This window comes from Sarcophilus harrisii, chromosome 6 (assembly GCF_902635505.1).
Source record: "Sarcophilus harrisii chromosome 6, mSarHar1.11, whole genome shotgun sequence".
In the NCBI taxonomy this organism is placed as follows: domain Eukaryota; kingdom Metazoa; phylum Chordata; class Mammalia; order Dasyuromorphia; family Dasyuridae; genus Sarcophilus; species Sarcophilus harrisii.
Genome location: NC_045431.1, coordinates 253,882,035 through 254,026,213, shown reverse-complemented (window position 1 = coordinate 254,026,213; position 144,179 = coordinate 253,882,035). Strand labels below are relative to the sequence as shown.

Here is a 144,179-nt window from a genome sequence, read left to right as displayed (position 1 = left end):
CAATTCTGATGTTAGTAAGATACACACTATGTTCATCCCCCTCCATTCTTTCTCTCAGATATAATAGGTTTCCTTTGCCTCTTTGTGAGATGTTTTACCCTTTTCCAGGTACAATTTCCTTTCCACCTCTAGTTTCTAGAACAAAGATATACAAGTAGTCTTTATAGCTGAAATATATTTCCCAAGATTTCTTTTTACCTTTTAGGTTTCTCTTGAGTTCTATATTTGTAGATGAATCTTTTTATTTAGTTCTGGTTTTTTCATCAAAAAATAGGTGAAATTTGCTTATTTCATTGAACGTCCATCTCCTTCCCTGGAAGAAGATGCTCATTGTGGTTGGGTACGTTATTTTTGTTTGCATACTGAGTTCCTTAGCCTTTTGTAATATCATATTCAGGCCATTCGATCTTTTAAAGTGGACGCTGCTAGATCCTGGGTGATAGTTGTGGCTCCTCTTTATTTGAAATGATTATTTTTAGCAGCTTGCAGTATTTTTACCTTCATCTGATAGTTCTGGACTTTGGCCATTATATTTCTTGGTATTTTGATTTTAGTGTCTCTTTCAGTAAGTGATTGATGAATTATTTCAATTTCTATTTTACCCTCAGTTTCTATAACTTCTGGGCAGTTCTCTTTGATAATTTCCTGGAAAATAGTATCCAGGCTCTTTTTTTCAATCATATTTTCAGAGAGTCCAATAATTCTCAGATTGTCTGATTGTCTCTCCTAAATCTATTTTCCAGGTCTGTTGTTTCCCTGAGGAAGGTTTTTGACATTTTTCTCCATTGTGTCTTTTTTTTTTTTTTTTTTTTTTTTGGTTTTGCTTGACTACTTCTTGGTGTCTCCTCAGGTCATTCAATTCCATTTGTTTGATTCTGATTTTCAATGAAGTATTTTCTTCAGTCACTTTTTCAATATCTTTTTCTAATAGTCTAATTAAGTTTTTAAGTGAGTTGTTTTTTCTATGGAATTTTTTCCATTTCACCCATTTTATTTTTTAGAGAGCTATTTTCTGTTTCCAACTCATTAATTCAGTTTTCAAGGTTTTTTTACTTTATCCACTCAGTCTTTAAATGAGTAGGATGACTTATCTAGACTCTCTTGACAAGCTTCCTTTCCTTTTCCCACTTTTCTTCTAGCTCTCTTGTGCAAGCCTTTTTAATTTCTTGTATGAGATTCATCTGTGTTGAGGACCAAATCATATCCTCCTTTGGAGATTCATCCGGAGACACTCTATTTTTAGTTTCCTCAGGATTTAAAGTCTGATCTCTTTCTATATAGAAGCTATCAATGGTTAGGATCCATTTAAACTTTTGCTCATTTTGTCAAAGAAGAGTTAAAGAAAACAGACTAACAAAAAAAACTAGTGGTCTGCTTTTGTGTGTGTGTGTGTGTGTGTGTGGGGGGGTTGGATGGTGTTACAGAAGCTTCCTCTACAGATTGCAGGGGGCAGTAGTGAGGCATTAGCAGAAAAACAATAGCTGTGTTGTGCCTGTGCTCTGATACTCTTGGTATGTGCTGAGACACTGTGGGTGGGTGTGTCCAGGTCTCTAGAGACTGTAGCTTTTCAGGGGTATAGACTTCACCCTCTCTGTTTTTAGCTTTTCTGCTTGTCTACTGTCAGGGTAAAGTATCCAATACTGTAGTAAAGCTCTCCCTGCAGAGATGGCTGAGATCACACCCCACCCACCTCTGGTGTGCTGGACTGTGAGCTGCCTCCCTTGCTCTCACTGATGCTGAGTGCCCTCAGCCTGTGTCTGATCTAAAACTGTCCTTGCCCTTGAGCAAAAACGTTTCTTGGTGAATTTCAAGGATATCTTCTCTTGGTAACTATTTATGGGATATTTTTTCAGTCAAGCATTAATTCAAAGGCTTGTCATGAAATGACTTCTGAGAGAAAAGCTGAGACTTACAGCTGTGTGCCTCCTCTCTGCCATCTTGGCTGGAAGTCCCTTCTTCAGACATTTTTAAAAAGGGAAATGAGAAATGGAGTTTGTAAGCACTCAAAGAGGAGAGAGACAGAGACACAGAGAAACAGAGAGGCAGAGAGGCAGACAGACACATAGAGAGAAAGAGTGAGACAGAGAGAGAGAGAGAGGAAGGAGATAGAGAGTAGAGGAGACAGAGACACAGAGAAACACAGAGAGACATAGACAGAAACTGACAGAGAGAAAGAAACAATACTTTGAAAAGTATTGACATTATAAGTGTGGCTGTTCATTTGTTGTCATAAAATGAGAATAGCTAATTTTGACTCTGAGATTCAAGGTCCAATTTCTGGTCACACTACCAAGATTTTGGTGTGTGTGTCTACTGAGCAAGCCCTTTATATTCTGGTTATTTTATTTTTCTCTGAAAAAATTATATATAGAATAGGACCAATCAAAATCTGATATTCCAGCCAAGTGTAAATATTTCTCTTTATACCCAATGTTTCTGATCTTGAAGGTAAGAACAGCTGTCCCAAATAGAGTTGTTTTCAGCCTCTGAAACATCCAGTCTTTCTAAGCATGTATAAGCCCTAACACTGCAACCATGAATGACTTTGGCTTTTGAGAGTGCCATTGAGATCTTCTATATATGACAAAGAGGTCATAGAATATATTGTTTAGGTATAAAATGCTTAATCAGGTTTGAGCAAGTTCAAGAATTTATTTGGCTTAATTTTACTTATTTATTGCAATAAACAGTACGGTAGCATAGAGGAAGGGTCCATGGAGAAAGGGAACAAACGTTGTTTGAAGGAGACATAAGATCAAAGGTATTGAATACTTTATTCCACAGGAATACTTTTGGTACAGGAACTCTGCCAGGTTCCTACTTGATCCCTCATTCCACAATCTGTAAAGAACATGAGGCTATCCAACTTCAAAGAACTATGTAAAATAAAAGTAAATGCCATAGCTGTGGAGAAAAATAGAAGGCAACAATTCAATTAACAGAGAAGAATCAATAATATTGAGAAAGAAATATTTGAAATAAAATTTTTAAGACAAATCAGAGCAGATATAACAATCAAAAAATCAGAAAAGGAAATTAGTAAAAAGTATAAAAGAACAAAAAGAATGAATTCATGCTAAAATTTGTGCCAGAAAAAGTAACACAATCACATTGAAAAAGGATTTTGATATTAACATGAAGTGATGCATAATTCCTAGAAAGTTACAGACAGTATAAATGAGAAACCTATCTTGTAAAAAGTAATGACTTTTTTCTTTGACTTCACAAACCAGCTTTCAAAGAAGTAATGACTGAGACTGAGGCAGATAAGAGTTGAGCACACAAGAATGGATTTTCAAAGAAATAAAGGATCACAGAAATGGAATGAAAAATTAAGCTTTCATAAAATGCAGAAGCAGAAGAATTTGCGTTGAATAATAAAATTTTAAAATTAAAAAGATGTCAGATCAAGATATAAGAGTAGACACAGCATTTGAGCGTCCTCTTCTCATCACTCCCTCAGAAATAACTTTAAAATAGTGCATCAAATTTTATTCTGGTGCCAAAAGTGCTTTAGTAGAGCCATTCTTTAGTAGAGCCTTTTCCAGCCAAAGATAACTTCTGTCAGAAGCAGAAATATTGTTATGTATTCTTTTGCCCAATGCCCAATTCTGAGTTCTAGGTTTTGGATGGAGAGAAACAATTAGAGTCACAAAGAGACAAGCGCTCTGGTTTAACTTTGGAGTAAAGAGGGAGAAGTGTTCCTACTTCCTGGTGAAGTTTCAGAGCAAGAGAGAAGCACAATTGCCTGTATTCCTTAGGAAGGACACAGTTTCTTCCAAAATAAGACTAGAGCTTACATAATGAGAACAGTGACCATGCCTTTCTCTACATCATACAATCTTAGAATCACAGAAAACTTACAAACTGCAAGAGCTAGTTATGTAAACCACAGGAAACCAAGAAATAATAATAATTTTCACAATAAAGCCTAAAACTTGAGACAGTGCTACCCCTCCACCACCTCTATCAAATGGTGAGGAAAGTCAAATTTAAGTGAAATTCAGTTATAAAACTAAGATAAATTAGCAAACCAATTTAATATAATCTCAACAAAAATCTGTCATAGTGACAAGGAAGCTCAACAAAAATCTCAGAAGAATTCAATAACTTGAAAATATTTGCAAGAAAAATGTCAATGAAAATTATAGAATTCAGATTAATGGAAGAAGCATTCCTAAACAACTTCAATGGAAAGTTAAACAAGAGCAAACTATTAATTCAGCCTTCATTATATCTAAATTCTAGATAAAGGCATTAAAATTCTTTTGTTAATCTTTCTCTCTCTACAGAATATAGAGATTTTTATAGCATGTAGTATAAGTATCATAAATAGCCTGTATCAATTTAATCCCCAACCGATCTTCATTCATTTATTCCATACTATTGGCATGTTTCTAAATTTAAAAACAACATAAAGAATAAAAAACATACATTCACAAAAACCTATAATATATGTATTGTTACTACTCACTAAATGTGTCATCCAGTTTTTTTAACCAAAAGCTTAAAAAATATTATGAGCATCATTTTTTATCGACAGAAAATCGAAGCTTTAATTTCAAAAGACTGCATCAGAAAATCACTATCTAGCTATTATTAACAACAGGTTAAGTGATATTTTTGGTTTTTTCTTTGAGAATGTTAACATGCATTTTTTAATATGTCCATCTTCCTTGATCATAACTCACATGTTATGTCAATTAAATCTAAGCTGCTCTAAGAGAGGTTAATATTAACTATTAAAGCTTATTACATGTGCCATAACAGAACCATGTGCCCGAATTTTGAACCTTAAGTGTTGGAATGTCTGTCATGTTTTATGGTCTTTGAATTACTGTTGGATAAGATAGCATAGACCACTGATTTCATTGTACACCTGTCCCTTACCTTTGTGACCAAGTTATAGTATCCTGGAGATAGAACCTTTTCCTACCACTGTTTCTGACATATCTTCCATATCTGAAGATGAGTGGAGTAAGTCTAATGATGATAGTATTTCCAATGAAACTGTCCATTTCAATGAAGCAGGACTTCCTCTGTTAATGCTAGACACTTTTTTTCCCATCCTACTGTCACCATGACCCATTGGGTATCATTCCTTCATGAGTCCTCTTGATCAGAATTGAAGTTAAACTTTATTTCAACTTTGTCTTATTAAATAAGCATTATCTTAAAGCCTCAAAGCTAGGAATTTTCTATAGGAGAAATGAATCCTGATAGAGTTTCACTGTCAATGCAGACTTTTGCATCAATTAAATCTTTTCAAAGCAAAGATAGGAGGAATTCATAAAAGAATTGGGAAAATTTTATTCAAACATCAGAAAACCAGGTGAGAGAAGAAATAAGGACTTTATTTAATTCAAGAAATCGGATTTGAAATAGAAAGTATTATTCATTTTATCCTCCAAATCCTGTATCATGTCATGCAAGCTCTTTCAGTCATGTTTTTCTAACTACAGTACTGGTAGACTAATAAAGAATGCAGGTTAGACAGATTAATTCTCCTAAATTTGTTTAACCTTTGATTTATGCCTATATTTCTATTAGAAACTCCTGTCTATAGTGTGGTGTTCTTCTTTTTTATAATATAAGATGGTTCTCTGTGAGAGCAGGTTTCTTGGGGAGGTTTTTCAGGAGGCAGCCTTAGTTTTGATTCAGAGTAATAATCACTTCAAATACAGTCAGCTGATAAAATCAAACGTTGATTTTCTCCTTTCTTGATTCCAAGAGCTCTTGCAGCTTGTCCTTGCTTCTGCCTCTGCCTTAACGCAGACATGTGGCTTTCAATCTTCTGAAGTGACTTCTGGCTCTAACTCAACTCCCACTTGTGGCTTCTTCTGAACTGACCCTGACTGGCTCACTGAAGCTCTTTTTATGCTCGTTGTAAAAGGTTGACTCCTCCTTGGACAGAGTGGGATTGTGGGTTTCTGACTTGTGAATCTCATACTGAATACTGACTTCTGAATCTCCCAAAGTGTGAACTCCAATGAGTACTTAAATACATCAGTGAACTAGAGAATTTGCTAAGTACCATGCTAAATTAGGTAACTGACTTGTCATTTTGTAAAGATTCTACCACTATAGTATGTTTCCTAATATTAAAAACTCAATAAGCTGAAAAAAAAAAACTCACAGAGTTATACAGCCAATTTAAATGCCTCTATTTTCTTCTCATTGTAACCTACATTTTTTTCTTTTAAGCAAACTCCTAAAGATACATAATTATCATATTCTATTACTAAATCATAGTAAAAGTAAATTGGTTGCTTTGACTATCAAAGATTTGTCTCTACAACAAAAGTGTTCAATTAATTAAAATTATTTTCAGAAAGACTAGAATTGATGAATTTTTTTGGTAGATCACTAGATTTCACAAAATTGTTCCCTGGCAGATCAATAGATAGAAACCACTCTCTGTATTACTTTCTTTCATATTATTAAGCTGAAAGAAAAGTTTCTCCCCGCAATGTAACCTGTTGGTTCTTCAGAGATTCTAATTAGTCACTTTTAATAACTGCTGGGGATTTTTACTTGAGATTAAGGGATGTCATGACGTGACAAATTCCTTCTGCCAACTTTTGCTTTTGAGGTGACAGTAATTGAGGTTCTTGGGGGAGATAAGCTCAGAAAGGCTGTGCTCATAACTCCAGGCCTGACAATCCCCACAGATCACACATGTGCACTTGCACAAGTGCACACACACCCTCAAACACACACAAACTCACACACACTCACACACACTCGCAACTGTACCCACTTCTTTGGCAGCACAGATCAGACTGGTGAGTAACTCTCCATCTTTGTTCCAGAGATCAGATTCCTAGAAATCTCATTTAGGGAAAAAGTTATATTTTTCAGTTCTTGGGATACAGAAGAGGCATTGCAGATGGAGCCAGAGTAGGGATTATTCCCTTTTTAGATTACAGCAGGGACATATTAGCTTTTCTTCAGAAATCTTCAGATATCTCTGTTTTTATCTTCCCCTTAAGTGGTTCTGATCAGGCTAAAGGAGTGGATGGAGATGTAGTGATCAGCTGGTTATGATTCAGATGCTGACAGATTCTGCACTGAAACCCTCCTGGGAGAAAATGACATCCTGATTGTTCCCTTTCTCATTTTATCAGGAAAGGAGTTAGAACTTTTGAGTCTAAGCTCAACCCAGGAGAAGTAGAAGCTCTGATCTCTGATTGAAGCTGAATGTGTGGGAAATGTCACTGTGACTGTGCAAGTTGAGAGCCCATTTGAAGGTGCTTTGGCAGAGCATTCTGGGCTTAGACCCCTGGCTGGTTCAGGCCTTTCCTGTGTGACCTCTATCCTTTCTTCCCCTCACATAGGCGGCAGGACTAGAAATAATGTGGTTTCCAGGCTGGAATATCCTGTGGGAATTGTTCAAGTAAAAGCTCCACAGTCAGATCCCTTTCTCTGTGCCGGAGCATTATAGAGTATAAAGGAAGTCAGAGAAGTTGACCAAAACACCCATTTTACAGGTGAGGTAACAGGTGAGGCCAAGGGAACTGTGTGATTTTTTCACAGGCAAACAAAGTTATTGGGGCTGAGTTTCAATAACTCTGGTCCCTGCCAGCTATTTAACTCCCTCTCTAACCTTCTTCTGCTCCCAACATAAGGTTGTCCTTTCTGCCTGTTTGATTTCAATGTAGCTTCCACTGATTGATTAACAGGAAGGTACTTCCATGTGTTTTTGCTCCTTTCTTTCATGACTTTCCTTTTCTTTATTCTTTTATTGGAATCTAACTTCTGACACTCTAATAATCATGGTTAATGTAGAATCAATGACTTCCTACATTTTATTTTGTGCTGAGGCCAGTGAAGTTAAATGACTTTGCCCAGGGTCACAAATCTAGTAACTATTAAATGAGGCTGGATTTGAACTTAGATCCTCCTGACTTCAGGGGCACTTCTCTCCACTGAGCCATCTAGCTCCCTAACTTAATACACTGTAAAATTTATTTTTACTAACTGGAAAAAGCAGTTAGTTCTCTGCCTAAATGCCTCAGCTACCCTGGATGCCCATGAATCATGGTCAAGTGGCAAGGACATTCAAATTAGATGAAATGGATTTCAGGGGCACATAAATTTATCTGAAAGAAACATGGAACGTATTCTGCAATGCAAAGAAGTCCAATATAATTTTACATTTTCTTCTTCACATTATGATGATAACAATTTTGAAATTAATCTTTTGGCCATGAGCTCATATTTAATTCCACCAATTTTTTAGGAAATATACATTTCTTCAATGATCATTAATTATTTGACATAATTTTATGATAATGCAAATATTAGTAAAAATTACTATAGCAATATCAACAATAATATAATTATTAACCTTTCTTCTGGCCAAGATTGATCTAGATATGTTTAATTTTTGGCCATGTGGCCTCTATGTAAGCAGTGTTTTCCTACCATCCATGTGCATCAGATTATCTCTTCATCTTTATTCTTCTGTCACAGCAACATTTCTGTTTTGCCTTTAGGAAAACCATGACTTCAGCTTATATGCAGATAAAAATTTTTTACAGTGAAAAGCAATAAATATTTAAAACTCTCTGAAGTTATAGTGCTATGATTGTCTGCATTATGGTGTTTCATTTTGTTTAATTGAGAAATGCATTTTACTGCATTTAAAGGGAGAAATAAAATGAAAAAGTACACAGCAGAAAACAAACCAAAAAACTACTATAGGGAAAGAAAAGACAGTTATTTCTGAACATGTGTCATACATATTATATAGGTTTTCTTGATAAGAAAATTTATTGCTTGATATTGTAAATGCTTTCTTATGTTCTGTTGTGTACATGGCAAGGTGTTCTCCTTTTCCTATTTTACTTTTTACTTTTAAATAATCAATATAAAGAAAAGTTTTTAGTAACGTTTGCTGTAAAAATGATCTGAATATATGAGTCTAGTTTTATGTGATCTATAAATATCAATGCCATTCTAAAAAAGGCAAATATATTTACATAAATATACAATCAAATAATTGCATAAACACATGAGACAGAAAATAGAATTGAAAATCCCCATTTAAAAAAAAAAATTACAACACTTCCAGATTAGAACACTTACACAAGAAAGTAAAAAGAAAAAAAAAAAAAGAAAACTAGTGGGAATAAAATATCTTCTAAAACTCTCTATTTCTATAATAACTAAGGAGTAATGGAGATCAACTCATTGGTAAGAAATGTGCAGAATCTGATTTTGAACTCCGGTTTTATAACAGAAAATTCTCTCTTCATTCCCAGGTCACTTTGGATCTGAATATCATTCTGTCCTCAGGAATAAAGAATGCAGTCTAAGGATGATATCCTCTGCATTTTACATATGCTTCGGATTATAATTGGAATCTTTGGGAATGGTTTACTCCTTTTCTTGTATAGCTTTAATTTAATCACTGGTCAAAGGATAAGACCAATACATACGATTTTTGTTAATTTGTTCCTTTCCATATTATAATGCTTCTTTTCAGGGGAGTTCCACAGTAACCCAGGTGTGTATCAGAAAATTTTCCTGAGTGACATTGAATGCAAAATCATTGTTTATCTGCAGAGAGTTTCTGAAGGACTTTCACTATGCAATACCTGCCTCCTGAGTGTCTTCCAGGCTATCCCAGTCAGTTCCAACAGCCCCAAATGGGCCACGCTCAAAAGCCAAAGCCCCAAAATACATTGTTCCATCGTGTGTCTTCATGTGGGTACTCAATTTGTTGGTAGCTGTAGTTGTGCCTCTATATGTGACTGGCCCTGGGAACAACAATTCAGTCACCTTAAGAAGAACCTTGGATACTGTTCAATAGACTGGCATGCTATAACAACATCCAATGTCGTTATCGGAAGACACTTTATGATGTGGTATTTCTGGGATTTATGGCCATTTCAGTGGCTACATGGTATCTGTTTTGTTCAGACACAAATGGCAAGTCCAATACCTTCATAACACTTGTGTCAACCCTATTGCCTCCCCAGAAACCAGAGCCACTAAAGTAATCTTGTTGCTCATGATTTCCTTTGATGCTTTAATTCATTTAGTACCATCTTTGTTATTGTAATGGAAAAATCTAAAGATACCAGCCAGTGGATTATACATATATCTGCAATTTTTAGTTCATTGTACCCAACAGTAAGTCCTTTTGTTTTAATCAGTAGTGATTCACAGATCCTCAGTTGTTGTAATATTTTCAAAAGAAAAAATTCACATCCTCATTCATTAAAATCTCAGAACAGAGACATTGAAACTATGAAATTTCAAAGAAGAAAATAAATTCTAAAATCTCAGTTCAAAACTTTAAAAAAATAATTATAACTTTTATTGAAAGAACCCATGCCTGGGTAATTTTTACAACATTATCCCTTGCACTCACTTCTGTTCCATCTTTCCCTTCCTCCCTCCACCTCCTCCCCCAGATGGCAAGCAGTTCTATACATGTTAAATATGTCACAGTATTTTCTAGATACAATATATGTATGCAGAACTGAACTGTTCTCTTGTTGTACAGGAAGAGTTGGATTCAGAAGGTAAAAACAAAACAAAACACGGAAGAGAAACAAAAATGCAAACCGTTTACGTTCATTTCCAGTGTTCTTTCTGCTAATAGTTTTCCTAATATTGAATCAGCCCTACATTCTTGGTATAAAATTTACTTGGTCATAGTGTATTATCCTGGTGATGATTTTCTCTAATCTTTTTGCTAATATTGTATTTATGATTTTAGAATCAATATTTATTAGGAAGATTGGTCTATAATTTTCTTTCTCTGTTTCACCCTACCTGGTTTAGGTATCATACCATGTCTGGGTCATGAAAGGAATTTGATAGGACTCCTTAAATCCCTATTTTTTAAAAATAGTTTATATAAGCACTGAGGTAATTCTTTAAATATTTGGTAGAATTCACTGCAACTCCATCTGGTTCTATGGATTTTTCTTAGAGAGTTGAGTAATAGCTTGTTCTGTTTCTTTTTCTAAAATGGTATTGTTTAACCATTTACCTCTTCCTCTGTTAATTTGGGTAAGCTATATTTTTGAAGATATTCTTCCATTTCATTTATCTGATTTATTTGCATAAAGCTGGACAAAGTAACTCCTAATTATTGCTCTAATTTTCTTTTTCATTAGTGGCGACCTCTCCTTTCTCATTTTTAAGACTAACAATTTAATTTTCCTCTTTCCTTTTAAATCACATTTACTGAAGGTATATATATATATATTTTGTTGTTGGTTTTCACAAAACCAACTTTTAAGTTTATTATTAATTCAATAGTTTTTTTTACTTTCAATTTTATTAATCTCTTCTTTTATTTTTAAAATTTCAAGTTAATGTTTGACTGGTGTTTTTTAATTTGTTCTTTTTATAGCTTTTAATCTGTAACCCTAATTCTTTGACTCTCTCTTTCTCTATTTTATACAAGTAGACCTCTAGAGATATAAAATTTCCCTTATTACTGCTTTTGCTAAATCCACACATTTTGGTATGATGTCTCATTATTGTCATTTTCTTGGGTGAAGTTATTAATTATGTCAACAATTTGCTGTTTCCCCACACATTCTTTAGTATGAATTATTTAGTTTCAATTATTTTTTGGTTTATTTTCCTGAGCTATTTATTGACTGTAATTTTCATTGCATCGTGGTCTGAAAAGGATGCATTTACTATTTCTGCATTACTGCATTTGAGTTTGAGGTTTTTATGTCCTAATATGGTCAATTTTGTATAGGTTCCATGAACTGCTAGAAGAACATGTACTCTGTCTGTCTCTATTTAGTTTTCTCCAAAGATGTATCCTATCTAACTTTTCTAGTATTCTATTTATCTCTTTGACTTCTTTCTTATTTATTTTGTAGTTTGATTTATCTAATGCTGAGGTGCAAGGTTGAGATCTCCCACTATTGTGGTTTGCAGTCTATATCTTCTTGCAGTTCTCTTAATTTCTTTTTAAAATTTCCCTTTCACACTTGGTGCATATATTTTTAATATTGATATTGTTGATTATCTATCTCCCTTTGAAGATATAGTGCCCTTCTATCTCTTTTAAATTAGATAATTTTGCTTTTTGTTGATCTGAGATGGATGTTCCCCTCTTTTTGACCACCTGAAGATGGTGATTCTTCAACCTTTTACCTTTACTGTGCATGTTCCCCTTCAGGTGTGTTTCCTTCAAAAATATTGTAGGGTTCGGCTTTTAATCCTTCTTTAACCATTTTTTGGGAAGTTTACCCCTTCAATTTAGTTAAAATTACCAGTTTCTTTTTAAACTTAACATTTTTTTTTTCTTTTTTTCCTCCTTATCCCTTCCCCGTAAAGTAACCATTATTCTTAAGGTCCTCCCTTTTTAGTTCCCTCCTCCCTACCTTGAGTTCCTCCCCTGTCTTATCCTTTTCCACAATTTCTGTGTTTCCTTCCCTTGCTATTCCTTCCCTTTTCACTTTTCCTTCCATTTTCAATGGGGTGGGGAAGTTTCTTAAAAGAATAGTCAAATTTTTCTTTAAACCAATTTGATGGCAGAAATACTTGTTTATCCTCCATTCTTTTTTAGATATAATAAGTTTCCTTTGCCTCTTTTGGGGATGTGTACCTCCATTTTACCCTTTTCAGGTAAATTTTTCCACCCTAGTTTCTAGAAAAGGTATCAAGTAGTCTTTATATGTTTTATAACGAAATATATTTAAATTTTTTTACCTTTTAGGCTTTCTTGGGCCCTATATTTTAGATCAAACTTTTTATTTAGTTCTATTTTTCATCAAAATAGGTGAAATTTGTTTATTTCATTGAAATATCTTCTTCCCTGGAAAAAGATGTATTCCCTGGGTAAAGTTATTTTGGTTGAATACCAGTTCTTTGCCTTTTTGAATATCATATTCCAGGCGTTCATCTTTTTAAAGTGGATGCTAGAACCTGGGTGATCGTTTTGTGGCTCCTCTATATTTGAATTGATTTTTTAACTTTAGTATTTCTACCTTCATCTGATAGTTCGGACTTTGGGCCTTATTTCTTGGTATTTTGATATTAGGGTTCTTTCAGTAAGTGATTGATGAATTATTTAATTTCTATTTTACCTCGTTTCTCTTCTGGGCGTTTTCTTTGATAATTTCCCGGTGTATCCCAGGCTTTTTTTTCATCATATTTTTCAGAGTCTAAAATTTCAGTTGTTCTCCTGGATCTATTTTCCAGGTCTTATTTTCCCCAAAAGGGGTTGTTTTTTTTCTTCATTGTTTCATTTTTTTTTTTTTTGTTTTGGATGATTCTTGGTGTCCCTCAAGTCATTCAATTCCATTTGCTCATTCTGATTTTCCATGAAGTATTTTCTTCCTCCCTTTTCAATATCTTTTTCTAATATTAATTAAGTTTTTAATGGTTGTTTTTTCCTTAGGTTTTTTTCCATTTCACCCATTTTATTTTATCCAACTTACTAAAGTTTTCAAGTTTTTTTTTTTTTTTTTTCTTTATCCACTTGTCTTTAAATGGTGGGATGCTTATCTAGATTCTCTTCCCAAGCTTCCCTTTCCTTTTTTCCACTTTTCTTTACTCTCTTGTGCCTTTCAATTTTCTTGTATAGATTCATCTGTTTGAGGTCAGATTTTCCTCTTTTGGAGATTCTTGGAGATACTAGTTTTTTAGTTTCCTTTGGATTTAAAGTTATCTTTTCTGTGTAGAATCTATAATGGTTAGGACCATTTAAACTTTTTGCTCTTTTGTCAAAGGTTAAAGAAAAACAAACTAACAAGAAAAACTATGGTCTCTTTTTGTGTGTGGATGTCTGTGTGTGTGAAGGGGGTGGGGGGGTGGGTGGATGGGTTATCAGTTCCTCTACAGTTGAGGAGGCAGTAGGGAGGCATTAACGAAAACAATGGCTGTCTGTGCCTGTGTGTGAATCTCAGTATGTTCAGGCTGTGGGTGGGTGTGTCAGGTCCTAGAGACCATACTTTCACATTTACACTTTGTGTTTTTTAGTTCTCTGCTTGTTCTGGCGCTGTCAGGGGTTAAGTATCCAAACTTAATAAAGCTCTCCCTGCGAGATGGTGAGATCACCCCCACCCCCTCGTGTGCTGGACTGGAGTTGCCTCCCTTGCTCACTGATGCTGCCTGCCTCAGCCGGCGATCTAAAACTGTCCCTGCCCTCAAGCAAAAACAGACCCCTTTTCAAATTTCAAGGATGTTTCCCTTGGAACTTTTGTTAGATATTTTTCAGTCACCTTTCAAACTTTAAAGAAATGAATTCTGGAGAAAACAAGGCTTAAGAGAGTGTCTCTCTCCCAATCTTGGCTGGAAGTCCCTTCCAGACATTTTAAAAAGGAAATGAGAAATGGGTTTTGGGCACTCAAAGAGGGGAGAAGAGACAAGAGAAACGACAGGCAGACAGACACACAGAGAGAAAGAGTGAGACACAGAGAAAAGACAGAGACAGAAGACACACACACACACACAAAAGAGAGAGAGAGAGAGGGGGGGCAGAGAAACACAGAGAACATAGACAGAGATTGAGAGAGAAAAGAAAAATCTAAAAGTATTGACATTACAATGTGACTGTTCATTTGCTGTCGTAAAATGAGAATGCTAATTTTGACTTGATTCAGGGTCAACTTCACACACCAAGATTTTGGTGTGTGTGCTACACAAGCCCTTTATATTCTGGTTATTTTTTTTTCTCTGAAAAATTATATGAAAAGCCAATCAAAATCTGAATTCCAGCCAATGTAAAAGTTCTCTTTTACTTACTTTTCGATCTTGAAGGAAAGAATAGCTGTTCAAATAAGTTGTTTTTCTAAAATCCAGTTTTTCTAAAAGTGTCTAAGTAAACCTGCAACCATGAATGACTTTGGCTTTTGATAATGCCATTGAGTTTCTATATATGACAAAGAGGTCATAGAATATTTTTAGGTATAAAATGCTTTTACTTTGAGCAAATTCAAAATTTTTTATTAATTTTACCTATTTTTGCAATAAACCCTCTGTAGCATAGAGGGAAGGTCCTTGGGAGAAAGGGAACAAATGTTATTTGAAGGAGATGGAAATCAAATTATTGACCCTTTAGTCCACAGGAATTTTTGTGGAACTCTGTCAGGTTCCTATTTTTTTTTTTTGTTTTGTTTTATTTAATAGCCTTTTTATTTCGGTTATATAATGGAAACTTTACAGGTTAACAATTGCCAAACCTCTTGTTCAATTTTTTCCTCTTCCCTCCCTCCCTAGATGGCAGGATGACAGTAGATGTTAAATACATTAAAATATAAATTAAATACACAATAATTTAATTAAAAACATTATTTTTGTATAAAAAGAATCACCCTTATTGTAAATTAAACTTGGAAGGAAATCAAAAATGCAATGGGGATAAATATAGGGTTAAATTCAATGTAATTGTTTTAGTTATCTCCCAAATTTCTTTTCTCTGGGCATAGCTGGTTAGTTCATTTGCCATTGGAAATTTGGTTGATCTGTTGTGGGATGGCCAGGTCCATAGAACTGGTCATCATATTTGGTTCCCTACTTGATCTCTTCCACAATCTGTAAAGAAAGATATCAACTTCAAAGAACTATTAAAATAAAAAGTAATCCATAGCTGTGGAAAAAATAGGAGGCACGATTAAAGTAACCAGAAAAAAAATAATATTGAAAAAAATATTTGAAATAAAATTTTAAGACAAATCAGAAAGATATAAGAATCAAAAAAAAAAAAAAAATTAAAAAAGTATAAAAGAACAAAAAAATAATTCTACTAAAATTTTTATAGAAAAATAAAGAAATCACAATGAAAAGGGATTTTTATATTTTATGAAGTGATGTAATTCCTAGAAAGTTACAAAAGTATAAATGGGAAACCTATCTTGTAAAAAAGACAGTATCAAAGGGACTTCAAACCAGCTTTCAAAGTAATGGGTGAGACAGTTAGTTGGCCCAAAAAATGGATTTTCAAAGAAATAAAGGATCAGAGAAATGGTAAAAATTAAGCATTCTAAAATTCAAACAGAAAAAATTGGGTTGAATAAAAAATTTTAAAATTAAAAAGATGGGTCCAAGATATCCAGGAAACTGTTTGACCTCTTTCTTTTCCCTCGAATAACTTTAAAATAATCATCAAATGTTATTCTGGTTCAAGTGCCTTAGAGGCCATTCTTTAAAAGAGCCATTGCCAAAAGATAATTCTGTCAGAAGCAAAATGTGCTACCATTCTTTTGAGTGCTCAAATCGGTTCTGGGTTTTGATGGGAGAAGCAATTAAGTCACAAAGAGACAAGGGCTCTTTTAACTTTGGAGTAAAGAGGAGAATGTTCCTAGTTCTGGTGATGTTTCAGAGAGAGAAGCACAATTGCCTGTATTCCTTAGGGGGAAGAGTCTTTTCCAAAATAAAAAGAAATTATATAAAGAAATAGTGACATACCTTTCTTTATTTATCAATCTTAGAATCACAGAAAAAAAACTGCAAGAGTAGTTATGAAAACCAAAAAAAAAAACAATAATTTTCAAGTAAAGACTAAAACTTTAGACAGTCCCTCCCTCCACCACCCCCAAAAGGCAGGAAATCAAATTTTAAGTGAAATTCAATTTAAAAAGTAAGAAAAAATTTAAACCAACCTAATATAATTAACAAAAAATGTGTTGTGTACAAGGAAAGCTCCAAAAAATCTCAGAAGAATTAAAACTTAAAATATTTAAGAAAATGTCAATAAAATTATAGAATTCAGATTAATGGAAGCATTCCTAAAAACTTCAATGGAAAGTTCAACAAGAGAAACTATTAATTCTGTCTTTATTTTCTCCAAATTCTAGATAAAGGCATTAAAATTTTTTGTTATTCTTTCTCTTTACAGAATATGGGTTTATATAGAGTGTGGATAAGTATCATAAAAGCCTATTTCAATTTAATCCCCACCTTATCTTCATTCATTTATTAATACTTTGGTATGTTTCTAAATTTAAAAAAATAAAAAAAAAAACCTATATTCAAAATACGTAATATATCTATTTTATTCGCCTACATGTTCATCAGTTTTTTTAACAAAAGCCTGAAAAATTTTGAACATCATTTTTATCTAAATCATAGGTTTAATTTAAAAACTAAATCACAAAAGTCACTATCTAGCTATTAAAAAAGATCAAGTATCTTTTGCTTTTTCTTTGTTTGAGAATGTTAATATTATTTTTTAATATTCCCCTTCTGATCATAACTCATATGTTGTCAATAAAACGAACTGCTGCAAGGGAGGTTAAGAAATCCAAAAATAATTAAGCATTAATAACAGAACTTTTCCAATTTTGAACCTTAGTGTTGGAACTCTTTCATGTGTTATGGTCTTTAATTACTTTGGACCAGATAGCATGGACCACCGATTTGACTGCACACTAAACCTTACCTTTGTGAAAGTTATAACTTTTTCCTACCACTATCAGACATATATTCTTCCAGTATCTGAAGATGAGGGACTAGTCTACTGATGCTAAATATTTCCAATGGTGCCATTTAACAACAGGACCTGCTCTGTTAACTAGACACTTTTTTCCCATCCTGCTGTCACCATGACCCATTCCTTCAGAGGCCTCTTGTTCTGAATTAAAGTTAAACTTTATTTCCTTTCTCTCATGAAATAAGATTATCATAGAGCCTGAAAGCTTAAGTTTTCTATAGGAAATGAATCCTGATAGGTTTCATTATCAAGTCAGTCTTCTGGATCAATCAAATCTAGGCAAACAAATAGGAGGAATTCACAAGAGAATTGGGAAAATTTTATTCAAAAATCAGACAAATGGGTTATAGAAGGAATAGAGGACTTTATTTAATTCAAGAAATTGGACTTGAAATAGAAAATATTTTTTCTTCCAAGTTCTGGATCATTCATGCAAGCTCTTTCAGTCATGTTTTTTCTATACAATAAGGTAGATAATAAAAAAAGTTAGATAGACTAATTCTCTAAATTAGTTTAACCTTTGATTTATGCTTATATTTCTACTATAAACTCATGTCTATAGCATGGTTTCCAATAATAAAAACTCAATAAACCAAAAAATACTCACAGGAATATGGCCAATTTAAATGACTTTACTTTTCTCGAATTGTAACCCTGATTTTTCTTTTAAGCAAATCTAAAGATATATCATCAATTGGAAGGCCATGTATTTTAAAATCAGTCCAGTCAGGAAACGGTTGGGAAAATCGTCAGTCTTTATTCTCAGTGAAGAAAGATGGAGTGGAAGGGTTTTATAGCAATTGTGTATAATCAAGATCAAGCTAGCAGACCAGCAGCCCAGGACCAGCAGGAGGATTGAACCTAGGCTAACTCCCCCCTCTTCCTTTTTCTTTTCTGCCTCCACCCACCAAAATCTCATTTCCTATACAAACATCAGGACTTGCCAAAGTGGCAGGGAATTCTTTTAATCTGTATTTTGGTATAGTCAATTACTATTTAGCCTCACGTGCTTGGGACCTCAGTGTCCCTCAAACTTCAGCCCAACATCCATCATATTCTATTAATAAATCAATAGAAATAAATTGGTTACTTTTCTTCAAAAGATTTGTCTTACAACAAAGTGTTCAATTAATTAAAATTATTTTCAGAAAGACTAGAATTGATGATTTTTTTAGGTCACTAATTTCGGAAATTGTTCCCTTAAGATCAAGATGGAAATCCCTCTGTATTTCTTCCTTTCATATTAAGTAGAAAAAAGTTTGTTCCCTGTAAAGTGTTCTTTTAAAGATTCTACTTAGTTACTTTTTTAATAACTGCTGGTTTTACTTGAATTAAGGGTGTCACGACATGACAGATTCCTTCTGCCAACTTTTTGCTTTTGAGGTGAAAATTGAGGTTCTTGGGGAGATGAGCTCAGAAAGGCTGTGCTTTAACTTCAGGCCTGACCATCCCCCAGATCCAAAATGCACCTTCCCACAAACCAAAACACACCCCCCCGCACTCAAACAGTCCCACTCCACACACACCCACCTGACCCATTTCTTTGCCTCAGACGGTAACCCTCATCTTTATAGAATGGGAATTCCTAGAAATGTCATTTAGGGAAAAGGTTATATTTTTCAGTTCTTGGATGCGAAAGAATTCAGATGCAACCACTGTAGGGATTATTCCTTTTTAGATCACAGGGACATATTCCTTTTCGCAGTCTTTGGGTACCTTGTTTTATCTCTAATGGTTCCAAACCCAAAGGGTGGATGGAATGCAGTGCTCAGCTGATTATCATTCAGGTGCTGGCAGATTCTGCACGAAACCCTCCTGGGAAAAGACATCCTGGTTGTTCCTTTCTCTTTATCAGGAAAGGAGTTAGAACTTTTGAGTCTGGCTCAAAGGGAAAAAATTTCTTGTTAGGCTAATTGGAAAGTCACTGAACTGTGCAAGTGCAGAGCCCATCTGAAGGTGCTTTGGCAGAGCATTCTGGGCTTAGACCCTCTGTAGGCTCTCCCCTGTGACCTCATCCTTTCTTTCCTACACAAGGGCAGGACAAAATAATGCAAATTCCAGACTTGATGTCCTGTGGGTTGTTCAATAAAGTCCACAGTCAGATCCTTTTTGTGCCAGAGCAAGAGCATAAAAATCAAGAAGGTGACCAAAAAGACCATTTTGGTGAAGTAACTGAGGCCAAAGGGAACTGATTTTTACAGTCAAAAATTTTTGATTGGGAAAATCAATTATTTCTTTTGTTCTCAAGTCTTTGAACCGTGAATCATAATAATGGGAGACCTTCATTTAGAAGATAGGATTTGGGGGGGCAAGATAATATTTCAGAATAAGATTTTATCCCGGAAGAGAAGTAGGAAGCATTTGATATTCTTATTCTAATTGAAATTAAAACATCTTTTAATTAAATGATAGGTTATAAGGTCAGGTTAAATAACCTTAAATTCTTATGAAAAATACATTTTAATACTTATTTATTATTTTATAATTTTATAATTTATTTATTATTAAAAAAAATATTAAAATAATTTAGAAATTTTTGTATAAGTTTTCCCTCAATTTTCTTTTCTCTTTCTGAGGTTTTTCTCCCCCCCCCAGTACTCATGAAGCAATAGATAGAATATAGTCTTGGTCAGGAAACATGAACATTATTAGTTTCAAACACCTAATAGTTGTGGTAGTGGTAGTAGTTCTCTCCCTTTTGTGTTTGTGAATTATATAACTTATATTATACATTGTTAATATGTAATTTATATTATTTTATTAATAAATTGATAATTGTATAATGTATAATATGTTATAATTATATAATTTTTATTAGAATAAAATTATAAATTCTTGGATTTTTGACGCTAATTGCCTCACACTTTGCTGTTCTTTTAAATGCCCTTCCAAAATTTCCTTCTTTTTCATTTAGTCTTTTGCCTTTTTTCTTAAATTTTTCTACTCTGCTATATCAGGATTTATTATATATTCAAATTATTTGCATCTAACCTAAATAGATCCTGTTTTTCTTTTGTTTCATTTGGCTTGATCAATTGGCTAAAGTTATTTGTTTTCCTTGTATTCTTATAAGTCATTAATTTATGTTGGAGGCACCAATGTCCCTGCCGAAGTGGTCCCTTCTTTTCAGATGTGTTCCTCTTTTTAAACCATCCTTAAAAAATTCCTTTTTCATAGTCCTCTGTTCTGACTGGGAAACAGGATGGGTTTGGTTTATATTCTATTTTGCTTGTGAATTTTTAAAATATTTTATATGTAATTATAACTAATTCAGACTCTTTTCATGTATATATTATGCCTTAAATTCACCAATTTTTGTTTCAATGGTAATTTTTGTTTGAGAAACCTCAAGTTCAATTCTTTCAGATTTTGCCCTGTTCTCTTTTTTAAATATTCAAATAAATTTATCCATATAGGTTATTTTTCCATAACTTTTCATTGGATTCAGATTTCTCTGAACCATTTCTCCTATCACTTATTATTTCTTGTACAAATATATTTGTAAATTTAACTTCATTGGCATATATTTAAATGAATTTTATTAAAAAGATCTTCCAAATTTTTTTGAATTTAAATAATTAAATGATATTTTCTTATTTCAACGAGAATTATTATTATTATTATTTTCAGTACTTGGGATTTATTTCCCAATTTTTCCAAATCAAATATTCAAACCCTTTAATTGTCTGGTCAAATGTTCTAATAAAATCAGTCAGTAGGGTTAAATCTTTGTGTCAAAATAAATCTTGCATCATGAACTAAAAATAATCCTACGCAGTAATTCACTCAAGCTTTTAAAAAAGTTTAACTATGGATCTGGGACTGATGTTCTTCAAGATCATCAATGTTAAAAAAAAATAAAGGAATTTTACTAAACTTATATTTCTTTATTCCTTTAACAATGAATTTCATATATAACAAATTTGGTTGTTTTATATTGTACATCAACTTCCCTTTTACATTCTTTTTTCTTGACTAGAATTTTAAAAAAGCAGATATCTCTATCATTTAATTTAATTATATCTTTAACTTAAATTTCTCCAGTAGTGAGATAGATGTATTAATAAATTTAATAATGCTAAAGTGACTAAAATCGAAGGTTGATTAATTAAGAATAGATAAAATCAATTCTTACATGGAAAAATATATTAAAATATACCTATGTATATAAGATGCAATATAAATGTATAATTATAAATATAAGTAATTTTTTGAATTTGAATTTAGAGAAAATATTTAATAAGATAAGAATAGAAAATCACCAAGAAATTTAACCATTTATATGTATTAATATTTTGGATATACTTTCTGTCTGGAGTTAGAAAGGATGATTTCAACCACTTCAGGTTTTTTATTCTAAGCATAATATCCTCAAGTTCTATCTGTTAGTTTTTCAAGTTTAAATATGAAAAAAAGCACTCTGGTGTTTTCAGGTTCAAAACTGGTTATGTATTTGTATAGTATTCCTTTCTGATAAAATAGTCTTTAAAAATTGATACATTGTTTCCTCAGTAAGGTTTTATGCAAAATTTATCAAATGTTTTTAATTTTTTTCAGCCCCAAATGCTGCTCTTTAATAATCAAAAAAATAAATTAATAATTCTTATTGAAATAAAACTTTAAACAAGGTCTTGTCAATGAAGAAGAAATTTCCTTTGGCAGGAATAACCATGACTTTAATGGGATGATAATTATGGATTTTTAGCAAAGCATTCTATAATTATTTACCCATTTCTTTCAATGCATTCTGGGCGTTTAATGACATCAAGATGATTTATTCATTATCATCTAAATTTATCTAAACCACCACAGTTTTTATTAGGTTTCCCTTTTCTCCAAACTGAATCTATTTCATCTTTGAAACCAAGTCATTTCTTTCAGCTCTGTCATGAGTTGATGCCCATTTCTATAGGTTTTTGTTTCTTGGATTAGAAATCTGTTTTTGTAAAAGTTCCCCTTTGACAAATAGTCAAATTTATTTGGTCAACAAAAAAGACAATTACTTTTGTGGGATCAAGACCCCTCAAAGTTTTGGTTATTTTATTAATTTTGTTGACTTTGAGTTTGGGTTTGTTTAATTTATCAAATCTTTGTGATCCATTTGGGAGTTTCCCAAAAATACTAGAATGGTTTCATTTCCATCCTGCTCAAATTAAAAAGGAGTAAAGCAAACAGGGTAAAATTCAGTGACAGAGATGGTAAACTGGGCTAGATTTGACCTCAAAACTTTGACTTAAGGCTAATACTTAATCTACTGAACCTAGCTAACTCACAGTTGAACTACTACTTGTTTACTGTCAAATGTTATCTATTGGTTTGAATGGGGACACACAGTTTTAAACATGTTAAGGATGGAGGTAGATTATTAATTTTGGCCATTGGACTAACTAAACAATATTTTTCTTAGGAGCCATCGAATTGAGATAAAGATTTCCAGGAATTAAAAAGATTTGATTTCCTTTAATTTTCAATCCATTCTCACAGCAAAAATTTCTCTTATGCCTTTGAGGAAAACCATTCTTTATCTTATTTTCAGACAAAAAGTTATACATTGAAAAGACCAATAAATATTTAAGTCTCTCAATTATAGGTAATTTTATTTCCTGATGTTACATTTTTTTAAATTTTGTTTTCGAAACTGAATGCCAATAAGAAACATTACAGGAAAGAGCATGGACTACATATTTAAGGAAAGAGTTGGTCCTTAAAATAATCATATTGGGCCATGTTGGAAGGAAAAATTTATAGAAATGACTCGTCTACGTCTTATATTTAGCATAAATTGGAAGGCAATATTAAAAAAGAACCCAGAAAGATTTTTTTTGGTAAAATGAGGGATAAATTCTAAACCACAGAAGTCCACAGGGCCATCTTAGATCCTATTAAAGCTAACAAGAACAACTTGATTATCAAGGACTATGGTCAGCAAGCTAGTGAAAGTAAAGTATTTGCTAATGTCAGAACGAAAGGGAATCACATTATAAAATGTCTAAATAAAATTTGTGAATGCATCTCAAAAAAAATCTGATTTTTTCATTTATTAATATTTTTTTATGATTCTGCATGAATCCCTATGGAAATAAATGAAAAAGTGGAAATACATAAATCCTTTTTTATATATGATATTATTTGATCCTTTTAGAAAAGTTATAAGCTAACTGTATGATGCTCATGTTACTGATAGATGTCTGAAAGATATAGCAATTAAGTGAAATGCTTTTCATCATGGCATTAGGGAGCAACAAAGAGAGTTGCACTCCATTTATCTCTTGTACCGCAGTCCAAAGCTCTATGCTCCACATCATACTGGCAAAAACTGTGCATGAAGCTCTGAAGAAACCAACATTTGTAAAGAGGTATTAGTCAATATCTTTCAAAAGTTATGTGCATATGAGCACAAGTCTGTGTGTGATCATATAAGAAAACATAACATTCTTTCTCAATTAATCTTATCCAAAGCTTATTTTATAATTGCTTCACTCTCCTACCAACACTAATTTTTTAAAGTATTTTTCCTATAACACTAAAATGATAGATCACCTGTTGGATTTTTCATGTTAATCAGAATATAGGCAATTGATTTACTGTCCAGAATATAGTCATAAGAATCATAGAATTATTCTATTGAAGCTATTTTGAGCTAACTTATAAAAGCAATTGTTGCCCGTATTGGATAATGTTTTCTTTCTGTAAGAATCTGATCCTATCAGTCTTCAGTATTTAGATAATCTATGAGGTATCAATGCCATTCTAAAAAATGAGGCATACAGATTTATGCAACCACACATTTGCATATACACACAAAAATACTATAAATATGAAATAGAATTTAAAAATTGCCACCTACAAATAAAACTATTTTACAATGCTCCAAAATGAGAATAATTGAGAAAGCAAAAAATGCTATCAGTACAAAATTTTCTAAAATTCTATATTTCTGAAATGACCAAGGAACACTAAAGCTCACCTCATTGGTAAGAGATCTGTAGAATCTAATTTGAATTCCTGATTTTATAACAAACTTTTCCCTTCCCTCCCAGATCACATGGGATTTGAATATCTTCTGTCCAAGAGAATAAAAATGTAATCTTATAACGATGTCCTGTACATTTTACATATGTTTATGATATTAATTGGAGTCAGTGAGAATGGTTTACTCCTTTATTTGTATGGCTTTAATTTAATCACTAGTGAAAGGATAAGACCTATTAATATGATTTTCATTAAATTGTTTCTTTCCCATATTCCAATGATTCTCTCAGGGGAGTTCCATTTGTAATCCTCTGTATGTATCCAGAAAAATTTTCCTGAATGACATTGAATGCAAAATCATTATTTATCTCCAAAGAGTGTCCTGAGACACTTTGCAATAGCTGCCACCTGATTGTCATCTGGGCCCTCACTATCAGTTCCAACAGCCCTAAATGGGTAGAATTCAACATCAAAGATGCAAGGTGCATTGTTCCATCCTTTATCTTCATATGGCTATTCAATTTGCTGATAGATGTGTTTGTGCCTCTATATGTGACTAGTCCCAGGAAAGATCCTTAGTCATCTTCAGAAGAAATTGGGATACTGTTCTATAGACTGGCATGCCATAAGATAAATTGTCTTCAAGTTCAAAACAGAGAAATGTCAACAACCAATGACAAAAGAGGTTAAGGATTTGTAAGCACACAAAGAGAAACAGACACAAAGAGGCAGACACACACACATAGAAAGAGAGAGAGAGAGAGAGAGAGAGAGAGAAAGAGAGAGAAAGAGAGAGAGAGAGAGAGAGAGAGAGAGAGAAGAGAGAGAGAGAGACAGAGAGAGACCGAGATACAGAGACAGAGACAGACAGACAAATTGACAGAGACCAACAGAGAGAAAGAAAGAATACTTTGAAAAGTATTGTCAATAGAAGTAGTGGGCTATTCATTTCTTTGGTAAAATGAGAATACTTAATTTTAACTCTGAGATTCAAGATCTAATTTCTGGTCACACTACCTAGATTTTGAGTGTGTGTGTCCACTGAGGAAGTCCTTTGGTTTTCTATTCATTTAAATTTTTCTATGTAAAAATTATATATACATAAGGTCTAATAAAAATCTGAGGTTCCAAGCCAAATTTAAATAATTCTCTTTATGCACCCAGTGTTTCCTATCTTAAAAAGCAAGAACAGCTGCCTCAGAGTTTTTTCACTTTTCAAAGGGCATATAAGCCTATAGTCCTGCCATCATGAATGTCATTGAGCTTTTGAGAATGCCATTGAGCTTTCCTATATGTGACAAAGATGTCATAGAATAAAAATATTGACTACATGTAAAATATATATATATATATATATATATTTATATATATATATATTCATACATTATATATATATATATATATATATATATATAGTACTTTCTTCAGGGATTGAAGGAAGAAAGGGAAGAAAAGGAGAGAAATAAAATAAAAAGTACACAGCAGAAAACAAAATAAACTACTATAGTTGAAGAAAGATGGTTATTTCAGAACATGTGTCATACATATTATATAGGTTTTCTTGAAAAAATTATTGCTTGATATTTTAAGTCCTTTCTTATATTCTGCTGTGTACATGGTAAGGTGTCCTAATTCTTTTCCTATTTTACATTTTACTTTTAAATAATAAATATAAAGATATGTTTTTATTAACTTTTGCTGTAAAAATGATCTGCACATGAGTCATATTTTATGTGATCTATGAAGTATCAATGCCATGCTAAACAAAAGTAAGTATATTTACATAAATAGAGAATAAAACAAATACATAAAAACATGAGACATAAAATAGAATTTAAAATCCCTATTTACAAAAAAAATTACAATAACACCAAATAAGAATAGTTGCATCAAGAAAGTAAAAAAAAAAAAAATAGAAAACTAGTATGAGTAAAATATTTTCTAAAACATAGCATTTCTGTAACAACTAAGGATTAATGAAGATCACCTCATTTGTAAAAAATGTGCAGAATCTGATTTTGAATTCCGGGTTTTATAACAGATACTTCTCTCTTCATTCCCAGGTCACTTTGGATCTGAATATCATTCTGTCCTAGAGAATAAGGAATGCAGCCTAACGATGATATCCTCTGCATGTTACATATGCTTCAGATTATACTTGGAGTCTTTGGGAATAGTTTACTCCTTTTCTTGTATGGCTTTAATTTTATCACTGGTAAAAGGATAAGACCAATAGGTACGATTTTTGTTAATTTGTTCCTTTCCCATATTCTAATGATTCTTTTCAGGGGAGTTCCCACAGCAATTCAAGTGTGTATCCAGAAAATTTTCCTGAGAGACATTGAATGCAAAATCATTGTTTATCTGCAGAGAGTAGCCCGAGGAGTTTCACTTTGCAATACCTGCCTTCTGAGTGTCTTCCAGGCCATCACCATCAGTTCCAAGAGCCCCAAATGGGCCAAGCTCAAAGCCAATGCCCCAGAATACATTGTTCCATCGTGTGTCTTCATGTGGGTACTCAATTTGTTGGTAGATGTAGTTGTGCCTCTCCATGTGACTGGCCCTGGGAACAACACATTCAGTCATGTTAACAACAACCTTGGATACTGTTCAATAGACTGGCATGCCATAACGACCTCCAATCTTGTTATGTGGAAGACACTTTATGATGCGGTATTTCTGGGATTCATGGCCATTTCCAGTGGCTACATGGTGCTTGTTTTGTTCAGACACAAAGGGCAAGTCCAACACCTTCATAACAATAACGTCAACATTTCCACCCCAGAAACCAGAGCCACTAAAGTAATCTTGTTGCTCATGATTTCCTTTGTATGCTTTTTATTCAGTTGGTTCCATCTTTGTTATTATAATGGAAAAATCTAAAGATAAAAGCCAGTGGACTATACATATGTCTGCATTTTTTACTTCATTTTACTCAACAGTAAGTCCTTTTGTTTTAATCAGTAGTGATTCACAGATCCTCAGTTGTTGTAATACTTTCAAAAGAATAAAAATTCTCATCCTCATTCATTAAAATCTCAGAACAAATACATTGAAACTATGAAATTTCAAAGAAGAAAATAAATTCTAAAATCTCACTTCAAAACGTTTATTTCTGATAGAGGACACTGGAGTAAAAGAGAAATTTCTCTTCATCAGAAAATGAGTATTTTGCTTTTTAGATGTCTGTTCTGTCCACCAAACCAATATTTTTTTTTTCCACAGCAAAAGAGTAATGATAAATGATCGTTGGTACAAATTCCAAGTTGTGTTCCTGTCCCTCTTGAAAGACACCATAATTGTCTCCAAGGTCAATAGACACAAATGTCAAGAACCAATGACAAAAGAGGTTAAGATTTTGCACAAGTTTAACCAGATATGTGATAAAAAATTAAATGCTATTTTTCATTACTAAAAATCACAGACCCAAGCACTGTATCTCTGTTCTTTACATTTAGCCAATCACTTTTCATTTTCCTAATCCTTTTTCTCTTACATTAATGAGATTTATAAGCTTTTCCTTCTTCCTCAAATATATCTCAATTTTTCAGACATTTTAAAAAAGGGGAATGTGAAATCGAGTTTATAAGCACACAGAGAGAGAGGGAAACAAAGACAGAGAGAGGCAGAGGTAGACTGATACATAGAGAGAAAGAGTGAGAGAGAGAGTTAGAGAGAGAGAGAGAGACAGAGGGAAAGAGAGACAGAGACAGAGAGAGAGAGAAAGAGATAGGGAGAGACAGAGAGACACAGAGAGAAACAGAGAAAGCAGAGAGATACAGAGAGACAGATATACAGAGACGGACAGAGAAAAAACCAGTACTTTGAAAAGTATTGACAGTAGAGGCTGTTCATTTACTTTCATAAAATGAGAATACTTAATTTGTACTCTGAGATTCAAGATCTAATTTCTGGTCACACTACCACAATTTTGGTGTGTGTATCAACTAAGCAAGCTCTTTATATTCTCTTTATTTCTATTTTTCTCTAAAAAATTATATACAGAATAGGACCAATTAAAATCGGAGATTCCAGCCAAGTCTCAATAGTTCTCTTTATGCACCTGATGTTCTGATCTTGAAGGTAACAACAGCTGTCTCAAATAGAGTTGTTTTCACCCTCTGAAATTTCCATTTTTCTATGGGTATATAACCCTAAGTCTGCAACCATGAGTGACTTTGGCTTTTGAGAATGCCATTGAGCTCTCCTATATATGACAAAGAGGTTATAGAGTAAATACATTGTTTGGGTATAAAATGCTTATTCAGGTTTGAGCTAAGTTCAATAATTTATTTGGCTTAATTTTACTTATTTATTGCAATAAAGCCTATTGTAACATAGAGGACAGTCCAGGGAGAAAGGGAATAAATTTTGTTTGATAAAATGTATTAAATCCTTTATTCCACAGGAATACTTTTGTACAGGAACTCTGCCAGGTTCCTACTTGATCCTCATGACACAATCTATAAAGTACATGAGGCTATCCAAGTTCAAAAACTATGTAAAATAAAAAGTCATCGCTATAGCAGTGGAGGAAAATAGGAGGCAGCACTTCAATTAACCAGAGAAGAAACAATAATATTGAAAAGAAATATTAATCAGATATGTGATCAAAAATTTTTAAATGTTATTTTACATTACTAAACAATCACAGACCTAAGCAAAGGGTCACTATTCTCCAGATATAGTCCATAGCTTTTCATTTTCCTAATCCTTTTGTTCTCTTACAATAATGAAGTTTTAATAAGCTTTTTCTTCTTCCTCAAAAATATCTCAATTCTTCAGACCTTTTAAAGAGGGAAATGAGAAATGGAGTTTGTAAGCACACACAGAGAGAGGGAGACAGAGTCACAGACAGACAGGCAGACAGCGAGAGAGAGAGAGAGAGAGAAAAGAGAGAGAGAGAGAGAGAGAGAGAGAGAGACAGAGAGAGAAAGAGAGACAGAGACAGAGACAGAAAGAAACAATATTTTTAAATGTATTGACAGTAGAAGCAGTGTTGCTGTTTTATTTGCTTTGATAAAATGAAAATAGATAATTTTGACTCTGACATTCAAGATCCCATTTTAGGTGATACTACCTAGATTTTGTGTGTGTGTCTACTGAGCAAGTCTTTTATATTCTGTTTATTTTTATTTTTTCTGAAAAAATTATACATAGAAGAGGACCAATTAAAATCTGAGGTTCATTTCTCATTTCATCCATACAATTTAAATGATGCTACTTTTCTCTCAATGTGTTACAAATTCCAAATTATGTTTCTATTCCTCATGGAAGACACTTTATAATGTAACCAAGGTCAATACACACAAATGTCAAGAACTAATGACAAGAGATTAAGGTTTTGCAGAGGTTCCACCAGATATGTGATAATAAAATTTTAAATGTTATTTTTCATTACTAGAAAATCACAGACCCAAGCACTGTGTCTCTGTTCTTTATATTAAGCCAATAACTTTTCATTTTCTTAATCCTTTTTTCCTTACAGTAATGAGATTTTTCATAAGTTTTTCCCTTTTCCTCAAATATATCTCAATTCTTCAGACATTTTAAAAAGGACAATGAGAAATGGAGTTTGCTTGCAAACACACACAGAGAGGGAGACAGAGACACAGGGAGGCAGACAGGCAGACAGACAGACACACACACACACACACACACACACACACACACACACAGACAGAGAGACAGAGAGACAGAGGGGCAGAGACCAAAAGAGAGACAGAGACAGAGAGAGAGAGAGAAAGACAGAGACTGACAGAGAAACAGACAGGAAGACAGGCAGACACACACACACACACACACACACACACACACACACAGAGAGAGACAGAGAGACAGAGAGGCAGAGACCAAAAGAGAGACAGAGACAGAGAGAGAGAGAGAAAGACAGAGACTGACAGAGAAACAGACAGGAAGACAGGCAATCAGGCAGACAGACACACACACACATACAGAGAAAGTGAGACAGAGGGAGAGGGGGGGGAGGGAGGGAGAGAGGAGAGAGAGACAGAGAGACAGAGAGAGAGAGAAAGGGAGAGAGAGACAGAGAGAGAGACAGAGAGAGAGAGAGACAGAGAGAGAGAGAGAGAGAGAGAAAGAGAGAGAGAGACAGAGAGAGAGAGAGAGGACAGAGAGACAGAGAGAGAAACAGAGACAGAGAGAGAGAGACAGAGACTGAGAAAGAGAGAGAGAGAGAGAGAGAGAGAGAGAGAGAGAGAGACAGAGAAAGAAAGAGAGACAGAGACAGAGACAGAGAGAGACAGACAGTACAGACTGACAGAGGGAAAGAAAACTACTTTGCAAAGTAGTGACAGTAGAAGCAGTGTGGCTGTTGATTTGCTTTTGTAAAATGAGAATAATTAATTTTGACTCTGAGATTCAAGATACAATTTCTGGTCACACTACCAAGATTTTGTGTGTGTGTCTACTGAGCAAGCTCTTTATATTCTGTTTATTTTTATTTTTTTCTCTGAAAAATTATAGATGGAATAGGACCAATCAAATTCCAGCCAAGTCTAAAAGATCTCTTTATGCACCCAGTGTTTCTGATCTTGAAGGTAAGAGCAGCTGTCTCAAATAGATTTGTTTTCACACTCTGAAACATCCATTTTTCTGAGGGTATATAAGTCCTAAGTCTGCAACTATGAGTGATTTTGGCTTTTGAAAATGCCATTGAGCTCTTCCTATATATGACAAAGAGGTCATAGAGTAAATATATTGTTTGGGTATAAAATACTTATTCAGCTTTGAGCAACTTCAAGAATTTATTAGGCTTAATTTTACTTATTTATTGCAATAAACCCTATGGTACCACAGAGGAAGGGTCCATGGAAGAAAGGGAACAAATCTCTTTTGAAGAACACTTAAGATAAAATGTGATTAAATCCTTTCTTCCACAGGAATACTTTTGTACAGGAACTCTGCCAGGTTTGCACTTGATCCTCACTACACATTCTATAAAGTACATGAGGCTATCCAACTTCAAAGAGTTATGTAAAATAAAAAAATCTTCACCATAGTAGTGAGGGGAAATAAGTGGCAGCAATTAAATTAATCTGAGAAGGAACAATAATATTAAAAAAAATACTTGAAATAAAATTTGTAAGACAAATCAGAACATATATAAGTATCATATAATCAGAAAAGGAAATTAGCAAAAAGTATAAAAGTAATGATTCCATACTAAAGTTTATAACAGAAAAGTAAAGCAATCACAATGAAAATGGATTTTTGATATTTCATGAAGTGATGCATAATTCCTAGAAAGTTACAGATAATATAAATGAGAAACCCATCTTGTAAAAGAAGACAGTATGAGAATGAGTTCTAAAACCAGCTTTCAAAGAAATAATGACTGAGGCAGATAAGAGTTGAGCACATAATAAAGGATTTCCAAAGAAATAAAGGATCAGAGAAATGGAATGAAAAATTAAGCATTCATAAAAGGCAGTAGCAGAAAAATTTAGTTGAACAAAATTTTTTTTAAATTAAAAAATTTCAGATCCAAGATATCAGAGTAGAAACTGCATTTGAGCTGACACTTCTCATCATTCCCTCAGAAATAATTTTAAAATAATGCATCAAATGTTATTCTGGTGCCAAGAAGTGCTTTAGTAGAGCCATTTTTCCAACCAAAGATAACTTCAGTCAGAAGCAGAAATATGTGCTACCCATTCTTTTGCCCAGTGCTCAAATCTGAGTTCTAGTTTTCGGGTGGAGAAACAAGGGCTCTGGTTTAAGTTTGAGTAAAGAGGAAGTAGCGTTGCTAGTTCCTGGTGAACAGTTTTAGAGCAAGAGAGAAGCACAATTGCTCGATTTTAGGGAAGATAGAGTATCTTCCAAAATAAGAAGTAGAATTCACAGGAAGAGAACAGTTACCATGCCTTTCTTAACTCACACAATCTTAGAATCCCAGAAAACTGACAAACTGCAAGAGCTACTTATGAAAACCACAGGAAAACAAAGAAATAACAAAAATTTTCACAATAAAGCTCTAAAACTTGAGACAGTGATACTCTCCACCACTTCTTCCAAAAGATGAAGAAAGTCAAATTTTAAATGAATTTCAGTGTTATATAAGTAAGAAAAATTAGCAAACTATCATAATGTAATCTCAACAAAAATGTGTTATGGTGACAAGGAAGCTCAAGACTTAAATTCAGATAAACTCAATAACTTCAAAATATTTGCAAAAATAACTTTCAATGAAAATTGCAGAATTCAAATTAATGCAAGAAGCATTCCTAAAAACCTCAATAAAAAGATAAATGAAAGCAAATTATTAATTCAGTCTTTATTATCTCTAAATTCTAGATAAAGGCATTAAAATCCTCTTGCTAACCTTTCTCACAGAATATAGAGAATTGTATAAAGTATAGGATAAGTATCGAACATAACCTATTTCAATTTAATTCACAACCTATCTTCATTCATTGCTATTCACATGCTATTGGAATGTTTCTAAATTTTAAAAACCAAATAAAAGAATAAAAACATAGATTCAGAAAACACATAATATATATATTCCTATTATTTCCTAAATGTTTCATCGAGTTTTTTTACCCAAAAGCTTGAAAAAAATTACGAACATCATTTTTTTAATCTACAGATAATAAAAGACTGCATCACAAAAGTCATTATCTAGCTATTATTAGCAATATATTAAGTGTTGTTTTGGGTTTTCTTGTTTGTGTTGGAATGTTAACATGCAATTTTAATATGTCCACCTTCCATGATCATAACTCACATCTTCAGTTAATGAAATCTAAGCTCCTCCAAGGAAGGTTAAGTTAATACTAATAAAGCTAATAAAGCATTCGTTGTAACAGAACCACGTACCCGAATTTTGAACCTTAGGGTTCGAATGTCTGTCATGTTTTATACTCTTTGTATTACTGTTGGACAAGATAGTATAGACCACCCTAATCCCTTATCTTTGTGGCAAGTTATAGTATCCTGAAACAGATCCTTTTCCTACCATATTTTTGACATATTCTTCCACATATGAAGATGAGTCAACTAGTGCTAGTGATGCTAGTATTTCCAATGAATGTGTCCATTTCAATCAAGCAGGACATGCTCTGTTAATGCTACACCCTTTTCTTTCCCATCCTGCTGTCACCATGACCCATTGGGTACCATTCCTTCATGAGCCCTCTTGCTCACAATTGAAGTTGAACTTTATTTCAATTTTGACTTTTGAATAAACATATCATAGAGATGGAAGCTTGAAGTTTTCTATAGGAGAAATAAATGCTGATAGAGTTTCATTAATAAGCCAGACTTTTCTACCAATCAAAGCTAGGCAAAGCAAAGATAGGAGGAATTCACTAGAGAATTGGGAAAATTTTATTCAATCATCAGACAACCAGGTGATAGAGGGAATAGCGGACTTTATTTAATTCAAGAAACCTGACTTCAAGTAGAAAGTATTATTCATTTTATCCTCTGATCCTGGATAATGTCATGTAAGTTCTTTCAGTCATGTTTTTCTTATTACAGTTCAGGTAGACTAATAAAGAGAACAGGTTATATAAAATAATTCTCCTAAAGTAGTTTAAACCTTGATTTATGCTTATATTTCTAAAACAAATTCATGTCTATAAGCATGTTTCCTAATATTAAAACCCAACAAAACAAAAAATACTCACACAGGAATACATCCACTTTCAATGATTCTACTTTGCTCTCAATGTGTTACCTACATTTTTTCTTTTAAACAAACTCCTAAAGATATATCACCATCATATAATATCAAAAAATCATAGTAGTACTATATTCACATGGTTACTTTGACTATCCAAAGATTTGTCTCTACAATAAAGTGTTCAATTAATTATAATTATTTTCAGAAAGAATAGAATTGATGAGTTGTTGTTGTTGTTCCTGGTAGATCTCCTAGATTTCAGGAAATTGTTCCCTGGTATACCAATACACTGAAATCACTCTCTGTATTTCTTCCTTTCATATTTTTAAGCAGAAAGAAAATTTCTCCCCACCAGGTAAAGTGTTGCTCCTTTAGAGATTCTAATTAGTCACTTTTAATAACTGCTGGGGATTTTTATTTAAGATGAAGGGATGTCATGACATGGCAGATTCCTTCTCCCAACTTTTACTTTTGAGGTGACAGTAATTGAGGTTCTTGGGGAGATGAGCTCAGAACAGGCTGTGCTTATAACTTCAGGCCTGACCATCCCCCAGAACACACACATGCACACTTACCCAAACACACACTCACACACACTAACAACTGTATCCACTTCTTTGGCAGCACAGATCAGACTGGTGAGTAACTCTCCATCTTTGTTCCAGAGATCAGATTCCTAGAAATCTCATCTAGGGGAAAAGTTGTTTTTCCAGTTCTTGGGAGGCAGAAGAGATGTTGCAGATGCAGCCTCAGTAGGGATTATTCCTTTTCAGATTGCAGCAGGGACATATTAGCTCTTCTTCAGCAGTCTTCGGTACCTCTGTTTTTATCTCCCCTTAAGTGGTTCCGACCAGGCTAAAGGGAGTGGATGGAGATGCAGTGCTCAGCTGGTTATGATTCAGATGCTGGCAGATTCTGCACTGAAACCCTCCTGGGAGGAAATGACATCCTGATTGTTCCTTTCTCATTTTATCAGGAAACTTTTGAGTCTGAGCTCAATCCAGGAGAAAGAGAAGCTCTGATCTCTGTTTCAGGCTGAATGTGTGAGAAAAGTCACTGTGACTGTGCAAGTTCAGAGCCCATCTGAAGGTGCTTTGGCAGAGCATTCTAGGCTTAGACCCCTGGCTGCTTCAGGCTCTCCCTGTGACCTCTATGCTTTCTTCCCTCACACAGACACTTGACTGGAAATTATATGGATTCCAGGCTGGAAGTTCTGTTGGGATTGTTCAAGCAAAAGTTCCAAAGTCACATCCCTTTCTTGTGTCAGAGCATTATAGAGCTTAAAGGAAGTCAGAGAAGTTGACCAAAAGCACCCATTTTACAGGTGAGGTAACTGAGACCAATGGAACTGAGGGATATTTTCACAGTCAAAGGAAGTTTTTGGGGCTGCATTTCAGTGCCTCGGCTCTCTGCCTGCTATTTAGCTCCTTCTCCTGCCCTCTTCTGTTCCCTAGTTGTCCTTTGTGCCTGTTTGATTTCAATGTAGCTTTCACTGATTGATTAACTGGAAGGTACTCTCAATGAAGTTTTTCCTCCTTTCCTTCAGACTTCCTTTGTCTTTATTCTTTTATAGGAACATAACTTCTGACACTCTAATAATCATGGTTAATTTAGAATCAATGACTTCCTACATTTTATTTTGTGCTGAGGCAAGGGGTTAAAGGACTTGCCTAGGTCACAAAATTAGTAACTATTAAATGTCTGAAGTTGGATTTGAACTCAGGTCCTCCTGACTTCAGGTCCACTTCTCTATCCAATAAGGCATGATTCATGGGCATCCAGGGTACCTGAGGCATTGAGGCAGAGAGCTAACTGCTTTTTCCAGTAAGTAAAAATAAATTTTAAAATATACGAAGTCAGGGTAGCTAAAAGGCTTATTGGATAGAGAAGTGCACTGCATGTCCATGAATCATGGTAAAGTGTCAAGGACATCCAACTTAGAAGCAATGGACTTTGGGGCACAGAATTTTATCTGACAGAAACAGGAATGTATCCTGCAATGCAAAGAAGTCCAATATAATTTTATATTTTCTTATTAATATTATGATGATAACAATTTTGAAAAATTTTTGGCCATGGACTCATATTTACTACCACCAATTTATTAGGAAATATACATTTCTTCAATGATTATTAATTATTTGACAATTTTATGATAATGCAAATCATAGCAAAATTACCATAGCAATATCAACAATAACATAATTATTATCCTTTCTTCTGGCCAAGGATTGATCTAGATATATTTAATTTTTGGTTATATAGCCTTGATGTAAGCAGTATTTTTCCTACAATCCATGTGCATCAGATTATCTCTTCATATTTCATTCTTTTGTTACAATAAAATTTCTGTTATGCCTTTAGGAAAACCATTGCTTCAGCTTATATTCAGATAAAAATTGTTACAGTGAAAAGCAATAAATATTTAAAAATCTCTGAATTTCCTATGCTATGATTGTCTGTGTTATGGTTACATTTTGTTTAATTAAGAAATGCATTGTATTGATATGAACATTTATCAGGCAAGAACCTGGTCTGTAAATATAAAGACAGAGAATGGGCCCTTAAATAATCATATTGTACAATGTTTGGCAAGGCAACAGTTTATGCCAGAGAATGTCTTCTACTATATTTGTATGGTCTAATTATCCATCTGTATGAAGCAGGTACTGAAGTAGGAAAAGAACTCAGAAAGATTTATTGGTTAAGATGAGGAGCCCATGAGACATGTAGACTAAACGATTAAAGCTCACTTGTCAGTATCAGAAATGTATTCAAGTCAAGAAGAAAGCCACTGTATGCTACCAAGGATTGTCGTCAGCAAGCCGTAGTCACAGAATAAATATTTGCTGAAAGTCAGGAAGAGTCAGAGAATCATCACTGCATTGTGTCTGAATAGAAGGTTGTGAATGCTCTCAAAAAATTACACAGCGTTTATTAATTTGGTATAACTTTTTTTTAGGATTCTGCATGTATCTCTACAGAAATAAATGAACATTTAGCATTAAACAAGGATTTTGAAGTCCTTTTCAAACATACTATATTATCCTTACAGATAACATATAAGCTAACTGTATGATGCTCATGTTATTGATGTAGGTTTGAAACATATAGAAATTAAGTGATAAGCTGGTCATCATGCTGTTGGGGGAGCAAACAGGGGTTCAATCCATTTATATTTTGTGTTCCAATCCAAAGCTCTCTGCTGCACATCTTTCTGGTACATAAATCATGTATGAAGCTTTAAAGAAATCAACATTTTTAAACAGATATTGATCAGTGTATTGTAAAAGTTATATGTGTATATGTCTCTTTGTGTGAATATAAAAGACAATATAAAAGTCCTTCCCAATTAGATTTCATCCAAAGCTTACTTTATATACTATATAATATTTATGTACTGGGAAGAATCTAAGTTTGCCATCAGTGACAGTTGCATTTGTGAATATTTCTTTGTGGTCATAGATGTGTCCATATTAAATGCAGCAGGATCATTGAAATGAAAGTATTTATGAGCTTTGTAATTACAGTAACCTACTGTTGAAAAGAGTTGTATTTTCTCTGTGATCTCAAGAGGCCCATAGGAGCGTCATAAATATTTCATTAATATCTAATGAAAACCAAAAACAGGATTGTTTTTCCATGATTTCTGACTAAAACAAGAGCAGGTACATCATCACCCCTGGCCACAATGGTGTTGATGTTGCCTGACAAATCCATCTTAGCTTCTTCCAAAATTACAAGTGTTGTCATAGAGAAGAGACTGTAGCAGTAAATAACGAATAGGTATATTTAGAAAACTATAGAACAACTTCAACTTATAAAGGAAGAGATATAGAGGTACACACAAGCATTGTATAGTCTTATACAGATGCATATACATATGTATGGATATGTAAGTAGGGTTATAGATATCTATGTATATGCATGAATGTATTTATATTTGTGTATAAGTTAATCTGTATATGTGTGTCTGCTTATATATATGTACTCACACAATGTCTTTATATATATATATATATTTAAATTTGACTTTTCTTCAGGGATTGAAGTAAGAAAAGGAAGAAAAGGGGAAAACAAAATTACAAAGTACACAACAGAAAAGGAATGAAAAACTACAAGAGTAAAGAAAAGATGTTCATCTCTGAATAATTGTCATACATATTATATAGGGTTTTTCATAAGAAAATGTATTGCTTTATATTATAAATCCTTTCTCATGTTCAATTGTGTACATGGCAAAGTGTTCTTCTTTTCCTATTTTTGGATTTTATTGTTAAATAATAAAGAAAAATGTATTTACTAACTTTATTCTATAAAAATTATCTGATCATATGAGTAAAGTTTTTATGTGATCTATAAAATATCAATGCTATTCTAAACAAAAGGCAAATATATTTACATACGTATATAATCAAATAAATACACAAACATATGAGACATAAAATAGAATTAAAAATCCCTATTTACAAAATAAAATTAAAATACACTCAAATAAGAATACTTGCAACAAGAGTGTAAAAAAATAGAAAACTAGTGGGAGTAAAATATTTTCTAAATCTTTGTATTTCTGTAACAACTAAGGATTAATGAAGATCACCTTATTGTTAGAAATATGCAGAATCTGCTTTTGAATTCCTGTTTTATAACAGAAACTTTTCTCTTCATTCCCAGGTCACTTTGGATCTGAATATCATTCTGACCAGAAAATAAGGAATGCAGTCTAGCAATGATATCCTCTGCATTTTACATATGTGTTTCAGATTATAATTGGAATCTTTGGGAATGGTTTACTCCTTTTCTTGTATGGCTTTAATTTTGTCACTGGTAAAAGGATAAGACTAATAGATACGATTTTTGTTAATTTGTTCCTTTCCCATATTGTAATGATTCTTTTCAGGGAATACTGATTGCAATTTTGTTTGTAACCAGGAAATTTTCCTGAGTGACACTGAATGCAAAATCATTGTTTATCTGCTGAGAGTGGCCTGAGGAGTTTCACTTTGCAATACTTGCCTCCTGAGTGTCTTCCAGGCCATCACCATCAGTTCTCTCAATCCAATTGGGCCAAGCTCAAAGCCAATGTTCCAAAATACATTGTTCCATCATGTGTCTTCATGTGGGTACTCAATTTGTTGGTAGATGTAGTTGTGCCTCTACATGTGATTGGGCCTGGGAACAACACATTCAGTCATCTTAAGAAGAACAAAGGATACTGTTTAAAAGACTGGCATGCTGTAATAACCTCTAACCTTGTTATGTGGAAGACACTTTATGATGTGGTATTTCTAGATTCATGGCCATTTCCAGTGGCTACATGGTGCTTGTTTTGTTCAGACACAAATGGCAAGTCCAACATCTTCATAGCACTAGTGTCAACCCTATTGCCACCCCAGAAACCAGAGCTACTAAAGTAATCCTGTTGCTCATGATTACATTTGTATACTTTAATTCAGTTAGTTCTATTTTTGTTATTGTAATGGAAAAATCTAAAGATACAAGCCAGTGGACTATACATATGTCTGCATTTTTACTTCATTTTACTCAACAGTAAGTCCTTTTGTTTTAATCAGTAGTGATTCACAGATCCTCAGCTATTGTAATACTTTCAAAAGAATAAAAATTCTCATCCTCATTCATTAAAACCTCAGAACAAATATATTTAAATTATGAAATTTGAAAGAAGAAAATAAATTCAAAAATCTCACTTTGAAAGCTTTATTTGTGAAAGAAAACACTGGAGTAAAAGAGAAATTTCTCTTCATCAGAACATGAGTATTTTGCTTTTTCAGATGTCTGGTTCTGTCCACCAAACCAATAATTTTTTTTCCAAAGCAAAAGAGTAATGATAAATGATGGTTGGTACAAATTCCAAATTGTGTTTCCATCCTTCATGGAAAACATCTTGTAATGTCACCAATTTCAATACACATAAATGTCAAGAACCAATGATAAAAGAGGTTAGGATCTGCACAGGTTTAACCAAATATGCGATAAAAATTTTTAAAAGTTATTTTTCATTACTAGAAAATCATAGGCCTTAGCACTGTGTCTCTGTTCTCTAGATTTAATCAATAAGTTTTCATTTTCCTAATCCTTTTTTTTCTTACAGTAATGAGATTTTTTTCTTATTTTATTTTTTGTTATAGCTTTTTATTTACAAGTTATATGCATGAGTAATTTTATAACATTGACAATTGTGAAACCTGTTGTTCCAATTTTTCCCTCCTTCCCCATCCCTCCCCAGATGGCAGGTTGATCAATACATGTTAAATATGTTAAAGTATAAATTAAATACAATATAAGTATACATGTTCAAACAGTTATTTTGGTGTTCAAAAAGAATCAGACTTTGAAAGAGTGTACAATTAGCCTGTGAAGGAAATCAAAAATGCAGGTGGACAAAAATAGAAGGATTGACAATTCTATGTAATGTTTCATAGTCATCTCCTAGAGTTCTTTTACTGGGTGTAGCTGGTTCAATTCAAGCAATGATATTTTAAATAAGTTTTTCCTTTTTCCTCAAATATATCTCAATTCTTCAGACATTTTTAGAGAGGGAAATGAGAAATGGAGTTTAAGCACACACACACACACACACACACACACACACACACACAGAAAGACAGAGAGGCAGAGAGAGAGAAAGAGAAAAGACAGAGAGACAGAGAGTCAGAGACAGAGATTGAGAGAGAGACAGAGAAAGAGAGAGAGACACAGAGAGAGACAGAGACAGACATAGAGACAGGGACAGAGAAAGAGATAGACAGATAGAAAGACACAGAGACAGAGAGTAGAGAGAGATAGAGACAGCCAGACAGACAGACAGACTTATAGATAGACAAAGACAGAGACAGAGAGAAAGAAAGAATACTTTGAAAAGTATTGATATTAGAAACAGTATGGCTGTTCATTTGCTTGGTAGAATGAGAATAATTAGTTTTGACTCTGAGATTCAAGATCCAATTTCTGGTCACACAACGTAGATTTTGGTATTTGTGTCTACTGTGAGTACTGAGTCTACAATAAGTCCTTTATATTCTGTTTATTTTAATTTTTTGAAAAATTATATAGAGAACAGGACCAATCAAAATCTGAGGTTCCAGCCAAATCTAAATAGTTCTTTTATGCACCCAATGTTAAGTTTTGAAGAAAGAGGGAGTAGCATTCTGTAGTTTCAGAGTGAGTGAACCACAATTGCCTTCATTCCTTAGGGAGGAGAGAGTCTCTTCCAAAATAAGAACTAGAACTGACAGAATGAGAACAGTGACCATGCCTTTCTCTACATCCTTCAATCCTAGAATCACAGAAAATTTACAAACTGAAAGAGCTACTTATGAAAACCACAGGGAAAGAAAGAAAAGCAATAACTTTTGAAAATAAAGTCTAAAACTTGAGGCAGTAATACCCCTTCATTACCTCTTCCAACAGGTGAAGAAAGTCAAATTTTGAATGAAATTCAAAGTTATATAAGTAAGAAAAGTGAGCAAACCATCATAATATAATCTTACCAAAAATGTGTTATGGTGACAAGAAAGCTCAAAACAAGTAAAGCAATCACAAAGAAAATGGATTTCTGATATTTCATGAAGTGATGCATAATTCCTAGAAAGTTAAAAGTAGTATAAATGAGAAATTCATCTTGTAAAAGAAAACAGTATGAGTATGATTTTAGAAACTGTTGGAATCTTTACAAAGTGTTAAGAAATTGGAGTTGATAGAGACAATAATTATCTAATTTGGCATGGTTCAATATGATTGATTTGATCTTAGAAAGAGATATTTTGGGCCAGAACTTGAAACAAGGTACTAAGTACAATTGATGGAAACAATGCTTGTGTTCATACCTTTAGAGAGCTCATAAGTATCTAAGTACTCAATGGAGTTCACACGTTTGGGAGAATTCAGGGTTTACAAAGAGATATCTGAATTCACACCTCCCTTAGGGCCAGAGAGCATGATGGGAGATATCCCACAATCCCACTCTCGGAGAAGTAGCATAAATACAGCTCCAATAAATTACTTGAGAGAGTTTACTTCAGAGTTTTCTTGGGAGCTCAAGGGAGTTTTCTTAGGAACATTGACTTGGGTCGGAGAGGACCACTCTGGGAGGAAGCCCACAAGCCCTATCTTTGAGGCAAAAGAGATTCATTGTATCTTCTACCTTGGTGCTGGCTAGAGTCAGAAGGACAAACCTTTGGAGACATTCAGGCAGAGCTCTTGGACCCAAGTGGAGAGATAGGCCTCTGGAGCTAACCAGGCTATATTGAAGGACACAATAAAAGATCTGAACTCTTTTATCACCTGGCTGTGTTTTGGAAAAAGAACATCACAAGAAACCAGCTTTTTTTAATTAATAGCTTTTTATTTACAAGTTATATGCATGAGTAATTTTACAGCATTGATAATTGCCAAACCTTTTGTTCCACCTATAACCAGTAGATGTTAAATATATTAAAGTATAAATTAAATACAAAATAAGTATACATGACAAACCATTATTTTGCTGTACAAAAAAATTGGGCTTTGAAATATTGTACAATTAGCCTGTGAAGGAAATCCAAAATGCAGGTGGGCAAAAATATAGGGATTGGAAATTCAATGTAATGGTTTTTAGTCATCTCCCAGAGTTCTTTCGCTGGGTGTAGCTAGTTCAGTTCATTACTGCTCCATTGGAACTTATTTGGTTCATCTCATTGCTGAAGATGGCTAGGTCCATCAGAATGGATCATCATATAATATTTTGTTGAAGCATATAATTATCTCCTGGCCCTGCTCGTTTCACTCAGCATCAGTTCTGCTGGTCATTTCTTACACAACAATAATATTCCATAATATTCATATACCACAATTTATTCAGCCCTTCTATAATTGATGGGCATCTACTCAGTTTCAGTTTCTAGCCACTACAAAGAGGTTGCCACAAACAGTCTTGTACATACAGGCCCCTTTCCCTTCTTTAAGATCTCTTTGGGATGTAAGCCCAGTAGTAACACTGCTGGATCAAAGGGTATGCACAGTTTGATAACATTTTGAGCATAGCTCCAAATTGCTCTCAGAATGGCTGGATGTATTCACAATTCCACCAAAATGTGTTAGTGTCTCTGTTTTCCCACATCCCCTCAACATTCTGCATTCTCTTTCCTTGTCATTCTAGCCAGTCTGACAGGTGTGTAATGACATCTTAGAGTTGTCTTAGTTTGCATTTCTCTGATTAATAATGCTTTGGAGCATCTTTTCATATGGCTAGAAATAGTTTCAATTTCTTCTTTTGAGAATTATCTGTTCATATGCTTTGACCATTCATCAACTGGAAAATGGCTTGATTTCTTATAAATTAGAGTCAATTCTCTATATATTTTGGAAATGAGGTCTTTATTATAACCTTTGACTGTAAAAATGTTTTCCCAGTTTATTGCTTCCCTTCTAATCTTGTCTGCATTAGTTTTGTTTGTACAAAAACTTTTCAATTTGATAAAATCAAAATTTTTGATTTTGTGATCAGGTCTTCTCTTTAGTTCTTTTTTGGTCATAAATTCCTTCGTCTTCCACAGGTCTGAGAGGTAAACTATCCTATGTTCCTCTAATTTATTTATAATCTCATTCTTTATGCCTAGGTCATGAACCCATTTGACGTTATTGTGGTGTATGGTGTTAATTGTCAGTCGATGACTTGTTTCTGCCATACTAGTTTCCAATTTTCCCAGCAATTTTTGTCAAACAGTAGGTTCTTATCCCCAAATTGGAGATGTCTGGGTTTGTCAAACACTAGATTGCTATAGTTATTGACTGTTTTGTCCTTTGAACCTAACCTATTCTATCGATCAACTAATCTATTCCTTAGCCAATACCAAATGATTTTGGTACCCGCTGCTTTATAATATAATTTTAGATCTGGTTCAGCTAGGCAACTTTCATTTGATTTTTTTAATTAATTCCCTTGAAATTATTGACCTTTTGTTTTCCATATGAACTTTGTTGTTATTTTTTTAGGTCATTAAAATAGTTTTTTAGAGTCTGATTGGTATAGCACTAAACAAATAGATTAGTTTAGGTAGTATTGCCATCTTTATTGTATTTGCTCGCCTATCCAGGCATTTAATATTTTCAATTGGTTAGATCAGACTTAATTTATGTGGAAAGTGCTTTGTAGTTTTGCCCATAAAGTTTCTGATTTTCCTTGCAGATAGATTCTAAGTATTTTATACTATCAGTAGTTACTTTAAAAGAATTTCTCTTGTAACTGACTGCTGGATTTTTTTAGTGATATTTAAGAATGCTGATGAGTTATGTAGGTTTATTTTGTATCCTCAATTTTGCTAAAGGTGTGGATTATTTCAAAATAACTTTTTAGTAGAATCTCTAGGGTTCTCCAAGTATACCATCATATCATCAGCAAAGGTATAATTTGATTTCCTCATTGCCTATTCTAATTCTTTATCTCTTTCTCAACTCTTATTGCCAAAGCTAGCATTTCTAAGACAATTTGAATAGTAATGGTGATAGGGGCAATCTTGTTTGATTCCTGATCTTACTAGGAATGCTTGCAAGTTTTCTCTATTATAAATGGTCTTACTGATGGTTTTAAATAGATGCTACTTATTATTTTAAGGAACAGTCCATTTATTCCTTTATTCTCAAGTGCTTTTAATAGGAATAGATGTTTGGATTTTATCAAATGCTTTTTTGCATCTATTGGGATATTCATATGGTTTTTATTAATTTGTGGTTGTTAATATGGTCAATTATACTGATACTGTTTCTAATATTGAAGCAGCCCTGCATTCCTGGTATAAATCCTACTTGATCATAGTGGATTATCCTGGGGATAATTTTCTGTAGTCTTTTTGCTAATATCTTATTTAAGATTTTAGCATCAACTAATATCTTATTTAAGATTTTAGCATCAATATTCATTAGGGAATTGGTCTATAATTTGCTTTCTCTGTTTTCAACCTACCTGCTTTAGGTATCAGTACCATGTCTGTGTCATAAAAGGAATTTGATAGAACTCCTTCATTCTCTATTTTATCGAATAATTTATATAGCATTGGGCAATTGTTCTTTAAATGTTTGGTAAATTCACATTAAATCTATCTGGTCTTAGGGATTTTTCTTAGGGAATTGATTAATACTTTGTTCTATTTTTTTTCTGAATGGGACTATTCAAACAATTTACTTCCTCCTCTATTAGTCTGGGAAGTCTATATTTTTGGAGGTAGTCATCCATTTCCTTAGGTTATCAAATTTATTGGCATAAAGTTAGCAAAATAACTCCTTATTATTTCTCTAATTTCCTCTTCATTGGTGGAAAGTTCTCCCTTTTCATTTTAAGACTACTAATTTCATTTTCCTCCCTCCTTTTCTAATCAGATTTACCAAAGACATCTATTTTATTGGTTTTTCTTACAACCAACTCTTACTTTTTTTATTAGTTCAATAGTTTTTTTTTACTTTCAATATTATTACTTTCTTCTTTTAATTTTAAATTTCAAATTTAATATTTGATTGGGGTTTTTAATTTGGTCTTTTCTAGCGTTTTTAGTTGCAAGCCTAATTCATTGATCTTCACTTTCTCTATTTTATTCAGTAAGCCTCTAAGGATATAAAATTTCCTCTTATTAGTGCTTTGGACATTCCACAAATTTTGGTATGGTGTCTCATCATTTGTCATTATCTTGGTAAATTATTAATTTTTCTATAATTTGCTGTTTCACCCATTCATTCTTTAAGATGAGATTATTTAGTTTGCAATTACTTTTGATCTATTTACCTCTAACTTTTGTTGAATGTAGTTTTCTATTGAATGGTGATCTGAAAGAAAGCATTTACTATTGCTGTCTTCCTGCATTTAATTTGGAAGTTTTTATGTCCTAATATATGGTCAATTTTGAATAGGTTCCATGAACTGCTAAAAATATATTCCTTTCTTTCTCCCTTCAGTTTTCTCCAGAGATCTATCATACCTAATTTTCTAATAGTCTATTTACCTCTTTGATTTCTTTCTTATTTGTTTTGTGGTTTGATTTGTCTAATTCTGAGTGCAATATTGAGATTCTCCCACTATTACAGTTTAGCTGTCTCTTCTTGCAACTCTTAACTTCTCCTTTAGGAAGTTAGATGTTATACCACTTGATGCATATATGTTTAGTATTGACATTACTTTGTTGTCTATGCTACCCTTTAGTAAGATAGAGTTTCTTACCTTATCTCTTTGATTAGGTCAATTTTGCTTTTGCTTGATATGAGATAAGGATGGCTACCCTGCTTTTTTTACTTCACCTGAAGGATATAGATTCTGCTCCAGCCTTTACCTTTACTCTGTATATATCTCCTTGCTTTAAATGTGTTGCCTGTAAACAACATATTGTAGAGTTCTGACTTTGGATCCAGTCTGCTATCTGCTTTATGCAGAGAGGGAGGACTATTGTGTGAATCTTACTCTCATCAGAGTTGGCTCAAAGAGAAAATAATTGACATACTTGTTTTACAGAAAATCTTCTCTCACCTCATTAAAAAGAGGGAGAGGAAAAGGGAAAAGGAAAAGAGTAATAAGGGAAGGGTACAAGAAAGGGGAAGAGATTCAAAGGGGACAGGAAAGGATTCTAAAGAGGGTGAGCATCATGATATAAGTGGGGCACATAAGTTTAAAACTGGAAAGACGGTTGGGGGCAAGTAAAAGAAAAGCATAATCTGGGGATAATAAGATGGCAGGAAATAAAGAATTAGTCATTTTAACCATAAATGTGAATGGGATGAACTCTCCCATAAAGTGTGGGAAAACAGGGACTTTAATACATTGTTGGTGGAATTGTGAATACATCCAACCATTCTGGAGAGCAATTTGGAACTATGCTCAAAAGTTATCAAACCGTGCATAGCCTTTGATCCAGCAGTGTTTCTACTAGGCTTATACCCCAAAGAGATACTAAAGAACGAAAAGGGACCTCTTTGTGCCAAAATGTTTGTGGCAGCCCTGTTTGTAGTGGCTAGAAGCTGGAAAATGAATGGATGCCCATCAATTGGAGAATGGTTGGGTAAATTGTGGTATATAAATGTTATGCAATATTATTTTTCTGTAAGAAATGACCAGTAGGATGAATACAGAGAGGCTTGGAGAGACTTACATGAAGTAATGCTACGTGAAATGAACAGAACCAGGAGATCATTATATACTTCAACAACGATACTATATGAGGATGTATTCTGATGGAAGTGGATTTCTTTGACAAAGGGATCTAACTCAGTTTCAATTGATCAATGATGTACAGAAGCATCTACACCCAAAGAAAGAACACTGGGAAATGAGTGTAAACTGTGTACATTTTGCTTTTCTTCTTGGGTTATTTTACCTTCTGAATCCAATTCTTTCTGTGCATCAAGAGAACTGTTCAGTTCTGCACACATCTATTGTATCTAGGATATACTGTGACATATTTAACATGTATAGGACTGCTTGCCATCTAGGGGAGGGGTGGAGGGAGGGAGGGAAAAGTTGGAATAGAAGTGAGTGCAAGGGATAATGTTGTAAAAATTGCCCAGGTATGGGTTCTGTCAATAAAATGTTATAATTTAAAAAAAGAGAGATGCAGAGGCACAAACAAGTATTGTAGTCTTATATCGATTCATCTATTTATCTATCTATCTATTGGTATATGATTAGAGATGTCTATATATATGCATGTATATGTATATTTATATTGATATATGTGTGTGTGTTTGCACATATATTCACATGCATGCATATGCATTTGACAAACAATATACATATATATTTTAAATTGTAGTTTTCTTTGGGGAAGAAGGAGGAAGGGAAGAAATGTGAAAAAAAAGTAAAACAGTACATAGTGGGAAAAAAACCTATGAGATGCAAAGAAAAGATGGTCAGCTCTGAACACAATGTGCAGTATATATTATAAAGGCTTTCAACATAAGGAAACTCATTGCTTTATGTTTTGAATCTTTTCTTATGTTTTTTGTGCACATGGCAAAGTTTGTTTTCTTTTTCTACTTTGCATTTAAATTGTAAATAATAAATATAAAGTGAAATGTATTTAACTTTTTTGTAAGAACAGATATGATCCTATCAGTCTTCAGTTTTTAGCTGCTATATATAATATCAATGCCATTCAAAATGAGGCTTATATATTTATGCAGGCAATCAAATATATAAACAAATAAACACATAAGATATAAAACAGAATTAAAATCCCTATTCACAAATAAAACCATTTATTTATTAATTTTTTTATTATAATAACTTTTTATTGACAAAACACATGCCAGGGTAATTTTTTATAACATTATCTCTTGCACTCACTTCTGTTCCGATTTTTCCCCTCTCTCCATTTACCCCCTCCCCTAGATGGCAAGCAGTCCTATATATGTTGAATATGTCATAGTATATCCTTGATACAATATATGTGTGCAGAACCAAACAGTTTTCTTGTTGCACAAGGAGAATTGGATTCAGAAGGTAAAAATAACCCGCGAAGAAAAACAAAAATGCAAACAGTTTACATTCTCTTCCCAGTGTTTTTTCTTTGGGTGTAGCTGCTTTTATAATGCTGTATTTCTGTAACAACTAAAAAATACTGAAACTTGTGTCATTGACAAGATATGTGCAGTTCGGTTTTTGAATTTCTGGTTTTATAACAAATACCTCTCTCTTCCTTCCCAGATAACTTTGGATCTAAATACAGATTGTGTCCAAGAGAATACGGAATGCAAAGTAACAATGATATCCTCTGCATTTTACATATATTTCAGATTATAATTGGAGTCTTTGAGAATGGTTTATTCCATTGCCTGTTTGGCTATAATTTCCTCACTGGTCACAGGATAAAACCCATTGATACGTTTTTTGTTAATTTGTTCCTTTCTCATCTTGAAATGATTCTTTTTGAGGCGTTCCAATTGCAATCCAAGTTTGTATCCAGAAAATTTTCCTGAGCGACACTGAATGCAAAATCATTATTTCTCTTCAAAGAGTGTCCTAAGTACTTTTACTTTGCAATACCTGCCTCCTGAGTGTCTTTTAGGCCATCACCATTAGTTCCAATAGCCCCAAAAGGGAATTGCTGAAAGCCAAAGCACCACAGTACCATGTTCCATCCTGTGTCTTCATGTGGTTATTCAATTTGTTGGTAGATGTGTTTGTGCTTCTGCATGTGACTGGTCTTAGGAATGACACAGTCAATAACCTTAAGAACAACCTAGGATATTTTTCTATAGACTGTTTCTATTTCAAAAGCACTTATCTGGAAGATACTTTATGATGTGGTACTTTGGGGATTCATGGCCATTGCCAGTGGCTACATAGTGTTTGTTTGGTCCAGACACCACTGGCAGGTGTAACACCTTCATAGCACTTACCTCAACACTATTGCCACTGCAGAAACCAGAGTTACTAAAGTCATCCTTTTCCTCATGGTTATCTTTGTATGCTTTTATTCATTTAGTTCTATCTTCCTAATTCTAATGGAAAATTTTAAAGATACAAGTCAGTGGGTTATACATATCCCTATATTTTTGACTTCATTTTACTCTACAATCAGTCCTTTTGTTTTAATCAATAGTCATTCACAATTCCTCAACTGCTGTAATATTTTCAAAAGGATAAAACCTTATCTTCACACATTACAAACTCATAACAAACCCATTTGAACTATGAATTTTCAAAGCAAAAGATAAACAAATTTTTATCCAGAAAAATGATTTTAATATGTATGTATATATTCTATAGGATACTGTAATACTATGTGATATACAATTATGTATAATATAAATTATCACCAGTTACAATAATATCTAATATCTGGCATCTTTATCGCACTTAAAGGTTCTCAAAATGTTCTACACATATTATTTTCTTAGAGCTTTTTGGAACAATAACTTTTTTTATTTTTAAAATTCATGAAAAGGTAGTTTTGAACATTTATAGTTTTAAAATCTTGTGTTCCAAACCTTCTTTTAGAAGAGAAGTAATCCAATTTATGTGAAACATATGCAATTCTTCTATGCACATATACAAAATTATCTAGCTGCACAAAAATCAGATCAAAAAGGAAAAAAAAATGAGAAAGAAAACAAAATGCCAGCAAAAACCACAAAAAGTAAAAATACTATGTGATGATCCACACCCAGTCCCCACAGGACTGTTTCTGGATTCCGATGACTCATCACAAGACAATTGGAAGAGACTTGAATCACCTTGTAGCTGGAAAAAGCCACATCTATTAGAATTGAAATAATCTTTGCTGTATATACAATGTTTTCTTGGTTTTACTCACTTCAATTAGCACCAGTTCAGGTAAGTGTTTCCAGGTTTCTCAGAAATCATCCTTCTGATAGTTTCTCAGAGAATAATAATATTCCATAACATTCGTGTGTCATAACTTATTCATCCATTTCCCAATAGATCAACATCTACTCAGTTTCCAGTTCCATTAACACCATTAACAAAAAGAGTACTCTCACACCAGAACAGGTGCTTTATGTCAAAGGAAATCCAGAAACTTGAAAAAGAGCAAAACAATCTCTGCTGGAGCAGACATAAAAATTCAAATATAATCTTTTATAAAAATACTCACCAGCTTATCTGGTGGATAATGGAGAGAAGACTTGTTCTCTTCCTCAATCATAAGGTAAGAGAACAAAGGTAAAGAAAAATTGAGCTCAGTAGAGACTTCATGAAATAATGGCAAGAGCTTGTGGCAATAAAGTTTGCAAACTAGTGGTTGCCTTCCATCTCCTTGTTGCTCAGAGCCAATATCTTCTTCATTCCATGTTCTACCATATTTGAAGATCAATAGCTAGTGCTAGTGACTCCAGGATTTCCAATGAAATGATCCATTTTAATCAAGCAGGTCTTTCTCTACTAATGCTAGATATTTTTTGATCATTGTGCTGACAAAATGATCCATTGGGAACAATTCCTTCATGAAACCTATTACTTCTAATTTAATTCACATCATACTTCAACATTTCCTCTTTGAATGGAATAAGCGATTTTATAGATGGTTTTATTCAGGGAGCAGTATGATGGAGGCTTTTATATATGGAGCTTTATACATCATGGATATGAAATTCTGGTAGAGTTGCATTATCCATCTAAGTCTGGTTTAACTAAAACCAGCTAAAGTAAAGACAGAGGTATTTCAGGGAGTAATATAAAACTCTCTGTAACCCAGGGATGCAACAAACAGCCAGGTGATATGGAGATGGAAAACTTTTGTAAGTTAAGAAATCTGAGTTCATACATTAATATCATTTTTTCCAAACCCTGGATTGTTGAGCCCTTTCAATTATCTTTTTCTAACTATGATATTGACAGACTTGAACAGAGCACAAGATAAATTGTCTAATTCTTCTAACTCTACCTGGCCTTTGGCTTATCATTATTTACCTACTCTACACAGTTGCCTAGTATTATGTTTCCACATCTTAAAAACAAACTAAACAAAGACAACTTATACACACAGAAATATACACAATTTAACTGATCCCATGGATGTGAATTGATGATGTTCCCTTGTGAAGAAAAAAGCCAACCTAGCTATATGAATTACAACCAATTCCAATACTAGTATCTGGTTGGATAAAGTGATTGTGACGAGGAACTCTTTTATCTATCAGTCAAAGCTCTGTGCATGTTTTTGAGATACTCTTTAGCATATTTTTGGACAGCCTAAGGCTGTAATTCCTTTGTAAAAGTTCTGGTTATTATAAAGACCTTTGCTAAATTCTTTCCTTGACTATGGTCTCCTCTCCCTCATAGTGCTTTCCCTCTAATGGTATCTTTCTCCTTACTCTGGCTAACTCTGGTTAATCTAACTATATAGTCTTCCAACTCTTGTCTATTTCATATTTGCCATCCTAAGTGCCTATTTGCCACTTATTTTGGTCTGTAAACCCTTCTTCTAAATAAAATTTCGTTTTGGAGAGAGAATGGCCATTCTGAATTTGCCCCATATTTATTTCTAACGTGGTATTGCTATCTTAACCCTATTACTACAATTCCCTTAATGCATCATGTAGTTTGTTAAAAACAAACTTGTAAAAATTAGAACATTATTTTCTATTTACAGTTAATAAAAATGCTAATTTCATATGATGTGATGAGTATCACAAGATATGTTGCTACAATGGGCTACCATAATTAATTATAATTCCTTTTTAAAAACAGGAATCAATTAGAATTCGCTGCAGAAAAAAATCACAAATATCTCTAGATTTTAGGCACTGCGGCCCTCACATCCTGGTGCTCAGAGAGCACTATATTTATTGCCTCCCTTCATAATATAAGGCAGAGGGGAATAAGTTCTCTCACAATTGGAAGGAGCTGTTCCTTTAGAGATTATAATTACTCACTTTTAATCGCTGCTGGGGATTTTTAGCTGAGATAAAGGGATGTTTCTTTTTCAGACACATGACAAATTCCTTCTGCAAATTGGTGTTTTTCAGGTGACAAGGTAATTAGGGCTCTTGGGGGAGATGAGCTGAGCAAAGACTGTGTGAATAAGTCTGACCATCTCCACAGAACACATATATACACACTTACACAAGCACACATTCTCTCACATATACACAAGTGCACCCAACTCTACCCACTGCTTTGACAGCACAGATCAGACTGGTGAGGAACTTTACACCTTTGTCACAGAGACCAGATTCCCAGAAATCTCATCAAGGAGAAAGGTTTTATTTCTCTCAGTGTTTGGGATGCAGAAGAGACCTTGCAGATGAAGCATCAATAGGGGTTAGTCGTTTTTAGATTACACCAGGGACGTATTAGCTTTTCTTTGGCACTTTTTGGTACCTCTGTTTTTGTCCCCTCCCTCATATGGTCCCACCCAGGCTAAGGGCACCATTCAGTGGTTATGATTCAGAGGCTTAGAGATTCTGCAGTGAGACATTTGGGGAGAAAATTACATCCTGATTATTCTCTTTCTCTTTTAATCAGGAAAGGCACTATAACTTTTGGGTCTCAGTTCTGATATGCGCTTTAGACTGAATACCCACCTCACTCTGCAAGCTCAAACTGATTAAGCACTCTTGGTCTTAGGGGCCTGGCTGCTCTCAGGGGTTTCAGGCCCTTTATCTTTCGTCTGTTCAAGTGGATGCTTCACAGCCTGATCTCTCTCTCACTCCCTCCTCTTCTCCTTCTCTTTCTCTCTCTCCTTTTCCTCCTCCTCCTCTTCTTCCTCTTCCTCCTCCTTTTCCTCCTCCTCCTCCTCCTCCTCCTCCTCCTCCTCCTCCTCCTCCTCCTCCTCCTCCTCCTCCCTCTTCCTCCTCCTCCTCCTCCTCCTCCTTCTTCTTCTTCTTCTTCTTCTTCTTCTTCTTCTTCTTCTTCTTCTTCTTCTTCTTCTTCTTCTTCTTCTTCTTCTTCTTCTTCTTCTTCTTCTTCTTCTTCTTCTTCTTCTTCTTCTTCTTCTTCTTCTTCTTCTCCTCCTCTCTCTCTCTCTCTCTCTCTCTCTCTCTCTCTCTCTCTCTTTCTCTCTCTCTGTCTCTCTCTCTCTACCAGAATCTCAGACTCAGCGATTAGGAGCAGAAAATATTTCAGAGAAATTGATCTAAAGCCCCCATTTTATAGGTGTGGGAACTGAGATCCAAAGACACTTTGGGAATTTTTCAAAGTTAAAACAACTTATGTTTTACTGAGGCTGTATTTCAATGCACTTGTTCTCTGACTGTTAGGTAGTTCCTTCTACTGTGCTTTTCTGTTCCCTGGATGGCTTTTGTAGCTGTTTAATTTCAATGCACTTTTTCCTGATCAACTGAAAGATGTTTTCAGTGCAGTCTTCCACCCATCAAAGTTGTTTTCTGGCTTTTTCTTCATGGAATCTAACTTCAGCCACTGTAATACTGATGGTTAATCTAAAGTTTAGTGTCTTCCAGCATTTTAAAATTTACTTTTTACTAACTGGGAAAACCCAGTTATCTCTCTGTCTTAGTGCCTCAAGTGTCTTCTGCAGCCTTGAATCATAATAGAGTGGGAAGGTCTCTCATATTAAAAACATAGGATTTGGGGGGCACAGATAATTTTCTGACAGAAATAAGGACTGCATCCTGCATGAAAGAGAAGTGGGATCGCATTTGATATTGCTTATTCTAATTGTAATTATTCTTTCTAATTAATTGATTCCCTATAAACTGAGGTTAAATAACTTTAAATTCTTATGAAAAGTAAATTTCTATGATAATTATTTATTATTTTACATAATTTCATAATTGTACTATTATTAATAAAATGCCAATAATATTAACAATAATTTGGAAACTGTATATGTGCCTCTTATAAATTTTTCCTCAATTTTCTTTTCACTTCTCTGCCAGGCTCTTTTTCTTCCCCTCCCCCAGTGCACTAAATGAAGCAATCGATAGAATACTTGATCTGTAAGTCAGGAAACTTGAACACTGATTCAGTTTCAAACACCTGATAGTTGTGTTATGCTGCCCTAGTCATTGATTCTCATCTTCCTTGTGTGTAATTGTATAATCGTATAATTGTATAGTATACATTGTATAATGTATAATTGTATATTATATGCATGTAATAGGAATTGAATAATTGTATAATGTATATGTGCATATATTATACATAATTGTATATTAGGAATAGCAATGCATACAATTCTTAGGATTTTGTGACTTAGCTAATTGCCTCACACATTGCTGGTGCTTGCTAAATGCTTCCTTCACTTTGAATTTCCTTCTTTCCTTCATTTAGTCTTTACTGCCTTCTTTTCTTCCAAGCTTTTCTCACTCTGTTATATCTGGAATTATTATATATTCAATTATATTTGTATGCTACACATAAATAGATGCCTAAGGTTATTTCTTGTCATTTCTATGTGGGCTGCTGATTAATGTGTCTAAAGTTAATTGTTTTGCTATGTATTCTTATAGACTCGTTAATTTATGTTGGAGGCACCAATGCTCCTGCCTGAAGTGGTCCCTTCTTTTTCAGACTGTGTTCCTCTTTACATTGTCTGCTATCCTTAAGAAATTCCTTTTCATAGTCCTCTGTTCTGACTGGGAAACAGGATGGGTTTCAGACTTTATAAACTGCTATTTTAGTTTGTCGTGAATGTTTTAAAATATTTTATATGTATTTCATTACTAGATTCAGAGTATTTTCATGTATATTATGGCTAGGCCTATACTTTCATGCAATTATTCTGTTTCACATGGTAATTGCTTTGCTTGAGAAACCTCAAGTTCAATTCTATGTTATCATTTTTGCCAAACTCAGTCCTCTTATTTAAATACTTTAAATAAATTGATCAAGCATACAGGTTATTATTTCTCCATAACTTTTCATTGGATCTCAGATTTCTCTGAACCATTTCTCCTATCTACTTTGAGTATTTCTCCTATCGAATATATTCGATAGATTTAACTTCATGTAGCATATATTTACAATGTATTTTTATTAAAAGATCTTCACAATTTACCTAAATGTTGAAATAATTGAAAGATATTTGCTGTGATTTCAACAAAGAAGAGGTTATTATTATTATTTTCAGTAATTCAGGGTTTATTTGCCAATTTGTACAAGTCTGACAGTTGTCTGTAGTCAAATATTCTAATAAAATGCAGTCTTCGTGCTCAAACATAATCTTGCTTCATGAACTAATAACATAATCCTACTGACAATAATTCCACTCAAGCTTTTAAAGAAGTTTAACTATGGATCTGTGACTGATGTTTTTCAAGATGCATCAATGTTAAAAAAAAAAATTAACAGAGAGGAATTTTACTAAACTTCCTATCTTTCTTTATTCATATAACTAACGAATTTCATATATAACAAATTTGGAGATTGTTTTATATTGTGCACATCAACTTCCTCCTTTTAGCATTCTTTTTGTACTATGGATAGACTTTTAAAACAGCAAGTATCTGTCCGATTTCAATTCAGTGTATATACTTTCAACTTCCAATTTCTACAGTGGTGAGCATAAATGTATTAATAATGTTCATAATGCTAAAGTAACTAAAATCTAGAAGGTGGAATAATTATGAATAGATATAATCTATACACATGCACAAATATATATTAAATATTTAGCTTCTACACGTAAATAAATATTTATGTAAATAATCAATACCTATATATAAAATACATGCAAAATAAATGTATATTATAATATAAAAATAAGTATTTTAATTGGAAATTGAATTATAGAATGAAAATATTTAACAAGATAAGAATACTAGAAAAATAATCAACAGAATTTAACCATTTATATGTAGATAATATTTTGGATAGTACTTTCTGTCTGGAGCTAGAAAGGCATGATTTCAAATTTTACTTCAAAGATTTATTATCTACATAACCATTCTCAATACCATCCAGTTCTGTCTGTCTTAGATTTCTCAAATGTTAAATATAGATAATAAAAGCACTCCCTGATGTTTTTCGTGTTCAAAACTTGTTATGTATTTGTATAGTGATTACCATATTGCTGATATAAAATAGTCTTTAAAAACATTTGATTCATTGTGTTCCTCAGTAAGGATTTCTTATGCAAAATTTATCTAAATGAGTTAATTTCTTTGAGCCCAAAAATGCTGCAAATCTTTAATGATCAACAAAAATAATGGTTGATAAATCATAGATATTGAAATAAATATGAAAAACTAAGTATTTTGTCAATGAGAAGACAGTAATATTTCCTTTGAGGAGGAATAACTCATAGACTTTAATGGGAGTGATAATTATGGATTTCTTAGCAAAGCATTCTATAATTATTTCTTTCAATCTCTTCCCAATGGGCTGATAAGGTTAATGACTATGCAAGATAGTTTATTCTATTTATACATCTAAATGTTTACTCTAAAACCCACCATAATGGTTTTTATAAGGTTTCTCAGTTTCTCTCCAAAATTAAATTTATTTCATCTTTGAAATCAAGTCATTTATTTTAGCTGTCAGGGATTGCATGTGCATTTCTTTTTTTAAAATTTTTTTTTATTTAATAGCCTTTTATTTATAGGATATATGCATGGGTAACTTTACAGCATTAACAATTGCCAAACCTCTTGTTCCAATTTTTCACCTCTTACCCCCCCCACCCCCTCCCTAGATGGCAGGATGACCAGTAGATGTTAAATATGTTAAAATATAAATTAGATACACAATAAGTATACATGACCAAAACGTTATTTTGCTGTACAAAAAGAATCAGACTCTGAAATATTGTACAATTAGCTTGTGAAGGAAATCAAAAATGCATGTGTGCATAAATATAGGGATTGGGAAATCAATGTAATGGTTTTTAGTCATCTCCCAGAGTTCTTTTTCTGGGCATAGCTGGTTCAGTTCATTACTGCTTCATTGGAAATGACTTGGTTGATCTCGTTGCTGAGGATGGCCTGGTCCATCAGAACTGGTCATCATATAGTATTGTTGTTGAAGTATATAATGATCTCCTGGTCCTGCTCATTTCACTCAGCATCAGTTCGTGTAAGTCTCTCCAGGCCTTTCTGAAATCATCCTGTTGGTCATTTCTTACAGAACAGTAATATTCCATAATATTCATATACCACAATTTATTCAGCCATTCTCCAACTGATGGACATCCATTCAGTTTCCAGTTTTTAGCCACTACAAAAAGGGCTGCCACAAACATTCGTGCACATACAGGTCCCTTTCCTTCTTTATAATCTCTTTGGGATACAATCCCAGTAGTAACACTGCTGAATCAAAGGGTATGCACAGTTTGATAACTTTTTGAGCATAGTTCCAAACTACTCTCCAAAATGGTTGGATTCGTTCACAACTCCGCATGTGCATTTCTATAAGAGCTTGTTCTTAGTTTCTTAGTCAGAAAGCTGTGTCCTTAGTAAATATTAAAAATTCCCACCTTTGACAATATAGTCATGGAGATTTATTTGGCCAATACATTTTATAAGTCAGAACAATTCCTTTTGTGGAGATTATTAACATGCCCTGAAAAGGTTCTGAGTTATTTTATTAAGTTTTGCTCGACTTTGAGTTGTGGATGTGTTTCAGCTATATGAAAATCTTTGTGATGCCATTTGGGGGTTTCTTGGCAAAAATAGTAGAGTGTTTTGCTATTTCCATCTGTAGCTCAAAATGAGGAATTAAGGCAAACAGAGTTAAAATTCCTGGTGACACAGAGGTAGTAAAATTAAGGCTAGTTGAACTCAGAAACTTTGACTGCAAGGCTAATATTTAATCTACTGAACTACTAGCTAACACACTCATTGAACTACTTCTTAGTTTACAGTCAAATGTATGTCTATGGGTTGTGAGTGGGGACACACAGTCATTAAACATAGTTGAAGCTAGATATATTTAATTTTTGGCCATATGGACTAATTGGAAGCAATATTTTTCCTAGGAGCCATCTGAAACAAAGCAAAGGTTTCCATAGATAAATGAAAGATTCTGTATTTCTTTAATTTTCATTCCATTCTCACAGCAAAATTTATCTAATGCCTTTGAGGAAAACCATTGCTTTATCTTATTTCCAGACAAAATGATTGATACATTGAAAGACCAATAAACATTTAAGAATCTCTGAAGTTATTATGGCATGATTTTGTTCACCTTGATACATGCTGTTTACATGTTGTTTACATGTACATCATGTTACATGTTGTTTAAATATTTTATTTTCAGAAATTGAATGTACCAATAAAAACATCTATCATGAAAGAGCTTGGACTACATATTTAAGGAGAGAGAAGTGGTCCTTAAAATAATCATATTGGGCCATGTTTGGCAAGAAAAGAATTTATGACAAGAAATGACTCATACTATAGTATCATAGTCTAATTATCAATTTGGATGAGGCAGATACTGAAATAGGAAAAGAACTCAGAAAGATGTATTGGTTAAAATGAGGAGCCCATAAAAATTAATCCACCGAAGTCCACAGGGCCACCTTAGACATCTATTAAAGCCAAAAAGAGAACAACTGTGATTTATCAATAACTATATTCAGCAAGGAATAGTGAAAGTACAAGTATTTGTTGAGTTTCAGAAAGAACCAGAGAATCAGCATTATATAGTGTTTAAATAGAAATTTGTGAATGCTGATCTCAAAAAAATTTCTGAGTTTTCATTTATTCATCATGTTTTTTTTATGATTCTGCATGTAGCCCTACAGAAATAAATGAAAAGTGGGAAGTACATCAAATCCATTTTATATATGATATCATTTGATCCTTTTAGAAAAGGTATACCCTAACTGTATGTTGCTCTTTTACTGATAGAGGTCTGAAACATATAGAAATTAAGTGAAATGTTTTCATCATGGCGTTAGGGAGCAGCACAGAGAGTTGCAATCCATTTATCACTTGTACCCCAAATCCAAAGCTCTATGTTCCACATTTTACTGGCAAAAACTGTGGATGAAGCTTTGAAGAAACCAACATTTGAAAAGAGGTATTTGTCAATATATCTTTTGAAAGTTATGTGCATATGAATGCATGTCTCTGTGTGCGAACACATAAGAAAACATAAAATTTTTTCCCAATTATTCTTATCCAAAGCTTATTTTATAATCGCTTCACTTTCCTGCCAACACTAATTTAAAAACAACAACAACCACAAGAAAAGCCTTTTTTCTTGTAACACTAAAATGTTAGATCACCTGTTTGACTTTCTCATGATAATCAGAATATAGGCAATTGATTTACTGTCCAGAATATAGTCATAAGAATCATAGAATTAACAAGGTAACAGGATTTCTCCTGCATTGAACCTATTTTGAGCTAACTTATAAAAGCAATTGTTGATTGTATTGTATAATGTTTTCTTTCTGTAAGAATCTGATCATATCAGTCTTCAGTATTTAGATAATCTATGGCGTATCAAAGACATTCTAAAAAATGAGGCATACAGATTTATGAAAACACACAATTGAATAAACAAATACACAAAGACTAAAAATATGATATAGAATTAAAAAATTCCCATGTACAGATAAAATCATTTTACAATGCACCAAAATGAGAAAACTTGAGAAAGTAAAAAAATGCTGTGAGTAAAATGTTTTCTAAAATTCTATATTTTGGGCATACTTAAAGGCCTTACTGCATTTAAGGTTGTCGTTTTTATGTCCTAATATGAGGTCAATTTTTGTATAAGTTCCATGAGCTGCTGCGAAGAAAGTGTACTCCTTTCTGTCTCCATTTCGTTTTTTCCAAAGATCTATCATATATAAATTTCTAGTATTCTATTTATTCTTTCTTATTTATTTTATGGTTTGATTTATCTAATTCTCAGGGTGCAAGTTTGAGATCTCCCACTATTATAGTTTTGCTGACTATTTCTTCTCGCAGCTCTCTTAATTTCTCTTTTAAGAATTTAAATGCTACACTACTTGGTGCATATATGTTTAACATTGATATTGCTATGCTACCCTTTAGCAAGATATAGTGCCCTTCCTTATCTCTTTTAAATAGATCAATTTTTGCTTTTGCTTGATCTGAGATCAGGATGGCTGTCTCTGCTTTTTTGAATTCACCTGGAGCATGGTAGATTCAGCTACAATCTTTTACCTTTATTCTGTGTGTATCACTTTGCTTCAGATGTGTTTCCTGTAAACAACATATTGTAGGATTTTGGCTTTAATTCCATTCTCTAACCACTTTGTCTATATGGGAGAGTTTACCCCATTCACATTTATGGTTAAAATTACCAGTTCGCTATTACTTGCCATCTTGGTAACCCCTGTTTATACTTTTCTCCCTTCTTTCCTCCTTATCCCCTTCCCCAATATTAAACTTGTGAGCATCACTTGCTTCTCCCAGCCCTCCCTTTTTAGTATCCCTCCCCCCCCAGCTTAGAGTTCCTCCCCCTATCTTACTCAGTTTCCTCACTATTTTTGTGTTCCCTTCTGCTTAGCTTATTCCTTCCCTTTTCACTTTTCCTGTCCCACTTTTCAATGAAGTGGGAGAAGTTTCACCATAAATAGAATATGTCTAAAATTTTTCACTTTAAGCCAATTCTAATTGCAGTGATACACACTATGTTCATCCCCCTCCATTCTTTCTCTCAGATATAATAGGTTTGCTTTGCCTCTTTGTGAGATGTGGTACCTCCATTTTACTCTTTTCCAGGTACAATTTCCTTTCTACCTCTAGTTTCTAGAATAAAGTATACATATATTCTTTATCTGTCTTTATAGCAGAAATATAGTCCCTAAGATTTCTTTTTACCTTTTTAGGTTTTTCTTGAGTTCTATATTTGTAGATCAAGGTTTTTGTTTAGTTCTGGTTTTTTCATCAAAAATAGGTGAAATTTGCTTATTTCATTGAACATCTATCTTCTTCCCTGGAAAAAGATGCTCATTTTGGCTCAGTAAGTTATTTTTGGTTGCATACCAAATTCCTTAGCCTTTCAGAATACCATATTCCAGGCCCTTTGATCTTTTAATGTGGATGCTGCTAGATCCTGGGTGATCCTTGTTGTGGCTCTTCTATAATTGAATTGATATTTTCTAGCAACTTGCAGTCTTTTTTTCTTCATCTGATAGTTCTGGATATTGGCCATTATATTTCTTGCTGTTTTGATTTGAAGGTCCCTTTCAGTAGGTGAATGATGAATTCTTTCAATTTTTATTTTACCCTCTGTTTCTATAACTTCTACTCAGTCCTCTTTGATAATTTCCTGGAAAAGAGTGTTCAGGCTCTTTTTTTCATCATATTTTTCAGGGAGTCCAATAATTTTCAGATTGTCTCTCCTAGACCTATTTTCCAGGTCTGTTGTTTTCCCAAGAAGGTATTTGATATTTTTCTCCATTGTTTCATTTTTTGGTTTTGCTTGACTGATTCTTGGTGTATCCTTGAGTTATTCCATTCTTTTAGTTTTATTCTGATTTTAATGATATATTTTCTTCACTCACTTTTTTAATATCTTTTTCTCAGTGTCCATTAAGTTTTTAAGTGAGTTATTTTGTTCTATGGAATTTGTTTCCATTTCTCCAATTTTATTTTTTAGAGAGCTATTCTCTGTTTCCAACTCACTAAGTCTATTTTTCAAGGATTTTTTTTTGCTTTATCCACTCTGTCTTTAAATGAGTGGGATGACTTATCCAGACTCTTGCCAAGCTTCCCTTTCCTTTTCCCACTTTTCTTCTAGCTCTTTTGTGCGAGCCTTTTAAATTTCTTGTATGAGATTCATCTGTGTTGAGGACCAGATCATATCCTCCTTTGGAGATTCATCCGGAGACAGTCTGTTTTTATTGTCCTCAGGGTTTTAAGTCTGATCTCTATCCATATAGAAGCTATCAATGGTTAGGGTCCATTTAAATTTTTTGCTCATTTTGTCAAGGAAGAGTTAAAGAAAACAAACTAACAATAAAAACAAATGGTCTGCTTTGTGTATGTGTGTGTGTGTGTGGGGCTGGATGGTGTTACCGAGCTTCCTCTACAGACCATGGTGGGCAGCAGCGAGGCATTAGCAGGACAACAATGGCTGTGCTTTGCCTGTGCTCTGAGATTCTGAGTGCTGAGACACTGTGGATGGGTGTAGCTAGGTCCTGAGAAACTGTATCTTTTCAGGGTTATAGTCTTCACCCTCTGTGTTTTTAGCTTTCCTGCTTGTCTACTGGCTTGCTATCAGGGCAAAGTATCCAATACTGTAGTAAAGCTCTCACCACAGAGATGGCTGAGGTCACACCCCATCCCCCTGTGGTCTGCTCAGTTGTGAGCTGCCTGCTGAGCTGTAGCCTGCCCTCAGCTGGTGCCCCATATAAAACTACCCTCTCCCTCAAGCAAAAACAGTCCTTTTCTGGCAAATTTCAAGGATGTCTTCTTTTGGCAAATATTTGTGGGTTTTGTTCAGTCAAGCACTTATTTCAAGACTTGTCATGAAATAAATTCTGAGAAAAAACAGAGCTTAAGTAGATGAATGTGTCCTCTCAACCATCTTGACCAGAAGTCCTCAGTTCAAAACTTTTATTTGTGAAAGAGGACAGCTGGAGTAAAAGTGAAATTTGTTTTCATCAGAAAATGAGTATTTTGCTTTTTCAGTTATATGGTTCTGTCCACCAAACCAATATATTTTTTCCAAAGCAAAAAGAGTAATGATAAATGACGGTTGGTGTAAATTCCAAATTGTGTTTCCATCCCTCATAGAAGACACCTTAATTGTCAGCAAGTTCAATAGACACGAATGTCAAGAACCAATGACAAGGGAGATTAAGGTTTTGCATAGATTTAACTAGATACATGAGAAAAATAATTAAATGTTATTTTTCATAATTAGAAAATCACAGACCCAAGCACTGTGTCTCTATTCTTTACATATAGCCAATAACTTTTCATTTTCCTAATCCTTTTTTTCTCTTATATTAGTGAGATTTTTAATAAGCTTTTCCTTCTTCCTAAGATATATCTCAATTCTTCAGACATTTTAAAAAGGGAAATGAGAAATGGAGTTTGTAAGCACACAAAGAGAGAGGGAGACAGAGGCACAGAGAGGCAGACAGAAAGACAGAAACTCACACACAAAGACAGAAACAGAGAGACAGAAAGACAGACAGAGAGAGACAGAGAAAGAGACTAAGAGAGAGACAGAGACAGACAGACACACACACACACATACAGAGAGAGAGATAGGGAGAGACAGAGAGACAGCTAGACAGACTGACAGAGAGAAAGAAACAATACTTTGAAAAGTATTGACATTAAAATTGTGTCTGTTCATTTGCTGTCGTAAAATGAGAGTAGCTAATTTTGACTTTGAGATTCAAGGTCCAATTTCTGGTCCCACTAAAATGATTTTGGCGTGTGTGTCTACTGAGCAAGCTTTTTATATTCTGTTTATTTTTTTTCTCTGAAAAAATTATATATGGAATAGGACCAATCAAAATCTGAGATTCCAGCACAGTCTAAATAGTTCTCTTTAGGCTTCCAATGTTTTGATCTTGAAGGTAAGGATAGTTGTTTGAAATAGAGTTGTTTTCAACCTCTGAAATATCCATTTTTCTGAGCATGTATAAGTCCTAACTTTACAAGTATGAGTGATTTTGGTTTTCGAGAATGCCTTTGAGCTTTCCTATATGTGACGAAGAGTTTATAGAATAAATATATTGTTTAGGTATAAAATACTTGTTCAGGTTTGAGCAAGTTCAAGAATTTATTTGGCTTAATTTTACTTATTTATTGCAATAAAGCCTATTGTAAAATTGAGGAGGGTACATGCCTAATTTCTGCCTTAGTAATTTCCAGCTATCCCAGCAGTTTTTGTCAAATAATGAATTCTTATCACAAAAGTTAGGATCTTTGGTTTTGTTGAACACTAGATTGCTATAGTTGACTATTCTGTCTTGTGAACTTAACCTGTTCCACTTATCAACTAATCTATTTCTTAGTCAATACCAAATGATTTTGGTGACTGCTGCTTTATAATATAGTTTTAGCTTTCCAAGCCCACCTTCATTTGATTTTTTTTCATTAATTCCCTTGAGATTCTCGACCTTTTTATTATTCCATATGAATTTTGCTGTTATTTTTCTAGATCATTAAAATATTTTCTTGGAAGTCTGATTGGTATAGCACTAAATAAATAGATTAGTTTAGGGAGTATTGTCATCTTCATTATATTCGCTCGGCCTATCCAAGAGCACTTAATATTTTTCGAATTATTTAAGTCTGACCTTATTTATGTGGAAAGTTTTTTGTAATTTTGCTCATATAATTCCTGACTTTCCTTTGATAGATGATTCCCAATTTTTATTTGTCACAGTTATTTTTGAATGGAATTTCTTTGTATCTCTTGCTGTTGGGTTTTTTGGTTGATAAAAATGCTGAGGATTTATGGAGATTTATTTTAATCCCAACTTTTAAAGTTAGAATTATTTTAATAGCTTTGTATGGGTCTGGGGTTCTCAATACCATCTATCTTCTGCAAAGGGATAGTTTGGTTTCCTCATTGCCTACGCTAATTCCTTTTAATCTTTTCTCGACTTTTTCCAAGTTAGCATTTTAATACAATATTGAATAATAATTATGGGCAACCTTGTTCCTCGACATATTACAGGGAAAGGTTCCAGTTTTTCCCCATTTTATATAATGCTTTGCATTTTAAATATATTCTGACTCTTTTTAAAAAAGTCCATTTATTCCTATTTAAGTGTTTTTATTAGGAATGGATTTGGATTTTAAAATGCTTTTTCTGCATCTATTGAGATGATCATGGGTTTTTTAGTTTGGTTTTGATATTGTCTTTTTTTTAATGCCTTTTTTTCAGGATATATGCATGGGTAACTTTAAATTAACAACTGCCAAACCTCTGTTAATTTTTCACCTCTTACCCCCCTACCCTCCCCTAGATGGCAGGATGACCACGACGTTAAATATTTAAAATTAAAATTAATAAAATAAGTATACATAAAAACGTTATTTTTACGAATCAATCTGAAATTTTACAATTACTTGGAAGGAAATCAAAAATGCATGTGGCATAAAAAGGATTGGGAAATCAATGTAAGGACATTCCAGGTTTTTTCTGGAACTGGTTCAGTTCATTACTCCATTGGAAAGACTTGGTTGATCTCGTTTGGGATGGCCTGGTCCATCAGAACGTCATCATATAGTATTGTTGTTGAATAATGATTCCTGTTCTGCTCATTTCCTCAATCGTTCGTGGTTCGTGTAAGTCTCGGCCTTTCTGAAATCATCCTGTTGGTCATTTCTTGCCAGAATATTCATAATTTCAATACCCAATTTATTCACCTTCTCCAATGATGGACATCTATTCAGTTTCCAGTTTTTAACTACAAAAAGGGCCACAAACATTCGTGCACAACAGGTCCTTTCCTTCTTTATAATATCTTTTTGGGATATTAAAGTAGTAACATGCTGGATCAAAGGGTAGGTTTGATAACTTTTGAGCATGTTCAAACTACCTTAAAATGGGGATTCGTTCAAACTCCACCAACAATATCTTTCCCCAGTTTTCCCCATCCCCTAATTATTTTTTTCCTGTCATCTTAGAATCGGCGGGTGTTTGGGTATCTTAGGTTGTCTTAATTTGCATTTCTCTGATTAATAATGACGGGCATCTTTTCATATGATGAAATAGTTTCAATTTCTTCATCTGAAATTGTCGTTCATTCCCTTTACCATTTTCAATTGGAGAATAGATTTTTTATAAATTAGGTTAATTCTCTATATTTTGGAAATGGGGCCTTTATGGAACCTTTTGACTGTAAAAATTTTCCCAGTTTTTGCTTCCCTTCTAATCTTTCTGCATTGGTTTGTTTGTACAAAAACTTTTCGTTTTTATAATCGAATTTTTTTTTGTGATCAGTAATATCTCTGTTCTTCTTTGGTCAAAAGACCTTCCCCTTCCACAGCTCTGAGAGGACTATCCTGTGTTCCTCTAATTTATTAATAATTTCATTCTTTTGGGTCAGAACCCATTTTGACCTTATCTTGGTGTACAGTGTTGTATGGATCTTGTTTTATTTGTTTCCAATTTTTCCAAATTTTTATCAAACAGTAAGTTCTTATCCCAAAAAGTGGGGTCTTTGGGTTTGGAAATAAGGTTTATTTTGTTGACGTTTCATCCCTTGCCTAATCATTACTGATCAATTCATTCTTTTTGCCAATAAAATAATTTTGGTAATTGTTCTATAATATAATTTAGTCTGGTACAGCTAACCACCTTCATTTGATTTTTTTCATTAATTCCCTTGAAATTTTGATTTGTTTTCCCAATGAATTTTGTTGTTACTTTTCTATCACTAAAATGTTTTGGTCTGATTGGATGACTAAAAAATGGTTGTTTGGTAATATTTCATCTTTATTATATTTTCGCCCTATCCAAGGCATTTTTTTTTCAATTGGTTAGATCAGACTTAATTTGTGGAAAATGGTCAATTTTGCCAAAAGTTTCTGATTTTCCTTCGATAGTTCAAATATTTTATTATCAGTTACTTTAAAATGGAATTTCTCTTTGTAACCTGACTGTTGGATTTTTTATAATATAAAGAATTTTGATGAATGGGTTTTTTAAAGCAACTTAAGTTGTGGATTATTTCTAATAACTTTTAAGAATCTCGGGTTCTCTAAAATCCATCATGTTGTCGGAAAGGTATTTAGTTTCCTCATTGCCTATTCTTTTCCTTTAATCTCTTTCTAATCTTACCAAAGCTACTTTCTAATTTTAAATTTAAACGGTGATGGGGGAAGTTTCCCGCTTAGGGAAGGTTTGGTTTTCCCATTACATATGATGTATGTGGTTTTAAATGATGTGATTGTTTTGGAAAATCATTTATTCCCATGGTTCAAGTGTTTTAATGGACTGGATGTTGGATTTTGTCAAATGTTTTCTGCATCTTTGAAATGATCATGGTTTTTAATTTGGTTTTAATAAGGAATTATATTGGTTTTCCTAATTGAATCATCTTCAAATAAATCCCCTTGATCTTAGTGTTTATCCTGGGATGATTTTCGTGTCTTTTTTGCTAATATCTTATTTAAGTTTTAATCAATTTCATTGGGTTGGTCTAAATTTTTCTTTTCTCTGTTTTCAGTACCTGGTTTAGGATTGTCTGTGTCAGAAGGATTTGGAGGGACTCCTTTCTTCCTATTTTAAAAATTTATATGATTGGTTTTTTTTAAATTTTGGAAAATTCACATAACCATCTGGTCCTGGGTTTTCTAGGGGTTGTTTTTGTTTCTTTTTTTTCTGGAAATGGGACTTTCAAAAATTTCTTCCTCCCTTTTAGTCTGGGAAGTCTATTTTTTGGGTGATCCTTTCATGGGTTATCAAATTTATTGGCTAAAGTTGAGTAACCCTTATTTTTCTCACTCTTCGGTGGTTCTCCCTTTTCTTTTTAAATACTAATTTCTTTTCCCTCCCCTTTTTTCTAATCAATTTAAAAGGTTATTTTTTATTGGTTTTTATGAACCAACTTGGTTTATTAATTATTCAATGGTTTTACTTTCAATATTTTATTTGTCCTTTTAATTTTAAATTTCAATTTAATTTGATTGGTTTTTAATTTGGTTTTTTGTTTTTATTAATCCCAACATTTTTTTCTTTCTCTGTTTTTTTAATAAGTCGGGATTAAATTCTTATTCCGCTGTGGGATCCCATAAATTTTTGGTACGTCTATTTGTTTATCTTGGGTTGAAGTTAATTGTCTGAATTTTGTGGTTTTTGTTTAATTACTTTTTGATTTTTTAACCGTTTTTTTGTTGGTGGTTTTTTACTCGTCTGACAGAAAGATTTATATTTCCTTTTTGTTTAATTTTGAGTTTTATTTAATAATGGTCAATTTTTAAAGGTTCATGTTGTGGGGGTTTTTTTCTTTCCTTCTTTTTCGACAAATAAATTTTTCTATTTTTCTTTTTAAATTTTTTCTTATTTGTTTTTGGTTTGGTTTTTTGGGGGTTGGATTCCCACTTTGCGTTTTTTGTCTTTTCTTCAAACTTCTTAATTTCCTTTAGGGTTGGATGAACTTGGGCTATATGTTTAAATTTGATTTGTTGTTGTTTTGTGTTGGGTTTTCTTCCTTATCTTTTAATTGATCAATTTTTTTTGCGATCTGGAAAGGATGGACTTTTTTTGAATGGTTTTTGTTTTTTTTAATAGTTTTCAAATGGCTTGAAATTTTTGTAGGTTCGCTTTGAAAGGGTTTCCCTTTTTGGAGTTCTCCTTCCTTTTTTGTTACTAAATCTGTATTTCCTGATCCTATGATTTGTTTTCTTTTTTGTCCCCAATCTTTTCCCTTTTAAATTATTTTTCGTTAGTGATCCTCTTTAAATCCCTCCCCCCCTTTGAATCTTTTCCCCTTCCTTCCCTTTCCTTTTTTTCCTTTCCTCTCCCCTTTTTAATGAGGCAAGAAAATTTTCTTAAAACAAATGTAATTATTTTTTTTTGACAACTTGTGAGGTAAGATTCCCTTTCCTCCTCTAAATTCCTCAGATAATAAGTTTTTTGCCTCTTTGGATTGGCCCTTTTCCCTCCTTTTATTTTTGCCACATCACTTTCCTATCCTTCCCCTTTTTATTTAACAGTAAAATCAATTTAATGTATTCTTTTTTATATCCCAAAGAAAACAATTTCAAAAGATTTTTACTTGGTAATTTTTGGGCAAAGGACGTTTTCCGAAACAAAGGAACTTTGTTTCTTTGCTTCTTCCCGGAAGAAAATGCCCTTAGAGGTTTATTTCCCGCCAAGTTCTTTTTTGGATTCCAGGTCCCTGATCCTTTAGTGGGCACCAGATCGGGTGATTTTTTAGATTTTTAAATTTTTTTTTTTTATGAAAACCAATCTGGCTTTTCAATTTCCTTGGGTTTTATTTTGGGTTTTTTCAGAAGGTGTTCTGTTCTTTCGCTTTTTTTCTGTTCTATTTTTCAGCAGTTCCCTTTGTTTCGTTAGTATCTAGGCTCTTTTTTCTTGTTTTCAAAGTCAATAATCCCAGTTATTCCCTAATTTTTTCCAATCTTATTTTGGAATAATTAGGTCTTTTATTTGCTTTTTGTTTTTACGTTTTGGTTCAATTCAATTTCAATTTTTTAAAAATTTTTTTTATTATTTTTCTTTTTTTTAATTCAAATTAATTTTAAATATTGTTTTGGAAATTTTTCCATTTACTAATTTTTTTAATTCTTTCTTTTTCTAATTCCAATTCCCTTTCGGGGTTCTTTGTTTTCAATTAAAATCCTCTTTTGAGTTCTTTGTCTTTTCAACCCAAATTCTCTTTCAGTTTTTTTTTTCAATTCTCCTTTTTTTTGTTTTTTTTTTTTTTTGTTTTCAGGGGGGCCCTTTGTGGTTTTTCTTTAACCTCTCTTTTGAGGCTTTCATAAGAAGGAAAGGCAGGTATTTTGCTTTAGTTCTTCAGGTTTGCTGACCTGCCTTTCTGCATAAACTGTGATTTCCATCTTTTTTCTTCATGTTTTAAAGCCTTTAGGTATGTCTCCTAGGCAGGGGTTACCATCTTCCTCGGACAGGGGGAGTAAACCATTTCCACTCTGTGGTTTGGGAGTGCTCTGGTGAATTTTCCTTCCCCAACAGGAGGTGGATTCGCACCGCTGAGCTAAAATGCCAGTTGGGCTATGTGGGGAATTTCCCTAGGCAAGACTAAAGGGGAAAGTGTCCTGCCCCAGGAGAGCCTCTTGTGGGACTGTGAGCATTGCAGTTGACCAAACTGCTGATTCTGGAACTGGCAGTTCTGCCCCCCGTCTCTGCCCGACACTGGCCCTGGGAAAGCTTTTGGCCCGCCAGGCCCCCCCCTGCACAAGATTGGAGGCTAACCTGGCCCCTCCGCCGTGCAGGATCAACTCCCCAAGGAAAAGTTTCTGCAGGTTGGGGCTGACTTGTGGACAACTGAGCTTTCACTTTCGTTTGGCCTCCTCGGGCCTAATTTCTCTCCCAGTCTGCTCGTCTCCCCGGCCCCGGAACCAACCTTTTTGGTGGACTGCGGATTTTTTTCGGCTGGTGGGTGTTCCCTTTATCTTTACCAATTGGCAGTCAAGACTATTTTTGAGGCTTGATAATTTATAAAGAGGGTAAGAGAAGAGCTTAGAAAGTCGCTTGTGCCTTCTCCGCCATTTTGGCTCGGCCCCGGAAGGGAACTCTCAATGCCGTTTTTCTTTCTTCCTGTCTTTCCTTTTTCTTTATTCTTTTATAAGGATATAACTTCTGTCACTCTAGTAATCGTGGTTAATTTAGAATCAATGACTTCCTACATTTTATTTTGTGCTGAGGCAAGTGGAATTAAATGACTTGCCCAGGGTCACAAAATTAGTACCTATTAAATGTCTGAGGCTGAATTTAAACTCAGGTCCTCCTGACTTCAGGGTAACTTCTCTAGCCACTTAGCCATCTAGCTGCCCTAACTTCCTACATTTTTACAATGTATTTTTTACTAACTGGAAAAAGCCGTAAGTTCTCTGGCTAAATGCCTCAGGTACCCTGGATGCCCTTGAATCATGGTAAAGTGGCAAGGACATTTTATGTGACCTTTAAATATCAAGGCCATTCTAAATAAAAAGCAATATATTTATAAAAGTATATGATCAAATAAATATATAAACATATGAGACATAAAATATAATTAAAAACTCTATTTACAAAGAAAATTAAAACACTCCCAAATAAGAATACTTGCAACAAGAAAGTAAAACAACAAAACAAAACAAAAAAAAAACCTAGAAAACTAGTGAGAGTCAAATATTGTGTATATTGAAATTGGTGACAATTAAGATGTCTTCCAAGAGGAATGGAAACACAATTTGGAATTTATACCAAACGTCATTTATCATTACTTTGTATTTCTGAAACAACAAGAAATAATGAAGGTCATCCCACTGGTAAGTAATATGCAGAATCTGATTTTGAACTCCCAGTTTTATGACGGAAACTTTCCTCTTCATTCCCAGGTCACTTTGGATCCGGATATCATTCTGTCCTAGAGAATAAGGAATGCAGTTTAACAATAATATCTTCTGCATTTTACATATGCTTCAGATTATAACTGGAGTCTTTGGGAATGGTTTACTCCTTTTCTTGTATGGCTTTAATTTAGTCACTGGACAAAGGATAAGACCAATGGATACAATTTTTGTTAATTTGTTCCTTTCCCATATTATAATGATTCTTTTCAGGGGAGTTCCCACAGCAATCCAAGTTTGTATCCAGAAAATTTTCCTGAATGACACTGAATGCAAAATCATGGCTTATCTGCAGAGAGTAGCCCGAGGACTTTCACTTTGCAATACCTGCCTCCTGAGTGTCTTCCAAGCCATCACCATCAGTTCCAACAGCCCCAAATGGGCCAAGCTCAAAGCCAAAGCCCCAAAATACATTGTTCCGTCATGTGTCTTCATGTGGGTACTCAATTTGTTGGTAGATATAGTTGTGCCTCTACATGTGACTGGCCTTGAGAACAACACGTTCAATCACCTTAACAAGAACGAAGGATACTGTTCAATAGACTGGCATGCCATAACGACCTCCAATCTTGTTATGTGGAAGACACTTTATGATGCGGTATTTCTGGGATTCATGGCCATTTCCAGTGGCTACATGGTGCTTGTTTTGTTCAGACACAAAGAGCAAGTCCAATACCTTCATAGCACTAGCGTCTACCCTATTGCCACCCCAGAAACCAGAGCCACTAAAATAATCTTGTTGCTCATGATTTCCTTTGTATGCTTTTATTTAGTTAGTTCCATCTTTGTTATTGTAATGGAAAAATCTAAAGATACAAGCCAGTGGGCTATACATATGTCTGCATTTTTTACTTTATTTTACTCAACAGTAAATCTTTTTGTTTTCATCAGTAGTGATTCACAGATCCTCAGTTCTAGTAACATTTTCAAAAGAATAAAAATTCTCATCCTCATTCCTTAAAATCTCAGAACAAATGCATTTAAACTATGAAATTTCAAGGAAGAAAATAAATTCTAAAATCTCAGTTCAAAACTTATATTTGTGAAAGAAAACACTGGAGAAGAAGTGAAATTTCTCTTCATCAGAAAATGAGTATTTTGCTTTTTCAAATGTATGGTTCTGTCCACCAAACCAATAATTTTTTTCCAAAGCAAAAAAAGTAATGATAAATGATGATTGGTACAAATTCCAAATTGTGTTTCCATTCCTCATGGAAGACACCTTAATTGTCACCAAGTTCAATAGACACAAATATCAACAACCAATGACAAAAGGGATTAAGGTTTTGCACAGGTTTAACCAGATATGTGTTAAAAAATTATAAATATTATTTTTTCATTACTAGAAAATCACAGAACCAAGCAGTGTCTCTCTTCTTTACATTTAGCCAATCACTTTTCATTTCCTAATCCTTTTTTCTCTTACAATAGTGAGATTTTTAATAAGCTTTTCTTTCATCCTCAAATATATCTCAATTCTTCAGACCTTTTTAAAAAGGGAAATGAGAAATGGAGTTTTTAAGTACACACAAAGAGATGAAGACAGAGACACAGAGAGGCAGACAGGCAGACAGACACACAGAAAGAGTGAGACAGAGAGACAGAGACAAAGAAAGTCAGAAAACAAGAGAGAGACAAAGAGAGAGACAGAGAGAGAGAGAGGGAGAGAGGGGGGGCCGCAGAGAGACACAGAGAAACACACACAGAGAGACAGAGACTGACAGAGAGAAAGAAACATTACTTTGAAAAGTATTGACAGTAGAAGCAGTGTGGCTGTTCATTTGCTTTCATAAAATGAGAATAGTTAATTTTGACTGTGAAATTCAAGATCCAATTTCTGGTCAGCCTATCAAGATGTTGGTGTGTGTGTCTACTGAGCAAGCCTTTTATATTTTGTTTATTTTTATTTTTTCTCTGGAAAACTTATATATGGAATAGGACCAATCAAAATCTGAGAATCCATCCAAGTTTAAATAGATCTTTTCATGCACCCAATGTTCTGATCTTGAAGGTAAGGACAGCTGTCTAAAATAGAGTTGTTTTCAGTCTCTGAAACATCCATTTTTCTGAGGGTGTATAAGTCCTAACTCTGCAACTTTGAGTGATTTTGGCTTTTGAGAATGCCATTGAGCTCTCTTATATAAGACAAAGAGGTCATAGAATAAATATATTATTTAGGTATAAAATACTTATTCAAGTTTGAGCAAGGTCAAGAATTTATTTGGCTTAATTTTACTTATTTATTGCAATTAAGCCTATTGTAACATAGAGGAAGGGTCCATGGGAGAAAGGGAACAAATCTTGTTTGAAGGAGAAGTAAGATAAAATGTATTAAATCCTTTATTCCACAGGAATACTTTTGTACAGGAACTCTGCCAGGTTCCTATTTGATCCTCATTCCACAATCTATAAAGAACATGAGGCTATCCAACTTCAAAGAACTATGTAAAATAAAAAGTCTTCGCCATAGCAGTGGAGGAAAATAGGAGGTAGCAGCAATTAAATTAACCAGAGAAGAAACAATAATATTGAAAAAGAAATATTTAAAATAAAATTTGTAAGACAAATCAGAGCAGATATAAAAATCAAAAAATCAGAAAAGGAAATTAGTAAAGAAAAAAAGTATAAAAGAATAAAAAGGAATGAATTCATACTAAAATTTTTTATAGAAAAAGTAAAGCAATCACAATGATAATGGATTTTTGATTCATGAAACAATGCATAATTCCTAGAAATTTACATATTATAAATGGCAAATCCATCTTGTAAAAGAAGACAGTATGAGAATGATTTCACAAACCAGCTTTCAAAGAAATAATTACTAAGGCAGCTAAGAGCTGAACACAAAATAATGGATCAGAAGATATAAAGGATCAGAGAAATGAAATGAAAAATTAAGCATTCATAAAATGCAGAAGCAGAAAAATTTGGGTTGTACAATAAATTTTTAAAATTCAAAAGGATGGCAGATCCAAAATATAAGAGTAGAAACTTCATTTGAGTGCCCACTTCTCATCACTCCCTCAGAAGTAATTTTAAAATAATGCATCAAATGTTATTCTAGTGCCAACAAGTGCTTTAGTAGAGCCATTCTTTAGTAGAGCCATTTTCTAGCCAAAGATAACTTCAGTCACAAGCAGAAATATGTGGTACCTATACTTTTGCCAATGCCCAATTCTGAGTTCTAAGTTTTTGGATGGAGAGAAGGCATTAGAGTCATAAAGAAACAAGGGCTCTGGTTTAACTTCAGAGTAAACAGGGAGTAGCATTGCTAGTTCCTGGTGAATGGTTTCAGAGCAAGAGAGACGCACACTTGCCTGTATTCCTTAGGTAGGACAGAGTTTCTTCCAAAAGAAGAACTAGAACCCATATAAAGAGAACAGTGACCATGACTTTCTCTACATCATACAATCTTAGAATCACAGAAAACTTACAAACTGCAAGAACTAGTTATGAAAACCACAGGGAAACAAAGAAATAACAACAATTTTCACAATAAAACCTAAAACTTGAGAAAGTGATACCCCTCCACCACTTCTACCAAAGGTGATGAAAGTCAAATTTTAAGCGAAATTCAGAGTTATATAAGTAAGAAAAATTAGCAAACCCTCATAATATAATCTCGATAAAAATATGTTTTGGTGACAGGGAAGCTCAACACAAATCTCAGAAGAATTCAATAACTTGAAAATATTTGCAAGAATAACATCAATGAAGATTATAGAATTCAGATTAATGGAAGAAGCATTCCTAAACAACCTCAATGGAAAGATAAACAAGAGCAAACTATTAATTCTGTTTTTTATTTTCTCTAAATTCTAGATAAAGGCCTTAAAATTCCTTTGTTAATCTTTCTCTCTACAGAATATAGAGATTTTTATAGAGTGTAGGATAAGTATCATAAATAGCCTATTTCAATTTAATCCCCAACCTATCATCATACATTTATTACATACTATTGGCATGTTTCTAAATTTAAAAAAACATAAAGAATAAAAAACTATACTTTCAGAAATAAACGTAATATATCTATTCCTATTACGCACTCCATGTGTAATCCAGTTTTTTTAACCAAAAGCTTGAAAAATATTATGAGCATCATTTTTTATCGACAGAAAATAGAAGCTTTAATTTCAAAAGATTGAATCACAAAATCACTATCTAGCTATTATTAACAACAGATTGAGTGCTCTTTTTGCTTTTTTTTTTCCTTTGAGAATGTTAACATGTATTTTTTAATATGTCCCCCTTCCTTGATCATAACTCAAATGTCATGTCAATGAAATGTAAGCTGCTCCAAGGGAGGTTAAGTTAATACCAGTAAAGCTAATTAAGCATATGCCATAACAGAACCATGTGTCTGAATTTTGAACCTTAGTGTTGGAATGTCTGTCATGTTTTATTGTCTTCGAATTAGTATTGGACCAGAAAGCATAGACCACCGATTTGATTGCACACCTATCCCTTACCTTTGTGGCCAAATTATATTATCCTGGAGACAGAACCTTTTCCTACCACTATTTCTGACATATATTCTTCCATATCTGAAGATGAGTGGACTAGTCTAGTGATGCTAGTATTTCCAATGAAAGTGTCCATTTCAATCAGGATCTCTTTTCTAGACACTTTTTTTCCCCTCCTCTGTCACCATGACCGTTGGTTTGTTCCTTCTTGGGCCTCTTTCAGTTTAAAGTTAAACTTTATTTCAACTTTCTCTCATTAAATAAGCATTGTCATAGAGCCTATAAGCTGGAAGTTTTTTATAGGAGAAATGAATCCTGATAGAGTTTCATTATCAAGCCAGATTTTTGGATCAGTTCAATCCAGACAAAGCAAAGATAGGAGGAATTCACAAGAGAATTGGGAAAATTTTATTCAATCATCAGACAACCGGGTTATAGAAGGAATAAAGGACTTTATTTAATTCAAGAAATTGGACTTGAAATAGAAAGTATTATTCATTTTATCCTCCAAGTCCTGGATCATGTCATGTAAGCTCTTTCAGTCATGTTTTTCTAAGTACAGTACAGGTAGACTAACAAAGAGTCCAAGTTAGACAGAATAATTCTCCTAAATTAGTTTATTTGATTTATGCTTATATTTCTACTATAAACTCATGTCTATAGCATGTTTCCCAATACTAAAAACTCATTAAACCAAAAAATACTCACACAGGAATACATAAAATTTAAATGACTCTACTTTTCTCTCAATGTGTAACTTAGATGTTTTCTTTTAAGCAAATTCCTAAAGATATATCGTTGATGTAATGGACTGAAGCTCGAGTTGAAGCACTGAGGTCCCAAGCACGTGCAGCTAAATAGCAATTGAACCATACTCTATTAATATAGGCTTGGAGAAAGAGTGGCCCCCACCCACTCTTTGTGCAAGTTCTGATGTCTCCTCAAGCTTCAGCCCATTACATCCATCATAGTCTATTAATAAATCATAGTAGACATAAATTGGTTACTTTTCCTATCAAAAGATTTGTCTCTAAAACAAAGTGTTCAATTAATTAAAATTATTTTCAGAAAAACTAGAATTGATGATTTTTTTAGTAGATCACTAGCTTTCAGGGAATTGTTCCCTGGCATATCAATGCACAGAAATCACACTCTGTATTTCTTCCTTTCATATTATTAAGTAGAAAGAAAAGTTTGTCCTCAAAATGTAAAGTGTTTTTCCTTTAGAGATTCTAATTAGTTACTTTTAATAACTGCTGGGGATTTTTACTTCAGATTAAGGGATGTCATGACATGGTTCTTCTTCAACTTTTTTTTGAGGTGACAGTAATTGAGGTTCTTGGGGAGATGAGTCGAAGGCTGTGCTTATAACTCGGTGACCATCCCCACAGTCCTGCACCCTTCCACAAGCACACAAACACACACTCACACACTCAAAACCCAAACAACACCAACAACTGTATCCACTTTTTGGCACAAGTCAGATGGGGGTAACTCTCCATCTTTGTTCCAGAGATCAGATTCCTAGAAATCTCATTTAGGGGAAAAGAATTATATTTTTCAGTTCTTGGGATGCAGAAGAGACCTTGCAGATGATTTTCCTTTTTTAGCCACTGTAGGGATTATTCCCTTTTTAGATTACAGCAGGGACATATTAGCTTTTCTTGAAATCTTTGATTCTGTTTTATCTTCCTTAAGTGGTTCTGACGGCGGGGTGGATGGAGATTGATGATCAGCTGTTATATTCAGATGCTGACAGATTCTGCACTGAAACCCTCCTGGGAGAAAATGACATCCTGATTGTTCCCTTTCTCATTTTATCAGGAAAGGAGTTAGAACTTTTGAGTCTAAGCTCAACCCAGGAGAAGTAGAAGCTCTGATCTCTGATTGAAGCTGAATGTGTGGGAAATGTCACTGTGACTGTGCAAGTTGAGAGCCCATTTGAAGGTGCTTTGGCAGAGCATTCTGGGCTTAGACCCCTGGCTGCTTCAGGCCTCTGTGACCTCTATCCCTTCTTTCCTCACACAAGCGGCAGGACTGAAAACAATGCAGATTCCAGGCTGGTATGTCCTGTGGGGATTGTTCAAATGAAAGCTCCACAGTCAGATCCCGTTCTCTGACCCAGAGCATTATAGAGCATAAAGGAAGCCAGAGAAGTTGACCAAAAGCATCCATTTTATAGGTGAAGTAACTGAGGAAAGGGAATATGTTTTTTCCAATCAAAGGAAGTTAAGCATTTCAATGTTTAAAGGAAAATCAAATCCAGTTATCTCTTCTTGGTCCTCGGTCTTTGCCCGTGAATCATAATAATTGGGAAGGCCCCATATTAGAAACATAGGATTTTGTACGATAATTTTCTGACAGAAATAAAATGATCCCCAAAGACAGAAAGGGGATAGCATTTGGTTGCTTATTCTAATTGAAATTAAACATCTTTTTTAATTAAATGATAGGTTATAAGGTCAGGTTTAAATAACTTTAAATTCTTAAAAAATACATTTCAAGATTTTTATTATTTTAGATAATTTTATAATTTACTATTATTAATAATATTAAAAACAACAATAATTTAGTAACTTTTATAAGTTTTCCCTATTTTCTTTTCCTTCTCTTAGGCTCTTTTTCTCCCCCTCCCCCAGTTTACTACATGAAGCAATAGATAGAATTCTAGATCTGTGAGTCAGGAAACATGAACACTTATTCAGTTTCAAACACCTGATTGTTGTGTTACCCTCCCCTAGTCATTAATTCTCATCTCCTTTTGGTGTAATTGTATAATCATATAATTTATTTTTTATATAATTATAATTTTATATTATATTTATTAAATAAATTATAATTTATAATTATATTATATATTTATATAATTTTTATTAGGAATAAAATGCATGCAATTTGTTTTGTGACTTAGCTAATTCCCACACATTTGGTGCTTTTAAACCCCTTCAATTTCGTTCTTCTTCATTTAGTCTTTACTGCCTTTTTTTTAAATTTTCTCACTCTGCTATATCAGGATTTATTATATATTCAAATATATTTCATCACCCTAAATAGGTTTAAATTTCTTTCGTTTTATTTGGCTGTGATCAAGTAGTAAAAGTTTATTTTTTTCCTATTATTCTTATAGACCGTTAATTTATTTGGGCACAATGTCCTGCCTGAATTTTTCCCTTTTTTCAGACTGTGTTCCCTCTTTACATTATCTGTTATCCTTAAAGAAATTCCTTTTCATAGTCCTCTGTTCTGACAGGGAAACAGGATGGGTTTCAGGATTTATAAATTGCTATTTTAGTTTCTCGTGAATGTTTTAAAAATATTTAAATGTAATTGATAACTGATTAGATCTTTTTCATGTATTTGACTAGGCCTATACATTCACAATTATTTTTTCAGGGTAATTCTTTTTTGAAAACCTCAAATTCAATTTTGTTATATTTTAAAATTCTTTTTTAAATACTTTTAAATCAATTCATCAACATACGGTTATTATTTCTCCTCTTTTCATTGGATCTCAGATTTTGCTTTAAATTTTTATCAACTTTGAATTTTCCTTTATCAAATATATTTGATAAATTTAACTTCATGTAGCATATATTTAATGAATTTTTTAAAAAATCTTCACTTTACCTTGATTTGAAAAATTAAATGATATTTCTTGATTTAAACAGAATTATTAAATTATTTGCAGTACTTCAGGATTTATTTCCCAATTTGTTCAAATCGCAATATTCTTTTTACACAAGTTGTCTGTAGTCAAATGTTCAACAAAATGCAGTCAGTGGGTCTAAATTTTGGTAAAGATAATCTTGCATCATAACAATAACAAATCCTAGTAAATAATTCCACTCCAGCTTTTAAAGCGTTTAATATGGATCTGGGACTGATTTCTTCAAGATGCGTCAATGTTAAAAAAAATAACATCAAGGAATTGTACTAAACTTCTTATCTTTCTTTATTCGATAACTAATGAATTTCATACATAACAAATTTGGAGATTATTTTATATTTGCACACCAACTTCCAACTTTTAGCATTCTTTTTATACTATGGATAGACTTTTTGAAAAGCAGCATCTTATCGATTTCAATTCATTGTTATACTTTCAACTTCCACTCCAGAGTGGTAAAATTTAAAATTTCAAATCAAGGTACAAAACTGAAGGTTGAATAATTATGAAGAGATATAATCAATATCTATACACATGTAGAAATATATATTGAATATTTACCTTTATGAATTAAATATTCATAAATATATATAATCAATACCTATGTATATAAGACATGCAATATAAATGTATATTATAATATAAATATAAGTATTTTTAATTGGAAATTGAATTATAGAGAGAAAATATTTAATGAGATAAGAATAGTAGAAAAATCACCAAGAGAATTTAAGCATTTATATGTAGGTAATATTTTGGAGAGTACTTTGTGTCTGGAGTTAGAAAGGCATGATTTCAAACTTTACTTCAGAGATTTATTATCTACATAAACATGCTCAATAACCTCAAGTTCTGTCTGTCAGTTTTCTCAAGTGTTAAATATAGATAATAAAAGCACTCCCTGGTGTTTTTCATAGTTCAAAACTTGTTATGTATTTGTATAGTGATTACTATATTGTTGACATAAAATAGTCTTAAAAACCACTTGATACAATATACTTCAGTAAGGATTTCTCATGCAAAATTTATCTAAATGATTTGTCAATTTCTTTGAGCCCAAAAGTGCTGCAAATCTTTAATAATCAACAAAAATAATAGTTAATAATTAATAGATATTGAAATAAATACATAAAACTAAGTGTCTTGTCAATGAGAAGACAGTAATATTTCCTTTGAGGAGGAATAACTCCTAGACTTTAATGGGAGTGATATTATGAATTTCTTAGCAAAGCATTCTATAATTATTTCTTTCATTCTCCTCCCAATGCATGCATGGGCTGATAAGGTTAATGACTATCCAAGATGATTTATTCTATCTATACATCTAAATGTTTATCTAAAACCCACCACAGTGGTTTTTATTAGGTTTCTCCTTTTCTCTCCCAAACTGAATCTATTTCATCTTTGTAACCAAGTCATTCCTTTCAGCTCTGTCATGAGTTGCATGCCCATTTCTATAAGAGCTTGTTCTCAGTTTCTTGAGTTAGAAAACTGTTTCCTTAGTAAAAGTTCCCACCTGACAACATAGTCAAGCAGATTTATTTGGCCAACATGTTTTATAAACCAGAGCAATTCCTTTGGAGAGATTAAGACCCCCTGGAAAGTTTCTGAGTTATTTTATTAATTTTTGCTTGACTTTGAGTTGTGGGTTTTTTAATATCAAATCTTTGTGATCCATTTGGGGTTTCTTGGCTACTAGAATGATTTGCTTTTCCATCCTACTCAAATTAAAATGAGGTAATAAAGCAAACAGGGTAAAAATTCCCAGTGACACAGAGGTAGTAAAACTAGGGCTAGATTTGACCTCAGAAACTTTGACTGCAAGGCTAATACTTAATCTACTACTACTAGCTAACTCACTCGTTGAACTACTTCTTAGTTTACTATCAAATGTATATCTATTCGTTGTGAATGGGGACACACAGTCTTTAAACATGGTTAAGGATGGAGGTAGATGTATTTCCTTTTTGGACATGTGTACTAACTGCAAGCAATATTTTTCTTAGGAGCCATCTGAATCGAGGCAAAGGTTTCCAGAGATGAATGAAAGATTCTGTATTTCCTTTAATTTTCAATCCATTCTAACAGCAAAATTTCTCTTATGCCTTTGAGGAAAACCATTGCTTTATCTTATTTTCAGACAAAAAGATTGATGCATTGAAAGACCAATAAATATTTAAGAATTTCTCAAGTTACTATGGTATAATTTTATTCACCTTGATGTCACATTTTGTTTAAATGTTGTGTTTTCAGAAATTGAATGTACCAATAAGAAGGACTATATATTTAAGAAGAGAGAATTGGTCCTTAAAATAATCATATTGGGCCATTTGAAGAAACAATTTATAAGAAAGACCATCTACGTCTTATAGCAAACATCAATTTGGATAAGGCAGATATTAAAAAAAGAACCCAGAAAGATTTATTGGTAAAACGAGGAGCCCATAAAAGTCTAAACCACAGAAGTCCACAGGTCTATCTTAGATATCTATTAAAACCAAAAAGAGAGTAACTGTGAGTTACCGGACATGGTTGAAGCAAAGTGAAATACAAGTATTTCTGAATTCCAGAACGAAGTGAATCAACATTATAAAATGTCAAATAAAATTTGTCTCAAAAAAATGTGAGTTTTCATTTATTCAAATTTTTAATTCCACATGTATCCTTAGGGAAATAAATAAAAGGGGGAAGTACATCAAATCCTTTTTATATATGATATATTTGATCTTTTAGTTATATTAACTGTTGTGCTCCATGTTGTGATAGAGGTCTGAAACTAAAAATTAATAAATGCTTTTCTTGAGGGGGAGCAAAGACAGAAATAGTCTTATTTCACCCCAATCCAAAGCTCTTATCCCATCTTACGGCAAAACTGAATGAAGCTTTGCAAAGACCCTTTGAAAGGGTATTACTCAAAATCTTTCAAAAGTTATGCATAGAACACAAGCTTGTGTGTGGATCACATAAGAAAAAAAAATTCTTTTTCTCAATTAATCTTATCTAAAAGTTATTTTATAATTGTTTCACTCTCCTACAACACTAATTTTTTTAATCTTTTTCCTATAACACTAAAATGATAGATCACCTGTTGGACTTTCTCAGATAATCAGAATAAAAAATTATTATACTGTCCACAAAAGCCATAAGAATCTAAATTAACGGGTAACAGGATCTCTCCTGTATTGAATCTATTTTGTGCTAACTTATAAAAGCAATTGTTGCCCGTATTGGGTAATGTTTTCTTTCTGAAGGATTATCCTTTCAGTCTTATATTTGATAATTATGAGTTATCAATCCATTCTAAAAGGAGGCATACAGATTTATCAACCACACATTTGATATACACAAAAAAGACATTTTGAAATAAATTTTAAATTCCACCTATATATAAAACCATTTTACAATGCTAAAATAGAATAATTGAGAAAGTAAAAATTTATTAGTACAATATTTTCAAAATTTATATTTAAAATGACCAAGAAAACAAAAGCCCACCTCATTGGTAAAGAGTTGTAGAATCAAAATTCCTGATTTTTAAACAGAAACTTTTTTCCCTGGTCAAAAAATTTCTGTAAAAAAAAACAATTTATTATTCCTGTCCAAAATGTTGATTTTGGCTTTGGGAATGGTTTCCCCTTTTTGTTCTTTAAATTTCACTAGTAAAATAAAGACCAAGGAAAATTAAAGTTTTTCCCAATTCCAATGTTCATCTATTTCATTTTGTAATCCAAGTTGTATAGAAAATTTTGGTCTTAATGAAACTTTTTCTGGAAGAACCCTTTTATTTGATATCCCAGTTGGGTCTTCAGGCCCTCCCATCATAAAACAATAAATGGGTAAAAATCAAAACCAAGGGATTGTTCCACACCAATGGACCGGGTTAAGTTTTGGCTTTAAAAGGAAAACCCAGGACCAAAAAGGGGGAAACCCAAACACACAAACAAAAGAAAAAAAGAAAGAAAAAAGACAAAAGGGAAAGGGGGAAAAGAGAAACAGACAAAAGAGGAGACCAACAAAAAAAAGAAAGAAAGAGACAAAAAAAAACAAAATTTTTGGAAAAAAGGAAAGAAAAAAAACTTTAAAAGATTACAAAGATTTTTATTTTTTTGGGGTTTTTTCAAACCTAACCTAGATTTTGGTGTGTGTGTCCACTGATCACATCCTTTAGTTTTCTATTCATTTAAAAATTTTCTCTGTAAAAATTATATATACAATAGGGCTAATAAAAATCTGAGGTTTCAGCTAAGTTTAAATAGTTCTCTTTCTGCACCCAATGTTTCCTATCTTAAAAGCAAGAACAGCTGTATCAAACAGAGTTTTTTTCACCCTCTAAAACATCCACTTTTCAAAGGGCACATAAGCCATAGCCCTGCCTCCACGAGTATCTGGCTTTTGAGAATGCCATTGAGCTGTCCTATACATGACAAAGACATCATAGAATAAAAATATTGACTACATGTAAAATATTTATATATATTATATATTTTCTTAAATATGTCTTTATATATATATATATATATATATATATATATATATATATATATAACAAAATTTATTGCTTGATATTTTAAGTCCTTTCTTATATTCCTGTACATGGTAAGGTGTCCTAATTCTTTTCCTATTTTACATTTTACTTTTAAATAAAAAAAGATATGTTTTATAACTTTTTAAAAATCTAACTGAGTCATATTTTATGTGATCTATGAAGTATCAATGCCATGCTAAACAAAAAGCAAATATGTTTACATAAATATAGAATAAAACAAATACATAAACACATGAGACATAAAATAGAATTAAAAATCCCTATTTACAAAAAAAAATTACAATAACACCAAATAAGAATAGTTGCATCAAGAAAGTAAAAAAATAATAGAAAACTAGCATGAGTAAAATATTTTCTAAAACATAGCATTTCTTTAACAACTAAGGATTAATGAAGATCACCTCATTTGTAAAAAATGTGCAGAATCTGATTTTGAATTCCTGGTTTTATAACAGATACTTCTCTCTTCATTCCCAGGTCACTTTGGATCTGAATATCATTCTGTCCTAGAGAATAAGGAATGCAGCCTAACGATGATATCCTCTGTATGTTACATATGCTTCAGATTATACTTGGAGTCTTTGGGAATAGTTTACTTCTTTTCTTGTATGGCTTTAATTTTATCACTGGTAAAAGGATAAGACCAATAGATACGATTTTTGTTAATTTGTTCCTTTCCCATATTATAATGATTCTTTTCAGGGGAGTTCCCACAGCAATTCAAGTGTGTATCCAGAAAATTTTCCTGAGAGACTTTGAATGCAAAATCATTGTTTATCTGCAGAGAGTAGCCCGAGGAGTTTCACTTTGCAATACCTGCCTCCTGAGTGTCTTCCAGGCCATCACCATCAGTTCTACCAATAACAAATGGGCCAAGCTCAAAGCCAAAGCCCCAGAATACATTGTTCCATCGTGTGTCTTCATATGGGTACTCAATTTGTTGGTAGATGTAGTTGTGCCTCTACATGTGACTGGCCCTGGGAACAACACGTTCAGTGACCTTAACAAGAACCTTGGATACTGTTCAATAGACTGGCATGCCATAACGACCTCCAATCTTGTTATGTGGAAGACACTTTATGATGCGATATTTCTGGGCTTCATGGCCATTTCCAGTGGCTACATGGTGCTTGTTTTGTTCAGACACAAATGGCAAGTCCAATACCTTCATAACACTAGCATTAACCCTATTGCCTCCTTAGAAACCAGAGCCACTAAAGTAATCTTGTTGCTCATGATTACCTTTGTATACTTTTATTCAGTTAGTTCAATCTTTGTTATTGTAATGGAAAAATCTAAAGACATAAGCCAGTGGATTATACATATGTCTGCATTTTTTACTTCATTTTACTCAACATTAAGTCCTTTTGTTTTAATCAGTAGTGATTCACAGATCCTCAGTTGTTGTAATATTTTCAAAAGAAAAAAAAATTCTCATCCTCATTCATTAAATTCTCAGAACAAAGACATTTAAACTATGAAATTTCAAAGAAGAAAATAAATTCTATATTCTCAGTTCAAAACTTTAAAAAAATAATTATAACTTTTTATTGAAAGAATCTATGCCTGGATAATTTTTTAACCACATTATCCCTTGCACTCATTTCTCTTCCAACTTGTCACCTTCCTCCCTCCACCCCCCCTCCCCCAGTTGGCAAGGAGTTCTATACATGTTAAATATGTCACAGTATTTTCTAGATACAATATATGTGTGCAGAACTGAACAGTTTTCTTGTTGTATAGGAAGAGTTGGATTCAGAAGGTAAAAAAAACCCAGGAAGAGAAACAAAAATGCACACAGTTTACATTCATTTCCCAGTGTTCTTTCTGCTAAAAGTTTTCGTAATATTGAATCAGCGCTGCATTCTTGGTATAAAGCTTACTTGGTCATAGTGTATTATCCTGGGGATGATTTTCTGTAATCTTTTTGCTAATATTTTATTTAAGATTTTAGCATTGATATTCATTAGGGAGAATGGTCTATAATTTTCTTTCTCTGTTTTCAACCTACTTGGTTTAGGAATCAGTACCATGTCTGTGTCATAATAGGAATTTGTTAGGAATCCTTCATTCCCTATTTTTTCAAATAGTTTATATAGCATAGGAGTTAATTGCTCTTGAATGTTTGGTAGAATTCACATGTAAATCCCATCTGGACTTGGGGATTTTTTCTTAGGAAGTTGGTTAATAGTCTGTTCTATTTATTTTTCTAATATGGAACTGTTTAGGATATTTACTTCTTCTCTTAATATGGGCAATCTATATTTTTGAAGGTATTCTTCCATTTCATTTAACTTGTCGAATTTATTGGCATAAAGTTGGGCAAAGTAATTCTTAATTATTGCCCTAATTTCCTCTTCATTAGTGGCGAGTTCTCCCTTTTCATTTTTAAGACTAACAATTTGATTTTCCTCTTTCCTTTTTAAAATCAGATTTACTAAGGGTTTGTCTATTTTGTTGGTTTTTTCATAGAACCAACTCTTAGTTTTATTAATTCAATAGTTTTTTTACTTTCAATTTTATTGATCTCTCATTTTATTTTTAGAATTTCAAGTTTAGTGTTTGATTGGGGATTTTTAATTTGTTCCTTTTCTAGCATTTTTAGTTGCAAGCCCAATTCATTGACCTTTTCTTTCTCTATTTTATGCAAGTAGGCCTTTAGAGATATGAAATTTCCCTTTATTACTGCTTTGCCTGCATCCCACACATTTTGGTATGACGTTTCATTATTGTTGTTTTCTTGGGTGAGGTTATTAATCATGTCTATGATTTGCTGTTTTACCTTTATTCTTTAGTATGAGATCATTTAGTTTCCAATTATTTTTTGGTCTACTTTCCCCCGGCTTTTTGTTGAATGTAATTTTTATTGGGTCGTGGTCTGAAAAGGATGCATTTATTATTTCTGCCTTACTGCATTTGAGTTTGAGGTTTTAATGTCCTAATATATGGTCTATTTTTGTATAGGTTCCATGAACTGCTGAAAAGAAAGTGTAATCCTTTCTGTCTCCATTTAGTTATCTCCAGAGATCTATCAGATCTAACTTTTCTAGTATTCTATTTACATCTTTGACTTCTTTCTTATTTATTTTGTGGTTTGATTTATCTAATTCTGAGAGTCCAAGGTTGAGATCTCCCACTATTATAATTTTGCTGTCTATTTCTTCTTGCAGCTCTCTTAATTTCTCTTTTAAGAATTTAGATGCTACAACACTTGGTGCATATGTGTTTAATATTGATATTGCTTCATAATCTATGTTACCGTTTAGCAAGATATAGTGCCTCTTTTAATTAGATCGATTTTTGCTTTTGCTTGATCTAAGATTAGGATGGCTATCACTGCTTTTTTGACTTCACCTGAAGATTTTGCTCCAACCTTTTACCTTTACTCTGAATGTATCTCCCTGCTTCAGGTATGTTTCCTGTAAACAACATATTGTATGATTCTGCATTTTAATCCATTTTGCTAACCGCTTCCTCTTTATGGGGGAGTTTGCCTCATTCATATTTATGGTTAAAATTACCAATTTTGTATTACTTCCCATCTTGTTAACCGCTGTTTATGGTTTTCTCCCCTTTTCTCCCCTTCCCCCCCTTCCCAGTATTAAACTTGCGAGCACCAATTGCTTCTCACAGTCCTCCCTTTTTAGTATCCCTCCCCCCCTCTTAGTTTCTGTATTCCCTTCAGCTTAGCTTATTCCTTCCCTTTTCACTTTTCCCTTCTCACTTTTCAATGAGGTGGGAGAAGTTTCACCATAAATTGAATATGTCTAAAATTTTTCTCTTAAAGCCAATTCTGATGGCAGTAAGATACCCACTATATTCATCCCCCTCCATTCTTTCTCTCAGATATAATAGGTTTCCTTTGCCTCTTCGTGAGATGCAGTATCCCCACTTTACCCTTTTTCTGGTACAATGTCCTTTCCACCTCTAGTTTCTAGAACAAGGTTTACATGTATTCTTTATACATCTTTATATCAGAAATACAGTTCCCAAGATTTCTTTTTACCTTTTTAGGTTTCTCTTGAGCTCTATATTTATAGATCAAACTTTTTGTTAAGTTCTGTTTTTTTCATCAGAAATAGACGAAATTCACTTATTTCGTTGAATGTCCATCTTCTTCCCTGGAAAAACATGCTCATTCTGGATGGGTAAGTTATTTTTGGTTGCACACCGAGTTGTTTAGCCTTTCAGAATATCATATCCCAGGCTCTTCAATCCTTTAATGTGGATGCTGCTAGATCCTGGGTGATCCTTATTGTGGCTTCTCTATATTTAAATTGGGTTTTTTTAGCCACTTGAAATATTTTTCCTTTGTCTGAGGGTTCTGGCATTTGGCCACTATATTTCTTGGTGTTTTGATTTTAGGATCCCTTTCAGTAGGTGATCAATGAATTCTTTCAATGTCTATTTTACCCTCTGTTTCTATAACTTCTGGGCAGTTCTCTTTGATAATTTCCTGGAAAATAGTGTCCAGGCTCTTTTTTTAATCATATTTTTGTGAGAGTTCAATAATTCTCAAATTGTCTCTCCCTGACCTATTTTCCAGGTCTGTTTTTTTCCCAAGAAAGTATTTCACATTTTTTTTTCCATTGTTTTAATTTTTTGGTTTTGCCTGACTGATTCTTGTTGTCTCCTCAAGTCATTCAATTCCATTTGTTCTATTCTGATTTTCAATGAAGTATTTTCTTCACTCACTTTTTTATATCTTTTTTTAATTATAGAATTGAGTTGTTTTGTTTTTTGGAATTTTTTTCCATTTCACCAATTTTACTTTTTAGAGAGCTATTTTCTGTTTCCAGTTCACTAATCCTATTTTTCAAGGATTTAATTTCTTTATCCACTCTGTGTTTAAATGTGTGGGATGACTTCTCCAGACTCTCTTCACAATGCAAGTTCCTTTTCCCATTTTTTCTTCTAGCTCTCTTGTGAGAGCCTTTTAATTTCTTCTATGAATTCATCTGTGCTGAGGAACAGATGATTTCCTCCTTTGGGGAGTCAGCTGGAGACAGTCTATTTTTAGTCTCCTTGGAGATTATTGTCTGCTCTCTATCTGTATAGAAGCTGTTGATGGTTAAAGTCCTTTTCAATTTTTTGCTCATTTTGTCAGAGAAGAATCAGAGACAAACTAACATAGAAAAAAAGAAAAAGCCCCCAAATGGAATCTGCATTTTTGGGGGGAGTGGCTCGATGGTGTTATTGAGCTTCTTCTACAGGCTTTGGGGGAAGCAGCAAGGCACTGTGCCTGGGCTCTGAGACTTCGAGAGAGCTGAGACACTGTGTGGGAGGGGTGGCCAGGTCCCAAGAGACTGCAGTTGTTTGGGGATGTATTCTTCACCCTTGGTGTTTTTAGCTTCTCTGCTGGGCTACTGACTTGCTGCCAGGGCAAAGTATCCAATCCTGTAGCAAAGCTCTTCCCACAGAGATGGCTGAGATCATACTCCACCCCACTCTAGTCTGCTCAGCTGTGAGTTGCCTGAGGACCTCTTGCTGTCTCTGCGTTCAGCCTGTGCCCCTTCTAAAACCGAACCCACCCTGGAGCAAAAACAGACTTTTCCTGGCGAATCTCAAGGATGTCTTCTCTTGGTAATTATTTGTGGGTTTTTTTTTTACTCAAGCATTAATTCAGAGGCTTGTCATGAGATGAATTCTGAGAGAAAACATGGAGCTTACACAGCTGTGTGCCTCCTCTCCACCATCTTGGCCAGAAGTCCTTGCCTGCATCTCTTAGGGAGAAGAGAGTCTCTTCCAAAATAAGAAGTAGAACTTACATAAAGAGAACAATGACCATACCTTTCTCTACATCACACAATCTTAGAATCAAAGAAAACCTACAAACTGCAAGAGCTAGTTATGAAAACCACAGAGAAACAAAGAAATAGCAATAATTTTCACAATAAATCCTAAAACTTGAGACAGTGATACCCCTTCACCATCTCTACCAATAGGTGATGAAAGTCAAATTTTAAGTGAAATTCAGCTATATAAGAAAAATGAGAAACCCTCATATTATAATCTCTTTTGTTGTATTGGTACATGTTTTAATTTATGAGCAAGGTTCCACAAATAGAGGTGCAGATGGTATTGTAATGTTTGGGCTAGTTTTCTGCAGCATCTCAGGACCAGCCCGAGTCCTTGGTCTTACTGGAGGAGGCAGGAGAGTCACCAAGATGGTCAAAAATAGAATGTCTCATTTCCAGTCCTTTTTAGCCCTTATATACCTTATGGTAATTACATCATTACAGCATACTGTTCATGTGTGAACTAGAGAGCCATTACATCATCATGCTAAGTACTAAGTATATGTATGTATGTAAGTATATATAAGTATAATATATATATATATATATAGATATAGATATAGATATAGATATATTAAAAAAAAACCCTCATCTCATCAATTCCAATGAGTTAACACCTTGTTGTAAGTATCCTTGTTTCAAGTATACTTCTCCAGAGTTCTGGCCCTCTACATAGTATGATGGAGAACCTAAGAGTAGAAATGATGGATGAGGAGCTACTGAGAACCTTTCTGGCATTTATTTTTCTAGTGATGAAATCGTGGAAACCAACTGTGATGTTTTCTTCAGTAGTAATTCTCTTTTAGCAAACCCTCACAATATAATCTCAATAAAAATGTGTCATGGTAACAAGGAAGCTCAACACAAAACTGAGAAGAATTCAATAACTTGAAAATATTTGCAAGAATAATGTCAGTGAAAATTACAGAATTCAGATTAATTCCTTAATTCTCATAAGCATTCCTAAACCACCCCAATGGAAAGATAAACAAGAGCAAACTGTTAATTCAGTCTTTTATTATCATCTCTAAATTCTAAATAAAGGCATTAAATTTCTTTTGGTAATCTTTCTCTCTCTACAGAATATAGAGATTTGTATAAAATGTAGGAAAAGTATCATAAATAGCCTTTATTAATTAAATCCCCAACCTATCATTTATTACATACTATTCACATGTTTCTAAATTTTAAAAACAAATTGAAGAATAAAAAACATACATTCAGAAAAACATGTAAGATATGTATGCCTACTACTTGCTAAATGTGTCATCCAGGTTTTTTAACCAAAAACTTGAAAAATATTATGAGCATCATTTTTTTATCTATAGATAAAAGAAGCATTAATTTCAAAAGACTGCATCACAGAAGTCACTATCTAGCTATTATTAACAACAGATTAAGTGTTGATTTTGTTTTTTGTGTTTCTTTTAGAATGTTACCATGCATTTTTTAAGATGCCCACCTTTTGGGATCATAACTCAGATATTATGCTAATGAAATCTAAGCTGCTTCAAGGGAGGTTAAGTTAATACTAATAAGGCTAATTAAGCGTGTGCCATAACAGAATCATGTGCTTGAATTTTGAACCTTAGTGTTGGAATGTCTGTCATGTTTTACAGTCTTTCAATTACTGTTGGATAAGTATAAACTACTGATTTGACTGCACACCTATCCCTTATATTTGTGGCCAAGGTATAATATCCTAGAGACAGAACCTTTTCCTACCACTATTTCTGACATATATTCTTCCATATCTGAAGATGAGTGGAGTAGTGCTAATGATGTTAGTATTTCCAATGATAGAGTCCATTTCAATGAAGCAGGACCTGCTCTGTTAATTCTAGACACTTTTTTCCCCATTCTTTTGTCACCATGACCCATTGCATATAATTCCTTCATGAGTCCTCTTGTTCAGAATTGAAGTTAAACTTTATTTCAACTTTATCTTATTAAATAAGCATTATCATAGAGCCTAGAAGCTGGGAATTTTCTATAGGAGAAATATCCTGATAGAGTTTCATTTTCAAGCCAGACTTGGATCAATTAAATCCAGGCAAAGTAATGATGGGAGTAATGCAATCATCAGATAACCAGGTGATAGAGGGAATAGAGGATTTTATTTTATTTAAGAAACCTGACTTGAAATAGAAAGTATTATTCATTTTATCCTCCAAATCCTGCATCATGTCCTGCAAGCTCTTTCAGTCATGTTTTTCTAACTACAATACAGTTAGACTAATAAAGATTACAGGTTACATATTGACTAATTCTCCTAAATTAGTTTAACTTTTGATTTATCCTTATATTTCTAATACAAACTCATGTCGATAAGCATGTTTCACAATATTAAAAACTCAATAAAACTAAAAATACTCACACAGGAATAAGTACAACTTAAATAACTCTACTTTTCTCTCAATTTGTAACCTAGATTTTTTCTTTTAAGCAACCTCCTAAAAATATATCATCATCATATTGTATCAATAAATCATAGTAGAAGTAAATTGATTATTTTGAGTATCAAAAGATTTGTCTCTACAATAAAGTGTTCAATTCATTATAATTTTCAGAAAGAATAGAATTGATCATTTTGTTTTGCTAGATCACTAGATTTCAGGAAATTGTGCCCTGGCATATCAATGCACAGAAATCACTCTCTGTATTTCTTTCTTTCATATTATTAAGCAGAGAGAAAAGTTTCCTCCACAATTTGAAGTGTTGCTTCTTCAGAGATTCTAATTAGTCACTTTTAATAACTGCTGGGCTTTTTTACTTGAGATAAAAGGATGTCATAACATGGCAAATTACTTCTGCCAACTTTTGCTTTTGAGGTGACAGTAATTGTGGCTCTGGAAATGAGTGCAGAACAGGTTGTGCTTTTAACTCTAGGCCTGACTGTCTGCACAGCACATATACATGCACACTTACAAAAGGACACACACACACACACACACACACAGTCACAACTGTAGCCACTTCTTTGGCACCACAGATCAAATTGGTGAGTAACTTTCCATCTTTGTCACACAGATCAGATTCCTAGAAATCTCATTTAGGTGAAAAGAGTTATATTTTTCAGTTCTTGGGATGCAGAAGAGATGTTGCAAATGCAGCCACTGTAGGGATTATTCCCTTTTTAGATCACAGCAGGGACATATTAGCTTTTCTTCAGCACTCTTCGGGTACCTCTGTTTTTATCTCCCCCTTAAGTGGTTTTGACCAGACTAAAGGGCATGGAGGAGATGCAGTTATGTTATGCAGCATAACATAATCAGCTGGTTATGATTCAGGTGCTGGAAGATTCTGCACTGAAACTCTCTGGGAGAAAATGACATCCTGATTGTTCCCTTTCTCATTTTAACAGGAAAGGGGTTAGAACTGTTGAGTCTGAGTTCAAACTACAAGAAGTAGAAGGTTCTGATCTCTGATTCAGGCTGAATGTGTGGGAAATGTCACTGGGACTGTGCAAGTTCAGAGCCCATCTGAAGGTGCTTTGGCAGAGCAGAGCATTCTGGGCTTAGACCCCTGGCTGCTGCACATAATGGCTTTAGGCCCTTTCCCTGTGCCCTCTATCATTTCTTCCCTCACACAGGCAGCTGGACTGGAAATAATGTGGATTCCAGGCTTCGATGTCCTGTGGGGATTGTTCAAGCAAAAGCTCCATAGTCACATTCCTTTTTTTGTGCCAGAGCATTATAGAGCATAAAGGAAGTCAGAGAAGTTGACCAAAAGCATCTATTTTATAGGTGAGGTAACTGAGGACAAGGGAACTGAGTGATTTTTTCACAGTGAAAGGAAGTTATTGGGGCTGCATTTCAGTGCCTTGGCTCTCTGCCTGCTATTTAGCTCCTTCTCCTGCCCTCTTCTTGTAAAGGGCTGAAACTCTTGAATTAATATACTTAAGGTGGACAACTGAGCGCTTAAGGCTAATTACTGATTGGACAATACTCTATAGGCATATCCTTGGAAAATGGTCCTTCCCACTATTCTGTGCTGGCTTGATAACTGGTGTATACAACGAACTGTAGGAGGGACTAGGGGTGCATTAAGGCTGGCCAGACTCACTTCTGGGCAGAGATGAAGAGGAGAGGTCTTGAAGATCTTGTGTCCATCCGTCCATCCAATTCATTACTGCTCCTAAAGACCAAGGAATTTTGCTTATCCTGACTCAGGCTGATTCTAAGGTATCCAGGGGGCTAACTTGGTCTTCACATCTTCTGCTCCCAACATAAGGTTGTCCTTTGTGCCTGTTTGATTTCAATGTAGCTTTCACTGATTGATTAACTGGAAGGGACTCTCAATGCCGTTTTTCTTTCTTCCTGTCTTTCCTTTTTCTTTATTCTTTTATAAGAATATAACTTCTGTTGCTCTAGTAATCGTGGTTAATTTAGAATCAATGACTTCCTACATTTAATTTTGTGCTGAGGCAAGTGGAATTAAATGACTTGCCCAGGGTCACAAAACTAGTACCTATTAAATGTCTGAGGCTGCATTTAAACTCAGGTCCTCCTGACTTAAGGGTCAGTTCTCTATCCACTGAGCCATCTAGCTGCCCTAACTTCCTATATTTTACAATGTATTTTTTACTAGCTGGAAAAAGCAGTTAGTTCTCTGCCTAAATGCCTCAGGTATCCTGGATGCCCATGAATCACGGTAAAGTGGCAAGGACATTCAGATTAGAAGCCATGGACTTTGGGAACACAGAAATTTATCTGACAGAAAAAGGGAACATATCCTGCAATGCAAAGAAGTCCAATATAGTTTTACATTTTCTTCTTCACATTATGATGATAACAATTTTGAAATTAATTTTTTGGTCATGAGCTCATTTTTACTACCATGATTTTATTAGGAAATATACATTTCTTCGAAGATTATTAATTATTTGACATAATTTTATGATAATGCAAATATTAGTAAGATTACAATAGCAATATCAATAATAACTTATAAGCTGTACTAACCTTTGTTCTGGCCAAGATTGATCTAGATAGGTTTAATTTTTGGTCATGTGGCCTAGATGCAAGCAGTGTTTTTTCTATTTTCCATGTGCATCAGATTATCTCTTTATCTTTCATTCTTCTGTTACAGCAACATTTCTGTTATGCCTTTAGGAAGCCATGGCTTTATCTTATATTCAGACAAAAAAATTGTTACATTGAAAAGCAATAAATATTTAAAAATCTCTGCTATGATTTTCTGCTTTATGGTGTTGTATTCTGTTTAATTCAGAAATTCACTGTACTAATATAAACATTTATCAGGCAAGAAACTGATCTGTACATACAAGGAGAGAGAATGAGCCCTTCAAATAATCATATTAGGAAATGTTTGGCAAGACAACAATTGATGTCAGAAATTGTCTTCTGCTATATTAGTATAGTCAAATTATCCATCTGGATGAGGCAGGTATTGAAGTAGGAAAAGAACTCAGAAAGACTTATTGGTTAAGATGAGGAGCCCATGAGAGATATAGACTAAACTGTAGAAGCTCACTTGTCAATTACAGAATTGTATTAAAGTCAAGAAGAAAACCACTGTATGCTATTAAGGATTGTTGTCAGCAAGCTATAGTCAAAGTATAAATATTTGCTGAAATTCAGGAAGAGCCAGAGTATCATCACTGTATTGTGTCTGAATAGAAAGTTGTGAATGATCTCAAAAATATTACTGAACTTTTATTCTTTTGTTATAATTTCCTTTTAGGATTCTGTAGGGAACCCTACAGAAATGAATGAAAATTTGACAGTAAAACAAGGATTTTGAAGTTCTTTTCAAACATATCATATTATTTTTACAGAAAATGTATAAGCTAACTATATCATGTTCATGTTACTGATATAGGATTGAAACACATAGAAATTAAGTGATATGCTGGTCTTCATGCTGTTAGGGGAGAGGAAAGTGGGGTTCAATCCATTTATCTGTTGTGTTCCAATCCAAAACTCTCTTCTTCACATCTTACTGGCACATAAATTACGTATGAAGCTTTAAAGAAATAAACATTTTTAAACAGATATAAATCAGTGTATTTTAAAAAGTTATGTCTGTGTATCTATTTCTATGTGAATATAAAAGACAACATAAAAGTCCTTCTCAATTAGATTTTGTCCAAAGCTCACTTTATAATTGTTCACTCTCCTATTAACACTGATTTTCAAAAGAGCCATGTTTTCTGTAACATTAAGTTCATAAATAATTGTATATGAATTTCTCACCATCAGAAAGAAGGCAATTGATTTACTGTCCGTTATGTATTCATAAGAACCATAGAATGGAGGTGGTATCAATATTCCTCCCTCTTTGAAACTGTTTTTAGCTAACTTATAAAAGCAATTGTTGCCCAGGGTTATTTTCTGCATTGGCTCAAAGCTGCCTTTGTTGTCAATAAAAAATATATATATATATATATATATATATATATATATATATATATATATATATATATGAAGAGTCTATGAGATGGATAATATTGTCCTTCAGAAAACTGTTTCCTTAACACTTTCCTTTTGGTGAATGATGATATTCCCCTGATTTGGAAATCTCTTCACTTCTTAGTCTTCCTTAAGAACTGTATGCCTTTTGCCATACTCAGAGGAAGTACAAGAAGATTCTAAATTGCCATTCAGTGACAGTTACATTTGTGAATATTTCTTCGTGGTCATAGATGTGCCCGTATTAAAGGCAGCAGGATCATTGAAATGAAAGAATTTATGAGCTTTGCAATTACAGTAACCTACTGCTGAAAAGATTTGTATTTTCTCTGTGATCACAAGAGGCCCTAAGAGCATCACAAATATTTCATTAGTAACTAATGAAAAATCAAAAACAGGACTGTTCTTACATGATCTCTGACTAAAACCCCTGGCCACAATGGTGTTGATGTTGCCTGACAAATCCATCCAAAATTCCAAGTGTTGTCATAGAGAAGTGACTATAGCAGTAAATGATGAATAGGTGGATTTAGAAAACTATAGAACAACTTCAACTTGTAAAGGAAGAGATATAGAGGTACACACAAGCATTGTAGTCTTGCATAGATGCATATATATGTATGTATATGTAAGTGTGGTTATAGATATCTATGTATATGATTGAATACAATTATATTTGTGTATAAGTTCATTTGTATATGTGTGTCTGTTTCTATATATATAAATATATATATACTCACACAATATGTCTTTAATAATATATAATTTTAAAATTGTACTTTTCTTCAGGAAGAAAAGGAGAAAAATAAAATTCAAAAGTACACATTGGAAAACAAAAGAAAAATTACAAGAGGTAAAGAAAAGATGGTCTTCTCTGAACATGTTTCATACATATTATTTAGCATTTCTTGATAAGAAAATTTATTGTTTTATGCTATGAATCCTTTCCTATGCTCTGTTGTGTACATGGCAAGGTATTTTCTTCCTATTTTGCATTTTATGCTTAAATAATAAGAAAAACATGGATTTACTAATTTTTTCAGTAAAAAATGATCTGATCTTATGAGTCCAATTTTTATGTGATCTTTGAATATCAATGCCATTCTAAACAAAAAGCAAATTATGTATATTTATATATATAGTATGCTTATACAATCAACTAAACACATAAACATATGAGACATAAAATATAATTAAAAACCCTATTTACAAAGAAAATTAAACTACCCCCAAATAAGAATACTTGCATCAAGAAAGTAAAAAAAAAAAATAGAAAACTAGTGGGAGTCAGATGTTTTCTAAAACTTTGTATTTCTGTAACAACTAAGGAGTAATGAAGGTCATTTCACTGGAAAGAAATGTGCAGAATCTGATTTTGAATTCCCAATTTTATAATGGAAACTTTTCTCTTCATTCCCAGGTCACTTTGGATCCGAATATCATTCTGTCCTAGGGAATAAGGAATGCAGTCTAACAATAATATCTTCTGCATTTTACATATGCTTCAGATTATAACTGGAGTCTTTGGGAATGGTTTACTCCTTTTCTTGTATGGCTTTAATTTATTCACTGGACAAAGGATAAGACCAATAGATCCGCTTTTTGTTAATTTGTTCCTTTCCCATATTATAATGATTCTTTTCAGGGGAGTTCCCACAGCAATCCAAGTGTGTATCCAGAAAATTGTCCTGAGTGATATTGAATGCAAAATCATTGCTTATCTGCACAGAGTAGCCCGAGGACTTTCACTTTGCAATACCTGCCTCCTGAGTGTCTTCCAGGCAATCACCATCAGTTCCAACAGCCCCAAATGGGCCAAGCTCAAAGCCAAAGCCCCAAAATACATTGTTCCATCGTGTGTCTTCATGTGGGTACTCAATTTGTTGGTAGATATAGTTGTTCCTCTACATGTAACTGGCCTTGAGAACAACACGTTCAATCACCTTAACAAGAACGAAGGATACTGTTCAATAGACTGGCATGCCATAACGACCTCCAGTCTTGTTATGTGGAAGACACTTTATGATGCGGTATTTCTGGGATTCATGGCCATTTCCAGTGGCTATATGGTGTTTGTTTTGTTCAGACACAAAGAGCAAGTCCAATACCTTCATAGCACTAGCGTCTACCCTATTGCCACCCCAGAAACCAGAGCCACTAAAATAATCTTGTTGCTCATGATTTCCTTTGTATACTTTTATTTAGTTAGTTCCTTCTTTGTTATTGTAATGGAAAAATCTAAAGATACAAGCCAGTGGGCTATACATATGTCTGCATTTTTTATTTTATTTTACTCAACAGTAAGTCCTTTTGTTTTCATCAGTAGTGATTCACAGATTCTCAGTTCTAGTAACATTTTCAAAAGAATAAAAATTCTCATCCTCATTCCTTAAAATCTCAGAACAAATGCATTTAAACTATGAAATTTCAAGGAAGAAAATAAATTCTAAAATCTCAGTTCAAAACTTATATTTGTGAAAGAAAACACTGGAGAAGAAGTGAAATTTCTCTTCATCAGTAAATGAGTATTTTGCTTTTTCAAATGTATGGTTCTGTCCACCAAACCAATAATTTTTTTCCAAAGCAAAAAAAGTAATGATAAATGATGATTGGTACAAATTCCAAATTGTGTTACCATTTCACTTTATTTGTATTGCTTTAATTTAATCACTAATAAAAGGATAAGACATATTAATGTGATTTTCATTAAATTGTTTCTTTCCCATATTTCAATGATTCTCTTCAGGGGAGTTCCATTTGTAATCCTAATATGTATCCAGAAAATTTTTCCTGAATGACATTGAATGCAAAATCATTTTTTATCTGCAAAGAGTTTTCTGAGAACTTTCACTTTGCAATAGCTGCCACCTGAATGTCATCCAGGCCCTCACCATCAGTTCCAACAGCCCTAAATGGGTAGAATTCAAAATCAAAGATGCAAGGTGCATTGTTCCATCCTTTATCTTCATATGGTTACTCAATTTGCTGATAGATGTGTGTGTGCCTCTATATGTGACTGGTCCCAGGAAAGATCCTTAGTCATCTTAAGAAGAAATTGGGAAACTCTTCTATAGACTAGCATGCCATAACATAAATTCAAGTTCAGTACACAAAAATGTCAACAACCAATGACAAAAGAGGTTAAGGATTTGTAAGCACACACAGAGAAACAGAGAGGCAGACAGAGAGAGAAAGAGAGAGACAAAGAGAGACCAATAGAGAGAAAGAAAGAATACTTTGAAAAGTATTGACAGTGTGGCTGTTCATTTGGTTTGGTAAAATGAGAATAGTTCATTTTAACTTTGAAATTCAAGATCTAATTTCTGGTCACACTACCTAGATTTTGGTGTGTGTGTCTACTGAGCAAGTCCTTTAATTTTCTGTTCATTTTAAATTTTTCTCTGTAAAAAAAAAAAATATATATATATATATATATATATATATATATATATATAATAGGGCGAATCAAAATCTGAGGTTCCAGCCAAGTTTAAATAGTTCTCTTTATGCACCCAATGTTTCTTATCTTAAAGGTAAGAACAGCTGTCTCGAAGACAGTTTTTTTTCACCCTCTGAAACACCCATTTTTCAAAGGGCATATAAACCATAACCTTAACACCATGAGTGTCTTTGGCTTTCAAGAATGTCATTGAGCTGTCCTATATATGACAAAGAGGTCATAGAATAAAAATACTGACTATGTATAAAATACACACACACACACACACACACACACACACATATATATATATATATATATATATATATATATATATATTTAAATTGTACTTTTCTTCAGGGATTGAAGGAAGAAAGGAAAGAAGAGGAGTAAATCTAAAGAGTACACAGCAGAAAACAAACCAAAAATTACAATAGGTAAAGAAAAGATAGTTATCTCTGAACTTGTGCCATTCATTTTATATGGGTTTTCTTGATAAGAAAATTTATTGCTCGAGATTATAAATCCTTACTTATGTTCTATTGTGTTCATGGCAAGGTGTTTTTTTTTTTCTATTTTACTTTTAAATAATAAATATAAAGAAAGATTTTTTACTAACTTTTGCTATAAAATGATCTGAACATATGAGTCTAGTTTTATGTCATCTCTGAAATATCAATGCCATTCTAAAAAAATGGCAAATATATTTACCTAAATATACAATCAAATAAATACATAAACACATAAGACATCAAATATAATTAAAATTGCTATTTACAAAAAAATTACAATACTCCAATACTCCAAATAAGAATACTTGCACCAAGAAAGTAAATATATATATATATATATATATATATATATATATATATATATATATATATATATAAAACTAGTGGGAGTCAAATATTTTCTAAATCTTTGTTTTTCTGTAACAACTAAGGATTAATGAAGATCACCTCATTGGTAAGAAATGTGTAGAATCTGATTTTGAACTTCTGGTTTTATAGCAGAAAATTATCTCTTCCTTCCTAGATAACTTTGGATCTGAATATCATTCTGTCCCAGAGAATAAGGAATGCAGCCTAACTATGATATCAACTGCATTTTACTTATGCTTTGGATTATAATTGGAGTCTTTGGGAATGGTTTACTCCTTTTCTTTTATGGCTTTAATTTAGTCACTGGTCAAAGGATAAGACCAATAGATATAATTTTTGTTAATTTGTTCCTTTCCCATATTATAATGATTCTTTTCAGGGGAGTTCTCACAGCAATCCAAGTGTGTTTCCAGAAAATTATCCTGAGTGACACTGAATGCAAAATCATTTTTTATCTGCAGAGAGTGGCCCGAGGACTTTCACTTTGCAATACCTGCCTCCTGAGTGTCTTCCAGGCCATCATCATCAGTTCCAACAACCCAAAATGGGCCAAGCTCAAAGCCAAAGCCCCAAAATACATTGTTCCATTGTGTGTCTTAATGTGGGTACTCAATTTGTTGGTAGATGTAATTGTGCCTCTACATGTGACTGGCCCTGGGAACAACACATTCAGTGATCTTAAGAAGAACCTAGGATACTGTTCAATAGACTGGCATGCCGTAACAGCCTCCAATCTTGTTATGTGGAAGACACTTTATGATGTGGTATTTCTGGGATTTATGGTCATTTCCTGTGGCTATATAATACTTGTTTTGTTCAGACACAAATGGCAAGTCCAACACCTTCATAATACTAACGTCAACCCCATTCCCACCACAGAAACCAGAGCCACTAAAGTAATCTTGTTGCTCATGATTACCTTTGTATGCTCTTATTCAGGTAGTTCAATCTTTGTTATTATAATGGAAAAATCTAAAGATACAAGCCAGTGGATTATGTATATGTCTGCATTTTTAAATTCTTTTTACTCAACAATAAGTCCTTTTCTTTTAATCAGTAGTGATTCACAGATCCTCAGTTGTTGTAATATTTTCAAAAGAATAAAAAATTCTCATCCTCATTCATTAAAATCTCAGAACACATTTAAACTATGAAATTTCAAAGAAGAAAATAAATTCTATAATCTCAGTTCAAAACTTTTATTTGTGATAGAGGACACTGGAGTAAAAGTGAAATTTCTCTTCATCAGAAAATGAGTATTTTGCTTTTTCATATGTCTGGTTCTGTCCACCAAACCAATAACTTTTTTTTCCAAAGCAAAAAGAGTAATGCTAAATGATGATTGGTACAAATTCCAAATTGTGTTTCCATCCCTCATGAAAGACACTGTAATTATAACCAAGTTCAATAGACACAAATATCAAGAACCAATGACAAAAGAGGTTAAGATTTTGCACAAGTTTAACCAGATATGTGATAAAAAAAATTAAATGTTATTTTTCATTACTAGAAAATCACAGACCCAAGCAATGTGTCACTGTACTTTATATATAGCCAATAACTTTTCCTAATCCTTTTTTTCTCTTACATTAATGAGATTTATAATAAGCTTTTCCTTCTTCCTCAAATATATCTTAGTTCTTCAGACATTTTGAAAAAGGGAAATGAGAAATGTTTTTTTAAGCACACAGAGAGAGAGGGAGACAAAGACACAGAGAGGCAGAGAGGCAGACCCTACACACACAGAGAAAGAGTGAGACAGAGAGAGAGAGAGAGAGAGAGAGAGAGAGACAGACAGACAGACAAATAGACAGAGACGGACAGAGATAAAGAAACATACTTTGAAAAGTATTGACAGTAAAAGCAGTGTGGCTTTTCATTTGATTTCGTAAAATGAGAATAGTAAATTTTGACTCTGATTATCAAGATCCAATTTCTGGTCACACTACCAAGATTTTGGTGTGTGTGTCCACTGAGCAAGCCTTTTATATTCTGTTTATTTTTATTTGATCTCTGAAAAAATTATATATAGAATAGGACCAATCAAAATCTGAGATTCTAGCCAAGTCTAAATAGTTTTCATTATGCACCCAATGTTCCCGATCTTGAAGGTAAGAACAGCTGTCTCTAAAAGAGTTGTTTTCCCCCTCTGAAACATCCATTTTTCTTAGGGTGTATAATCCCTAATTCTGCAAAAAGTTGTGATTTTGGCTTTTGAGAATGCCATTGAGCTTTTCTATATGTGACAAAGAGGTCATAGAATAAATATATTGTTTAGGTATAAAATACTTACTTAGGTTTGAGCAAGTTCAAGAATTTATTTTGTTTAATTTTACTTATTTATTGCTATTATGAGCCAGACCTTGAAACAAGGCAATAACTCAAGGGAGATGTTAGAATCCTAGTGTTAACTCAATGGAATTGATACAATGCTTATTGGTTCATACCTTAGAGTGAATCCTTACAAAGTGATAAGTCAGTTGCCTAATTTACATGGTACTTAGCAAATTCTCTAGCTCGCTAATATATTTAAGTACTCATTGGAGTTCACACTTTTGGGAGATTCACAAGTCAGTATTCAGTATGAGATTCACAAGTCTGAAACCCATAATTCTCTAACTCACTAATGTATTTAAGTACTCATTGGAGTTCACAAATATGGGAGATTCACAAAGTTAACTTTATAACTTTGTGAATTCACACCTCCCTTAATCACTCCCTCAGAGGAGGAGTCAACCTCTGGGAGATCATATATAAAGAAGCTCTTAGAGCTTCAGGTTAGTTAGTTCAGTTGAAAAGATTAATAGGGGAGTGTCATGTCAGTCAGTTCAGAAGAAGCCCACTCTCGGAGGTGGAACAAGATTCATTCACTTCATTTCACACCACCACGGTGGCTGGCCTCCCGCACTTCGCCCACTGAGACCAAGGCTGCTCTGAAAGGCCCTCCAGAAAGCTGCCCAATCCCAGACAAGGAGACAAGACTAGGAAAGAGATAAGAAATAAATGTTTAGATTTTATCACCTGGCTGTATTTGAAGTGATTATCATTCTGAACTGAAACTAAGGCTGCCACCAGAAAACCTCCCCAAGAAACATCCTCCTGGAGAAACCTTATATTATACAAAAGAAGACAACACCACATATTACAATAAAGCCTACTGTAGCATAGAGGAAGGGTCCATGGGAGAAAGGGAACAAATCTTATTTGAAGGAGACTTAAGATAAAATGTATTGAATCCTTTATTCCACAGGAATACTTTTGTATAGGAACTCTGCCAGGTTCCTACTTGATCCTCATGACACAATCTATAAAGAACATGAGACTATCCAACTTCAAAGAACTGTGCAAAATAAAAAGTCATCACCATAGCAGTGGAGGAAAATAGGAAGCAGCAATTAAATTAACCATAAAAGGAACAATAATATTGAAAAAGAAATATTTGAAATAAAATTTGTAAGACAGAGCAGATATAAGAATCATATAATCAGAAAAGGAAATTAGCAATAAAGTATAAAAGAACAAAAAGGAATGAATTCATACTAAAATTTGTGAGAGAAAAAGTAAAGCAATCACAATGAAAAGGGATTTTTGATATTTTATGAGGTGATGCATAATTCCTAAAACGTTACAGATAGTATAAAAGAGGAACCCATCTTGTAAAAGATGAGTATGAGAATGATTTCAGAAACCAGCTTTCAAAGAAGTAATGACTGAGACTGAAGCAGATAAAAGGTGAGCACGCAATCATGGATTTCCAAAGAAATAAAGGATCAGAGAAATGGAATGATAGCATTCATAAAATGCAGAAGCAGAAAAATTTGGGTTGAACAATAATTTTTTAAAATTAAAAAAGAGGGCAGATCCAAGATATTAAAGTAAAACTGCACTTGAGTGCCTACTTCTCATCATTCCCTCAGAAATAACTTCAAAATAATACATCAAATGTTATTCTAGTGCCAACAAGTGCTTTAGTAGAGCCATTCTTTAGTAGAGCCATTTTCTAGCCAAAGATAACTTCAGTTAGAAGCAGAAATATGTGCTACCCATTCTTTTGCACAATGCCCTCTTCTGAGTTCTAGTTTTTGGATGGAGAGAAGCAATGGAGTCACAAAAGAACAAGGACTCTGGTTTAATTGTGGAGTAAAGAGGGAGTAGCATCCCTAGTTCCTGGTGAAGTTTCAGAGCAAGAGAGAAGCATAATTGCCTGCATTTCTTAGGGAAGAGAGAGTCTCTTGCAAAATAAGAAGCAGAATTCACATAAAGAGAACAATGACCATGCCTTTCTCTACATCGTACAATCTTAGAATCACAGAAAACTTACAAACTGCAAGAGCTAGTTATGAAAACCACAGAAATAAAGAAATAGCAATAATTTTCACAATAAAGCCTAAAACTTGAGACAGTGATACCCCGCCACCACCTCTACCAAAAAGTGATGAAAGTCAAATTTTAAGTGAAATTCAGAGTTATATAAGTAAGAAAAATTAGCAAACCCTCATAATATAATCTCAATAAAAATTTGTCATGGTGACAAGGAAGCTCAAAACAAATCTCAGAAGAATTCAATAACTTGAAAATATTTGCAAGAATAATGTCAGTGAAAATTGCAGAATTCAGATTAATGCAAGAAGCAGTCCTAAAAAACATCAATAGAAAGATAAACAAGAGGAAATTATTAATTCTGTCCTTTATTATCTCTAAATTCTAGATAAAGGCATTAAAATTCTCTTGCTAATCTTTCTCTCTCTACAAAATATAGAGATTTGTATAGAACGTAGGAAAAGTATCATAAATAGCCTATTTCAATTTAATTCCCAACCTAACATTTATTACATACCATTGGCATGTTTCTAAATTTTAAACACAAAATGAAGAATAAAACCATACATTCAGAAAAAATACTTAATATATGTATTCCTACTATTTCCTAAATGTGTCATCCAGTTTTTTTAAACTAAAAGCTTGAAAAATATTATGAGCATCATTATTTTATCTACAGATAATAGAACTTTTCATTTCAAAAGACTGAATCACAAAATCACTATCTAGCTATTATTAACAACAGATGCTTTTTGGTTTTTTCTTTGTTTGAAAATGTTAATATTCATTTTTAATATATCCACCTTCCTTGATCTTAACTCACATGTTATGTTAATGAAATCTAAGCTGCTCCAAGGAAGGTTAAATTAATACTAACAAAGCTAATTAAGCATGTGCCATAACAGCAGCATGTGCCCAAATTTTTTACCTTAGTGTTGGAATATCTGTCATGTTTTGTAGTCTTTGAATTGCTGTTGGACAAGATAGCATATTTCCCAATATTAAAAACTCAATAAACCAAAAAATACTCACACAGAAATACCTACAATTTAAATTACTCTAATTTTCTCTCAATTTGTAACCTAGATTTTTTTCTTTTAAGCAAACTCCGAAAGATGTATATCTTTATATATAGATATATCATCATGTTCTATCAATAAATCATAGTAGTAGTAAATTGGTTACTTAGACTATCAAATGATTAGTCTCTACAATAAAGTATTCAATTAATTATAATTATTTTCAGAAAGACTAGAAATGATGATTTTTTTTTTTTGGTAGATCATTAGATTTCAGGAATTGTTCCCTGCCATATCAATGCCCAGAAATCTCGCTGTATTTCTTCCTTTCATATTATTAAGCAGAAAGAAAAGCTTCTCCCCACAATGTAAAGTGTTGTTCCTTTAGAGATTCTAATTAGTCACTTTTAATAACTGCTGGGCTCTTTTACTTGAGATGAAGGGATGTCATGACATGACAGATTCCTTCTGCCAACTTTTGCTTTTGAGATGACAGTAATTGAAGTTCTTGGGGGAGATGAGCTCAGAACAGGCTGTGCTTATAACTCCAAACCTGACCATCCCCACAGATCACACATGCACACTTGCACAAGCACACACTGACACTCACAGAAACACACACACACACACACACACAAGCACAGTCACACACACTCGCCCACACTCACAACTTTAGCCACTTCTTTGGCAGCACAGATCAGACTGGTGAGTAACTTTACATTTTTGTCACAGAGATCAGATTCCTAGAAATCTCATCTAGGGGAAAAGATTTATTTTTTCACTGTTTGGGATGCAGAAGAGACCTTGCAGATGCAGCCTCAGTAGGGATTGTTCCCTTATTAGATTACAGCAGGGACATATTAGCTTTTCTTCAGCACTCTTCAGGAGCCTCTGTTTTTATCTTTGCCTTAAGTGGTTCCGACCAGACTAAAAGGAGTGCATGGAGATGCAGTGATCAGCTGATTATGATTCAGATGCTGGCAGATTCTGCGCTGAAACCCTCCTGGGAGAAAACGACATCCTGATTGTTCCCTTTCTCATTTTATCAGGAAAGGACTTGGAACTTTTGAGTCTGAGTTCAACCCAGGAGAAGGAGAAGCTCTGATCTCTGATTCAGGCTGAATGTGTGAGGAAAGTCACTGTGAGCTGTGCAAGTTCAGAGCCCATCTGAAGGTGCTTTAGCAGAGCAATCTGGGTTTAGACCCCTGGTTGCTGCACACAGTGCCTTCAGGCCCTTCCCCTGTGGCCTCTATCCTTTCTTCCCTCACACAGGCTGCTGGACTGAAAATAATGCACATTCCAGGTTGGGATGCCCTGTGGGGATTGTTCAAGCAAAAGCTCCATAATCAGATCCCTTTCTTTGTGTCAGAGCATTATGGAACCTAAAGAAAGTCAGACAATTTGACCAAAACACCCATTGTATAGTTGAGGTAACTGAGACCAAGGGAACTGAGTGTTTTTTTCACAATCAAAGGAAGTTATTGGGGTGGCATATCAGTGCCTTGGCTCTCTGCCTGTTTGTGGTGAGGCAAGAGCTGTTAAATGACTTGCCCAGGGTCAAAAAGCTAGTAACTATTAAATGTCTGTGGCTGGATTTAAACTCAGGGCCTCCTGACTCCACGGCCAGTTCTCTATCCCAATGAGTCATCTAGCTGGCCTGATTTAATGCATTTTAAAATGTATGTTTTTAGTAGCTGGAAAAAGCAGTTAGTTTTCTGCCTCAATGCCTCAGGTACCCTGGACGCCCATGAATCATGATAAAGTGGCAAGGACATTCAAATTAGAAGAAATGGACTTTGGGGGCCCAGAAAGTCATCTGATAGAAACAGGGAATGTATCCTGCAATGCATAGAGGTCAATTGAATTTTTAATTTTCTTATTCATAATGTGATGATAAAAATTTTGAATTTTTTTGGCCACGAGCTCATATTTAATACCATCAATTTATTAGGAAACATACATTTCTTCAATGATTATTAATTATTTGACACAATTCTATGATAAGGGAAATATTTTAAAATTACAAAAGCAATATCAACAATAACATAAACTGTATTATCCTTTCTTCTGGCCAAGGATTGATCTAGATAGATTTAATTTTTGGTCATGCGACCTCAATGCAAACAGTGTTTTGTCTTGATCCATCTGCATCAGATTATCTCTTTATATTTCATTCTTTTATCACAGGAAATTTTCTGTTATGCCTTTAGGAAACCTAAAATGCTTTAGCTTATAATCAGACAAAAAAAATGTTACATTGAAAACCAATAAATATTTAAGAATCTCTGAAGTTACTTTGCTGTGATTTTCTTCATTACAATGTTACATTCTGTTGAATTCAGAAATTCATTGTACTGATATGGACATTTATCGAGCAAGAACTTGGCCTGTATATTTAAGGAGAGAGAATGGGCCCTTAAATAATCATATTGTACAATATTTGGCAAGGCAACAGTTTATGCTACAAAGTGTCTTCTGCTATATTAGTATGGTCTAATTATGCATCTGGATGAGGCAGGTACTGAAGTAGGAAAAGAACTCAGAAGATTTGTTGGTTAAAATGAGGAGCCCATGAGAGATATAGACTAAACTATAGAAGCTCATTATCAATAGCAGAAATATATTCAAGTCAAAAAGAAAGTCAAGTATGCTCTCAAGGATTGTTGCCAACAAGCCATAGTCAAAGAATATATATTTGTTGAAAGTCAGGAAGAGCCAGAGTATCATCACTGTATTGTGTATGAATAGAAGGTTGTGAACACTCTCAAAAAAATTACTGAGCTTTTATTCATTTGGTATAATTTTTTTTTAGGATTCTGCATAAATCCCTATAGAAATAAATGAAATTTAGCAGTATAACAATCCAGTATAACAAGGATTTTGAAGTCCTTTTCAAACATACCATATTATCCTTATAGAAAATATATAAGTTAACTGCATGATGCTCATGTTACTGGTGTAGGATTGAAACCCATAGAAATTGGTCAGCATGCTGTTGGGGGTAGCAAAGAGGGGCTCAATCCATTTATGTCTTGTGTTCCAATCTAAAGCCCTCTGCTTCACATCTTATTGGCACATAAATTATGTATTAAGCTTTAAAGAAACAACATTTTTAAAACAGATACAAATCAGTATATTTTTTAAAAAAGTTATGTGTGTGTACGTCTCTCTGGGTGAATATAAAAGACAACATAAAAGTCCTTGCCAATTAGATTTCATCCAAAGCTTACTTGATAGTTCCTTCACTCTCTGAATAACACTGCTTTTCAAAATAGCCCTGTTTTCTGTAACATTAAGTTGATATATAATGGTATGAGTTTCTCATCATAATCAGAACAAAGGCAATTGATTTACTGTCTAGTATGTATTCATAAGAACCATAGAATGGAGGCGGTATCAGAATCCCTCCCCCTTTGAAACTGTTTTTACCTAACTTATAAAAGCAAATGTTGGCCAGGGTTGTTTCCTGGATTGGCCCAAAGCTGCCTTTGTCCTCAATAAAAATATATATAAGAAGTGTCTGTGAGATGGATAATAGTGTCCTTGAGAAAACTGTTTCCCTAACACTTTCCTTTTGGTGCGTGTTGATATTCCCCTGATTTGGAAGTCTCTTGACTGCTTAGGGTCTGCCTTAAGAACTGTATGCCTTTTGCCATACTCAAAGCATGTACTGAGAAGATTCTAAGTTCCCCATCAGTGACAGTTATATTTGTCGGGTCATGGAGGTGCCTGTATTAAAGGCAACAGGATCATTGAAATGAAAGAATTATATGAGCTTTGAAATTACAGTAACCTCGTGCTGAAAAGATTTGTATTTTCTCTGCGATCACAAGAGGCCCATAAGATAATCACAAATGTTTCATTAGTAACCAATGAAAAACCAAAAACAGAACTGTTCTTCCATGATCTCTGATTAAAACAAGTGCAGATGCATCAGCACCCCTGGCCACAATGGTGTTGATGTTGCCTGACAAATCCATCTTAGCTTCATCCAAAATTCCAAGGGTTGTCATAGAGAAGAGACTGTAGCAGTAAATGATGAATAGGGTGGATTTAGAAAATTATAGAACAACTTTAACTTATAAAGGAAGAGATATAGAGGTACACACAAGCAATGTAGTCTTGCATAGATGCATATACATATGCATGTATATGTAAGTGTGGATATAGATACCTATGTATATGCTTGAATATATTTATATTTGTGTATAAGTTCATTTGTATATGTGTGTCTGTTTATATATATATATATATATATACTCACACAATATGTCATTATTAATATATATATATATTTTAAAAATTGTACTTTTCAGGGATTGAAGGAAGAAAAGGAAGAAAAGGAGAAAAATAAAATTAAAATACATAGTGGAAAACAAATTTTAAAAATTGGAGGTAAAGGAAAGATGGTCTTCTCTGAACATGTTTCACCATATTATTTAGGATTTCTGGATAAGAAAATCTATTGTTTTCTGTTATAAATCCTTTATTATGCCCTATTGTGTACATGGCAAACTGTTCTCTTTCTATTTTGATTTTATGTTTAAATGATTAAAAATACATATTTACTATTTTTTTCTGTAAAAATTGATCTGATCGTATGAGTCCAGTTTTTATGAGATCTATAAAATATCAGTGCCATTCTAAACAAAAAGCAATATATTTACATAAGTATACCATCAAATAAATACATAAACATATAAGACATAAAATATAATTAAAATTTCTATTTACAAAAAAAAAACCCAAAAAAGAATACTTGTATCAAGAAAGTAAAAAAAAAAAAAAATAGAAAACTAGTGGGAGTCAAATATTTTCTAAAACTTTGTATTTCTGTAGTAACTAAGGATTAATGAAGATCACCTCATTGGTAAGAAATGTGTAGAATCTGATTTTGAACTCCCGGTTTTATAACGGAAACTTTTCTCTTTATTCCCAGGTCACTTTGCATCTGAATATCATTCTGCCCCAGAGAATAAGGAATGCAGTCTAATGATAATATCGTCTGCATTTTTCATATGCTTCAGATTATAATTGGAATCTTTGGGAATAGTTTACTCCTTTTCTTGTATGGCTTTAATTTAGTCACTGGACAAAGGATAAGACCAATAGATACAATTTTTGTTAATTTGTTCCTTTCCCATATTATAATGATTCTTTTCAGGGGAATCCCTAAAGCAATCCAAGTTTGTATCCAGAAAATTTTCCTGCGTGACATTGAATGCAAAATCATTGTTTATCTGCAGAGAGTAGCCCGAGGACTTTCACTTTGCAATACCTGCCTCCTGAGTGTCTTCCAGGCCATCACCATCAGTTCCAACAGCCCCAAATGGGCCAAGCTCAAAGCCAATGCCCCAAAATACATTGTTCCATCATGTGTCTTCATGTGGATACTCAATTTGTTGGTAGATGTAGTTGTGCCTCCATATGTGACTGGCACTAAGAACAACACATTCAGTGACCTTAAGAAGAACGTTGGATACTGTTCAATAGACTGGCATGCCATAACAACCTTTAATCTTGTTATATGGAAGACACTTTACGATGTGGTATTTCTGGGATTCATGGCCATTTCCAGTGGCTACATGGTGCTTGTTTTGTTCAGACACAAATGGCAAGTCCAAAACCTTCAAAGGACTAGCGTCAACCCTATTTCCACCCCAGAAACCAGAGCCACTAAAGTAATCTTGTTGCTCATGATTACCTTTGTATGCTTTTATTCCATTAGTTCCATCTTTATTATTGTAACAGAAAAATCAAAAGATACAAGCCAGTGGGCTATACATATGTCTGCATTTTTTACTTTATTTTACTCAACAGTAAGTCCTTTTGTCTTAATCAGTAGTGATTCACAGATCCTCAGTTGTTGTAATATTTTCAGAAGAACAAAAAATTCTCGTCCTCATTCATTAAAATCTCAGAACAAAGACATTTAAATTTTGTAATTTCAAAGAAGAAAATAAATTCTATAATCTCAGTTCAAAACTTTTATTTGTGATAGAGGACACTGGAGTAAAAGAGAAGTTTCTATTCCTCATGGAAGATACCTTAAAATGTAACTATGTTCAATACACACAAATATCAAGAACCAATGACAAAGGAGGTTAAGATTTTGCAGTGGTTCAAGCAGATATGTTATAATTTTTTTAAATGTTATTTTTCATTACTAGAAAATCACAGACCCAAGCACTGTGTCTCTGTTCTCTAGATTTAGTCAATATGTTTTCATTTTCCAATTCCTTTTTTTTCTTACAGTAATGAGATTTTAAATAAGTATTTCCCTTTTCCTCAAATATATCTCAATTCTTCAGACATTTTAAGAGGGAAATGAGAAATGGAGTTTGTAAGCACAGAAAGAGAGAGGGAGACAGAGACACAGAGACACGGAGACACAGAGAAACAGAGAGGCAGACAGAGAGAGACAGAGAGAGAGACACACATACACACACACACACACACACACAGAGAGAGAGAGAGAGAGAGACAGAAAGACAGAGACAGAGAGACACAGAGAGAGAGCAGAGAGAGACAGATAGACAGAGACAGACAGATGGGGGGGGAAGAGAGACAGAGATAGAGACAGAGAAACAGAAAGAGACAGAGACAGAGAGAGACAGAAAGACACAGAGACAGAGAGCAGAGAGAGAGACAGACAGACAGACAGATTTATGGATACAGAAAGACAGAGACAGGCAGAAAAAATGCTTTGAAAAGTATTGGTAGAAGAAAAAGTGTGGCTTTTCATTTGCTTGGGAGAATGAGAATAGTTAATTTTAACTACTATTAGATTCAAGATCCAATTTCTGGTCACACAACCTAGATTTTGGTGTTTGTGTCTACTGAGTAAGTCCTTTATATTCTGTTTAGTTTAAATTTTTCTCTGAAAAAAATTATATATAGAACAGGACCAGTTCAAATCTGAGCTTCCAGCTATGTCTGAATAGTTCTTTTTATGCACCCAATGTTAAGTTTTGAGTAAAGTGTGAGTAGTGTTCCTAGTATTGGGTGAGTTTCAGTGTGAGAAAGAAGCACAATTGCCTGCATTCCTTAGGGAGGAGAGAGTCTCTTTCAAAATAAGAACTAGAACTCACATAGAAAGAACAGTGACCATGCCTTTCTCTATATCATACATATAAATACTTACATACATCTTAGATTCACAGAAAACTTACAAACTGCAAGAACTAGTTATGAAAACTACAGGGAAAGAAAGAAAGAAATAGCAATAACTTTCAGAATAAAGTCTAAAACTTGAGACAGTGATACTCCGTCCACCACCTCGTCTAAGTGGTGAAGAAAGTCAAATTTTAAATGAAATTTAAAGTTATATAAGCAAGGAAAATAAGCAAACTATCATAATATAATCTTACCAAAAATGTGTTATGGTGACAAGGAAGCTCAAGACATAAACTCAGAAGAATTCAATAACTTGAAAATACAAGAATAACTTCAATGAAAATTACAGAATTTAGATTAATGCAAAAAGCATTCTTAAAAAACCACGATAGAAAGATAAAAAAGAGCAAACTATTAAAAGCAGGTGTTAAATCACCTAGCCTTTGAAGTCATCCAGAGACTCCCCACCCTGTAAGAAAGAAAAGGCGGGGAGTCCCGGGGGTAGTCTCAATAAACTGCCTTTACCTCTAAACTGGAGGGTTTTTATCCCCCTACTTCTTAGTTAACAGCTAAGCGCCTCAATATTTGGCTTCAATTTATCACTCTGGTAAAAAGAGATTCTATCTCTGTCTTTGAATTTACAGTTCAATGCTTATCCTCAGCCATTTTACCTATGTTCATTACTCGATCACTTTTCTCTACAAACCATAAAGACATCGGAACTCTTTATTTACTATTCGGCGCCTGAGCAGGCATAATTGGCACAGCCCTAAGCCTCCTAATCTGAGCAGAACTGGGCCAACTGGGTACTCTTATCGGTGACGATCAGATCTATAATGTTATCGTAACAGCCCATGCCTTTGTAATAATTTTCTTTATAGTCATGCCCATTATAATTGGGGGTTTCAGAAACTGACTGGTTCCCCTAATAATTGGGGCTCCTGATATAGCATTTCCTCGAATAAACAATATGAGTTTCTGACTGTTACCACCATCATTCCTTCTCCTTCTAGCATCTTCAACAGTTGAAGCCAGTGCTGGAACCGGATGAACAGTCTACCCTCCTCTAGCAGGCAACCTGGGCCACGCAGGGGCATCTGTGGATCTAGCTATTTTCTCACTCCGCCTAGCAGGGATTTCATCCATCTTAGGTGCTATTAATTTTATCACAACAATCATCAACATAAAACCCCCTGCAATGTCTCAATATCAAACACCACTATTCGTTTGATCCGTAATAATCACAGCAGTTCTACTCCTACTATCACTACCAGTACTGGCGGCAGGTATTACAATACTACTAACAGACTGTAATCTTAACACAACATTCTTCGACCCTGCTGGAGGAGGAGACCCTATTTTGTATCAACACTTATTCTTATTCTTTGGTCACCCTGAAGTATATATTCTAATTCTACCAGGATTGGGGATAATTTCCCATATTGTCACATACTACGCAGGTAAAAAAGAACCTTTCGGCTACATAGGGATAGTCTGAGCAATAATATCCATTGGCTTCCTAGGCTTCATTGTATGAGCTCACCACATATTTACTGTCAGACTAGATGTTGACACACGAGCATACTTCAGCTAAAAGTATTTAGCTGACTGGCCACATTACACGGGGGTAACATTAAATGATCTCCAGCAATATTGTGAACCCTAGGTTTCATCTTCCTCTTTACAATCGGAGGTTTAACAGGCATTGTATTAGCCAATTCATCCTTAGATATTGTTCTTCATGACACATACTATGTAGTAGCCCACTTCCATTACATCCTATCCATGAGCGCCGTTTTTGCAATTATAGGAGGCTTTGTCCACTGATTCCCGCTATTCACAGGCTATATACTAAATGACATATGAGCAAAAATTAATTTTTCTATTATTAATTCTGTCTTTTATTATCTCTAAATTCCAGATAAAGGCATTAAAATTCTCCTGTTGATATTTCTCTCTCTACAAAATACAGAGAGTTATAAAGAGTAGAGGATAAGTGTGATAAATAGCCTATTTCGATTTAATCCCCCATCTATCTTCATTCATTTATTATATAATATTGGAATGTTTCTAAATTTTAAAAACAAAATAAAGAAAAAAAATCATACATTTAGTAAAACACATAATATATGTACTCCCACTACTCCCTAAATTTGTCATCCAGTTTTTTTTTAACCAAATGCCTGAAAAATGTTATGAGCCTCATTTTTTATCTACAGATAATAAAAGCTTTAATTTTAAAAGACTGCATCACAAAAGTCCCTATCTAGTTATAATTAGTAACAGATTGTGTTTTTTTTTTGTTTTAGAATGTTAACATTCATTTTTAATATGTCCGCCTTACTTGATTATAACTCACATGTTATGTTAATGAAATCAAAGCTCTTCCAAGGGAGGTTAAGTTAATACTAATAAAGCTAATTAACCATGTGGCATAATGGAAGCATGTGACCAAATTTTGAACCTTGGGTTGGAATGTCTTTCATGTTTTGTAGTCTTTGAATTCCTGTTGGACAAGATAATATAGACGACTGATTTGATTGCACCCCAAAGTCTTACCTTTGTGGCCAAGTTATAGTATCTTGGAAACAGAACCTTTTCCTACCATCATTTCTAACATAGATTCTACCATATCGGAAGCTGAGTGGGCTAATGCTAGTCATGTTAGTATTTCCAATGAAAGTGTTCATTTCAATCAAGCAGGACCTCCTCTGTAAATGCTAGACACTTTTTTTCCCATTCTGCTGTCACCACCACCCATTGGGTAGCATTTCTTCATTGTAAGGGATGGGGGAGGAATCAGGTACAGTGCATTCAGGAAGTAAACAGAGGCATATAGCCTGAGATCCCCGGATGTGATTTGCTGTGGATAAACAGGGATCATTTCATGGGCAGAAACTCTGTTCGCATTGAGATTGCACCATTAACGGGAGGTGTCTCCTTCTCTGCTCGGCTCTGTGTATGACCTCATAGACTCTATCTAAGCTGTGGGGACAAGGATGTTGTTCCTTTTTTACTGGGAGCCCTGTTAGGAGTAGTAACTAAGAATGTGCATGAGGTCAGAGGGTAGGATGTAAACACATGAATAAAGATCCTGAGCTTGCATACAACTACTCTGGATTGTTCTATCATATATTTAAACCATTGTTCCTATCAAATGATGACCAAGGATCTCTCAAGATCTCAGACAGAGGTGAGCTTGGTAAAATTGCTTTAAACACTGCAAAGAACAATGACCAGAGATTTCTCTGAGGGCCTGGGAATTAGGAGAGACTGGCAGTAGTGAATGCTTTGTGGGCATTCACACTTCATGAGGCCTCTTGCTCAGAATTGAACTTAAACTTTATTTCAACTTTCTCTTATTAAATAAGCATTATCATAGAGCTATGAAGCTTGGACTTTTCTATATAAGAAATAATTCCTGATCGAGTTTCATTATCAAGCCAGGCTTTTGGATTAATTAGATCCAGGAGAAGCAAAGACAAGAGGAGTTCACAAAACAATTGGAAAAATTTCATTTGATCATCAGACAACTAGGTAGGTGATAGAGGGAATAGAGAACTTTATTTAATTCAAGAAACCTGACTTCAAGTGGAATTGTTGCCCAAGTTTATTTTCTGGATTGCCTCAAAGCTGCCTATGTTGTCAATAAATAATTTATAAGAAGTCTCTATGAGATGGATAATATTGTCCTTGAGAAAACTGTTTCCCTAACACTTTCCTTTGGATGCATGTTGATATTCCCCTGATTTGGAAGTCTCTTAACTTCTTAGGGTCTGCCTTAAGAACTGTATACTGTTTGGAATACTCAAATCATGTACTGGGACGATTCCTAGTGACAGTTCCCCATCAGTGAAATTTACATTTGTGAATGTTTCTCTGTGATCATAGATGTGCCCATATTAAAGGCAACAGGATAGTTGAAATGAAAGTTGAACAGCCCCAAATTTGTCAAGCTCAAAGCCCAAACTCCAAAGTACATTGTTGCATTGTGTGTCTTCATGTGGGTACTCAATTTTCTGGTAGATGTAGTTGTGCGTCTACATGTGATTGACCCTAGGAACAACACGTTCAGTCACCTTAAGAAGAACCTCGAATACTGTTCGATAGACTGGCATGTCATAACAACCTCCAATCTTTTTATGTGGAAGACACTATATGATGTGGTATTTCTGGCATTCATGGCCATTTCCAGTGGCTATATGATGCTTGTTTGTTCAGAAACAAATGGCAAGTCCAATACCTTCATAGTATTAGCATCAACCCTATTGCCACCCCAGAAACCAGAGCTACTAAAATAATCCTGTTGGTAATTATTATCTTTGTGTGTTTTTATTCATTTGGTTCCATCTTTGTAATTGTAATAGAAAATTCTAAAGATACAAACCAGTGGATTATACATATCTTTGTATTTTTGTCTTCACTTTACAGTCATTCCTTTTGTTTTAATCAGTAGTGATTCACAGATCTTTAATTGGTGTAATATTTTCAAAAGAATAAAAATTTTTCATCTCCACTTATCAATGTTCAGGACAAACACATTTTTACTGTGAAATTTCAAATAAAAAATAAACTACATTTTTATCTTGAAGAAATGATTTAAATATCTATCTATCTATATTCTATAGGATATCTATATCTATATCTCTATATATATTCTATAGGATACCACAGTATTATGTAATATATAATTATGTATAATATGAATGATCACTAGTTACAACAGTATCTACTATCTCTCAACTGTATAGTACTTGATTGTTTGCAAAGTGTTTTACACATATTATTTTATTTGATTTTTTTGAAGTAGTAGCCTTTTATTTTCAAAATTTATGTAAAGATAGTTTCCAATATTCATTCTTTTAAAGCTTTGTGATCCAAATTTCTCTCCCTCACTTTCCCCATCACTTCCCTTAAACAACAAGTAATCCAGTATGTGTCAAACATGTATAATCCTTCTATACATATTTCTACAATTATCAAGCTGTACATGAAAAATCAGATCAAGAAAGGAAAAAAAAGAAAAAGAAAGCAAAATTCAAGCAGATAACAAAAAAGTGAAAATACTATATTATGATGCATACTCAGTTCCCAAAGTCCTCTCTCTGTGTAAATGGCTCTCTTCATCACAAAACTGAACTGGTCTTATTCACTTCACTGTTGAAAAGATCCACATCCATCAGAACTGATCATCACACAATCATCATACAAGTTTTGTACAATGTTCTCCTGGTTCTACTCATTTCATCAGTTCTCACAAATCTAAACCTCAAGTTTAGTCCATTGTTATAATTTTTCCCAACTCAGTCTTCTTATTTATATACTTTAAATAATTCATCAAACATACCATTACTTTTTTTTCTCCATAACTTTTCATTGGACCTCAGATTTCTTTGAACTAAAAGAAATTCTCCTATCAAATATAACTTCTATACATTTAACTTCTAAGACACAGTCACACCATATAATTAAAATAAAATGTCTTCATAATTTAACTTGATTTTGGAATAACTGAATTGTATTACCTGTAATTTGAATAAAGAAGAGGTTATTCATTTTTTCAGGAATTCAGGATTTATTACCACATTTGTCAAAATCGACAATAATATGCTTCTGACAATCTTCATGCTTTTAGTACTATTTGTCTCAAGTCAAATGTTCTCACAAAATGCAAAGTAAGTAGGGTCTTTTTCCTTGTACTCAAGCATAGTCTTGATTTACAACAAATTTGGATAATGTTCCACATTGCTGACACAAAGTTTCAACTGGTAGCCTTCTTTTATGGTCTGCATAGACTTAAAATAGCAGATATGTTTACCTGATTTCATTTCAAAATACATACTTTCAATTTCCAAGTACTCAAGAAGTGAGAAGAATATAGCAATAATGCTAAACGCATATCTAAAATCTAATGTATTAAATAATTATGAATATATGATATAAACAAAATGTTATACACATAGATTTTATATATATGTACATATATAGAATTTGTTTTCCTTCTCATTTTTTTCCCTTTTTGATCTGATTTTTCTTGTGCTGCATGATATTTGTGGATATATGCATAGAAGAATTGCACATGTTTAACATATATTGGATTACTTGGGTTACTTGCTGTGTAGGGGAGGGGATAGGGGAAAAGAAGGAAAATTAGAATAAAAGGTTTTGTAAGGATGAATGTTGAAGATTATCCATATATATACATATAAAGCCTTAATAAAAAAAAGAAAGAGGAGTCACTTAGAGTTTTCTGTAGAATAAAAATCACATGGATCTTTAGATTTCAGGACTTATGGCCCTCACATCTTACTGTTCAGAGACCACTATATTTATTGCCTCCCTTCATAATATAAGGCAAAGGGAAAAAATGTTCTCTCACAAAAGTCAGGAGCTCTTTTTTTAGAGATTCTAATTAGTGACTTTAAATAGCTGCTAGAGATTTTTACCTGAGATAAAGAGATATTTCTATTTCAGACACCTGATAAATTCTTTCTGCAAACTGGTGTTTTTGAGGTGACAAGATAATTAGAGCTCTTGGGGGAGATGAGCTCAGCAAGACTGTGTCTATAAGTCCTGGCCTGACCATCCCTACAGAATACATATATACACACACTTGCACAAGCACACACACACACACACACACACACACACACACACAAGTCTAGGCAGTCCTTTGGCAGCACCGATCAGACTGGTGAGTAAATTTATATCTTTGACGTACAAAGAGAGATTCTTGGAAATTTCATTTAGAAGAATGGTATTATTATTTTCTCAGTGTTTGGGATGTAGAAGAGATCTTGCAAATAAAGCATCAATTTCAGATTATTCCCTTTTTAGATTACAGCAAGGTCATGTTATCATCTCTTAAGCACTTGTCTGTTTCCTCTGTTTTTGTCACTTCCTTCATGTGGTCCCTACCAAGCTAAAGGGAGTCTGTGTAGATGCAGAACTCAGCTGGTTATAATTTAGAGGCTTAGAGATTCTGCAGTGAAACACTCCTGGGAGAAAACTAGATCCTAATTATTCCCTTTCTGATTCAATCAGGAAAGGAGCTATATATAACTTTTGAGTCTGAGTTCAACCCAAGACCTGCAGAAGGTTCTGATCTCTGATTAATACTGAATGTTTTAGGAAAGTCATTTTGAGCTGCCTACCCAACTCACTGTGCAAGCTCATACTGACTGAGGACTCCGGGCCTTAGACCCCTTGGCTGCTGCTCTCAGTAGTTTCAGGCTCTTCACCTGTGGCCTCTATTGCTCCTTCTCTCAGACAGTCTTCAGGGCTTGGAAAGTATGTGAATGCTAGGCTTTGAGTTCCTTAGGAATTATTTAAATATTCCACAGCCTGATCTCTGTCCCTGTTCTAGGGCCTCAGACTCAGAGATGTAGAACAGAAAAGAAGTTAGAAAAAAATTATCAAAGCCCTCCTTTTACAGGTGAGGGAACTAAGATCCAGAGAGACTTAGGGAATTTTTTAAAGTTAAAGCAAGTTATGGTATACTGAGACTGTCTTTCAATGCATTTGTTCTCTGACTGCTACGTAGCCCCTTTCACTGTGCTCTTCTGCACCCTAGATGGCCTTTGTGCTTGTTTGATTTAATGGATTAATTGAAACGTGCTCTCAATGCAATCTTTGACCCTTCTTTTGTTTTTCCTTCCTTTTCCTTTACTCTTTTTCAGGAACTAACTTCAGTCACTCTAGTAATGATGATTAATCTAAAATTTACTGACTGCCTACCTTTTAAATTTTACCTTCTACTAATTGGGAAAGGCCAGTTAGTCCTCTGTCTTATTGCCTCAAAAGACTTCGAAACCCATGAATCATGGTAAAGTGGGGAGATCACCCATATTAGAAGGGTAGGACTGGGGAGGGGGGGGCACAGAAATTTATCTGATGGAAATAAGATCTTTCATGGCCGAGAAGTCCTAGAGCATTTGATATTTTTTTATTCTTATTTTAATGATTACATGTTTCTAATTTGTTGATTAGTTATGAATTCACTTTAAATAACTTAAAATTTTCGCAAAAAAACCAAATTTCTAAGTCATTATAATTTATTATTTTATATAATTGTATAATGATGCCAATATTAATAAAATTACAATATCAACAATAATACGATGTTGAGGATTTTTAAAATTATGAATTTCAAGTAGTTCAATAACTCTTACATCACTTCTATTTATTTGATCTACTTTCCAAGCCAGTTTTTTTTTTCCCTGAGATATTTTGTTTTCTTCCATTTTTTAATTCTTTGATTTTATTTTATTATTTCTTGTTGTCTCCTAAAATCATTAACTTCCACTTGCAAATTTTAATTTTTAAAATATTATTTTCCTCAGTGAGCTTTTTACTTTTTACCCCATTTATCAAGTTCTATTTTTAAGGTATTCTTTTCTCCTATGATTTCTTTGCACATCTTTTTTTCCATTTGGCCAATTCTGGTTTTTGGGATTTTTTTCTCTTCACTGGAATTTGGGTCATCTTTTAACATTTGTCCTATTCTGTTTTTTAATCTGTTAATTTCTTCAGCATTTTTTCTTTCTTTTCAAAAGAGCTCCCCTCTCACCACAGAATTATAAAACTTTTTTGATAACCTTTTAAGTTGTCTTGGCATGGAAAATTATTTCATCTCATTTATTGAAGGTTCTTTTGTTTCAAAATCTAGTGTTTCAAAATCTACTTTAAGTGTTTTTTAAAAGTTGCTTGAAGGGAAGTTTTTGGAGACCTTAGGAGAGTGGCTGCCTTTTTTCCCCCCTGCCATCTTAGATCCACTCAAATCTGTAGTTATTTTAAATAGAATTTCTAAATGTTTTGCCACTGAATTTTGTTGACAATATATAGAAATATGACTTCCTTAATTCACCCTGATCTTACTGGAAAGGATACAAGTTAATACTATTACAGATAATACTTGTGTTTGGTTTTAGATAGATACTAATAATTCTTTTAAGAAAAGCTTCATTTATTTCTGTTTTAATATATAACTATAATTTATATATGGATGTATACACATGTACATATACATACTTATACATACATATATGTTTATTTGTGCCCAGAGTTTTTTTGCATCTATTAAAATAATTATATATTTATATTTTATTAATATGGCTAATTATGCTGATTGTTTTCTTCATATTAAACTAGTTATGTATTATATAAATTCCACCTTTTAATATTGTCTTGATACAATATTATAATCTTTTTGCCATCATTTTATTTCAATTTGTGCTTTGATATTCATTAAGGGATTTGGTCTATGATTTTTCTTTTACATGAAATGATTTTAAATGAAACTCATGTCATTTGTTCTCTTGGTCTATCATCTTCATTAATAATGTAATTTTGTCAATAGTTCAATCTTGTAATATATTTTCTTTGCACTTTAGTTATAAAATATCCATATCCAGGGACTATGTTATCTTAATTTCAGTGTCACAACTAGAGAGACCATCCAGACATAAAGTAGTAAATGCTCTGGGAAGTTTGCATTATCATTTGATACTTAATTGCTGATTAATTTTTAAAATAATTATGTGGAAACTAGCAAAAAACATTGCTAACTAGTACTATTTCAACTCTACATTATAAGTTATTTTATAACTGCCCCACTATAATCTCTTTACTTTCTTTAAATAATCCTGCTTCCATTGGTCATAATAATTTCTGGTCAGGGATTCTCAACAACTAAAAGGTCAGCAAGGACTTTTTGTAAGGTACCAATATTTTAAAAAATAATAATAAATAAAAAGGGGCAGCTAGTTGTGACCCTAGACAAATCACTTAACCCTAATTGCCTCAGGAAAAAAAAAGAATACATAAAAAGCCATATAATTGAACTGAAAACAAAGAATCTTGGTATATGAATTTCAGATGATATTCTTGGATATTTGTTATGTTCTTAAGCTTATTTACTGAGACATTTGAGAAGATATTTTACTATCACTCATATTTTCTTACTTATATATCTGCCAATTTGATAGTGATATTTTCATATTGTTGGCCCAAATTTGCTTTTTTAAAATAAGAACAAAATATCTTTATTCCCTCCCTTTTTCTTAATTCTTGCTATTAGAGGTCTTTATTAGTTCCTTATTAAAATATATTTTCCCAATATTTTAAAAATTATTTTAAAGAATTAAAATATATTTATCCAACTTGTACTAATAAAATAATGATTATGGAACTATTTAAAATTCCTTGAGTACATGTTTTGTACATTATAAAACAGGTCCATGCATGCAATTACTTATCAACAATACCTTCACATACTTTGTATTACAGCTCTCTAACTCACAGTGTTTTGATAATAAGAAAAAATATGAATGGGAATTTGTACATTTACTAGGGAACTGCTAAGACTTGTTATTATCAGTCCTCATTCTCTTTCCTCTATTTCCTGTTTTCTCTTCTTTTGACACTGTTGATCATATTAATTTAATACCTCCTCTCTATGTTTTAGGACCCCCTCTTACTCAACATTCTATCCTTCTCGGACTCTTATACTTCCAGATAAAATGCTCTACTTGTAGCTGTCACACTAGTTTCTATGTTGGGCCTCCCTTTTTTCTTCCTCTTTATTACTCCATTTTATGATCGCCTCACCTGCCTTGCATTTATTAGCCATTTTTTTGGCTAATGATTCTCAAATATACCTATCCTGCTTCAGAGTCTCTGCTGAGCTCCATTATGACATTCCCAAATGCTTTTTAATTATCTCAAAGTAAGGCCCACTAGCAACTTAAAATCAAATGTGTAAAATGGACTATCTTTCCCACTAAATCAATACCATGCTTCCTTCTATCTTCCTTCCCTATGTGCAACACATAATCATTCAAACTTTCTCATCTATCCAACCTATATTTAATCAGTTACCAAAGATCTATCCCTTTTAAATTTGCAGCATCTCTCCAAAATGCCCTTTTGTTTCTCTGACACAGCAATCCTTCATCCCTCTATTTCTAAATTATTTCCATAGTTTATTAATAAGACTAAAAATCCAATTCATCCTGTATTCTGACACTAAAGTGATTTTTCCTAAAACAAAGTGGTGACCACATCAAAACTCTCACTTCCAATGAAATTCATTGACTCACTATTACTTCCAGGTTCAAATAGAAAATTCTCTGTTTAGTATTCTGTAATGTTCTGGTTTAGATTTCTGTAGGTCTTAGGATCAGCCTTCATTTTACCAGAGTAATCACTATGAGAACAGCCAGGGATAACGTCCAAAAGTCTTTATTGCTTCCTTTCATCTCCTTGCCTGGGGCCCAAGCTAGCTTTCTGGAGGCCCTGTAGACAGGCCTTGGTCTCAGTGGAGAAACGAAGGAGGACAGGCCAGCCACCATGGGGGTGGGAGATGGAGTGTCTGTCTCAATCCAAGAGTTTGAGCTCAAGCCTACAGTCCTCTGTCTTCTCCAAGTCTGACTCTGGCTGAATTTGTCCCAGTTTATATGCTCTATTACAATTACATCATTACAGTATACCGAGTATGAACCAATCCTTATATCACTAGGGCAATCACACTGAACTAAAGAACTCACTTGCGAAACTAGATAACCATTGTTTTATCAATTCCACTGAGTTAACATTTTGTTGTAAGAATCCTTATTTCAAGTACTTTTCTCCACAAATCTGGACCATTACAGTATTCAAAGCCCTTGATAACCTAGATCTCTTTTCTTTTTCCAGTCTTCTATCTATTCACTGACATTTAGTTTCTGATCCAGTGAGAATGCCCCCATTGCCTTTTTTTTTTTACAACAAAAATTGTCTATCTTCAGCTCTAGATGTTCTCCTACCTGTTCCCCATATCTGAAAAGCTATTACTCCTTTTCTCTGCCTATTGTTTTCCCTGACTTTCTTTAAGTCTCAATTAAAATCCTGTTTTTAAAAGAAACCTTTTCCAATCACTCTTTATTAGTATAATCTCTCACATGAAGAGTTCCTTTTAATTCTGTACTAGAGTTTATATATTTGTTTTTTATTGAGTGACAAAGAGATTTTGATTATAATAGTAGCTGGGTATTTAGGTCTTTGAGGGATTTCATGAATTCGCTCATTCTATAAACAAAACAAAACAACAAGATAAAACAACAGAAACTTGCCAAACTCCACACAATTCATTTTGCATTAATCCTTTTTTATTCCTTTTCCAAAGGAAATCTTCAAAGGAGTGTTATTTCTTAAAAGTCTTAAGGAGTTTTATTTCTCTTTACATTAAGGCTAAATACTTCCATGTGGCTTTCTTTTAGTCCACAGGAAGGCAGATACATTGAGTTGTGGTACTACTTACAGTAGTTGAATATCCTAATCCTGGAAGAATATTTAGTTGACTCAGTGATTAAAGTATTGTTTCTGGAATCAGGAAGATGTAGATTAAAATAAAAGTTACCCTGAACAGGTCAATTAACTTCTGCCTGCTTCAGTTTTCCCAGATGTATAATGGGGGTAATGTCACCCATCTTTCAATTTTGTGAGTATAAAATGAGATAATAGTTTGTAAAGATTCTAGCAATTTTGGTTCCCACTCAAAAGATTCTTAACAAATACTTGTTTCTTTTTCTTCTAATAGATACTGATTATGTGATTCTAAGCAAAGGCATTGTAATGTTAAGCTTGAAGAATTAATGCTTTTGATTAATTTATCTTTGAAATAGATCCTGCACTGAGAACATCCCACATGTAAATGAAATGAAAGGAACTTCCCACATCTAATAAGACTACAGAAATTAAGTATGGCAATAAATAATGATGTTTTTGGTTTTTGAATAAATTTTGAAAAAAGAGAATAAATGATCAACAGCTTCACAGAATTCTCTTGCGATTTTGTTGCTCTTCAACTTGACCACACAATTAGCTCTGTTTAAATACAAAAATCATCCAGCATAAAAGTATTTCAGACTAGCTGAAGAGAGATTTAGAGGGGAAGTGATGCTGGTGCCTTTTCTGTATCTTGGTGATATTAAATACAAAACATTGATTATTCTTAAGTTTAAACATTGTACAATGTCCAAAGATACAATTATTGATATTAGTAGCCTCAAAAAGCTGTCAGAAGTAAAATAATTTTTAAAACTTCCTTATCACTCCATATTAAATAAAATTTAATGAAATTAATTTGGTAACTATGGAAGATATTGAAACCCTATGAGACATTCTATTTCTATAACTGATTTCTTTGTTTCTTCTTGTCACTGCAGATCTGACATCCTTTCTTTTTCTGAAGACCAATATAAAATGTATTCTTATGGAGTTATCTTTTATTTTTTTTTACCTTCTTGAAATTGTGCTTGGAGTGTTAGGTAATGTTTTACTCCTTTACTTGCATATTTTTCATCTGTTCACTGGTCATAAAACAAGACCCATTGGGTTGATTGTCATTAATTTGGCCCTTTCCAACACTTTGATGATTCTCTTCAGGGGAGTGCCATGGACAATGAAGTTGTTGCAGTTGAAAATTTTCCTTGATGTCATTGGATGCAAAATCCTAATTTATCTGCAGAGAGTGACCTGGAGCATTTGTCTTTGTAGCACCAGCCTCCTGAGTACATTTCAGGCCATTACCATCAGTTCCAGCAACACAAGATGGACAAAGCTCAAAGATAGAGCTCCAAAGTTTGTTATTCCATTTTGTAGCTTATTGTGGAGCCTCGTTCTGATGTTTGGTGTAGCTGTGTTTTTTCAAACAACTGCTTCTTGGAACAGCACTGACAGTAGACAGAATAGCAACCTAAGATTTTGTTCTTTAAATAGATACACCATGACTATTTCAAAATTTATAATCTGGAAATCACTTTACGAAGGAGTTTTTGTGTGTTTCATTGTCACTACCAGCAGCTACATGATGTTCATTTTGTACAAACATCATCAGCAAGTCAGGCAAACTCTTGGCATTAGTCTAAACCCCAGACCTTCCCCTGAGATCAGAGCCACTAAAACTATTCTTTTGTTGGTGAGCATCTTTTTGTGCTTTTATTCAGTCACTTTCATTTTTATTATTTGTATGCAAAATTCTCAAGGTACAACACAATGGATGTCACACGTCTCTGTTCTTTTGACTCTATGTTATCCAACATTCACCCCCTATGTCTTAATAAGCAGTGACTCCCAAATCTCCAATTTTATTATGTTTTCCAAAGGATGAAAAAGCCCTTTTCTTACCCATGAATTTGTTAAACCCAACACCATATAGCTTTATAATTTTAAAGCTAAAATCCCTTTGATTTATATGGAGTGCAATTTTATCATTTTGTAAAGGGGAATGCTTAGGCAAATGGAAACATTTCCAGAAAAAAAAAAAAGCAGAAATTGTTATACTTTCTCAACTGTAAGATATTTTACCAACCTAAAAGTCAAAAATTTCTTGATTCATTGGTAAAGAGATGAATGCACTAAGTGGTATAGAAGACAGAGGACTGGTACTCGATTCAGGAAGGACTCAATTCAAATCTAAGTTTAAACACTTTTACTGTGTGACCCTGAGCAAGTCACTTAATTTCTATCTATTTTCAGTTCTCCAACTGTAGAATGGAGAAAATAATAACACTTAATTCCCACAATTGTTGGGTTCATTAAATGAGGTTAGATTAATTGTACTTAGCACAATAGCTAGAGCATAGAACATAAATCATATATATTAGTGTTATTGTTATCATTATCATCATCATCATTAGTAACTTTTTGTGTTAAAATATTTTAACTCTTTTAGCACAGAAAGTATCTAGGAGGTCACTGAGTCCATCATGTTTTTTCCTTATATATTCAAGTCCTTGAAAACAAAGTGATATTCATTTTTAAAAGATTATGCACAATTAGGTTGCTTAAGGAATAGAGCACTAGCCCTAAAGTCAGGAGTTCAAATCTGGTCTCAAATATTTAATACTTCTATCTATGTGACCCTGGACAAGTCACAACTCCAATTGCCTTATCAAAAAAAAATACTACTCTGATCTACTTTGTCAGAAAGAATGGAGGAAGGAAAAAGGTAAGAAAGATTAAAAAAAAGTGTAGAAGCAACATATGGAAAAGCATAATGAGGGAGTTAGGAAGAAAGGAAATAAGAAAAACAACAATGGGAAGGCAAACCTTAAGGAAAAAGCACATTGAATAAAGAAAACACACATTGAAGACAAAAAAAAAAAACAACACATTTTCACTGGCAAAATAAGCAGTGAAAATAATTAATATGCTAAGGGAATTTGATGTGATATATAGTATTGCATACTTCTACTTTTTTATGGTATAATGAAAAAAGCCCTAATTGTGAATTAGATAAATGGAGTTCAAATCTAGGATGAAATAGCTAATGATTCTTTGGCCTTTGATAATTTATTTTCTTTTTTTGATTCTTTGCTACTTTGGTTCAACATTTATTTATTCATTTTTGTAAGGCAAATGGGGTTAAATAACCTGCCCAAGGTTACACAACTAGTAAGTGTCTGAGGCTGTATTTGAATTCAGGTTCTCCTGACTTTCGGAGCTGCATTCTTCTATTCATTATGCCCTGTAACTGCCCCTGGTTCACAATTTAAAATAAAAATAAAAATAATGGTATATGAATGTTGTGGAATATTATTTATTATTCTGTAAGAAATGACCAACAGGATGATTTCAGAGAGGCCTGAAGAGACTTACATGAAATGATGCTAAGTGAAATGAGCAACAACAAGAATATACAATGATAAATTCTGATGGACGTGGCCCTCTTCAACAATGAGATGATTCAAACAGTCACAATTGTTCAGTGATGAAGAAAGCCATCTACACCCAGAGAGAGGACTGTGGGAACCGAGGGTTGGAATAGAACATAGCATTTTCACACTTTCTGTTAATGTTTGCTTGCATTTGGTTTTCTTTGTAAGTTTTTTTTTTCCTTTCTAGATCTGACTTTTTTGTATGTGCAGGAAAATAACTCTAATATATGTATACATGTATTGAATTTAACATATATTTAAACATATTTAGCATGTATTGGACTACCAGCCATCTAGGGAAGAGGGTGGGGGAAGGAGGGAAAAAAACTTGGAACAGAAAGTTTGCAAGGATCAGTGCTGAAAAACTACCCATGCGTATCTTTTGTAAATAAAAAGCTATAATTAAAAGAGAGAGAGAAAGAGAGAGAGAGAGAGAGAGAGAGAGAGAGAGAGAGAGAGAGAGAGAGAGAAATAGAAAACCACTGTAGTGATCCTGTGATCACTACTAAATGATACTGTAGTATCATTGCCAAGAAAACTCCAAATGGGATCACAAAAAGTTGGACACTACTAAAATGACTGAATAACAATAGAAATATATATGGAATGAGCAGCATAAAATATTATTAGATTCTAACCATACTATTTTGCTGTGGTATTTCTAGAATCTTGGTATTATTGAAAAAGTATATAAGGAAACTGGATATTAAAGACTACAGAAAAGTGATATCCTATGGGAATACCTGTTACCACCAGGCAAGGAAATGAAAGAGCTTGAAAATAAATGGCCTGAACAACCTCTTATGTACCAGTCAAATCTGAATCATACATTATAAGATATAGTGATCTCAAATCTTTATACTTAAAATTTTCCATAACTTAATGTAAGGAACAACTGTCTTATAACTACCTATGCAAATTATCTGCTGATTTTATATTCAAGTTATTTCCTCACTGTTGTTTATTTTAACACCAAAGTCCCATATTACTAAAAATGAAAATATTAATGTTGTATGTTGGTAAAACATTCTGAAAAAAATGAGGAAAGTTCCTTGCACATATTGGATGCACACTTTATAAACAACAATAACAATAGGGGAGTATTAAGGATTTTTCCTATATTCCTGAAGTTTAAAGGTTCAAATAGACCTCATATTAATTTGGTAAGAAGAAAAAGTGAACTTACTATTTACTCTATGAAGGCTCATTGTTTGCTTGTTTGTTCCTTTTTTTTATCCAAATCTACAATTTCATAATAATCAAAAAAGTGCTTTTTCTAATAGAGATCAGCAACTAATCCTGAATTTATTCTTTTTCCATTTCACCCCCATATATTTACCAAGAAAACCCAAAATGGGATTACGAACATGACTGAAAAATATGCACATCTAATATAATATAAATTGAAATCTGTAAAATTGCATTACAGCATCTATTATTTCTCTTGACTTTCATCTCTGTTCTCAGCAATGATTTGCCTGTATATCCCTTATTCTTCAACAAAATATAAGGTTATCAAAATTCTATCCTGACCCATGCTTAAGAAAGCACTTCATGCATTAAGTTATATCACCAGAATCAAATATAGATAAGTAGAACTTTATGATTAGGAGCCTCTCACCCACTAATCCTCAAAGATTCCCATCTCTCTTAACCTTTGACACTCAATGATCTTCACCTACCTAAAGCAGAGAAAAGTTTTTTTTTCCCCCACAGGCTCAGGTATGCTTCTTTGGAGTTTCTAATTAATCACCAAACATTATTGTTGGGAATTGATATAGGGTAAAAGCTATTTTTTTAAGTTGACACTCTCTATGCACAACATGGATTTCTTATGGAGACAATATTAATTTTCCTTAAAGTGACATAATAATAAGATCTCTGAGGGAGATGATCTCAAACACATCTCAATTTATAACTTGATATCCCAGCGCATATCTCTCTTCACATATACACAAACACACAGACACACACACATGCACACACACCTTGCTACAGCTTTACCTACTATTCTGGTAATACAGAGCATACAGGTAAGTGACTCAGTTTCAAAGACAGAAGGCTAGATGGGAAAGTTTCTTTGGGGAAAAAAAAGGAAGCCATAGCTATGGGTCTCTAGGTCTTGGGGTTGAAAATCTCTCCCAGAAAAGCATGAAGTTCTGTCTCTGAGCCAGAAACTGTTTTCTAACTTATTTTGAAATGAGCCTGAGGCATCTCCCTCTATTGCTTCTCTGTTCTGGGACCTTCTAATTTGATTCGTTATATTTTGTTCAAGGGTAGAGTTCATGAGCATAGCATCCTAAAGTAGAATATGTCTGTTCCAACCACAGAATCCAAAATTTTCCTTGTCCTACTCAATCATAACTTAATGAACTGGTGAGAGGCTCTTTCCTTATTATATATGATACTGGCATAAGGAGCAGAAGTAGTAGAATTAAAATAAAGCTTCTATCAGAGGGGAGAGAAAGCAGGTATTATTTAAGGCTCTGGCAGACTCTTATCACAATCTTGAGTCTCTGGCTATCACTTACAGTTAGTTCAGGTGCCAAGATGTCAGGATTTCAGGACATTCAGTCTTAATCTAAAATCTAACTCAATTTGTCATTTCTATGAGATAGTTCTCAGAGTTGTGAAAAAGGTGTCCAATAGATTGAATATTATTTTTTGTTCCTTAGACTGCATGTTATTCTTTTATTCTGTCCTGGCATCCAGAGACTTCCAGATAGCAATGGTTAAACAACAGCCATAATTATGATAAAGTGTCTAGAATTTTGTCAGGACACTAATTTAAGGGGGGAAAGTGTCAGAATGTGCAACTCCATAGCATCACAGAAAGAGCTGGTTAGCAAAAACTAAACAGAAATAATACGCCAAAAGGGAAGACTGCCAATATATAATTAGCAGTAATAATAGCTAGTATTTATGGAGTGCTTTAAAGTTTACACAGTATATCACAAATATTATTTGCTTCAACACAAATAATAACTCTGAGTAGATGCTGCTATTACCTTTACTTTGCATATAAGGAAACTTAAAAAGAAGTTGTGATTTGCTTAAGATCACAAAGTTAATCAGTATTTACAATTTTTTTTTCTATTCTTCATTAGTACAAGTCTTGTGCACTGTCCATTAGCACTCTCCCATCCACTGTAAGTGGCCCCTCCTCCTCTTTAAATAAAGACAGATTTTGTTCTCTTTTTGGATAAGGCTTCTTGTTATGCTTCTACTTACTTCCTTGATCTTAATATCTTCAATCATTATTCCCTTTGTCAGTATCCAATCTCCCCTGTGCTCTCCGAAAGTTAAGAAAATAGCAATATTTGCTATCTTCCTTTACTTCATCAATGTCTTATACATACAGCAAATAGGTTAGGGGCAATAACTGTTTGTGGATCATGTCATAAAAAAGAAAAAAAAAATTGGTGACATGGGTTCAAATTCCAGTTCTGCTATTTCCTACCTAAATGATATCAATGAATTCCCTTCTCTTGTGGTCTCATTTTCTTCATTGGCAAAAAGAATGTAAAGGATCAGATAACCTTTACAGTTTCTTCTAGTTCTATTCCCTTTCACTTTGAGGGAAAAGACTGGGATTATATATTTCTATGCTTTAGTAGCAGGAAAAAATGATATGATCAGTTCAACAGTATTTCTCCTGACTCCCTACTGGTTTGCAATGTTGGGGTGGCTGAAATACTTTCATTATAACAGAATAATCTCTCTTGTTTTTCCTTAGTGTTTCTCAATTCATCTAAGTCAGGAGATATCGGAGATATCCTTCCCTCATATTAGGTAGGTTGATATAATGAAGAGTTAAAGATATCTGTGAAGGAGTCACTATATATTTATAAGTATTATTTGCTTTTGCATCAATATGTTTAAAGTGAAGTTCTTAGCTGGAAGAAGCATTTATTAAGTACTCACATTGTGTTAGGGACTATGCTAACTGATGAAGAGTCAAAAACAAAATGATGGAGACATGGAAAAGGAGGAACAGTATGTCAGTTAATGATTCATATGAGATGAAAATAAATTATTGGATGTGAAAGGGAGCTGAAAAAACTAAGAACAGAAAAGTATAATGCGGAAAGTGGTTGGTGTTTCGCCTTGAAGAGAGTTACAAATTCTAAGTCTTTCTAACTGGGTCTTGAATATATGAGGACAAATGTTGTTTCAGCTTGTAAACTTATTCCTAAGGCAAATGAAATACTTTTAAAATCTTTGTAAACTGTGATTATATTCTGACTCATTTCTATCCCCCCTTTTGAGTCTGAAGTTTCTTCTGTTTAAAGTTCCAAGGGGTATTCTTTAACTCTTCTTTTTGGTTTTGTTTTATTTTTATTTATCATTTTTAATTAAGAAAATTAATTAAGAAAAACAGAAAGAGAACAGGAAAGTAAAAGCCAAAATAAAACAAAATCAGAATATTATCATCTGCCCAGCAGATCAGATAGAGTCAAAAGTACAAATATTTAAAATAATCTTTTATACAAATATTATAATTACAAAACTCAAAAGCTATCAGGAGTAAAGCATTTGCTAAAACTCCCTTCTCAATCCTTATCATATAAAGTTTATTAAAGTTAATCTGAAATATGTGGAAGATACTGAAGCCCAAAAGAAAAATCTGATTCTCTAACAGAACCCTCTTTTTCCCTCTCCAGGTCACTGTGGATCTAACATCCATTCTCCTTCCACAGACTAATATAGAATGTACTCTTATGCTGATATATTGTATTTTCTCTACTTGCTTCAAATTGTGATTGGAGTGTTAGGTAATGCTTCAGTCCTTTACCAGTATGCATTTCATTTAATCACCAGCCATAAAATCAGATTAATTAACATAATTGTCATTAATTTGGTCTTTTCCAACATTTTGGTGATTCTCATCAGGGGAGTTCCATGGGCAATCCAGTTGCTGCACTTCAAAATTTCCCTTGATGACAGTGGATGTAAAATCATAATTTTTCTTCAGAGAGTGTCCCAAAATATTTCCCTTTGTAGTACTTGTCTCCTGAGTATATTCCAAGCCATCACCATTAGTTCCAGCAAAAATAGATGGACAGAGCTCCTACTCAAAGGTCCAAAGTACATTATTTTATTCTGCATGTTATTATGGATCCCCATTCTGATTTTAAGTATGACTATATTTTTTCATGTGAGTGGTGATAGGAACAGCAGTGACAGTAAACAAAGTAGCAACCAAGATTTTTGTTCTTTAAAGAAATACATCACAACTTTCCCCAAATTTATTATCATTAAATCATTTCATCAAGGAGTGTTTGTAGTTGCCATGATCATTACCAGTAGCTATATCATGGTCATCCTCTTTAGACACTATCAGAAAATCAGGCATACTCTTGGCAGTAGACTTACTCCAAGAGGCTCCCCAGAAATCAGAGCCACCAAAATCATCCTATTGCTGGTGAGCATTTTTCTATGCTTTTATTCAGTTAGTTTCATCTTTATTATTTATATGAACAATCTTCAAGCAACTAGACAGTGGGTGATACATGTCTCTGTTCTTTTGACTCTTTGCTACCCAGCATTTGTCCCCTATGTCCTAATAATCAGTGACTCCCAGATCTCTAATTCTTGTTATGTTTTCCAAGAGATAAAAAGGTCCTGCCTCTACTCATCCACTTCTCAGACTAAACACGAGAGCGTCTTCTAATTTTAAAGTTGAAATACCTTTGAGTTGTATATAATTCAAACCTATCATTTTGTATATGGGAATATTGTGATAAATGGTGATTTTCCAGAAATTAAGCAGAAATTAGTTTTGGTTTCTCAATTTTGATGCTTTTTTATACCAACCATTCTGATCAGGACATACATTTCTTGGGTCATTGAGAAAAAAAGATGAATGCAGTTACTTGGTGCAGATAATGGAGAAATGATCCTACAATCAGGAACAATTAAATAAAATTTAATCTGAAATACTTATCGCTATGTCACACTGGACAAACCCCTTAACTTCTTTTTGTCACAGTTATGCCAATTTTAAAATAGAATATGAATAGCACCTAACTCCCAGAGTTATTGTTAACATCAAATGAGATTTGATTTCTTGTAAGGTTCTTAACACAAAGCTTGAAACATAATAAATGCTTCATAAATGTTAACAATTATTATTGCTGTGATTATTTTTAGTGCCATTATTAAGAACTTATAGTGATACAGTACTTCAAATATTATAGTATTGAAGGCATGTTATTGGTCATTAATTCCAACATCATCTTTGCAGAGAGGACAAAACCAAGTCTGGAGGATTAAAGAACATGATCAGCATCACATCACTGTAAGGGACTAGCCAGTTTCGGAGGTGTATGCAGAAAAAAAAGTTAGTTTCAATGCAGCAGGGCAAGGGAGGTAGTACCTAGCTAGAAAAACCAAAGAATGATGTTTTCAATCATCAAGAAATTTAAAGTTAAATTTGACATAAAAGAACGATTAAACTTAAGCTAACTTTTCTAAAGAAGTTAAAATAAATTTATGGGTCCTACTTATATCCTGAAATCCTTCAATCTTTTGCAAACTTATTAGAGACTGGTGAATTAGATAAAACAAGCTTAATTACTTAAGAAAGAGCAAGGTCACATTTTCTTATCTTCCCAGGAATATTCCACAAACATGGCTAGAACTATAGAGATGATGTTTTATGAAAGTATTGAGAACAGAGTTTTCCCTTAATTTAAAGCAATTGTATCCTTGGTATCTTCAGAGTGGAAGCTGAACTTTAACTTTAGCTGAACATAAGCTTCTCCACTGAAACCTCAAAGTAGAAGCTTTAGGTTATTGTTATTGCTTTTTATGGAAAGTAATCATATTGATATATTGAAGCACTTTTTATTAGTAATTACATAATTAAACATAAAACTGTATTTCTGAATATTAAACATCAAAATGAATAGGAAGCCAAAATTATAAAAGGGAATATATATCCATTTAAGTTAGCCAAATTTTGTCCAGTGTCTTGCATGATAAATTTACTGAAATAACATGTGAAGAGAATATTAACATCAATAAAAAAAAAAAAAAAAAAAAAACTTCTTGCCATGATGGTGATTAAATGCAAAACAGAGAACTAAAGAAGAATGAATAGAAGACCATTGAGGCACAATAAACAATTTATATATTCTAAATGTTTTGAAGTTATATAAAAGAAACTTGGTTTGTAGATGGAGTTTCATAGAAGGTTTCCAGGATGACATTGTTTATCATAAGAGCATTGAATATCCATGTTTAGAATATTTATGAATCCTTGTAGGGAATGGGAAGCCAGTAAAAGTCTCTAATCATTGGAGTCATATTATCAAATCTGGGTTTTTGAAAGAAAAATCTGTTAATATGTATGGATTCCTGATGAAAAAATAATATCCATCAAATGACATGAACAGATAATTTTCAGATGATGAAATTAAAACCATCTATAATCATAAGAAAAATGCTCTAAATCATTATTGACTAGAGAAATGCAAATGAAAATGACTCTGAAGTGCCACTTCATACCTTTAAGACTGGTTAAGGTGGCAGGAAAATATAACGATTAATGTTGGAGGGATGTGGGAAAACTGGGACAGTAATGCATTGTTTCCAGAGTTGTGAAATGATCCAACCATTCTGGAGAACAATTTGGAACTATGTAAGGGCTATAAAACTGTGCATAACTCTTGACCCAGCAATGCCATTATTAGGTTTATATCCCAATGAAATAATAAAAAAGGGAAAAGGATCCATATTCTTTGAACATATGCAAAAATATTTGTAGCAGCTACTTTTGTGGAAGCAAAGAATTGGGAAATGAATAGATGTCCATCAAAAGGCAATTAGCTGAACAAGTTGTGGTACACATAGGTAATGTATTAGTATTGTTCTATTAAAAAATGATGAACCAGCTGATTTTAGAAAGGCCTGGAAAGATTCACATGAACTGATGCTGAACAAAACAAGTAAACGCAGGAATACATTGTACACAATAACAGCAAGGATGTTCGATGATCAACTATGAAAGGCTCGCTTCTTCTCAGTGGTTCAGTGATCTAAAGCAATAGCAATAGATTTTGGACAGAAAATGTCATCTGCATCAAGAAATAGCACCATGGAGTGATGAATGTAAATCAACACATGCTATGTTCACTTCTTTTTTCTGGATTTTTATCTCCCATGGTTTCTCCATTTTGTTCTGATTTTTCCCTCCCTCCCTCCCAATATGATTCATAAATCAATTTGTATTAAAATTAATTAATTAAAATGTAATTATGGCTGTTTATTCCATCTCTCATTAAAGAATGATTTCATTATGATTATGCTCTGTGATCAATCCATACGTGGTTCCCATTGTCATTATTTTCAGATATATCTTCTTGGCATGTTAAATTGGAAAAACGTTTCTAGAGCAGCTTACAATTCTGGACTTTGATCATCATTGAAATTCAAATCTATTGATTTAATAGCTTATACTATGAGCTTTGTGTGCAATCATGGAGAAGTAACAGAAGCAGAACAATCATTTAATCAGTCCTTTTCAACATAGGATCACAAAACCATAGATATCAACCAATAAAGGCTTAGAGAACATATATAATCCACATACTGTCTGTTACAGAGTAGGAATTAAGACCCATAGTGATTTATTTTCTCAAAAAATTTTGGATTTCATTTTAAATAAATGTTTACAGCAATTTAGATACCTCCTATCATGTGACAGGTACAGAGTCTAGGGCTTTACAAATATTTATCTGATTCGCAGAATGATTCTGTAATGTACCTTATTTTTTTATACCCATTTCACACTTCAAGAAACAAGACAAAGAGTAGTTAAGTTACTTGTCCAAGATCACAGAACTAGTCTGTATGTGATTCTGCATTTGAGTTTACACCTTTTTGATTCCAGGCCTATTGTTTTATTTGCTATTTTACCTAGCTGCCTGATAAATTTTGCAAGCTGCTATTAGGCATAGAAGGGACAATAAAATGTAGATTTGTAGACACAGAAAAGACTTTAGAAGATGGAATCTCAGGCCTGAAAATAATTTCAGAGCATAGAAAGAACATAATAAAATATATTAGAAGAGGCCTTGAGAGTTTGGAAAATTTTGACTCTCTTTTAAAATATTTCCTTGTTGTTAGATTATGGTCAATTTGTTTAATCTCTGAGCTATCTGTTTCTTTATCTGTAAAATGGTGATAAAAGCTCTAATAGTATTTAATTCACTGAGCTATTGTGAAAATCAAATTATTATGTAAAGGGATTTTATAAAGCAATATATAACATCTACTGTTAGTCATGATGAGACTTAGGCCTCTAAAAATGAAATAACTTACCCAAGTTTAGTTAATTGCATAGTTTAGAATTTTAAAAAGTAAAAAAAAAAAAAAACAGAGGAAAAGCTTAGAAAAAATAATCTTTTCTCATCAAAAATATATGCCTCTGAAATTGATAAATGTTACAAATCAGAATTTAATTTATGGTTTTTCTTGATTGTCTTGAGTTGAGGAAAAATAGAGAAAATTTTAATAATGTGGCATAAACTTACAAATGTGCTACAAATTTTCAGAGATGCTCTTAAATGTTTACTTTTAATCTCCATCTTCTTCCCCTTTTAATTTAATATTTGTAATGTCTAGAACATTATCTTGTACATAATTTCTAGCTAATAAATGTTTTCTGTATTGTTGAACTGAATGAATGGATTTATGAATGTTTTTTTTTGATATACAATCCAGTTTTCCAATTTAACATAAAATTTCAACATCCACCTACCAAAAAAAAATCCAAGTAAAGTGAAACCTTTCAGGTTCCAAAGTTTACCCAGTATATTCTACTACTGTGGCGCCAATTTGCACCATAGTTAATTTCTTTAAATTAGGATGTAATACACTAGGGATCTCATTACCAAATCTCTTGATAAAGTAGATATGATGCATCTTCCATGGCAGAAAAGTTAAAAACTTGGTACTGATTAAAAGAGAAGAGACATTTCTAAGAGTCTCCCTGAACCATCTTTAACAAGTAAAAGATAAGTACCATTGCTTTCTGGTTTTAATTGCAGGGCAAACTCTCATTCATAACAGAGGAACCTGATTACTTATCCTGAAAAGTCATCAGAAAATAAGCCTGTCAGGAACTATTATCTGAAGAGAATAGCATTGAATCTGAGGACCACTGAAGAATCAAAACTTTTAAGACTATTTTGTTTTCTTCATCTTAAGTACAAGATCAGTAGATGAAAAGATTCCTGAACATTAATCCAAAATCTTGCCTTTCTACTTATGGACACATTAAATGTAAGTTGTTGTTGTTGTTTTAGCTAATAATTCCCATAGTATCTTTTAAATACAAAGTTTTCTGTTCATTCCTTTTATGTTAACAGATGATCTTTTTGAAGATTTACTCATCCCTTAATGAGATATGAACACACTTTGATGGGCCTTAACACACAGTACAAGGAGCACAGGGTTAGAAAGTAAGAGATCTGAGCATAAGCACCAGCTTATTAGTTTATAACCTTGGCTCAAGTACTTGCAATCTTTGGGTTGAACTGAAAAAAGGAGGGCAATATATTGGATGATCCCCAGATCCCTTCCAGCTAAGATATACAGTGATTTTTCTGAGGGGCCCTATTTGGCATCTGATGAGAGTAGAAGAAAAAAATAAGTGAAAAATTAGGCCCTAATGGAGTAGGTTCAGAATTTCTAAATTTGGCTATCTTCCTGTTAACTTGAATATGACACAAAATCATGAAATCCTAGCAATATTAATCTTGAAGCCTAGATATTTGAGGCTAAATAGTAAGGTCAGAGATTTAGAGCTATAAAGGAGCTGGAGACAATCAAATCCATCAAATCCTCATTTTAGAAAACTGAATTCAAGAGAAGGGAGATGACTTTACCAGAATCATCTAGCTACCAGATATGAGACAATATTTAAACTAAAGTTGTCTTGAGACTCAAAATAATTATATACTATACAAAGCTGTCTCCTTTAAATACCCTGTTACCAATTTAACCTTGTATTTCTAAATTAATGTTTCTAATTTGTTGCCAATTATAAAGCATATAGCTAAATTTGTTTGAACCATGTTAAAATCTTAATCAAAAATCATTTGAGATGGAGAGGTAGATCTTCAATGACATAGTAAAATTTATTGTAAGATTTTGCAACATTGATTTGAGGTTTTTATTTCTTTCTCTCCTTATGATATATATGTTTATACACCTATACACCTAAACATATTATCTAACTATATATGTTAATAATACTGTGACCCTTTTTTAGGTGAATATACACTCTTTTAGATTGCCCTTGGAGAATCCAAATGTTAACATAATGGATTTCTGTTTCCTTTTAAAATCATCAAGGTACTTATGAGGCAGCTGAGTCTTTCACATACAGCCTTACATGTATAATTCTGGGTACGTAAGTCAGTTTCTGTTTGTCTCAGTTTTCTCATCTGTAACATTGGAGTGACAACGGGACCTATCTCTCAGAGTTTTGTGAGAATTAAATGAGATAGTATTTGTCTTTGGCACATGAGTTATATAAATGAAAGTTATTAATACTTCTTTATTTTTTACTTCTTTATTTCTTTCCCATGAAATAAGCACCATTACCTAGCAATTTATGAGACCCTACTTAGAGAAATCTTCAAAACTGGAAAGGGGGAAAAGACAAAACCACTTACTTCTAATGTCTATTTAACCCAGTCTCTATGATTCTGGGCACATATATTTCAACTTCATATTTTTATATTTCATTTAAAATTTTGATTCTTTGATGAATTTTACACTTAGATTTGGAGATAATGGATGCGGGACTACAGTAAAGGGTAGACCTGTATAGTAAAGGATAGTCAGTGAAGAATTTTCTGTTAAAAAAAAATAGATCTAAACCTTTGCTGCAACTTAAGGCCTTAGACTAGTCACTTAGATAGAGACTTATGTTGGGTACTCAAAAGTTAAGGGGTCTAACCAGGGTTACACAGATCATATGTTCCAGAGGCAAAATTTGAATTCCAAATTTCCAACTCTTTATTCACTACACTCTTCAATGCCAGGAGAGTGAGGGGATATAATAATTCAGTGAAATTCTTTTTGTGTGCTAATGGAGCCTGTCAGAAAAATATGATACTTACATGGATAATTATAGCTCAAAATAATATTCTTGGAAAATATTCAAGCGAAAAATAGAGAATCTTCAACATGAGGCAGAAGTGTGGATGCCCTTTGAAATGGTTAATGCACCTATTGTAAAAGACAATGCAGACACCAATCTTCTACCTGTGTTTCTATATTGTCTGTATTGTCTTTTGCTGAGAATTATGTAGTTCTTTTAAAAATATTTCTAATAATCCAGAATTATCTGTCTTATGAAACGGGTAATTTCATTTTAAATTGTTCTAATGACCAAATCTTTGCAAAACCTTTCATTTTACAAAAGACTATATGCTATTACATGAAGTCTGCTGAAATAAGATCATCTAGATATCTGGATTTAAATATTAAATCTAATTCTTTAAGTAGAACTTAAAGTTTGTAAAACTTGTGGATGTTAGCTCATTTAAGCCACACACCACAACCATGAGGAAGTTACTATTGGTATTGTCATAATTTACCAATGAGAAAACTCCAGTTTAAGTAACATACTTACAGCTATAGTGATATTAATGTTTATTTTCATGACTTAAATGCATATTCTCTGCACCAAATCTAATTTTCTCTCCTCTTTGTCTCCACTGCTTATTTGATGCTAAATACCCCTCTGAGATTATGCTGATCAAAATAGTATTCTCTTTGTTTCAATATCTTTCTCCGTTAGGGGTTTACAAATTTTGTTTCTAATATCTAAATTAAGACCATGGACATAATTTGAATATCAAATTTATCAAAATTCAAGAAATATCTGTGAAGTGTCAATTATACACAAAAATGTGTCTTAGATTTAAAGAAAGAAATACAAAAATGAAACATTCTTTAAACTTCTAGAGCTTATGTGCTCTGTACAAAGCATTGATATAATTTTACAATATGTGCATTAGCCATTTCAAAGGGCATCCACACTTCTGCCTCATGTTGATTCTGCTACAAGTACCACATTAAAAAATCCATTCAGTGCTCCAACATCTTCTTAAAAAAAACATTCCACTTTCCTTTAGGGGATTACTATATAAAAAAGAAGCATTTAACTAGGCTGGAGAGACATCCCTGGAGGGAAAAATAATTGCTTTTTGGCAATAGTTGAACTGCCTAGAAGAGTCTAAGATCCCAGGATCCTAGAATTTTATCACCAGGATTCAGTTAAAATCCCACATCACTTAGATTTGATTTTCCTGAATAGAATTGATGGCATTATAAGATTTAGAACTAAAAGAAACCTTGGAGTAATCCAAACCACCATATTTCAGATGAGAAAACTCAATCATAAAAGGAGCAAAAGTTATATATTTAGGTACTTTATTTGAATCTAAGTCCAAATTCAATAATTCAAACATTATAACATATTATAGACTTTCATTTAAATTCCAGATTTCTTTATTTCTTTATGAAGCTTTATTGTATATTTCTTCCAGTTTGACATGTCTGTGTCAGAAGAAGGGAGAGGTAATCCTTAGCCCTGTAGCAATTAGTGATAGTAAATCATGGAATACCCAAAGATGCCAAAAAAATAGCATAGAAATGTAAGTGGAATCAGAAAATTATCCTCATTCTGAGATTTATTACAGGTTTCTTCCAGTAAAATAAGGACTCTCTTACATCAGTCTTTATGCACTATATTTTGTCCAATAGTTTCTGTAATTTGGAGTACTGGGATTCCAGGATAACAATCTGATCTGTCTTTGTTTCTTTTACCATCTCGATCTCTTCTCTTTATTCAGTTACAGATTGCTTTTCCCCCTACATCAGAATTTCTTTAATCATCTATACAAGTCAGTCCCAGCTCAAGTACAATAAAAAAAGTTCCCTAAGAACAATATCTCACAGTTAAGTCAAGTGCACAGAATTCATGCCCATTCCCTAATGAGAGTCAAGCATATCTCACTTATAATCAAAATGCTTATTGACTTTCTTATTGTGGTGGGTGTATTAGTAGATAGTTTTGACATATGTAAATACACACACAGGTATTAATGTACACCTATCACAAGACCTCTTTGCCTTTTGAAGTAGTCCCCATTGGAGATCACACAAATTTTCTAACTATAGTTCTATTGCTTAGAACATGTCTCATCTCCACGTTGATCATCCAACTGCCTTCACAGTCAATAGAAAATTCTTTTGCATACCCTCACAATAGTGAGATGAGAACAGATGAGAATAATATATATGTATATGTATATATATAATATATATATATATATATACATAAATATATTTCAAAGAAAGAAAAATATAAAGCCCTGTCCTCCCTGCTACCATGCTTTAATTCTGAATCTTTTCTTTTTGGTCTGTGACACTCAATAGTACCATTCTAATAATTCTACATGCACAGTTAAACATCTGAGTTATTTGGATGCACTTAATATACTAAATTGTAAAAATAACTAAAGGAAAAAGGGCAAAGGAATCAGGTGAGAAAGTTATATGTATGAAGAATCTTAGACTAGACTCTAATGTAGAAATGTCATTTTGGTCCCTCTCGAGAATGAAGGATAACAACAATTGTCAAACAAACATTTATTGACCTACTGTATACTGAATGGACTATAAGCAGTGCTGAGGACAAGAGCTAAAAAAAAAAAAAAAAAAAAAATTAAAGTGTCTGCTCTCAATCAGCTTGCAATCTAATTGCCCTTCTAACCTCCCCACCCCCCCAAAAAAGCTAATAAAGTCTTTGGAGGCAAGGAGGGAAAGCTATCTATGGGGTTGTGATTTTGGTAGATTTTAAGTGAAAGGAGTGGGAGAAAATTAAGAGATGTTTGGTCTGGAAATCCTCTTCAGATGGAAGCTTTTAAGGTTTTAACTCTGCCCTCTATCCAATAGGTACTGGAAATACTAAAGAGACATGAGTACAAAGGGATATGCAATTCACAGGATAGAATCTTTTCTGATGATATCCCTGAGAGAACAATAGAGTCCAATCCAAAATAATGTAATTGGAGTGCTTTAGAGAATAAGCTCTTGTCTGAATCTTTTACTGATGTAGAATATAGGGCTACATGATTGAACTGGTTATGGAGACAATCAATATCTTTATCCTAAGATTATTTTTTTCTTAGTCTTAATGAGACCCAATGATGCAGGAAAGGTGTTAGAAATGTATTATTCTCAGATACTGTTACATTTGGAATTTAAGATAAAGTGAGAGACAATAGTCTATGCATGATGAATTTGTTAAGTAAACTAGCAGTAACCATTAAATTA

At 33.4% G+C, this 144,179-nt stretch overlaps 5 protein-coding genes across 5 annotated transcripts; all 5 read left to right on the top strand.

The window, feature by feature from the left end:
• The first annotated feature begins 26,460 nt into the window (after window positions 1-26,460).
• Window positions 26,461-71,456, top strand: LOC116420116 (vomeronasal type-1 receptor 4-like). Its single transcript, XM_031943708.1, is given in 8 exon segments — window positions 26,461-27,226; window positions 27,228-27,393; window positions 27,396-27,453; window positions 30,878-30,951; window positions 49,438-49,542; window positions 52,506-52,513; window positions 70,117-70,479; window positions 71,424-71,456. Coding segments are annotated over 8 exon segments (1,536 nt in total). The 5' UTR covers window positions 26,461-26,497.
• A 10-nt stretch (window positions 71,457-71,466) lies between these two features.
• Window positions 71,467-72,419, top strand: LOC100925208 (vomeronasal type-1 receptor 4-like). Its single transcript, XM_012553052.2, is given in 2 exon segments — window positions 71,467-72,364; window positions 72,367-72,419. Coding segments are annotated over 2 exon segments (951 nt in total).
• Window positions 72,420-84,508: 12,089 nt separating this feature from the next.
• Window positions 84,509-85,585, top strand: LOC116420139 (vomeronasal type-1 receptor 4-like). The gene has a single exon (XM_031943935.1). The coding sequence runs from the start codon at window positions 84,632-84,634 to the stop codon at window positions 85,583-85,585; it is 954 nt and encodes a 317-aa protein (XP_031799795.1). The 5' UTR covers window positions 84,509-84,631.
• Window positions 85,586-110,984: 25,399 nt separating this feature from the next.
• Window positions 110,985-111,938, top strand: LOC100919283 (vomeronasal type-1 receptor 4-like). Its single transcript, XM_003774510.1, has one exon. It carries the CDS (start codon window positions 110,985-110,987, stop codon window positions 111,936-111,938), a length of 954 nt encoding a protein of 317 aa, XP_003774558.1.
• Window positions 111,939-126,400: 14,462 nt separating this feature from the next.
• Window positions 126,401-127,267, top strand: LOC100920335 (vomeronasal type-1 receptor 1-like; the record flags this gene model as incomplete). Its single annotated transcript, XM_003774513.2, has 1 exon — window positions 126,401-127,267. A coding segment is annotated over one exon (867 nt), but the record flags the coding sequence as incomplete, so codon positions are not given.
• Window positions 127,268-144,179: the final 16,912 nt, after the last annotated feature.

Excerpts from the sequence above, each read along its gene's own strand:
- LOC116420139 (XM_031943935.1), top strand. The coding sequence starts at position 84,632 with ATGCAGCCTAACGATGATATCCTCTGTATGTTACATATGCTTCAGATT.
- LOC100919283 (XM_003774510.1), top strand. The coding sequence starts at position 110,985 with ATGCAGTCTAATGATAATATCGTCTGCATTTTTCATATGCTTCAGATT.